The sequence below is a fragment of the Peromyscus californicus genome, unplaced genomic scaffold (genome assembly GCF_007827085.1).
Source record: "Peromyscus californicus insignis strain IS unplaced genomic scaffold, ASM782708v3 Scaffold_6__1_contigs__length_162567912, whole genome shotgun sequence".
NCBI classification, from domain to species: Eukaryota; Metazoa; Chordata; class Mammalia; order Rodentia; family Cricetidae; genus Peromyscus; species Peromyscus californicus.
The window spans coordinates 64,388,425-64,532,102 of NW_026294584.1; the positions used below are offsets into that span (position 1 = coordinate 64,388,425).

The window sequence follows — 143,678 nt, forward strand, 5'->3', positions numbered from 1 at the left end:
TCTCTGTGTAGACCAGGCTGGCCTTAAATTTAGAGTTCCCTCTGCCTTGATTCCTGAGTGCTGGAATAAAAGGTGTCCACCATCACACCCTGCTGTTTATCTTTTGTCCATCTGGAAGAGTGCATTGTTTGTAACATTCTTTCTTCTTGTAAAATATTTTAAGCCGGGCAGTGGTGGCGCATATTTTTAATCCCAGCACTTGGGAGGCAGAGCCAGGCGGATCTCTGTGAGTTTGAGGCCAGCCTGGTCTACAGAGCGAGATCCAGGACAGGTACCAAAGCTACACAGAGAAACCCTGTCTTGAAACCCCTCCCCCCAAAAAAAATTTTAAAAGTGTGTGTATGTGTGTGTGTGTGTGTGTGTGTGTGTGTGTGTGTGTGTGTGTATCTCTGGGTGGGTATGTGCATGAGTACAGATGCCTGCAGAGGCCAAAAGAGGGTGTCAAATATCCTGAAACTGGAGTTAGGGGCAGCTGTAGGCCACCAACATGGGTGCTGGTAACCAAACTTGGGTCCTTTGCAAGAGCGGTCAGTCTCTGCTCAAAACCATTTAGCCTTCTCTCCAGCTCCCAGCTTCATTTCTTGGCTTCATTCCTGTGCTTCGTAGCAGGTTCTTAGTTATGTGTGTGTGTCACACATATTTCTTCCTTTGTTTGGCTTGCTTTTTCTTTAGTTCATGGTGCTCTTTACAGAGCAGAAGTTGAAGTTTTTAGGAAACCTACTTTTCAATTTTATTCTATAGTTTACTTTCTATTCCATTAAAAAACTTTGTCAAACCAAATGCCATGAATATTTGTTTTCTCCTAGAACAGTGGTTCTCAACCTTCCTAATGCTGCAACCCTTTAATATAATTCTTCATGTTTTGGTGACTCTCAACCATAAAATTATTTTTGTTGCTACTTCATAACTGTAATTTTGCTATTAGAATCATGACATAATTATCTGTGTTTTCTGATGGTCTTAGGCAACTACTGTGAAAAGGCTGTTTGACCTTTCAAAGGGGTCCCGACCCACAGGCTGAGAAACCATTCTAGAATATTATCACCTCAGTTTTCATGCACAGGTATATAATACATAGGTTGTTGATTCCTGCGTGGGGGTATAGTCAGGGTTGAGGTGGGGCTTTTCAGGATGGCTATGCAGTCATTTCAGACCATCTGCTAGATGAGACTAAACTATATTTCTGTTGATACTGAGGATTGAACCCAGGTTCTTACATATGCTGATTAAGTGATCTACTGCTGAGCTATGTCCCCAACCTTTACTCAGTTGCATGGGCTTTGAGACATGCACAGTCATGTATGGGATGCCACAGAGCTATAGGCAATCATCCTCATTCCCGTGTGCCAGTTCTTTATAATCTGCTCCTCATCACCTCACCACCTGACAACCACTGACTGGCTTCCTATTGTATAAATGTATAAAATTCTACAATTTTACCTTTTCCAGAACATATATGAACTATGAAGTACTCAGCCTTCTGAACGTATAGCAAAATATATTTAAAATCCATCCACATTGCTGTGTGAATCAACAGCTCATTAATTATTCGTGAGTTGTAGTCTATTGCATGAACATACCAATTTATCCAGTCACCTACTGGATGATGATTATTATTTCTGATACAGATAAGCATGCTACAAGTACTCACATGCAAGTTATAAACACTCACAGGCTTTTCTGTGAACACAAGTCTTTAGTTCACCTGAGTAAATACCTAGGAGAGGTATTGCTGGATTGTATAATAAGTGTACTTCAAAATATTATGTTGTGTGTATGTCCTGGTAGTGCATGAAGGTCAGAGAATAAGCTGTGGACGTCAGTTCTTTCTTTCTTTTTACTATATGGGTTATGGAAATTAAACTCAGGTTGTCAGGTTCAGTGCATTTACCTGCTGGGCCATCTCACTGGTCAGATAAATATACTTTTATGTTTAAAGCAACTGCTAGGTTTCCCCAAAAAACTTCACGTATTTTGCATGTTCATTAGCAACTTTAAGGACGGTTTATTTTGGATTCAGGTTTCAGGGGTACAGTCCAACCTGGTGGAGGGGCATCATGGCCAGAGTGGTTCAGTGGAAGCTTGCTGCATAGCTTACTCATAGCTTGACTGATTAGAAAGTAGAGATTGGTCTGAATGAGGGTGGGCTATAACCTTCAAAGGCCTTCCCCTAGTGTCCTACTTCTGCCAGCCAGGCTTCAACTTTAAAGGTTTCACAGCCTTGAAATAGCACCTTCAGAGCAGAGTGGATCAAGTGTTCAGACACATGGAGTGATGGGGCACATTTCAGGTGCACAGGTGGTTCCAATTCCTCTAGTGGTACCCTATCTGTGACATGTGCTGTGGTCCATTGGTAGTTATTTCCACTGTCCACTCTTTACCTGGTTTTTTGTTTTGTTTTTGTTTTTTTGTTTTTTGTTTTTTCAAGACAGGGTTTCTCTGTGTAGCTTTGCGCCTTTCCTGGAACTCGCTTTGTAGACCAGGCTGGCCTCAAACTCACAGAGATCTGCCTGCCTCTGCCTCCTGAGTGCTGGGATTAAAGGCGTGTGCCACCACCACCCGGCCTTTACCTGGGTTTTGGCTTCTCTTCCTGCTGCATTCTTAACAGAATCAGCCTCTCATGACTCCCACCTGAATCCACCAGGTACTTGCAATGGACTTTTGTCTTTCTATTTTCTTGAGGTAGGGTTTAACTGTAAATTCCTGGCTGGCCTGGGACTTGCTATATAGACCAGGCTGGCCATTCACTTGAAGCAATCAGCAATCCTTCTGTCTTTGTCTCTCAAGTACCGGTGTTATAGGTATGTGTCACCCTGCCCACATGCACAGTCTTTGAGACTTGTTTAAAAATGGTTTCTGAGCCAGGCAGCAGTGGCTCACGCATTTAATCCCAGCACTCAGGAGGCAGAGGCAGATGGATCTCTTTGAGTTCAAGGCCAGCCTAGTCTACAGAGCGAGATCCAGGACAGGCACCAAAACTATACAGAGAAAACCTGTCTCGAAAAACAAAGAAAAAAAATCGTTTCTTTCTCCTTTTCGGTGGTAGGGATGAAGCCATGGCCTCATACATTCCAGATCAGTACTTTATCACTGAGTCACACCCCCTAGCTCTTTAACACGGTAGGAGAGGGGAGAAGGGAAGTCTACTGATAATGATCAGGCCTCTATGTTAGGCAGGCAGCCCCTGAATCTTGGGGTGTGGTGGGCTTTCTAGTACTCCTACTTCAGCCATTGTGCTCAACAAACATGTGCTTCTGTTTGTCTTCTCTGTGCTCTTCCCACAGTGGAACTGGTTTTCTTCGCTGCCCTGTGGCTTGATTTTTTTTTTGTTGTTCTTGTCGCACATCTGCTTTTATTGAAAACAGCAGGTGGGAAACTTGTAGCAAAGGTAAAAAATTAATTTACAAAAGCAGGGACTTGGTGAAGCTGCCTGGTGGGTACCCTTGGGGACTCATACGTAGATGCCAACCCCGAGCAGGAGGAAGAGGACTCTGAAGCCCGTGAAGAGTGAGGCCACCAAGGAGATGAGGAGCTCTAAGTATCACATGTGTACTTGGTAGAGGTGACCTTGTAAACCAAGAATCAGGAGAAGAAGATGCCGATGGCAAGAAGTACCACAGCCAGGTGTGGGAAGACAGCCCGGTTGACTGGGCTGGTGTACCTACTCATGGCCTCGAGCTCCATTTTGCTCTACACACAATAAACCACCGACTGGTCCACTACCAGAAGATGTGGCTTCGCTTTTTGTTGCTCCTCTCCATGAAGATTCAGAAGCTTTTCATAAGGATAAAAAGGGAGATGTGTGTCGGTGGAATTTCTTAAGTGGTCACCATGCCCTTCTTCAGCCATCACAGTGATGGGCAGTCTCAGGATTCTCCCTACCTTTCATGAGTACATGATATAGTTCATGGAGAAGCCTACAAGGGAGGCAGTATTTCTACTCTACGGCTAGTCCACACATGGCATTTACAAGTTCATTAACTATTTTGGTTGACTGTTATTTCCAGTTTATATGGAATTGGCTGTGTCTGTCACAGGCAAGAGAATACCCTCAACAAAGTCTTAACCCTTTATAGGTGTTTGTCTACCTCAGACTTTCAGTTACTTGGTTGCTTTGAAAACTTGATTTTCTTGGATCAAGGGAACTGCACTTTTTCCGAATTGTAAACTTGGGAGTGATGCTCTTCTGAGCTCTGTACATCTCTGAGATAGAACTAGGAATTTCTGATCTTTTATTCCTATCCACTAAGTACTTTATTTCAAGCATAGCTCTAGAAATTTTACTTCATATCATCTGTTTATTTCCTTATTTGGACCTTATTTCCCTCTTATTCCTTGAAGATACTTATAATTGTTTGAAATTCTTTGTAATTCCATTGATTATCTTTCTTCTAGAATTGATCATATATGCTGCTTCTCTTTAATAAAGGTTTTAATTTTTTTCTTATGTGTATATATGTGTATTGTTTTTTAACTAAGTCTCTATCGTTCTATTTTATCAATAAAGACGCAGGAGCCAGATGCTAGGGTGAAAACCTGCTAGCTCAGAGAGGCAGAGAAAACACCCAGCTGCTTTCTCCTCTGCCACTGTTCCAGAAAGAGATTTTTCCTACACCATCTCAAACCAAAACTTCTCCAACCAGATGTCCCGCCCTTCTATTTCCTCTGCATCTCTCTATCAGTCTTCCTGACTCCCTCTTTCTATGTTTTTTTTCCTGTCAACTGGTTGCTTGCTCTGCCTCTTGACCTATGGTTGACTTTATTTAATCCTGTTTACAATATTCAAGAAGAAAGCTTTTGGATTAAAGGTGTGTGCTAGGGCTGAGCCACACCACAGCTAGGAACAGGTTTCTCCAGTAAATAGTGCAATCTCAGGGTCCACAGTGTGATCAAATATCCTGCAACATGTGTGTGGGCACACACAAGTGTACAGGTACATTTGGGAGTCCAGGAAAGGGTGTCAGATCCCCTGGAGCTGGAGTTATAGGTGGTTGTGAGCTGCCTGACAGGGGTACTAGGAACTGAACACTGGTCCTCTGCAAATGCAGTATATGCCTTTAACCACTGAGCCTTCTCTCTAGCTCCATGTTTGGCTTCTTCACTAATCATTTTGGGTTAAATGCATGACTTTGTGAATTTTGAGTAGATACCCATCCCCACCCCTGTGTATATTATGCAAAAGCATTCTTCTTACATATCGATCACAACAATCAAAACCAGGAAATTAACTGTCATATTCCACCTCTCTAATCTTGAGGCCTTCCTATTTTCACGAGTTGTCCCACTAATGCACCTTACTCTGGGAGACCCATTTCAGAGTCATGTGCTGCACTTGGTTGTCATGACTTCTTTATCCTGCGACTCCACCTCAGTTTTTCCCTGACCTTCATAAATTTGATGCTTTTGAAGATTACAAACCTGCATAGAACATCTTTCAGTAGGACCTTGTCATGGTTTCTCAACAATTGACTCAGGTAGACATCTTTAATGAGATTACCATGAAAGACATACTGTTCTCCTACTGCATTCTGTAGGTACACATCATTTTTATTCATTCATGATTGAAGTGTTTAATCAATTCAGGTGGAGCTTTCTGAGTTTTTCCCAATAAAAATTATTCTTTTAGAGTATAGGATTGAAAAGCCAAGATTTGGGTGCTAGGTATTGCTGTGCTCTTGGGCTGGTCTCCTCTAGGCTCTCATGGTAGACTTCTGAAGTAGATTCCCATGGAAGGAGGAAGAGGGAGACAGAGAGAGAGAGAGAGAGAGAGAGAGAGAGAGAGAGAGAGAGAGAGAGAGAGAGAGAGAGAGAGACTTACATAGCCATCTTGATGTCTCAAAGTCCACTTAGGTACTCACTGAGGGTAGGAAGCCTTCTTGGCTTAGAAGCTTCCGACAGATCCGAGCCAGCATATCTCATAACAGCTCTGAGGGGCTATTGTTAAACCCTCACATTTAGGTAGTATCCTCAAGTAGGAGAGCATGAAGGAATGGCTTCCCGCTAGGAGTCTGAGGATTGTTCAGTGCTCTGAGGCCAGAAGCATTGTACTCCTCAGGGATCATTTTCACAAGCAATGCAGTTTGGTATCCTAATTGACACCGAACCTCAACAGGTTTCTAGAGAGTTGGCCGGGAGTGGTATGATGATGTGGTGATGAGGAAAAGGGAGTTTAAATCTGTACACAGTAAGTGATCAAATCTCTAAATACTGAATGCTCACATTTTAATGTTTTTCTAGTGAATGTTTTTGAGTAAAAAAAAAAAAGTTTAGAGCTTCCTGTCCTGGAGAATTTCAGTTTTAGGTGTTTCATAATTGAGATACATGTCCTTTTTCACATGTAATATGGCTATAAAGTATTATGAGGTAATTTTATCATTGTGAATCTTTTTTAAATGTTTTTCTCAAGATCACCACTGCAATCATCTTGAAAAAACTGAGTTGGGCATTCAATCTTCCACAGTGCAATTAGTGAAAGGTAACAAGAGGTTCAAGCAGTTTAGATATGAATTTATTAATGTGCCAGGCTTACTTTTATTGGGCAATGACTTCATGAGTTAAATGAAAGTGTTTTTTTTTAAAGAAATTGTTTTTTTCTGTTTCTTAAATGAACATTATTTATTCATTACTTATAATCAGAAATGTTTATTTTCTCCAACATTTTATGAAGAAAAATTTCAATGAAACAAAAGTTGAAGTTTATAGGAGACATTCTTTCAGCCCCCAGGACTTCCCGTGAACGTCGACTAATACTTGCCTCTCTCTCTGGAATGCTCACTGCGCAGTCAGCCTCCATCCTGGCCTCTCCAGGAGCCCACCTGCGCTGCCCCTTAGCCTTCCCAGCTCACTTCTGCCCTGAAACCTCCCTTCGAAGGAGTCAGGTCTGGATGCTTCTTGGGATGCTCAGGCGTCTGTGAGGCTATGGTTCCCAGTCCCGCCTCATCCCAGCGCCCAGGACCACTGCAACACACACCTCAGCTCCTGTCGCTGGACTCCACAGGTTTACCGTCTCAGCCAGCTAGCGCCAACGCGAGCGCGCGTGCGCGAACGCGGCGTTCCCGCGCACCACCCCTGGTCGCGCGGAAGCCAGACTGGGCCGTTACCACCGCGGGCCGCGCTTCAGCTCCTCCACCTGCGACGGCGGCGAGGCCGTCGTAAAGCGCAGCCGTGCCGACTGCTGCAAGGCGACTTATGACAGCCTCCGGTTTGACTTACGGCGGGCGGCCGGCCACATTCCTCCCGTTTGGATCCTCGGCCTTCTCGCCCGGCGGAAACCGTGTCTGTGCGCCGGTCCCCTCAGCGCGCGCCGCCGGGCACGGTCGGGCTCCGGGGACCTCGGGCGCCCGCCTGCCGCCGGCCAGCTCTTCCGCCCGCCTTCCTCCCGGCGTGCACTGCGGCGCGGCCATGTTGCCGTAGTGTTGTTTTCTTCCTGCGGAGGCGAGAGGCCGCTGCGGACCGCGACGCGCGGGCCTCGCCTCTGCTCGCTCGCGGGCTCCGGCCCTCGCCGCTCCCCCGCCTCCCCGGCCCGCACCGGCGCCGTCGGCCGCCAGAGGCTCGGGGGACGGCTGAAGGCCGGGCCCGGGGACCACCATGGCGGCCGCTCTGGGCGCGGGCGGAGGAGCAGGCGCTGGAGGTACGTGGGCCGCGGTTGGCGCCGTGGGCCGGGCAGCCTTTGTGTAGGGCCTTCGTGTCGCCCCGCCACAGCCGGAGCCGTCCGTCCTGGGCCTGCTTGTGCCGACCAGGCCGGGAGCGCGGAGCGTTAGGCTCGTGGCGGCGCCGCGAGGTCTGCGGCGAGCCCGTGACGGGGTCGGGGGTCGGGGGTCGGGCGGCCCTGGCGATTTCTAGCTTCCCTGGAAGATTCTCCCTGGGTAGCGGCGAGTCGCCCAGTCAGAATGCAAGAGAAATTCCGCGGCGTATTAGAGTGCTTTAAATAAACCCATTATCATCTGAGGAAAACCTGTGAGTGGCCGTATGCTTGCAAGGATGAAGATAGGGTACAAAGGTTTAGTGACGGAACCAGGTTCTTGGGTGTTTGTTTTACCATTGTAAACGGTATGGAAAGACTAACCAGTTTTAAATAAAACCACATTTTTGTTGAATGAGAGTGTTTTTGAAAAATGTGAAGCAGTACTTTAAAATGACGTTTCAGGACTTGGATAAAAGGAGACCCTTGGTAAAGTGTGGACAACAAAAGCATTTGCCACCAGCTTGCTATAGACACTTGAACTTAGACACTGCATCTTCCAGAGGCGGTTTTGTGATGCTTCCAGATGGGCGGGCATATTAAAACAACCCTGCTTAGGGATTCTGGCCCAAATATCAAAGTATTTGTATGATAAACGCAAAAATAAAACGGCAGAGGCTACATGCCAGAATGTCGTTTCTGGAGAGGATGTGGTATGGTCTATGTCATTGCCAGTTTACATAGATGATTTTTTTTTAAACATACGAATCTGAGGCTTTCTAGTTAAATGTTTAAAATACATTTTATCTGCCTTGAATAGAGAAGGTAAAAATTAAAGTTTTATATGTGAGTCCCAATGTTATGGAAACCCTTAGATCAAAGCTGTCTTAAGTGAAAGATGAAGATACTTTAATTTTCCATTTGTTTTTCACTAGTGTGCATTGAGGCCTTCCAGAGTCTTTGTGGCATATGAAGACATGACATTGATGGCTTAGGGACTGTGTGCTTGTGTGTTTTTAAGTTTCTCATTAAATTTTAAAATAGTAAATACTTGTAAATAACCACATAAACAAGATTTGGAAGCTATGTATTAATTTTTAGGCCCGAAAGTTTGAGGGTTGTAGCTTTAGAGGGCTAGATAGGTTTTCTGGAAGTTTGGAGTTTTTCTTTCATTTTATTACCCTGCTAGCGTTAACATTTCTTAGACTCAAGCCAAACAGTTCTGTATGAGTTGGTCCCTGGTACTCACCATCCCTGCAGCCCTAGAGCTGCCTGCGCTCCTCACTCCCGTTTGCGCTGCACTCTTCCTGCCCTCTCTCTTGTAGGGCTGTCTCCTGATTCAGCAGGTTCAGCCTCCTGAGTGAGGAGGCCTCACCAGAGAAATCATTGGCTTATATGTGTTTCCCTTCTGTGCTTCCCTTTCCATCTAGTGGCACTCCTGTTTTCCCTTGAACGTTTATCTGTTACCCTTAATCTGTAATTTTCTGCCTTTTTTTTTTTTTTTTTTTTTTTTGCCCTTTGAGTAACTTGTAAGACCTGTGAGAACAAGCATGTCTGCCTGCATTACCATGCACCCCAAGTTCCTGGTCCGTAGCATGTGTTCAACAAATATTTGACAAATGAATTAGAGATTGAAATGTTTCCTTAGTAAATCTAGACAAAAAATACCGTGTTCTTACTTTTGTCCACTAGATCCGTATGTTTGCTGTATAACCAACAAAACCATTACATTGGAAATATTTACATTGTAGGTAATACCTTCTTTGTATCTAGGTTACTTACTTGGTCCTCAGTTTAGCATATTACCTAGCACAGTGGCTTTCAGACTTTGTAGTTACAGCTCACATTCACATTGACATCATGATAAAGTACTTGCACAAATTTCATGGCTAGTTCTAGTGGGGACTATATGCCAAGCTTTCAGATTTCTGTTTCATTACATTAAAAGGCTGTTGTGTACCTGGTATGAGCTTGTAATACCAGCATTTGGGAAATCGAGGTGGAAGGGTTGTGAGTTTGAGGCCACCCTGGGTTACATAGTGAGCACCTGTCTTTACTCCCTCCCTCAACAAAATGTGACTGTGGCCTAATCTAACTTGGTTATTGAACTAAATCCATTAAATATCCCAGAATTGTCAGTTTAAAATCATCTCATGTATTGTAAGTGGTTAATGTTTTCAAGGGTCAGGTGGTGGGATGGTGATGATGGTGGTATTTCAGTGTCTAGAATGGAGCCAGAAACTAATAGAATCTCTAGGTGGCCAAAATAGGTAATTACAGAAGTGCAGTTATGTCAGTGTGAAACTTGGGTGCTTATAGGAATGCAGCATGCCTTTAACTTTAGATGGCAGTTCTGTAAAGATATTTGCTGTTGCAAGTAAGGGTGGGAGAAGCATGAGGGTCTTGATGGTTAAGAGAATATTGGACATTGGTGATTAGCATAAATGTAGAAGTAGGCCTTTAAGGACACATATTGTAGAGCAAATAATAAATTTCAAGATTTAGTGCTTGCTTTGTAGTATAAAATACAAAGTCAAAATGAAAAGACAGAACATAAATTTTAACAAAAATCCTCCAAGCTGATTTGTACATTAAGACTTAACAGTTCATAAAACAGTTCATGAACTGGGTTAGGATGAGTGCCTTGTCTCATAATTTAACAGTATTCTTTAAATACGCTGATTTTTATAGGCGAGGAAAATAAAATGTACTTGTAAAATTTTGTTTCCTGGGTAGATCTTACTGAAGAAAAAGATTGAATCAAGAATTTTCAGATATACCTAATATAATAAGCCCAGCATCAACATTTATCCACATTTTGATGTTCCTTGACTCACACAACTTACTTTTATTGTTTTTTGAGGCAGTGTCTCTCGGTGTAGCCCTGGCTGTCCTAGAACTCATTATGTAGAGCAAGCTGACCTTGAACTCAGAGAGAGTCTGTCTACCTCTGCCTTTAAGATATGGGATTAAAGGGGTATACCACTACACACAGCCAGTTTATGACTTACATATGTCCCAGTACCAAATATGACTCAAAATTGAATTTAATGGGTTATCAAGATGGTTCATTGGGCAAAGGCACTTGATGCCAACTCTGACACCATGAGTTCCATCCCTGGAACTCAACTGGTGGAAGGACAGAACTACAAGTTGTGTTGTGACCTCATGTGAGTGGTGACATGTACCCCCAATAAATAGGTAAACTTAAAAAATGAATTTAAGCATTTAACCTCTGAAACAGCCTAGCTAACTGTAAATGTGCTCAGAAAGCAGTATTGACAGTGCATGTTGTTAGTCTGAGAGGCACTGAGAATTCATAGTTCCTGATCATGCTCCCTTTGGGTAGGAAGTCTGGAATACATTAATTTCTGTGTGCTGATTGTTAGGTGGTGTGTGACAGCTTAATCCTCAACATTTTTTTAAACCTTTTTTAAAGATTTTTATTTTATGTGTATGGATGTTTTGCCTACATTGGTGAGGAGTCTAGAAGGCCCAGGGTATCAGACTCCCTAGAACTGGAGTTATGGACAGATTTATGTGAGCCACCATGCAAGTCATGGGAACGGAACCAGGGTCTTCTGGAAGAGCAGCCTTTAACTGCTGAGCAATCTCTAGCTCCTCCTTTAAAATTTTAGTTTCATCAAAAAGAAATTGGGGAGTGGAGAAGACTTTGAGATAGTGTATTGTGTAGTTTTTTTTTTTTTGGTTTTTCGAGACAGGGTTTCTCTGTGTAGCTTTGCGGTATTGTGTAGTTTTGGCTAGCCTCTTGAATTCAGAGGTCTGTCTGCCTCTGTCTTCTAGTGCTGGGATTAAAGGCATGTGTGTCACCATGCCTAGTTATTTTTAAGATTGATTTTTTTAATTATGTGTGAGTGTGCATGTATGTATATATATACATGCGTACATGTAACTGAAGGTGCCTGTGAAGGCCAGAGGTGTTTGATGCCCCTGGAGCGAGAGTGGTTGCAGGCTGCCCAGTGTGGGTGCTGAGAATCAAACTCCAGCCCTCTGCAAGAGCAGTAAACTCTGAAGCCATTTCTTCAACCTCTCCAGCCTCATTAATTTTTGAAGGGTAGTTTATCAGATACAGAATTTTTGGCTTAGTCTTTCCTTTTCTTTCTGCATGTTAAGTATTTCATTTTACTGAATTCTGGACTCTGATTAGAAATAGAATTAAGGCTGGGCGGTAGTGGCGCACGCCTTTAATCCCAGCACTCGGGAGGCAGAGGCAGGCGGATCTCTGTGAGTTCGAGGCCAGCCTGGGCTACAGAGTGAGTCCCAGGAAAGGCGCAAAGCTACACAGAGAAACCCTGTCTTGAAAAACCAAAAAAAAAAAAAAAAAAAAAAAAAAAAAAAGAAAAAAAAGAAATAGAATTAAATATAACCAAGGTCCCTTTGTATGTGAGAGGTCACTTGGGGATTTCAAAACCTTTTTTGGCTTTGGTTTTGAGAGCGTTTGGTCTTATATGTATACCATTGTTGGTATGGATCTCGAGTTCGTCCTGCTGGAGTTCATGGAGTTCCTAGGGTCTGTAGGCTCATCTAATTTGGAAATTTGGGGCCATTTCTTCCCGTCTTGCTTGCTTTGTCTTCTCAGTCACTCTTCAGTGCATGTTCTGATACTCTGGATGGTGTTGTTAGCTTCCCTAAGTCTTTGTTCATTTTTTTTTTAAATGTTTTTTCCTTTAGCTACTTAGAGTGTATAATGTCAGTACTTTTTTTTTTTTTTTAAATGACTCAGTTTGGGGACTGAAAACAGGTCATTTTGAATGTTATAATGAATTAATTTGGGAATTTTTTTTTTTTTTTTTTTTTGGTTTTTCAAGACAGGGTTTCTCTGTGTAGCTTTGCGCCTGTCCTGGAACTCACTTGGTAGCCCAGGCTGGCCTCGAACTCACAGAGATCCGCCTGGCTCTGCCTCCCGAGTGCTGGGATTAAAGGCGTGCGCCACCACCGCCCGGCTAATTTGGGAAATTTTATGATGTATCTACTCCCCTGGCTGCTTATTACTTGTGATTTGTCTGTTTTTTAAAGTAACTTTTCCAAACTGATTTCACAGAGACTGATCTTTTTGTGTAGTTACTTATGTTTCCACCTGTCATCTTAGTGCTCAACCAGTGAACTGACATATTTTCTTACATTTCTGGAACCAAATAATAAAAAGCACACCCTGCTTTTGAAAATTGGCAGTAGCTGAAATACTTCAGTGTTCATTAGGCCATCTGTAACTCTGCCTTACTCTACCTCCTGCTTACCAGAGCCCCATCAGCAGCCAGAGATGTAAATCTTCTAAGAGTGTATCTAGACCTGGACACACAGAAGGTGCTCTTGATTCCCAGTTATACATCAGTGCTCTTCAAAATCTTTTCCTCACCCACAGCCTCCTCTTTTCCAGGCTTTTTGGTAGGTGTATTGTTTCCTCTGTCTACAGTTGGTCACAGTTGCTTTGGACCACTCTGCCTGGATTGGTACTTTAGCTCTGAGCTCCAAGAGGGTAAAATAAAGGCAGCCTCTCAGTTTACCTCAGAGATCCAAGAGCAGGTCTCAGTACATAGTCAGGTGCTTTGAGGGTGTGAACAGCAGCACTGTTAGTCTCAGGAAGCCCTTGGAACATTGCATGCATACCCTGTTGCTGCTGGGCTGGGGAATGGGTTTGCGGTTCTGGTAAGGGAGTTCACAGCACTGCATGCTGCAGTTTAGTAGCTGTTTTCTTTTTGAAGCTCCAAGTTTTTGCAAGGTTTTTTTTTTTTTTAAGATTCCAAGGTTCAAGGAAAGTTGATTCTGGCAGTTGGTGGTTTTTGGCAATTTAATGTTGCCTCAGTGGCCAGACAGGTTCTGTTCCACTGTCTCGAGCAAGTGAAAAGAATTTGACAGTGACAGTAAGGGTGTTTGTCACTCCCCCATGTGTGTTATGTATGTGTTCATGTGAGTATGTACACCTGTGTGCGTGTGTGTGGAGGACAGTGGTTTATGTATCACTTCACCACCTTTTTTGGGAAATGATCTCACTGAACATGGAACTCATCCATTTGATTGAGCTAGGCTGGCCGGCCAGTGAACTCAAGGGATTTGCCCTTCTCTGTCCCCTCCCATCCCCTAGCACTGGGGTTACAGATTAAAACCTTCTGGTCCAGTTTTATGTGGGTGTTGGGGATCTGAACAAAGTCTTTATGCTTGTGTGGCAGACACTTCATCTACTAAAACATCTTCCCAGTCCTTGAGTATAGTTTTTCATATATGGAAATACCTTGTTTACATGACTACCTTGGAAGGTAATCCTGTGAATATGTAAATTACTTTAAAGGGTGCTTTCTGGATTGTGTGATTACAGATCAGCTCTGGCCTTGTAACCGGACTGCTGTCCTGGATAGTAGTGCTTTATTCCAGTAAATGTTTGCTTACATGAATGGGCTGTTGCTAAATTTAAATAAACATATATCACTGCTACTTGTCCCATGGCCAAAGTTTGCTGACTCATAGATTGACAATTACTAGACCCCGGCCTTAAGGTAACCCAAGGGTCTGGAAGATGATTTGATGAGAAAAGTAAGTAAAAGTTGTTTGTGCTCATTGTAGGCGCCATTTATCATGTGCTAGAAACCTGCATCACCCAGCAAGAGGCCTTTAGGTTTGCTTGTTAGAATGAGCTAGCTAGTGCGGGATTTAGACTTAGAGCATCGAAGCAGGGATGTCCCCTTTTGTTTTATTGGGCACTCCCTGTTCTTGTAACATCTGGACTAAGGCAAATTTGTCTTCCCTTATTTGTGTTCTTCATGACTGGTATAAACTGGCATACAAACTGGAATTTTAAAAATAATTTATCTCTAACTTGGAGACATGGAAGATGAGTGGAGAAAATATAAGAACAGAAACAGGTTTCAGGGCACTTAGTTTGCTTCTAAAGATTTTGAGCCAGAACTATTCCACTGAATACAATGCCTTCAAAGTGTCCATGTTATATTATAGCACACGACAGAGTTGCTCACACCCTCCATTGTGTACATGTATACATGTGTGTGGAGGCTAGAGGTCGATATTGATGCCTTAGTCACTCCCCACTTTGTTTGTTTGTTTGTTTGGGACAGAGCCTCTCACTGAACTCGAAGCTCTTTGATTGGCTAGATTGGCTGACTATCAAGCTCTAGGCATCTAACAGGATGGACGCTGCTGGGCCTAGCTTTTTATGTTGGAAGCTGGGGATCCAAAATCAGGTCCTCATGCTTGCATGGCAAGTACGTTAGCCACTGAGCCATCTCCACAGTTGCAGAATTTCCTTCCTTTTAAACAATTATATGATCCTCTCTTGTGTGTATAAAACACGTTTTCTCTGACTGTACTTGAATTTCCACCTTTTGTTTACTATAGAGACACTGTTGTGAGCACTGAAACACAAACAACTTCAAGCTCTGTATTGTTTGTTTCAGGTGTATGAGAATGGGTTGTCTGGTTTTGGAGCCCACTCTAATAAAAATGACTTTATCTGAATGAATTATATTTGCAAATTCTTTGCTATTTCTAAATAAGGGCACATTCTGAGGTTCTAGTAGTCAAGATTTTTGATGGGCACTAATTGTAGTATGATGAAAGGAAGTCTTGGGCTTTGTTTATGGTTCCTATGCACAGAGTTCTTAAAACTCTTGAAATTTATTATCTTTTTACGCTAATGAAATGAGTGGAGAGGGGTTTCCATAGCTGTGGGAATGGAGGCTGGTTATTTGAAAAACCAACCATGTGTGTTTAAGGAGTCAGAACTTTCAACTTCAACTTCTAACCTCCCAGGAATGCAATCACAGTCATGCACTTATGGTGGACACATCGGTGAGCTGAGAGGGTGGCATACATACCCTGGCTCTTCACTAGCTCCTCACTCAATTGTCTTTGTAAAATTCAAAGATAGTTTGACTTGTAGATTGTACTGATTTAAACTGGTGTCACTCTGTAACATCAGTACTTCCTTTTAATTCTGACAACCCCAGAGTTAGGACTCCATCCCACACATAGTACTCTTCATGCTGAACATGGTGAATGAGGTCCAGGCTACCCACTGTTATGCTTGGGCATACTCAGGTTCTACAGTTTAGTGGAATAGTGCACAGGGAAAAAAAGAGCTCTGTCTGGCTTGTTTTCATTTGCTGTATTGTGCCTTTAGGGGAGTAGATGCTGTAGGTTCTGATGGTGTCCAGTTTGTCAGATCTTCCATTGGTTTTGGTTTTGCTGTTACATGAAAGAATGTTTGCCTAGCCCAGGAATAAAGACTTTCTTTTTGTGCTTTTGTGGAGTATTGATTCAGATTCACTTTATTTCATTTTTATTGTGGCCATGCAATGTTGGTGAATTTTCCCTTCCCTTGTATTGAGGTATTTAAAGGTAACTCTGTTGGGTCACTGAGTGGGTAGGGATTTCAGTACACACATTAAAAAAGGGGTAGAATAGTCTTTGCAGAAATGGTTTGGAAGTCATTTAATGGATACAGCTTTCATGAGTAATAGCAGCAACCATGGCCATGGGAGAGATTAATTGTTACTCTGTTGCAGTATTTAAGATACATAGTTTTAAATGAAAAAAAAATCAGTTTGTACAAAGAACCCAGGAAAGTATGACCTATTTCCAGAAGGAAAAGAAATAGAAACCACCCACTAGAAGGCCCAGAAACACTTTGAAGTAACTGTCTTAAACACTCAAATGGCTTTAAGAAATCCTAGGCCACAAAAGAAGAAACCAAAACAAATGAACAAGCATCCACTAAAAGAATTCTGGAGAACAGCGTGCTCAGAAATGGGACAGAGTAATAAAGATAAATTACAAAGAGGAAGCAAGGGACAGTTCTAGAGCTAAAAAGTACAATCTCTGAATAATCTCTGGGCAGTTCAGTAGGAGATTGAACAAATGTAGAGGTCTGTGAGAGTATCCATTTAATAGAGAAGGGGGAAAAGCCTGTAGGATCTGTGGGATACCATGAAGTGTATGTACCGAAACACGTGCACATCCAGGAAGAGAGCTCAGGGGATGGCAGACAGAGGACAAGCACCCCCCTGATTCAGGTGGAAGGCATAAATCTGCATATTTAAATAGCACAAGTTAGTAGCCTGATGGAAACAGATTTACAGTGAGGAGACTGGAAGGTCCCTACTCTGGATACCATACTCTTCCAGTTCTGGTGGTACTTGTCTAGAAGCCTCACTGTTTGGCCTTACATGGTCCTTTCTCCTGTGTATGTCTTATGTCCAAATCTCCTTTTCCTCACAAGGACACCAGCCATTGATTTAGTGTCCTCTTAATGTCCAGTATTACCTCAACTTGAAATCAATTCCATCTTATCTCAAAAAAACGGTAACGGAGTTATTTTCACATATTGTTTTGTAGCGCATAATTCAATTACTGTGGATCTGCTAGCCACAGAGATCTTGTTTGTGGGTTTTTGTGCATGCTATTTTCATCTCTGTATAGAATAGTTTTCCAGGATTAAAGGCACTCCGAGTTCTGTTATCCTACTGCAACCCCAGCTCCTGGTTCTGATGATGAGCCACATTGTCTGTGGTTACCTTGTAGTGATGAGGCCTCCTCTGCTTTCCAGATTTTCTCTTTGCCTTTGGGACATTTTAATTGGTATGTGTGTCTCTTTTTATTGTGTTGTAAATTAGTTGTACTTTTGTAGATATGAAGGCCAATTTTTAAAAATTGGGGGGAAGTTTTTAGCTATGTCTTCAGGTATTTTTCCTGCTCCTTTGTACCCTCTTTCTGTTATTTCTTTTGTGTTTATATTCATGGGATAATGATGGTCCAAATTTTCTGCAGTAGTGGTCATTTGATGTTACTTTCTATTTTGCCAGCTTGAATCTGCTTTTATGACCCCTGTAAATGAATTTTGTTTGTTTGAGACAGAGTCTCACACTGTAACCCTGGCTGTCCTAGAACTTACTTCATATCTTTGGCTGGCCTCAAACTTTGGCAATTGACCTGCCCCTCCCCCTTTCTGTGGCTTCTGGGGATTGAACTGTGATCTTCAGGCCCAGTGACACGCACCTTTATCCCTGCTGAGCCATCTTTCCTGTCCTCCTGTTAGTTTTAATTTCAAGATTTATTTGGTTTTGTACTGCTTTGCTTCTTTATCTGTCCTTTGCTGTGGCATTGCTATCTTACTTTTTGATTCTTCTGGTTTCATTTAGTTCTTTGAACATAAATAATCTGTGATGGCTACTTAAATGTTTTTATGAACTTCTCACAAGTAGTTTCTGCTGCCTGCTTCCTCCCATCCCATGTATGAAGGATTATACCTTTCTCTTTCTTTGTCTGCTGTGTCATAAGACTTTTCCTGGGAAGAGGGAAAATTCCCTCTCTCTGTCTCTCCTCTGTCTCTCTGTCTGTCTCTGTCTCTGTCTCTGTCTCTCTCTCTCTTTTGCCTACTCACCCCAGATAAACTCACAACAGACCAAAGTCCAGCTTGGCGAATCATTGAGTTCTATGGGGGTTACTTAACAGGAATATGGGTAAGAGGTTTCTTTTTTTTTTTTTTTTTTTGGTAAGAGGTTTCTTACAGGAGCAGACATAATTCAAAGACAGCTGCATCACTAAAACCCACCCCAGCCTGGGTGACAGCCCACAAAAGCTGAGAACCTGGAGCTCACTACACAGTTTGCAGGCAGCTCAATATGTTGTAAAGTGTCTTCCAAGTGTCTCAGTTGATCCAAATCTTTTCAGGGTAACTGGTCTGGTCTGATTTCAAGATTTGCAGTTTGACTTGTCTGAATGACTCTCAGCAGTCTTTATTGTTTACTCTTGGGGGTGGGGCTTAGTGAATCTGGTCAGTTTTAGGGACTTTCTGAAGCTATTTTGAGTTGTATACCTTTGACTTAAGAATTTTCCCCTCAGGATGGACTATTTCAATCTCAAGGAAACTTCCACCCCCTTTTTCCCCTGGAAATGGGCATTTGAGATGCCAAGAATACCTTGGAGTGGCTGTGGGTGCTGGCTTGCCTACTCCTTCTCCCTGGGTTTCTCACTGTTCTTTGCTTGTTGGTTCCTTTGCTGACTGCTTGTCACCTACAAGTTGGGAAGCTTCTGTTTCCCTCTTCAGCAGGGACATCTGGGTTGAGTGTCCTACTGGTGGGTCTTGGTGTGGGAGAAGGGTTCCTTCCCCACTGATATCCCCCTATAGCTGAGCCTCAGTAGCAGGTAGGCTGGTGGTGTGATGAAAGATACCAGAGGTTCTAAAAAATAGTCATTTTTTAAAAACAGGTTTTATTTGTTTTGGTTTTTTCGAGACAATGTCTCACTATGTAGCCTTGGCTGTACTGGAACTCACACTGTGTAGACCGGGCTGACCTCACAAAGATCCACCTGCCTCTGCCTCCCAAATGCTGGGATTAAAAGTGTGCACCACTACACTAAAAACAGTTTTTATCAGGTTCTCTCAGGAGTCTAATCTGGGTAAGGGTTGATATGATTGATGGTTTTGTTAGAACCTTAGTGGTTAATTTTCCAGTCTGAGCTAGAGAGATGCCCTAGGCAATAGGAATTTGTGTCACCCAAGTGTTCTGGGCCCCTTTCTTTGCAACAACTGCTGCCTCTTTCTTTGCAATTGCCCCCCCCCCCAGCATGTCTCACATGAAAACTTTAATTTCAGTTCTTACTGTTTCCTAACATTAAAAATAACCATCAAGTGCCTTTCCTATTATAAAATACAAATTTAAACTTCCAGCAAATTTGTGAGGTAAATAATAGATTGATATATATATATTATATATATATATATAATATATATATATCAATTTTTTTTTTTTTTTTTGGTTTTTCGAGACAGGGTTTCTCTGTGTAGCTTTGCGCCTTTTCCTGGAACTCACTTGATAGCCCAGGCTGGCCTCGAACTCACAGATATCCGCCTGGCTCTGCCTCCCGCGTGCTGGGATTAAAGGCGTGCGCCACCACCGCCTGGCTTGATTTTTTTTTTTTTTTAAATAAATAAAAATAAGGGCTCTGTTTCTGATGTTCTGAGCTATCTTAGTGGCCTCTTGCCACGTTGAGATGTGAGCAGTGCTTGGAGTGTAAATGCACTTAGGACTTCATATGAAGCAAAATACTCACTGCTGACTTCTGTTCTGATTCCTGGGCCTTAGTGGTCAAACTTTGGATATACCAAGTTAATACAGTTAAAATTTTGTCCCTTAAGGTTTGACAGTTTTTTTTTTTTTTGGTTTTTCGAGACAGGGTTTCTCTGTGTAGCTTTGCGCCTTTCCTGGAACTCGCTTTGTAGACCAGGCTGGCCTCGAACTCACAGAGATCCGCCTGGCTCTGCCTCCCGAGTGCTGGGATTAAAGGCGTGCGCCACCACCGCCCGGCTGGTTTGACAGTTTTTACTTTTTATAAAATGTGGCCAATAGCCGGGCGGTGGTGGCGCACGCCTTTAATCCCAGCACTTGGGAGGCAGAGGCAGGCGGATCTTTGTGAGTTCAAGGCCAGCCTGGTCTAGATGAGCGAGATCCAGGAAAGGCGCAAAGCTGCACAGAGAAACCCTGTCTCGAAAAACCTAAAAAAAAAAGAAAAATGTAGCCAATAAATAGAAAACTTTTACATAGCTTGCATTCTATTTCTGTTATTTAGAAAAATGTGAAAGCTGAAAAATTAATATTATAGGAGTCTCTAATTTTTAAAAAATCACTTAGCCCCTTTTGTGCAGTAAAAAGTTATAATTTAAAAAATGCTGTTTTCACTGAATTTTCATACCTAGTATTCAATAAATTTTTGGATTGCTTTTATTTTATTAAATAAAATATTTTACTAATGTTTCAGGATGGTTTAAGATTTCTGATTGCTATATGGGGAACTTTGTATGTGGAGGGTGAAGCTGGACTCCTAAGGAAGCTGGTATCCTAGTTGATTAATTGCCTTTTGTCTGCCTTGATTAACAAAACTGACTTGAGTGGACTCTTCTTCACAGATGATGATTTTGACCAGTTTGACAAGCCTGGTGCAGAACGGTCCTGGAGAAGAAGAGCTGCCGATGAGGACTGGGACAGGTGTGTGCACACTTGGGCTTCCCTAGGGTGTCAGTGTGATGTCTGCGGTCATCTGATGGATACAGAGATCTTTACCAGAGATAGTGTGCTGGCCCTTCAGTGTCCTGTCCTACATCAGCCTCCTTGCTGGGCTGATGGAGGTCTCTTCAGGCCTCACCAGGGCCCAGTCCAAGCTTGTGTTGTAGGTAGCTGTGCGGAGCATGAACTTGCTTTCTCTCTGTTTATAGAACAACACCACAACCATTTGGATGCTACGGTACCTTTTGCTGTGTATCCTTCCCTGTAGTTGTTGAGATTTGAAATTTTTGCAATTTTAATATGTGTAGATTTTTAACTTCATTTCCCTAACTAGTAATGTAGGTGAACATAACTGCTTAATAGTCCACACTTGCACACACATTGGAAAACAGTTGGTAATAGCTGATGTCAGCTCAGTGTGCCTCTGGGGGGATCTCTACTTTTAGAGGAGGAGTGCTGGAGGTGTACAGGCTGGCTGTGTTAGGTGCTGAGGCAAGTGAACAAAAAATATGCTATGATTATGTACTGATTTTGTTTAAGAACAAGTGCCTATAGAAGTTTACAGAATGATTTACAGTAGAGTCTTGGATGATCAACTTAAGGTTGACTATCCTTTCCTGACTCATTCGGTGTATCAGTCAGGATTCTAGAGAAAGGACTGTTAGGGTGTGGAAGAAATATATCTTATTTGTGTGGGTGGATGGGAGAGGTATGTATGTATGTGTTGTATGGTTCTGACAGAGTTAAGTTTTTAACAGGGTATAGTTGCCTGAAATTGATTATACCAATTGATATTTAACTTATTCAGACTTTTAGGCACATGTGAATGTATAGTATAGCACATTGAACCCAATGTACTGTCACCCAACTTGAGTGATGATCAGTTTTTATCTGTACAGTCTACAAACGCCTGAAATCAGACGTCGTTTCACCTGGAAGCATTTGAGACTATTTCTTAAAATACAATGCTTACACATACAGCCACATTGAGTCCAAGAGAAATCCCTGACTATTTATACAGTTCTAGCTAGTGTTCATTTTTGCTCTTTTACCTCTTAGGTTTGCATTTGTGCCTGTGTCAGTGTGTTCTCATACAGTGCAGGTACATGACTGCTTTTCTATGGTTTGAAATTATATCCAGATAAAGGTCCTTCCCGTTGGTGTTTTCTATTACTACAGTAAAGTGCTTGGACACTCAACATAGGAAGTTGTGTTTTTTTGGCTCGTAGTTTTAGAGGCTCCAGTTCATGATGGAGTGGCCCATTAGCTTTGGGCCTCTGATGAGGAAGCACATCATGTTAGAGGCACATCCAGGTAAAACCACTCGTATCATGAGCCAGGATTGTACTCATGTCCCACTATCCCCTGTGAACCTTCCTGCGACCTCTCACTAGGCCCTGTCTCCTCAGAATCTCATTACTTTCACCAGCACCACCCTGGAGACCATGTTTTTAACTGAATCATGACATTCGGAGGCCATTTATCAAAACTGAAGCCTTGAGTTCTTTTTGAGAGGAACAAAACGATATATTTTCTAGGATTTCTGTTTGACTGCTTAGTTTTAGACAGTCTAACCCCTTGTGTTTTATGTAAATGAATATAGGTGTAGAGGTTGTTCACATTGAAATCTTAGTATAGGGAGTAAAGGTATGTGGAAGTCTCTTGTATCTATCCTGTACTTCCACTTCTGGAGAACTTAAAGTAGTCACAGAGGTTTGTTTCCTGTAATGTGTCTATTAGCTAGGAAGTCTTCCAAGGCACAGATTAGACAGGAGATTTTCCAAATTTGCCCATTTCCAAAGTAATTACCTGCAGCAACTTCCGCTCCTGAGCATTGTTTTAGAATAATTTTAAGTCATAGACTCTTAGGTCAGTTGTGTTTAATCTGCCGTAGTTATTCTCTTAGTGGTGGTCAGATTGTCCTAATAGTCCCTCAGTTGGAATTTATCCTGGTTGGCTCCTAAGTCTGTCTGATGTTAGGATTTGTAGTTTTGGGCAGCTTCCTTCCTTCCTGCTATGCTGGTGTGAGGCAGCCTGGTTTTATTACTCTCCTAAGTATGGGTAGCAGTTGTCTCTGTTTGTGAACCAGCTTCTGTTCCCACATGGTCTTCAGTAAGATGTTTGCACATTCAAGATTCAGTGTTATGCATGTTTTTGATATTGTTTAAGCATAAAATACCTTCTGCCTGCTTGCATAGTGGAGAAGTTTAAAAGTTTGGAAGAGTGATTGTTATGAAAACCTGCTCTGGTGTTGTATCAGTGGAGATTTGCAAGAGAATACCATGATGCTGGCTCAGCATCTGAAAAAATTTAAGTTCAAGCAAGACAGAAGCACATTGAGAAGGTCTTAACTGAAAATCATTTAATGAATGCTTATTTAGGGAGCAGGCTTAAAGAATGAGGAGGATACCCAGAACATAGTAGTTCCTACCCAGGCCCCATGGGAAGGCAGGTCTGGGGAGCCAGGAAAGTTGTAGTGGTGGTGGTGGTGGTGGTGGTGCTATCCTTATACTGCCTTAGATTGGTGGTGATGGGGGGAGGGTTGATTTCTATCCTCCTGCTTGGTGACATTTCCCTAGGTGCTTTCCATTAGTCTGATTGAAGCCGGAGGTGGGACAGCTCTTGTGAACCATTCCTGGAGGACATAGTCCAGAATGGGTTGAAAGGGTCTAGAATGGACAGGAGCCAGGAGGGCAGGAGACTGGGCTTTCAAGCAATGGCCATGCTGTCATACCTAGACCAGTAACTGACAACTAAACACGTGGTCATCAAGAATTGGTTTCCTATTTTTTTTTTTTTTTTTTTTTTTTTTTTTTGGTTTTTTGAGACAGGGTTTCTCTGTGTAGCTTTGCGCCTGTCCTGGAACTCACTTGGTAGCCCAGGCTGGCCTCGAACTCACAGAGATCCGCCTGGCTCTGCCTCCCGAGTGCTGGGATTAAAGGCGTGCGCCACCACCGCCCGGCTGGTTTCCTATTTTTAAATGCTTTTGCTTATTAGCAAAAGTTGCATATTCTTTGTGGTTTTTTTGGGGGGTAATTTTGAACACCTCTCTTATTACTATCCCTATTAGTGTTTCCTGGGAACGTGGTATCACCTTCCATTTTCCTTTACTTAAGGCTGTGGCATGGAGGTATGCTTATTTTCAAAGAGGTACTAGCATATTTTTGGTCATGTAGAATCAGGTTCTTAAATAGGGCATTGGCTAGCAGCCTATTTTCCTGCCTTCGTAGGAGGAATGTAACATAGAAAATCAAATGCCAGATGTTACTGGCTTTAAAATATTGGAAGAAACTGTGAAGAAGTCAGAAAGGTGGGTTTTTGTTTGTTTCTTTGTTTTTGAGACAGTGTTTAGTTCTGGCTGCCCTGGAACTCTCTTTGTAGACCAGGCTGGTCTTGAACTCACAGAGATCTGCCTGCCTCTGCTTCCCGAGTGCTGGGATTAAAACTGTATGCCACCACTGCCAGAAAGGTGGTTTTTAAAGTCCTTGCCTTGCATCTCTTTCTTTTGTGTGACATTTGGCAGGTTATTTAAGGTCTTGTCCATATTTCTATTTGTGAATGAGGGTATGAGATTAACTACAGGGTAACTTACAGTAACCAGAGCCTACCATGTGAATGGAATGATTTGCCAGGTGGTTTCTAGTTCTGAAAGGCCTTTTATGGGAGTGTGCTTTTCTCTTAAAACTCCATCTCTGCATTCTTAGAGCTCCTAGTATTATGTTCAGCAACGTGCTAAAATAATTAGTGCTGGTGTTAATCTCAAAACCTATAGACTTTGTTAACCAGAGCCCAATCTAGTGGTAGCCATTTTCACTTAATCAAAAATAATGTTTTGATGTGTTTTCTCTGCCTTGGGGGCCAAAATGTTACATACTATTACAATATGTACTGGGGCTAAGAATGGAGAAACAGAACTGCTTTGGGAACAAAGGGAACAAAATGGGAATGGGGAGAAGAGGGAATACCTTATATACATGAATGGAAATGGCCTTACATAACCCTGAATAATAAAAAAGATTTAAAAAATGCAGTAGAAGGTATTTCAAGCTTGATGTGTTATAGATTCCCTCTGGAGCCTGGAGAAAACCTGCTCCTAGTCACTTCAGCACAAAAGCATGCTGGGAGACCTGGCAGGTGACCACTGTGATTTCCACACCACATTCCTTAGTTACTGCATATAATTTTATAGCATAATTTTAAATTTCGTTCTGTAAAAGATTTTTAAAAAATTTATGTTCTTGTGTGTGTGTGTGTGTGTGTGTGTGTGTGTGTGTGTGCCGCGCGCGCCATGTGAGTGTAGTGCCCTTGGAGGCCAGAAGGGAGTATTTGATCTCCTAGAGCTGGAATTGAAGGTGATTGTGAGTTGCCTGACATGGGTGCAGGGAACTGAACTCTGCAAAAGCAGGAAGTGCTCTTAACTGCTGAGCTACTGCTTCACTCAATTATTTTAAATTCTTTTGGTTTCTGCTAGTTTAATGAGTATCAAATGATTTCTTATGGGTTTTTTTCTTCTGATTAATGATATTGAGCAACTTTTCATTTACATCCTAAGTTTTTAAAGATAGGAGAAAGCTTAGGTGTTCCTTTGTATATATTTATATTTTGCTGATTTTTAATCAGATGCAAAGGGATTAAAGTACTCTACTGTGTTGCTAAGCTTCAGCTTAAATCTAATAATTTACCTTCTGTATTGAGCCTGAATTTGGCAGACAAAGACTTGTCCCCGTGACCTTGAAAATATCTTTATTCTTCATGTAGAGGAAGGAAAATGTAGTATAGCTACCTGAAAGTTCCCACACCCTGGAACCCCTCCTGGATTTCTGAGTGACTTCTCATTTTCTATTCTAATAGGAGTGACACTTTGCATTTCTCTTTCCCCAGTGAACTGGAAGATGACTTGCTTGGAGAAGATTTACTGTCTGGCAAAAAGGTAAGAAATAAGGTCACTTAGAAGAATTATTGTACCTAAAACACTTGCACATAGGATGAAGTGATAGAAAGCTGAGCATAGACCAGAAGTTTGTAAATGGAATGATTGTTACGTTGCTCTAGCGCCTCCCAGATGCTCAGCATGTGTTTGGTCGTGTAGTTACTCCTCCAGCTCAGCAGAATGGCTGCTCATTAGTAGATGCTGTTGAAATTATTGTGATGAGCAAGCATTTTAGTTCCTACTGTGTCTAGTGCACTCTAGCAGGTATCAGAATTGGGATAACAGTTGCATAAAACATGTGCTTAAAGGAATGTAACATTTATAGTTTTGATACTTTACATTGTAATTCTAGAATGCACTTCCCGGGAATATTCACTGATAACTTAAACGTAAATTTGCCAATATATACTATATACTATATAATAGATCTGCATATAAATACGGCTAGACATTCTCATAGAAACTTTTCTGGACCTTTTTGGTTAAATACTTTGAAGCATTATCTTTAATATGTGTGTATCTGCCTAAAATATACATCTAATCTGTTTCATAAATCATGTGGAAAGTAGAAATATGAAGCAAGAGATGAAAGTGAGAATTTTATTTTCCTTTTTTTTTGTGTGAGTGCTTGCATGTTTGGGTATGCTTATATGTGAATGTCTGTGTGGAGATCAGATGTTGACATTCTGCATCTCTTGCAGTCACTCTTCTCCTTAGTTATTGAAGCAAGGTCTCTTGCTGAACCTGAAGCTAGCTGATTCAGCTAGTCTAGCTAGTCAGCTTGCCCCATCTTCAAGCCCTTGGATTACAGTTGGCCATTGTGCCCACCCAGTTTTGCTTGTGTGCTGGGAATCTGAACTATAGCCCTTACACTTGATTAGCAAGTGCTTTATTCACCAAGGCACCTCCCCAGATCCTCTAAAGTGAATTAACAGTGTTTGGTTCACTAAATAGTTTAGAAACATTTTCTGTTTTCACTTAGTATTAACATAATTATTTTAAAATGGTATTTGTGAGTGTATACAAGTGTTTGTAAGAAAGAGATTGTGCATAGACATGTATGTACTTCTGTATGTTCATGTGTGCATGTGGAGGCCAAGGGTTGCTGCTATTTATCTTGTTCAATTGTTTGCCACCTTGTTTTTGAGACAGGTTTCCTCAATGAACCTGGAGCTTACCATTTTGGCTAGACTGGCTGGCTAGTCAGGGAGCCCAGGGGGATCTTCTGTCTTGACCTCTCTAGTGGTAGAATTCTAGGTTCATGCTGCTGCTACTACACCCGACCTTCATATGGTGCTGGGAATTAAACTCAGGTCTTTATGCTTGTGTGGAAAGCACTTCATTAAGCTTTCTCCCGAGGGCACCCAGGCAGGGGGATCGGGATCTGTCCCTGCTCTATGGATAGGCTTCTGGAATCCGGTGCCTATGGTGTGACACCTTGCACAGCCTTGGTGCAGTGGGAAGGGGCTTGGACCTGCCTAGGCTCAGTGTGCTGGACTTTGCTGACTCCCCATGGGAGACCTTGATTTGGGGGATGTGGGGATGTGGGGTGGCTTGGGAAAGAGGGCTGAGGGGTGAGAGGAGGGTGGAGGGGGGTGTCTGTGGATAGCATGTGGAGTGAGTAGAAAATTTCTTAATAAAGAAAAAAAAAGCTTTCTCCCGAGGTCCTCAACATAATTCTTTATACTTCATTTTCAAGTCTTAAAATTATTAGGGCACGCATTGTCAAGAACTATACTGGAGCTCATTACACTTGGAGTTAAGACTATTTCAGAAAGTATAGTAGACTTGGGCCGTGGGTCTATCCCCATCCTGCTCTCTGGCTATCTGTTAAATCTTAGGCCTCATCAACATTTCCTCTAGTAATTGAATGTGACTTAAGGTTCTTCCTGCTTCTATTGATCATTAGCCTGTGTCCCCCCCTGGTTTTGGGCTGATGCAATCTTCCCCATTTTAACACATGAATCCTGGTCAATAGTTAAGCAGTGTCTAAATCATAGCAACTTTAAAAGCACCAACAAATGTTCTTTTAAATTTTTTTGAGATTTTATAGATGAGTACTATATATACAGTATTCCCACTTCACCCTTTCCCCCTTCCAGCTTCTCTGGTATCTCCCTCACTGAGATCCTTTCTTTAGTTATTATTGATAAATACAAACACACATATGTACGATCTGCTGAGTCCATATAGCTTATATGTATATGTGTTTAAAGCTGACCACTTGGGATTAGATAACCTGTCAGGAGAGCTTGTCCTGTGATTCTTTCTCTAGCAGCCATTGCACTTCTTTGTTTTTCTAGGATGGGGCCTTGTGAGAGTTCCCCCATCCACGTTGGAATGTCAGCTGGTTATCATTGTGCAGGTCTTATTTAGATGACCATATTGTTCATGGGTGCATCTCCCTGACATGTATAGAAGACACTGTCTGATTGGTAAAGTCCTGGTCCTCTGGCTCTTACAGTCTTTTTACTTTCTTCCCAGATGTTCCCTGAGCCTTCAGACTAGGGGGATCATTTGGGGATGAGTAATCCACCGTCAGTTGTTTTCTGAATTTTGACCAGTTGTAGGTTTTTGTATTGGTCTTTGTCAGCTGCTAAAAGAATCATTCTTAATGAGGGGTCAGAGCTACATTACTTGTGAATATCAGGATAGGTTTTTAGAATGAAGTTGGGAATTCCACTGTGTGCTGGCTGGTCTTGTGTCAACTTGACACAAGCTAGTTATCTGAAAGGAGGGAAACTCAGTTGAGACTATGCCTCCATAAGATCCAGTTGTAAGACATTTTCTTAATTAGTGATTGATGGGGGATGGCCCAGCCCATTGTGGGTGTATCCCTGGGCTGGTGGTCCTGGGTTCTATAAGAAAGCAGACTAGCAAGCCATGGGGAGCAAACCAGTAAGCAACTCGCCTCCATGGCCTCTGCATCTGCTACTGCCTCCAGGTTCCTGCCCTGTGTGAGTTCCTGTGATTCCCTTTGATGATGGACTATGATGTGAAAGTGTAAACCAAATTAAACCCTTTCCTCTCCAACTTGTGTTGCTAAAGTTTTCCTGCCTGGCCCACAGTCAGGACAAACTCTCTCACCTGCCAGTCCCACAGCCACTCAGACCCGACCAAGTAAACACAGAGACTTATATTGATTACAAACTGTATGGCCGTGGCAGGCTTCTTGCTAACTGTTCTTACAGCTTAAATTAATCCATTTCCATTAATCTATACCTTGCCACATGGCTCGTGGCTTGCCGGCATCTTCACATGCTGTTTGTCATCGTGGCGGCTGGCAGTGTTTCTCTGACTCAGCCTTCCACTTCCCAGCTTTATTCTCCTCCTTGTCCCGCCTATACTTCCTGCCTATCCAATGGCCAATCAGTGTTTTATTTATTGACCAATCAGCAACACATTTGCCATACAGACCATCCCACAGCAAACTTGCTTTTTGGTCATGGTGTTTTCATCACATCAATAGAAGCCCTAACTAAGACACACTGGTTTAGGACAGTGGAAGTGGTAGGTCCTCCTCTAGGGTCCATGACCTCACCAGGTACAGATCAGTTGTCTAGTTGTACAGTTTTCATGCTTGAGTTTCCTCCTATTGAGTAGGCCTTAAGTCTAATTAGGTAGTTATTGGTTACCCTTGAGGTATAAGTGCCACTATTGTACCCTTGGGTATATTTTGCCATGCTGGTCATTGTTGTAATTTGTAGGTTTTACAGCTGGGTAGAATTTTTAATTACTTTTCTCCATTGACAGTTTATATGGCACCTATAGATACCAGGAGAGCTATTCCTCAGAGAGGGGGCTTCCTGGTCAGTCCTAACTTGATTCTTTCAAGTTTTCTTTTGGAAGTATATGATGTTTTCAGCAATAGGGTCTTACCTTTAAGTCTCTTTGGATTCCCCTGCCCAACAGATCGAAGGGAGGTTTCCCATGATTGACACACTGTTAGATAGTTCATGGTTCTTGGAGGAGCATTATCACCCCTAGTGGAGTAATTTCATTCCAATTATGTATATATGCATATGCATACTTGCTATATATGTATGGTTTTTTGCTTTTATTGTTTTTTGAGACAGAGTCTCTCTATATAGCCCTGACTGTCTTGGAACTCACTCTGTAGATCAGGCTGGCTTCTAACTCAAAGAGCCTGTCTCTGCTCCCACCACTCCCAGCAATATATGTGTGTTTTTAGGTAAGCATAAAATAGTGTGTTTCTCTTTGGCTTTTTCAGTCATCTCTCTCTTTCCTTCCTCTTTAGTATCATCCTCTTTTTCCCCTTCCTCGATAAAGTCGTCTCCCCATTTCCATTTTCCCCTTCATAGCACCTGTGCTGTACTATCCCTCTCTCTAGCACTCTCGCCTCACCTGACCCTATTACTTTGCTGGTTTCTGTGATTACTCCAGGTTGTCTGCTCATGTTAACCTCTTCAGTGGAAACTCGAGTGTATAAGGAAGAAGAGAGAATGGTATATCATTCTGATGGGGCTTTTTCCAGTGTCATCAGTGTTTAGTTAGAGGTGGTCTTGCTTCAACATTACTCTCTCACTCCTTCCTGAGTTATTTTGAAGGGTACTTCAGATATGCTGTTTTAATGCATAAATCTTAATGTGCTTTTAGGGATCTTCTTTGGAAGTCAGTCAGGGGGTAGTTCTGGTCTCAGGGTGTGGGCATTTCAATATTTTTTTTTATATTTCCAAATTGCTGCCTAGAAATGTTTGATTAGCTTTTGTTCCTAATAACAGAATCTTTGTCAGTGTGACTGATCTTAATGATTGCTGGTGGTTTAATTCATAATTATTTGATTTCTAGTAAGGTTTAGCAAGTTTATTGCTCTTGTCTGTGACTGCACTGGGTGCCAGCACTCTACTTTCCACTGGAACAGGTGGAAAGAGGTATGTATGCTTTTGTAGTGGCATGTAGGCCCTCATGACAGTGCAGACCATCTAGGGCTGGGTTTTAATTGTGTTGAAAAGGCAAGGCTGCAAACTGAGGAAGAGAATGGCTGAGGTGGAGCTAGGTCGCTAGTTTGTAAGTCCTTTCATTTGTTTTACTCTGGCATCACCTCATGTCTGGACAGATATTCTGATACACCAAGGAGTCTCTGTCTTAAGTACCAATGTCTGAAAAATGTTAGAGGACCTTTTTGTCTCCATCTTTAAACCCCTGGTACCCTGTGGAAAGTTCTTATTCTTAGGCGTTTTGGAGGGAACTTTTTTCTGTCTTCTTGGGAAGATGAGGCAAAGGATATCACAAGCACTCACTGCCACTCTTTATACCTTGCTTGGAACCTACAAGCTTTGTTTGAGTAGAGTTCTCCCAACCTTTCTGCTTACCTGAAAAATGGTTCACGCCAGTTCAGTGGGATGTGCTGAAAACCATCTCTGGCTTCTCTGCTTTAGTCTAGTTTCCCTTTGAGGAGTAAAGCTTTTCCAGAGGAGTGGGTGTTGGTTCACTGCCTCCACTGCTTTTGCGTAGTAGGCTCACAATTGACAGAAAGACTCAATCCTGAGAACTGAGATTTGACGACCACTGGGACCTACCCCAACATATTTTTTTTGTTGTTTGTTTGTTTGATAAATTACTACTGGGATGATTTTAGAACCGGTAGTTGGGAGTTTAAACACACAGGTGCATGCATACCCACAGAATCCCCTTGAAGTTTAAATACATGTGCTCCTTCGTGCACGTGCACACACGCGTGTACAGAAGTGGCCCCTGAAGTTTAAACATACAGTATACACAAGGCATGCACACACATGTTTCACACACGGTGAAGTAGCCCTCTTTGAAGTTCATTGAATTACCAATTTTTAAGCATTTCCTGAGGTTTTATTTGCTGAATTGGAGAGTAAGCTTAGGCTTGTCCATAGCAGGCATGGCTACTGGGTAGTATCTGCTTCACTGTCAGAACTGGCCCTTTTGGATAGCTGGTTGTATCACTAACAGCAAATTTATTTTTGGTCTGTGAATTGCTGTGCTTTGTTCTCATACAGATCCATCCTGCTGTGTTGGAAGCATGGCTTTAGGTAGCTTATTTGATTTCAGAGATAGATGAGGTCTCATGAGCTAATAAATTTTCCTAGAATTATTTTTGACTATCAGAAGTACCTTAATAAAAAATACACAGTGAAGTTTAAGGTAGTTTAACCTATTTTGCAAGCTGTAGATGTCAGACTGATTGTTCATTTAAGGAGTAGAAAATCAAGTCAGTTTTTCTTTCTGAGGGGTGGGGGGAGAGATAGAGATTGAGAGAGAGATTGAAAGAGAGAGATTGAGAGATTGACTACCCTTTGGAAGGGTGTGCCCCATTTAGACTTCAGAATGCCTTTAGTAGAAGAGGAACATTGAACCACTCCTCAGTCTGTACTATTGAGACATGTTTAGCCAAATCTAGAATTTAGAACTCTAGCAAATCACTCTGCTGCCTTTGTGTACTAGTTAGGTGGTGACAACACTGAAAGAGCTGAGCTGTTATTTGTGGTTTCCTGTCATCTATATGGGGAAGCCAAAGGTATTTCCCTGATTGGTCTAATTTCCGATCTAGTCACCTTACAAACAGCTTGTACTGGATTTGTATCTCTTGCATTTTTTTTTAAAAACTTCAGATTTTTGTTTCTGTCACTGTTAGTCCTTTTAAGGCCATTCTTCTTTGAGTATTTTGGTGGAGAAATTGTTTAGCAGATACCCTTCCAAGGATGTTTTACCTAGTTCTTTTATCCTAGAATTAGAATAAATTTGACCATTATACTTGTTGCTTGATACTTGTCTGTGGCATTTAAAAATTTCTCAGGGGTTAGCCAGTAGGCTGTCTATGGGCTCACTGGATTCTCTGTGGCAATGCCAGACTGAACAAACCTGAATGACAAGAGGTCAAGCAGCAAGAGGGTTAGAAACAAACCTCTCAGGGTAACCTTGTGCTTGGTAACAAGTCTTTTTATGGGAGTGACACACATTAATTAGATTTCTTGTTTTAATTAGAATCAGTCGGATTTGTCAGATGAAGAACTGAATGATGATCTTCTACAGAGTGATAATGAAGATGAAGAAAATTTCAGGTACTCAATATTAAATCATTAAAACTAGGCCATAGCCGGGCAGTGGTGGCACACGCCTTTAATCCCAGCACTGGGGAGGCAGAGCTAGGGGGATCTCTGTGAGTTTGAGGCCAGCCTGGTCTACAAAGCGAGTTCCAGGAAAGGCACAAAAGCTACACAGAGAAACCCTGTCTTGAAAAACAAAAACAAAAACAAAAAAACTAGACCATATTTAAATCAAATGGGAACTGTTTATATACTTTGTAATTATAATGAGTAATTGAATAATGTGGTATTGGATTTCTAACATACATTACACTCTGAGTGAGATATTGGTATATTCTGATATGGAAGCCATATAGAGTGTTCCTATAAATAGATCAGTGGCTTAAACTTATGTTATTCAGAGCAGTTTGTGAAGGCTTAGTGTTTTGTCTGCTTGGAGTTAGTGGTCTCTGACATGATGCAGGTGACTGCAGTTTGATGTTGCTCTCCTTGTTTTCCTTTCAGACAGTTTTTTTTGATGCCACTCTGGAGAGGTACTTTGGAGATACTCAGAAAAATTTCCAGTTTTAGGAAGAACCATGGGGAAAATACCCACATATCTCTGGGTTACAAATATGATTGCAAATACATCATATAAAGGCCATAGATTTGAAACTTGTTTTCCCACATAGTTTGTGGCTAAAAGTAGAGTTTTAAATTATTTTACCAGTGAGATTCTCTTCTTTGATATAATGAATTGTATTTTGATCTTTTGAATGAAGTTGGCCTTGAAATATATCTTTGGAGTTTGGCCAGATGCTTGAAGTCTATGGTGTACTCAGTTTTGCTGTTTAGGCTGCTTGATTGAAGTCTATGGTGTGCTCAGTTTTGCTGTATAGGCTGCTTGCTGTGAGCACAGATTTACTCTGTGGTCTTTGATTTAAACTTTTTTTAATTAAAAAAAATTATATATAATATTTTGCCTGAATGCATGTCTGTGTGCCACTTGTGTGTCCTCTGAGGTCAGAAGAGGCCATCAGATCCTCTGAAACTGGAGGTACAGATGGTTGTGAGCGACATGAGGGTGCTGGGAATAGAACCTGGGTCCTCTGGAAGAACAAGCCAGTGTTCTTAACAGCTGAGCCATATCTCCAGCCCCTGTATTTGAACTCTTACCTTGAAATGTTTGCCCTTTAGGACTTAGTGATATAATAGGTATAATAGGGGTTTTGTGACGTTAAGGCCTTTTGCTGTCTAATGAAGAAATTGCCAGTTTGTTTGGTTTAGTTTTTGAGATTGATTGTATTGTAGTGTAGACTGTTCTGTAACTCATGCCAATCCTCTTTCCTCAGCATTCTGAGTGCTGGGATTATAGACATGAGCCACCACAGCTGGTGGTGTATCAATAATTTTTTGTTAATGTATTTGTGATTAGCATACATTTATTTGAACATTGAGATGTACTTTGACACAGATTTTTGTTTTGATTTTCTTAGAGAAGAGCTTACAATTTGCATCATACATTTTAAAAAAGAAACCAAATTGTTCTCAACATTCTAATTGTGGGGGCTAGAGAAATGGCTCAGCAGTTAAGAGCACTTACTGATCCTGCAGAGGACTCTTGATTTATTTATTTTCCAGCACCTATATCAGGCTACCTACAATCATCTGTAATTCCAGTTCCAGGGGATCCTATCTTCTCTTCTGGCCTGTGGGCACCAGGCTACATGTAATGCACATACTACATGCAGGCAATCAAAATTTAAATAAGTCTTAAAAACAATCCTAACTATGATTTTCTGATTGAGTAGTACTCTTGCTTTCTGTAAACAGTCATACTATCCAGGTTCCGTCTGTTTCATTGTATAAAAGTAGGTGCTGGACATGGTGGCACTCGCCTTTAATACCAGCACTCCAATGGCAGAGGCAGGCAGATCTCTGAGTTTGAGGCCAACCTAATCTACAGAGTGAGTTCCTGGATAGCCAGGGCTACACAAGGAAACCCTGTCTCAAAAAATAGAAAACAAAACAAACAAAATAGTAGATGAAGATTCAAAGTGTTTAGGTTCAAGTCTTGGATGTTTGACAGCTAGACAGCTACTTCGTTGGGCTGACTTCATTCTTTTGGTCAGATAACAGAGCTGACAAGTGGAGATACTGTCTGCATTGTGGGTCAGTGGCCTTGGGCCATTTGGAATCTATTGCAGCTATATTTTCATGGATTATTAAGAGTGTACTCACCCAGTGGAATGACTTGTAACCAGTGGTTACAACTCAATTATGTAATGATGCAGCTTTGTGCTTCCTCTCAATATATCTTTTATTTGTTTTTTCTTCTAGTTCTCAGGGTGTCACCATCAGTCTGAATACCACTTCTGGCGTAGTTACATCATTTGAGCTGTCTGACAATACCAACGACCAATCTGGGGAACAGGAATCTGAATATGAACAAGGAGAAGATGAGCTAGCCTACCACAAACCCGAGGAACAAGAACTGTATACTCAAGAGTACCCAGAGGAAGGACAGTATGAAGGCCATGATGCAGAGTTGACAGAAGACCAAATAGAATATGGGGATGAGCCAGAGGAGGAGCAGCTGTACAATGATGAAGTGCTAGACATCGAAATCAATGAACCTTTAGATGAATTTACAGTGAGTCTTTTCTCTTTTGAATGGCCAAAGATAACATGGCTTCCTGCGCATAGGTTTCTAGACTGATTTGAAGTCTGTTTACCTCCCATGGGAAGGAGAGAAATTAGACCTTATTATCACTGTCTGCCAGTTTCTTTATCAGAGCTATGACAAAGTTTGTGTTGACAGCTTGTTTGGCCAGAGTTAATGCTCCTTTGTCATTCTGGAAGGCTGCAAAGAATCGTGACCTTGAGGATTGCACCCTAAGGAAGAAAACAGCTTTGTGTGGTGGAGGCACACTGTCAATGTTAGAAGTACTTAATGCAGAGCTTTTATCCAGGCTTTAGACAAGATCTGATAAAGTCCTTCTAAGGTGAAAAGATTATTGACCTGCTAAAGACATCTTTAAGGTGCTAATATTCCACAGTGATTGATGTCCTGTTTTCATTCATCCCTTTCTTACTGAGAACTGTCTAAACCTGAATAAAGAGGTTGAGGTTAGTTTAGAAAATGTCACACATAATTTGTTATCTATAATCAGCAAGCTAAGATGGTGGTGGTCTTTATTTCAGAAAGATGGCTTTGGTAGGTAGTGTTTATTTTCATTAAACACCAGGAAAAAAAGAGGTATTGGTGTAAGATTGGTCATCTGTCATAATGGTACATTATCAGAAGAGGTTTGTGTTTTATAAAAAGCACCTAATGACGTTTATGCTGGAAAGATGTTATTGCTGCATTGTGTAATCCCTAAGGGTTTCATTTCATTGGGGTCTCATGAAAGCAGAGTGGAGGTGGGGCTGCTGAGATGGGCTGGAGGTGTGTAGCATCAGGACTTGTAGAACCTTGTTGGTAGGAATAGCAGTCTCACTTGTGGTGTCATCGTTAGTGTGTGCCTGCATTTGAGGACAGCAGCCAACAGTTGATAAATCTTGGTCACTTATGTGTGAAGCAGGCTGCTTCACACGGGGTTGGTGATAAAGAGCCTGAAAATATTTGGTTCAGTCATGACTGTGCTTTGATGTCTCAGGAGGTAGAGGCTTATTCTTCAGAAAGTATGTGTAGTTTGTGGTCAGTAGAGTCATGAAACAGCATTATGGAGCCTGCTGTCTGTGGTCCTATAATGATGTATTTTAGTAATCAGCCCTTTAGTAGATGGGCAGTGTCTTCTGATCAGGGTGTGCTTGCTTATGTGAGACACTGTAATTTAAAAAGTTTGTTGATTTAACCCAAGGTCTTTGAAAATGTGCCTATTTTCTTGTAGTATTTGACTGTTAGTATTCATTTGTAACATTAGCTGTTTACTTCTTGGATCCTTTACTCTTTAAATAGTCAGCACATCTTTACTAACGGATAGCCATATTAATATTGTTGAACCAGAAAAAGCATGGAAAGTGTGTGCAGGGTGAGTTTCCTCAGCCACTTACTTAGTTCTTGTGGTCTTGTGAAGAGAGAATTTATAATCAGTGAGAAATTTTCCTCTTAAATATTTTGTTGTCCAACTTAGGGCCGCATAAAGTCCCAGGAGTAATACAAAATCCATTTAAATAATTCAGCATCCTGTGGTCCAAGATTAAGGTACTGAAAAGAATAAAATATTTCAATTGAAACGTTTATAGAACTCTTTTACATTAAAATGAAAATTTTTCAGAATTAAAAAAACTCAAAAACTTTGAAATTTTATTTAGAAATTCTGAGTGTGCTAGTATTTCACAGCTGAATGTTCTGTGAACAGTGGCTGCCTACCTTACTATTTGGTGTTAGAGCCACAGCTATCATTTTCTTTCTTCATGGATACCACAGTGGTACTGTCTGAAGTGACTGCCCTGGGTGGGAAAAGATCAGTATTAAGCTGTGGAATGCTTTGCTCTTGTCCAGCAGCCAGGCCTTGTCTCAGACTACTGTTCCTGATGTGCATATTGTCATTATACTAGTAAACACTTGAATAGATGGTGTCCCATGTACCCTGGGGGTTTGTAGTTTATTGAGTGATTTAAACTGGTTCCTTGTCCTAGTCAGAATTTGTTAACCTGCTCTCGAAAGCCAAACTTAACTCTGAAATGTGAACCCACAAGCATGGGCTTTCTTTTGAGAGCCCACCTATAAAAACATATATTTGGTGCATAACTGGCCATAGAATCTTTAAGACCACAGAGTTTGTAACCAGAAGGGTTTCTGTTACCTGTGAAGAAAGGGAGATCCGAGGAAGTGTTGAGAGACTGGTCAGCAGAGCTCTGGAGGTCTGTTCTATTGTGTTAAGTGAATTTTGCAAGCATCATTGTTGATGAGCATGATTTCATTTTATAATCTACTCTGGTAGCCCCAAGAACTGTATTGCTCAGTAGCCAACAGAATAGTGTTTGTTGATGACATTAGAGTGTATTCACTGTGAAGTTAGCACCAAATGAGATTTTTTTGTAAAGCATTGTTTTGTAAAATTGAGTTCAAATTTACCATTTGTGTAGAGAGTAGCAGACTATTCCATTGTGTTATTGTTATTCCATTGGCTATGTTAATTAGCATCTCTACTTCTTTTTGATGGGATGCTAATAATTTTTGTGCAAAGTGGAATGCAGTGTTAGGATCATCTTGAGAAACAGGTGGGTCAGCTCTCCCTACCTCATTACTTGTTAGTAATGCCAGCAGCAGTCTGCTTTCTTTGCCAGTGTGGTGATCTCCAGTCGCCTTGCCTGCTACCTTGTCTAAGCCCAGAAGAGACAAGCTTGCCTACTGATAAGCCCTTTCCATTTACGAAAAACTTGGAATCATCCTTTCACCCAAGAGAAAGAAAGGCCTGATGAAGAATCCACTGTAGTGTAGTGTCTGAAAAGCACTTTGCTGTATTAAATTGTCTACTCCTGTTGTCTGTTGGCCTTAGGATGTTGTGGGGCATGAAAGTCCAGCTTCTGCTGCTTCCAAGCTCCTCAGTGAGGACACAAGCCTTGCTTTTGAAAGGCCTTTTTCCTTTGGGTGTGGATGTAAAGGCTGCTCACCAGGGGCTTGGTTCTGCAGCTGAGCCAGTGTCACTCTCCTCATTTCTGGACCACCATGTACGCTTGGTTTGTATGACCATGCAGAGGAAGCTCCTATGCTGTGTGCTCAGTCAGGGCATCACCACAGTAGAATGTGTTACAATAACTCCGCATGAATCGTACATGAAAAGTGGTTGAAAACACCCAAAAGCTTTGTGAGAAAAATGTTTCTTCTCTTTAATGGCCGTTAGGATGAAGAATACTTGCAGGCTTATGGTGGGCAACAAGGGCTGCAAGTGCGGGAAGACTGTGAGGCTGAAGATGACTTAGATGAGATTACTGATTCCCAGGTTGCTTCTGAGACCCACGAGGTACTTGTTCAACTTCTACAGTTTCCTGAGTTTCTTTCCTTCCAGATTTAAAATGAGCACTTTTTGATTTTTTAAAGTATTAGTGAAAAGTTGATGAGTCTGTGAACTGGGCATTATGGTAGAAACCCAAGCCTGTGCCTAGAGAAGTGAGATGTGGTGCCTGGTGCCTATATGTGTCCTGGATCAGTAATGCTTGTCTTTTTAAAATGTTTCTTTTTATTACTGCATGTTTATGGTGTGTGTGTGTGTGTGTGTGTGTGTGTGTGTGTGTGTGTGTATTTGTCTACGAGTGTCTCTGTATGCCACACTCATTGTCAGTGAGGACAGCCTGAGAGTCTCTTCTCTCCTACCGTTTTGTGGGTTCTGAATGGTCAAACTCAATTCACCAGGCTTGTATAAGTGCTTCGCCTGCTGAGTATAGCAGCTGGCCCCCGAGTGGTAGTGTTGAAAGTGATTTTTAGAGCTGACTTTCAAAAAAGTGTGATTTCAGTGCCTTGAAATCAGTGCTGTAATTATCTTAATTAGTTAATATTAGCTAATTTGGACCATTATTCAAGAAACATTGCAAGGTTTTCTGTTTTAGGTTCTGTCTTAGGTGTTGGAGAAACAGTGATGACCTTGGTTTCGGCCTCCAAGGGACTTGCAGTCTAACATAGGAGGAAGTTGCTAAAAACTACCGTTACACACAGCAGAAAGTGACAGCTCCCATGTTGGGGAGGGTCCATGTCTAAGGTTATATGGAAGAAATGACCTCTGAAGTCCTCTTGAAAGAACAGTGGGCCTCTGCTAATTCTCTCACTGAGAACTTGTAGGCACTGTGGCTAGGTCTATAATAGGCAATAAAATCTTCTTAGCCCTGGGAACTTTCTTAAAACTTAACATTTTTTTCCTCCAATAGTTTCCTTAATGTTCTTTGCTGCCTGCCAGAGAAGAGTTACACAAAAGCCAGTATTTCCTGGCTTAAGCCATTTTATTACATTGGGTGTTAATATCAGGACTTTAGAACTAGACTACATTTTCTTTTCTCTGTTAGTTCTGGGTGTAAAACAGGAGCTTTTCCCTTAAGCTGAATTTGGACTTTTTCTTTTGTACTTTGTGTCTCACTCTCACTCTGAAAAATAAATGAAAACTTAGCGGAAAAAAAAAATTAGTATAAGAGACATATTCACCCTGATTGTGAAGTTGTAGAAGAAGGTGTCTAATCCAGGGATCATGACAAAGTTGAAGGAGACCCAGGACAGGCAGCCTGGTTGCCCATAGCTTTCAGTATCATTCTGCCCAGGACACTGCTCACCCAACTTTCTCGAGCCTGCAAGGATGCTTGAGATAGAAATCAAGAAAGCAGGGAGTAGAGTGGCTGGAAGGCTACCAAGGAAGTCTTTGGGTGGTCAAAGATTGGAAAGGAAAAATTTGGTGCATATGTCACATGTCCTCATGGGATAAACAGATGAGCTATAAATAGCACATGAAAATATATTCAATAAGGTAAAGATTAAACCTATTTTAATACTGGCAAAACCTGAGCTCATTGGAAGATGTAGTCTTACTTTGTTGGGGAGTATGTACTAGAAATGTTACAAAACCACTTCTCTAATGTTACAAAACCACTTCTCTGGGTTCTGCATATTTTGTGAGCACATAACTACTTGTTCTTTGTTGTAGAATTTCTGTCCAGGTGTGCTTGTGTACCCAGTGACCTTGTTGAAAGAAAGGGTCTGCTTCAGGGCAGGTCTGTTTAGATTAGAACAGAGGTCCCACAGGTGAGGATCCATCTTTAAGCATAGATCCCTCTGGACATGATCACAGGGCCCTGGGTGAGTGGGGCCTCAGGGAATTACTGCTACTGGGGAGGTGACTCATGACTCAGCCCACTTCCACCAAGTTCTCGTCTTCTCACATCTTCCATGAGTCTGTGTCAGACCACTTTGCTAGCTTTCAACACCCTCACTGTCCTTTACAGGCTCAACAACCCTAAAGCATGTTATTTTTTGATTCAATACTTCTACTTTAACGAGTTTATTTAAAGGGAAACTCTAAGATGAATTCAAAGCCCTAGTGCTTGTGTGTGTTGGCAGTGTAAACATTCCATTAAGTCACCGTAGTGGCCCCATAGGAAAGGAACCCATGTCTTCCTTTTGTTGTCCAGCATAGGAAGTTATGTCTAATTAAGTGAAAAGTGCTAGGTGATATGTTTTGCTCTCAGCTCCTCCATGCTCTGTATCTAAATTGCTTGTAAATCTAAAAACAAACAGTCAAAAGTCTAAAGTAGCCATAGTGATTGCTTTTAGATTGTGGGGTTGTTTAGTCATGACTAGAGTTTTATGTTAATCCCAGTATTGGAGTGTTATAGTCAAGTGGATCCTGGGAGTTCACCAGCCAGATAGTCTAGCAGAAATAGTGATTTTTGGATTTGGTGAAAGACCCTGTCTAAGCCTGCACACAGTGTAATAGTTTATATTCAGTGAATCAGTCATTTAGATATCAAATGATTAAATTTTTATTCATGCATAACCCAATTTACCATCTTGTCAGCAGCTGTGGGGTGCAAGCCAGAGACACAGCTCTGCACAGCCACCTACAGCAGGCTGATTTCTTTTCAGAGACCTCCAGTCAGGTGAAGCTGGGCTTCTTGACTTTACTACAAGAAAGAATTTCAGGATAAGCCAGTATGAAGCAGAGTTGGAGATCATTGAGAGACAGATTGCACAGTTAAAAGAAAGACTCCCAGGGAAAAGATTAAGAACCCCTCCCAGCATTAGTCACACTGTATATGTCTTTATAGGAGCTGCATACCCTTACATTGGCGGGTTCTTCAGGGTTTCAAGTGATGAAGTCATAGGAATTGCTGATTGAGTTAGAATGTTTTCATTGTAAACTAAAATTAATAGTGATTTTTTATGAGATTCTCATAAAATATCTGGGAAAGGAATAGAACAAACTCAGGGCCTTCAGAGTGATTTATGTTATTTTTAACATTCCTTTTTGAAAATAGCTCTATATAAAAGGAATATTGTGATTCTGTTGGCAGCCTTCACAGTAAATCTTGGTAATTATGCTAGAATCCTTGATTTGCCACTAGTGAGATATTTCTCCCAAACTCCAGAATGGGGCTCCTTTCCTGTCTCAATGTTTCCATAATTTCCCCTGCCTTCTGTCCTACCTTTACTGTCGTTGATGAGGAACAATCCCATTACCCTCCAAAAAAGTCAAATTCAGCTTAAGGGTAAGTCTCTTGTTTTACATCCAGTACTCACAGAAAAAAGATTGGAGTAGTCTTTTAAAGCCCTGGTACTAACACCCAGTTAGACACCTTCTTCTACAACTACACCATTGGGGTGAAGAGTCTCTTACACTAACTTACTTTCCTCTAAGTTTTCATTTATTTCATAGAGTGAGAGTGAGACACAAAGGACAAAAAGTCACATTCAGCTTAGAGGAAAGGCTCCTGCTTTACACCCAGCACTCACAAAGGTAAGATAGGAGTAGTCTTTTAAGGCCTGATATTAGCACCCAATGCAGATAAATGGCTTAAGCCAGGAAACACGTGGCTTTTCCCTTAAAGTTCTGGCTTTATAGAGGCTAACACTATTGTTTCTCCCACCCTACTTGATCAGACTATACTAGAAGTTCATCTTCGTGACTAGCTGCTCCCCCTTTGTTGGTTTTTGTGGTGTTGGAGATTGAAAGTAGAATCTCAAGTGTGTTACACAAGTTTGAGCTACTACACCCTTAATCATATGTTCACCCATTTTTGCTTAACGTAATTTTGAATTAATTCAAGTACTTACATGTAGGAATAGTTATTCTGTTTATTGATATACCTTATTGTTTTTTTTTCTCTTTTTAAATATTGGGTTGTTTCTAGTGTTTGTTGTTGTTGTGTTATGGATGAATGTTTACCATTTTGTGGATATACAGTTTTGTTTTGTTGTTAGATATTGGTAGAATTACTGAACTAGAATAGCATGGTGCTGATTTATTCATTCATGCGTTTATTTTTTATTTTAAGGTAATTACCAAATGTTTTTCCAAAAGTGATTACCATTTTATACCCTTCATCTAGTTGAGAGTCCTCATTGTTTCCCCTTGTTTGGTATCAGTTTTTTTCTTCAGCCCTTCGATTACTGTGTCATTGTAGGTTTTGTTTGCATTTCTTTGATAGGTATGATACTGAGTACTGTTCATATATTCTTTTGGACTTTATACAGTCCATGGGTTTGGTTTTAGCTGCCTTTTCTTTAAAGTGAGTTGTCTTGTTCATATAAGCTATAGAATGTATGAAGTCTTCATTGAGATTATTGTTTATACATTTGTACTCTACATAGTATAGTTGGTGTGTATGTTCTTAGTTTCTGTAATTGAGAGAGGTTGCTGGATAAGTGTTTATATAGTCTAGATATCAAGTCCATTGGTAGATACATGGTTTGAAAAATTTTTCTGAACCTCTGAATTATATCTTCATTTTCTTATATTTAAGTTTTTTAAATGAGATCAGGCGTGTTCAGGGTGTAAACAAATTTAAATTTTTAATAATGTCTTTATTATATAGGAGTTTTGCCTACATACATGCTGGTTTGCCATATGTGTACAGTGCCTTTGAAGGTCAGAAGAGAGGGCATCAGACCTCCTGGGTCTTCTGTTGAGCCATCTTCCCAGCTCCCAAATTTAATTTTTTTAAGTAGAACATAATTTGGATGAAGACCAAGTAGTTTTGTGACCTAAGAAAATTTTGACTACCCCATGATTATAAAATTAGCTCCCTCTTTCCTTGTGGAAGCTTTGTGTTAGTTTAGAGTTAGAGGCTGCCTTGTCTAATAGCATCTGAGATATGAGAGTAATCCATTGTTTTTAAATAAAAATGTTTTTCCAGCTGTTCCACTGGTTTGCTGTGAAGGCTTTCCTGCCCATCAAATCAATGTAGTTTTTGTGTTGTCAGCTGACTTTTTTTTGACCCTCAGGCTCTTCTCCATTAATTTGTTTTTATAAAGTCTGTATGTTAGCACTACAGCAGTTGGAATAATGGAACATGAAACCAGGTAGTGTAAACCCACCAAGTTTATTCTTTTCTAAGATTCTTTTGTGTAATGGATTTGTTGATATCTACTAGAAATCTGGCTAGGGTTTTAATAGAGATGACCATGTATCTCTAGATCAAAATGGACAGGTTTATTATTTTAAGTTTTAAATGTTTTATTTTTATATAGCTTTGTGCACATATGTGTGTATGTGTGTGTGTGTGTTGTTATGTATACAAGAGTGTGTGTGTGTTTAGTTATGTACACAAGAGTGTGTGTTCGTGTGTGTGTGTGTGTGTGTGTTTAGTTATGTACATGAGAGTGTGTGTTTAGTTATATATACACGAGTGTGTGTGTGTGTGTGTGTGTGTGTGTGTGTGTGTGTGTGTGTGGTTATGTACAGGAGTGCAGGTGCCCGTGCATACCAGAAGAGGTGTATGATCTGCCAGTGCTGGAATTACTGGTGGTTGTAAATCACCTGATTTGAGTGCTGCAAACTCGGTTTAGATCCTTTGATAGAACAGTCTGTACTTTTAACCACTGAGTCATTTCTCCAGCACCCAGGGTAAAATTTTAAAAATTATCTGTTAATGAAAGCATTTTCCTTCTTTCTCTGTAATCAGAGTCTTTTTATTTCCTTTGCCTTATTGACTTCCAGCAAGTGCTTTGTACAGCAGAAGACTAGCTCCAGAGCAGACTTTCTTGCCTTATTTGTCGTGCTAGGAGCAAGGCACTAAGTGCTAGCTAAAGTTTTGCTTTCAGATTGAAGATGTTCTTTTTGATTCTAGTTTGCTGGTGGTGATTTTCTAATGAATACCAAATTTTACTAACCCTTCTTTGTATCTGTTGTAATTTTATGGTTGTTAGAACTGCTGCAATAAAGTTTGTGCTTTGGTGGACATGATTGCTTCTCTGTGGCCATATTACTGAATGTGGTCTGTGGATCCAAGAGTTGGCTTCCCTGGGAGCTTGTGAGGAATGTGGACTCTCAGGTGCCACTCTAGACCTCCCGGGTCAGAATCTGCTTCTGAACAGGATTTCCAGTCACTGGTGTAGATGTTAACACAGAGCAGTCCTGCCTGTGCATGTAGAGATATAGTAGGGACATTGTGGCATTGGTACCTTGAGGGCTCATCATAGATACCACTCACTCTATTTTCAGGTTTGTATACAATGATACAGAAAAGGTAATGTTACACTAACAAGAATGTGAAATTCTAGGGCTGCAGAATTCTCCAGCATGCTGAACCTCACAGCACTGAAAAGCCATAGTCATTAGACTGAAAGTGAACTGTTAATCTCCATGTTCAGCATTTGGATTCCTGGAGCTGTGCTCTGTTTGTACTACTTGTTATAGATTCTGACTTACAATTAGCTTTTCACATTGAAGATATTTAGGAAGGAAATTCACAGTGATTGTCTGTGGGTTTAGCTTCTTGTGTGTTTTCTAACAGTGTGTCTTTGTTTCTTTTAAGAATAAAGAATCGTTCATGATAATGGAGAGGCAAGCTGCATTTTTTTATTACACTGGTAGAAAGTGTTTAAATGAACCCTATACTCAGTGCATGCCAGTCTTCATCTGCCAGTGTGCTACTGAGACTGACCTAAGAGGGCCATAAGAGCTCAAAAGGAAGAGTTATATGACAAAATGTGTGTTAGTTTGGGTTGGCACTAGAGGGAATTTTGTAAGGGACTCTGCTAAAATGAAACTTGGTTTTATTTGGTATGAAGAAGTGGCAGAAGAGATGGTTTGTCTTTTACTGGTCTCAGCACTAAGTATGTGGTAAGTTATCGGTAGACAACAAGAATGAAGTAAATAGGAAGGGGAGGGATAGTGATGAAGAAGTGTTGTGAACACTGGAACAGTAGCAAGCAGCCACAAACCTCAGAACTGACAGGGACAGCTGACAGAAGGTCAAAATATGTGGTTAGGGACTGTGAACTCTTCAGCTTACATGGTTGAAATAACCATCGTTAGCTACCAGATGGATTCTGCACTGTTAACTCTAGTGTTACCTCAGTGGTGTGGATTTACAGATGTTAGCTTACATTGTAGTCATATACAAGTTAAGTTGTGTGGGAACTTTGTTGTTGTGTTCTGGATTAGATGTAAGGCAGCAGGGATGTTTAGCTGATGTCTGTGTTCTTGCAAGTGTGAGTACCAGCGGTGTGGAGGTCCTCATATGTTAACTACAGGCAGGAATTTGAGGGTTTCTTTTTAATATTTGAAGTTTTCCTCCACTGGAGTTGGCTTCATGGTTCCTATGGCCTTTCCCTAGGATCTAGACGTCTCCTCACATTTTAAGTGACTATAGACTGACCTCTTCCTGTTTATCTCTGTCTGCTTGTAGGGAGGGATGGAAACCCTGGAACTCCAGAAAGACATGAAAGAAGAATCAGATGAAGAAGATGACGATGACGAAGAATCTGGAAGATTGCGTTTCAAAACTGAAAGGAAAGAAGGAACAATTATTAGGCTCTCAGATGTAACTAGAGAGAGAAGGAACATTCCAGAAACTTTGGGTAATTTTTGTTTTTGGCCTGTGGGTAAATCTTTCCAGATCTTACTATGATTGACTGTTGGTGAGGGTGTATGATATATGGGAGGCTGGTGCTCACCTGTGCTGTGCTCATCATTCTGCCAAACAGCCAATTCTGGGTTACAAGTGTTTGAGTGAAATATTTAAAAGTATTTTATTTTTTTAGTAGTTTTCTTTGGGAGTATATGGCCTAAAGCTACTCTCCTTGATGCCCTATGTTCCTCACTATACTGCGGTGGTGGCATGGGGATGCTTGGTAAGGATACTGGCTCTTCTCTACTAGACTGCCCCTTGGGAAGCCAGTATTAAATCTGGGCCAAATTGGTTTTATTTTACACTTGTAACATCTTTGTACTCATCCTTTTGGGTTCTCTGTCTGTTCCTAAGTGTTCAGTGACTAGCTTATAGAGATCATTAACTGGATGTCAAGAGTCTACTGTTGAAGACCTTCCTCAGACTGTTGCTGGGTGACATCAGTGACCCTACCCCTGTCTACAGTTTATGTCCCTTTCCACTGATTATTGGGTTTAATTGGAGTGTCACAATCATCCCACGGGCTGGGAGTATTGCTTAATGGTAGAGGCATTTGTGTAGAACAACCCTGGGGATTTTGAAAATAATGTTGGGGCCACTCCCATCTATTCTGAGTCTTTAGACCCCAGCAGCGTCCAGGAAGATTGTATTTTCAGTGTGCTGCTTGGGCTTTAGAAGAACAGGACCACCAGGGTATGACTTTCTGAGAAGGAAGGCAAGGCTCACACGACATCAGGGGCTGTCTGCCTTTCTATTTGGGTCAAGATAAAAATCAAGATCAAGGCCTCATCATTACCTTGGTGATTTGTGTGTGTGTGTGTGTGTGTGTGTGTGTGTGTGTGTGTGTTGGTACTCAATTTGGCAGCCACATTCTTAGCCCCTTTATTTATTTTTAAACACCATTATTTGTGGTTTGTATTAGTTATTTTCTATTTCTGTGACACAGTGCCATGGCCAAAACAACTTACAAAAACGTGTTGTTGAGCTTTTAGTTCTAGAGGCTTTGAGTCCATGATGGTAAAGCAAAGATATGGTGACAGGTATAGCTGAGAGCTCAAGTCTTGATCCACAGATAGGAGTCAGAGAGAGCAACGTAGGCACAGTGTGAGTCATCTGAAACCTCCAGTCATGCCCCCAGTGCATACCTTTCCAACAAGGCCGTATCTCCTAATCAGTTCCACTTACTTGGACCAAGCATTCAAGTATATGATCCTTTGTACCTTGTCATTCAAAGCTTGGGACCTAGAACCCTGGCTAGGAACAGTGAGGGAATGAGGAAAAGACAGACACACATACAGTGGAGCTGGAATCAGGTGAGGTTCTCTAACATTATCTTGAGCTACTTCCAGCTACTTGGAACCTCAGGTTTTTCATTATGTACAGCACAGGGGAAGGGGCTAGCTAATCGTGGTAGGAAGTCTGTATAGGGAAGCAATCTCAGGCTATAAACATCCGGGAGGAGGAAGCTGATAGTCTTTGCCCATGTAGATCAGTTGTTCATACTTGGACTCTGACTCCAAGGAAAGCTTTGCCATTCCTCTAGAGCCTAGCCCACATGGGTGTAATAATTTTTGCCAATTTCCCTTGGGTCAGTGAGTCCTCAAAATGGTTGTGTATATCTCAAAATACATTTCTCTCAGGACTTCACTCTCTTGGGGCTTCTCCACCTCTCCTCTACCCCCCACCCCTGCTCCCTAATCTATAAGGGCCATTTTCATTCAAACCACAACATGGTTGTTTTTACTATTAAACAGGAGCAAGCAGCATGTATATTTCAGGGGCACATACAAATTCTCTGGGTGAACACTAAACTGCCCTTATCCACTAATTCAAGTTCAGCTCATTATCATTGTTGTTAATAATTATTTTATCTCCCTCTGAGGGTGTGAGGATGGTTGTTTTTGAACGTTCCACTTGTCTGTATTCGTACTTTTCATTTGGTACATCCCTTTTTCAGGATCTTTGCCTTCCCTTCTTTTCCGAGTCATTTATACTTTCCTTTATTCCGAAAGCCGTCAAGTCTGCTTTCTTTTCAAGGTACCTGACAGCTGTAATCAGTGTCTCCAGAGACAAAAGGAGTGTTGTTTAGTTGTAGACGATTTGCGTCCCTCCAACTGGAGAAGGGAGAGGGCTTGGAACCCTTAGAAACAGTACTTACTGTAAGGGTAAACAATTTGATTATTTACTGTTCTTCTGAAAAGGACTAAGAGTATTTTTGTAGAATATGGTAATTTGGCTAGGTAATTGGACAAAGGAAAATGTTAAAAGTTTTGTCTCTCTGAGCAGTGGTGGCTCACGCCTTTAATTCCAGCACTTCAGAGGCAGAGGCAGGTGGATCTCTGAGTTCAAGGCCAGCCTGGTCTACAGAGTGAGTTCCAGGACAGCCAGGGCTAACACAGTGAGACCCTGTCTCAAAAAATAAAACACCACCCCCAAGGTCTTTTCTTTCTATTTAGAGTTCTAATTTAAGGAAGCTTAATGTTTGCAAAGTTTACCAGTAACTTCAAAGTTAGGGTCATTCTCAGTATGTAAAGGATGTCACCACCCATCAGAAGACTGATTTCATGAGAGAAGGAGCTTCCTGCTAGGGCCACACCTTCCCAGACAGAGTGGGTGTATAAAAGGCTTGGTGAGAAAGAGGGAGGTGCCATAGCCTCTCGGAGCTGGAAGTTTACATGAGTGTCACTATTAGCTTGTGTCCCCAGTCCTAAGATGGAGTTTATTGGATTATAAAGCAGTTTGCTTGCTTTTATACTGAGATAAAAGTGTTTCTAATAGAGTCCCTGTGGTTTTTGGACAGTTTTTTTTTTTTGTCATTTTGTTTACAAATGAAAACTTAAAAATTAGATTTATCTATTTTATTTTGTGTGTTTTCAGTGTTTGCCTGAATGTATGTATGTGTATCATGTGTATGTGTTGGTGCCTGTGGAGCTTAGAAAAGGGAACAGCATCCCTTGGAACTGGAATTAGGGGTGATTATGAGTGGCCATGTGGGTGCTGGGAATTGAACCCAGGTCCTCTTGAAGAGCAGCCAGTGCTCTTAACTCCTGAGCCATCTCTCCAGCCCACAACTCACAGCTTACTACCTTAGTGATAGATAGCCTTAATTAATGTTGAGAATCCTTTGTTCTTTAAAGAATAATCAAATGCTGCTGTGGTACCTCCCGTTCCTGACTCTGAAAGCATGTGTGTGAAGTGATGAGTTCTTTTTGAAAGCATCTGTGTGTGAAGTGATGAGTTCTTTTTGAGATCTAGAAGAGTTGATTGCTTTCAAACACATAATGTTGCCTTGTGTGAAGAACACTAATTCACACACATGACCCTCTCCACTGTTAAAGAGCTAAATCTCAGTTGTTAATTGGGGCATTCATATCAGTCTGGGTTAAAATTGGGGGTTATAATTTGGGGCTTTCCTTTAAGTTAGTCTTACTTAATTAGTTAGCCTTTTTCTCAGTCAGGATTCTTCTACAAGTTAGCCTTACAGAAAACTAGTTAAGTGATGGTTTTCTCTATTTTCCCAAGGATGACACACAACTGTGAATTCAGAACAAAATCATTCTGTGCAGATGATGTCACTGGTGTAGGTAGTAATGCTCTGGTAGAGGCCAGTAGAGCAAGATTGCTAGACCATGTGCGTAAAGGGTTGCTTCATTGTGTATGAAAAGGCCAGAGTGTGCTTTACACATGGACACTCTGACCTTTTTTTTCTAGGCTGAGCCTGGAAGTGAAGAGCAGTGGCTTCTCTTGCTCTAGGAAGCAGACTTGGACTTGGGTGGTCTTTGAAAGCAGAATGGGCTATGAGGGAAAGTGCTTTTTATTTTCTGAAGCTAAGATTTTTGTTCACTCCGAATTTTTGTTCAGTCTCACTGGCACATGTATCATATTAAGTTACTTTTTATTGCTTTGACTTAACTGCCCAGCAATTATTATATCTTGTTTTGTTGAAGTAGCTACTTGCATAGAAGACCAAAGACCTATGGGAAGAACCTTTCACCTAGTGACAATGGGCGGTTGTTAATGCCAGTTGTCACATACTCACCTGTTTATACTGTGATCCTTGTTTTTGTTTTAAAATTTTTTTAGGTTCAGTTAGTTAACCTTTTGTGGTTTGGCATTTTTATTTTTGCCAAACTGTATTCCATAAGTATGTATTTATTTCTAACTACTCTATAATTATTTGGAAGCAAATATGTTGTTACTAGTTAAGAAGGAATAAGGTAGTATAATTATAGTTGCTTTATGATATATCTCTTTACTTTAGGATCTGGACATAGTTCAGAAAACACTTATGGGGAAATTAACATTTCAGTTGAAGTTACAAATGTAATTTCTATCCTGTCATATTTTGGTGACCTTTTGTGACAGCTTGTCTCAATTGGAGGAGAGCATTTTTTCTTGCTGATTAAAGATGTCATTTGAAACCATTTTATTACTGAGGATAGTAAAATTAATCTTGACACTCAGAACCACTAGAAAAATAATTGCTGATTCACTGCATAAAATGTGTGTGTGAAGCAATCATGTAGTCAAGATTAAAATAAAAATCTGTGCTGGTTAAAAGGAGATTATTACGTTTTCTTTCCAGTGGGTCCATATTCATTTGAAGGAGAGGGGATACCATATCAACATTTTCAAGAAAATGAATCATAGCTTACAGATGATTAGTCTGAGGTAGCAAAGTAGACTCTGGTGATACTTAAAATCTAGCCCCAGTGGAGAAGAAAGCCTTCCAGTAGTGTTTAGTGATGTTTTAACAAAATACACGTTTACTAATAAAAGATGTATTACCACATTTAGACACTACTGTAAAAGAAAGGGAACCTCTTTGGATGAAAGGGCTCTTTCCCCTTAGGGGCTTAAATAATGTGCCCATGTTCATTGTACCCTAAAGCATGGGAGAGATAAGTGGCTATGTGAAGTTCCTGCAGTGTTTAAAGTAGCCAACTTTTCTTTGCATGGTTTTTCCTTTCTTTTGACAAGGTGTCTGTATTTGGCTTCATGGACACACAATGTCTTTTTATAGCATGGCATGTATACTAATGAATGTAAAAGTTTCAAGTGAAATGCAATTAATGAGTATTCCATTCTTTAGGAATTATCCTTAATAATTTTACTTGAGAAGGAGGTCAGTAGTGGCTTTGATTTACATCAGAACACTTAGGGTATTTCTTTTTGATTCTGTGCCACTGTTAATTAGTGGCATTTTCTTTTCTTTTTTGTTGTTGTTTTTGTAGACAGGGTTTCTCTGTGTAGTCTTGGCTGTCCTGGAACTCACTCTGTAGACCAGGCTGTCCTCGAACTCATGTAGATCTTTCTGCCTCTGCCTCCCAAGTGCTGTGACTAAAGAATGGTATGTGCTACCATGCCAGGGTAGTGACATTTTCTGACTGGCCTAATTGGATCCTAGCGGCAGAGGAGGAGAGTTTCCAACTGTAATGGTCTGTAAGCATTGATTGCTTTTTAGATTCACTTGGCACACTCTGTGAAAGTGAAAGCATTTCAGGTTGATAGATGATGCTTGTATAAAGAGATTGCTACTTGGTTCTTACTGTTCTCTGTCCACAGATGTATGTAGTATGGACTGTATTTAACACCTGTACATCTTTTTATGTAGAGCTTTCGGCAGAAGCCAAAGCTGCATTGCTTGAATTTGAAGAAAGAGAACGACAGCATAAGCAGGGACGCTATGGTTCCCGGCGGGGAGGAAGGCGAGGAGGCTCTCTGATGTGCCGTGGCATGGGAGACCAGAGACGAGAGAACAGTGAGAGGGGAAGGATGAAGGAGCACAGGCCCGCCCTGCTTCCTACACAGCCTCCTGTCGTGGTGAGTGTGGTGTTTCATTGCTGCTCTACCTAACGGTTTTGGGAATCATGTAGTTCACACTTACCTTTTCTGAAATGACACTGAAGCAGTAGAAGCAATGGCTGGAGTTTCTTTGGTCTGTGGTACAATTTCATTTGTAGTCTGAGAATTGGGTCCTTGCATTATTGGGTAGTTAAAAAATCCACCTCAGCTTCCATTGAACAGCTGGTGGCTTGTGTGGCTACAACCGAGCCCTGCTTTTCTCTCCTACCTACATCAGTGAAGCCCTCTCAAGTGCACTACTTTTGATATGCTGATGTTAATATGGATGAAGTTTAGGCCATAGTTGATTATTTCATATAGTATTTTTCTATAGGGTTTCCCTTCAATATCAGTTTTTCTTAATTATTATATCTTATAAAGCTGTTCATGACTTGAGACTGAATTATGTGGATAAGCCTGGGTAAGTTTCTCCGGGATGTCTTGGAAGCAGAGATAGGAGTCATGCTGTTTATTGTCCTATTGTCAGCTAGAGGTAAACTTCATGGCTTTCTCCTTTGGAAGTCAGTGTTAAGAAACATAATGCAAGATGTGTCACTAGTGTATACCACATACCCCTCTAAGGTTTGCAGCCTACACTTGGCCTTTGTTAACAATGTTTCAGGTCGCATCCATTGTTGAGATGATGAAGTAGAAAGGGTGATTGTTGGTCTTGTGTATGAATCTAGTTTTAATGTACCCCAAGGAAAGAAGAAAAGGATAGCATATGAAAGTTTGGTGACATCAGTGCATAGCTCTTTTACACACAATTGGATGGTTCTCCATCAGGGTAAACAAGTTATGCCCCAGCTTGGTTTTGCATCATTGTGAGTGCCACAGAACTCCTTTATTTATTTACAGGTGGGGAAGGTGAATGGAGAGAGGGTTGGGGATACCATTAACAGCCAGTCAGAAAGCAAAGGTAACCTGCATCCTGACAGAGTAGCTGTGCCTTTGGATCCTGATGTGACTGACCACCTGGTGGATTGCATTGCCACCAAACAGCTGGTAGACTGACTGACCAGCAGCCATGCATTTAAATTGGGCTCACAGCATCCAGCAGAAACCAACTGAGGCAGTTGAGACAGTTACCTGGTGTTTCCGATTTAGCTTTTTCTTCATTGATGAGCTTCCTATGGCTAAAATTCCTGTTTGCCTTTCACACTGTAGATATTTTAGGCATTTTTGTATCATGGGATAACAATAATAAGATCCGTTAGAAATGGTTTACCGGATAGCTATTCTCAATGACATGATGTTTTTATACTCTTGGGCAGTTTGTTATTCTCTTCCTTCCTTGTCAGAAAGTTAGGGGGCACTCCATCCCAAGACAAACATGCTAAAGTCTGAAGTGGGGAGGGGACACCCCCCAATTTCAGTGCTAGCCTCTTTCAGTGAGCACAGACAACACATGACAATTTCCCAATTTTGTATATTACATACTTGGGTGCATAAAGGCAATGAGCAGAAGGGCGTGCCCTGGATTCTGGGAATAGGGAAGTTTAGATTTATTGGTTCTTGAATCTTTGGAAATGTCTTTTCTGAGGAAAGCCAGCCAGCCAATGCCATATACAATTTAATTTTATAATCTTCTTGTTCCTCCCAATCTCTCATTGTCCTTCATCAGACTGGATGTTTCTTGTATTTGCCTTTTGCTGTGACCTGTCTGCCAAGCCTGTGTTCATCTCTTTCATCTCCCATGATGAACAGTCACTTTCCTAGAGAAGGCTGATACCATTGGGGGTTCCTCGCCATGCATGCTGTATCTTTCACTTGGAATGCAGAGGCCCTCTGTCATTGGGCAGACTAATTAGACAGCTGAATTATGAGTGTTTTGACTACTAATCGGCAATATAGCTGATTTGATTTGTGGATAAAAGCAAAACTTGTGGAATCAGATCGTCTGAATCCAACTCACTTTCTGGCATTGTCAGGAGTAGGCCTGCTGCTTCCGGTCCAGCCTTCCAATGGGGACTTGATATAAGGGCTGCAGTGGGTTGTAGGGCCACTTTGGGTTGTGTTTTCATTTATTTGTTTTTGTTATTTTTGGTCCCTGTCCTCTTACCTTCTCTTTTTATATTCTGTGCCTCTCCTTCTTGACCAAACAGGAAGTCCTTTCTCCTAGTTTTCTCCATTCATGGTCTGTTTTTCTCTTCTATTGATGCATCCCTTTTCTGCATTGGAGGCTTGGCCCAGATACCACTTTCTCAAAGCAACTTCTTAGAACAGCTCTCGGTAGCCCTGACCCTTCCTTAATGGCAGACTTCTAGTGTTTTCTCCTGTCTCCTCGAGGAGAGGCAGGGTTAGCTGTGCTTAGAAGCTGTGGGTAGCTTTGCTTGTTAATGGGCAGTTTTGTTTCTGGGCTGAACTTCATTTTTCAGAATTCATGCTTTGTGGTTTGGGCTGTCATTTTTTCTCCTTGCCATGGACTGGTTGGGTTGTGTGCCATCTTGTGAGTCTGGGGCACAGCTTATTTATCCTGTGTACAAAATTTATGTACAAGTTGTGACTATAAGCTTACATCTAATAAGTTAAATGGTATAAGCTTGGTAGCACATCAACATTACTTTAATTTTCTTCTAAGTGTCGATTTGTTAATTTTTCTCTTTTGCTGATTTTCAGGCTCATTCTCCAAGATTAATCCCTCCTCCACAGCCGCAGCCTCCTCCACCACCGCCACCACCTCAGCAGCAGCCAATCAGAAGTCTTTTCCAGCAGCAGCAGCTGCAGCCTCTACTCCCCTTACAGCACCCACATCACCCCTCCCCACCTCAGGGAGTGCACATGCCCCCCCAGATTGAGACTCCAAGGATGATGCTGACTCCTCCCCCAGTGACTCCTCAGCAGCCTAAGAACATCCACATCAATCCACACTTCAAGGGGACTGTGGTGACCCCTGTTCAAGGTGTGTGTTCTTACCTGGTATGTGTTGAAGGATTCTGGTGGCAGATTCACAAAGCTACCACAGTAGTAGCTAGATTCACCTTCAGTTCTGTGAGGATTCACAGACACAATTTAGCTTGGCTTAAAGTTCCTTTCTTCAAAGTATCTCTCTCTTACTTTGTGATTGAACAGAAAATACTGTGCCATTGTCACACAGTATTTTTTTACATTGTCAGTGTGAGGCACAACTGGAGGTGTTAAAATGTCTGAGTGCTTACTTTATATGTCTCATGGCAAGAATGTTGGAAGTGATGAGTATTCTTATGTGTATGTCTCTTTAGTTTATGTTACCTGGCAAGGAAGGACCAACCTCTTTCATTTGTTAACTGTGTTGCTGTGACAGAAGAGGTCCTGGAGCCAGGAGCTGCTCTGAGCACCTTCTTTGAAATACTTGATCATCCTGTGTTTGTCCCACTTGCCTCCGGCAGCTTGGCTCTTTTGGAAAGCAGAGCAGACAAGAGTTCTGTTTGTGCTCTTGCTCCTTTATAGGCAGAGGCAGTTCATCAGCACAGAGGATTGGGAAGTGGGGCTTGTGTGGCATGCTAGGTCCAGATGAAGAGTAGAGCAGTGTTCCCACAGGGAGTGGATCCAGCTGTCTGGGGGCTCGCTGAGCAGGTCAGTTCTGAGGGTGTTGAGAAAGAGAAGGAGCGGCTCACCCGGGAAGATGGTCACAAGTCTTGGAGAGAGATACAGCTAGGGGGCTATGATAGTGAGCCCAAGTCTTGGGTTGGAAGTGGGGTGACAAAAGGAGGGAAGTGACATAGGATCCTGCTTGTCTGGGCCACTGTAAGGACTTAGTTTTTTACTGGGAGGAGTGCCTGGGTTATAGTATATTAAGATGGAGCAAAAAAGAATTTGGGTTTTCATGTAGCTAAAACTGGCCATTTGATAGTAGAGTGCATTTTTGTGTGCTTCTGTTTATTCATTGTTTTAATGCACTTTTTTTTTTTTTTTTTGCTAATGACTTCTTACTACTTAGTTGATCCTTATACTATGGAAATGATTTTAGACCAAAAAAACTTGTAGTGATTCTGTTGCCCAAGTTAAAAATAGGCCACTGTAGAGACAATTGTAAACAACACCACATTTGGCTCAGAAGCCACCAGTGACTACAAAGTATAGTGGTGATCAAGAAAGGGCAAGGCATCAGACCTCAGAAGTTACAGTGACGACAGAGCAATTGTTGAAGTGCAGACTCTTAGAGCTCCTTGTGGCTGCTCAACAGTCATTTAGCATTTGACTCAATTGGAACGGTGAAAAGGCTCACTAGGTGGGCGCCTCATGAGCTGACTGAAAATCAAAAAAGCATCATTTTGTCTCAACTCTATTCAACAGCAACAAACTTTTTTTTTTTTTTTTTTTTGGTTTTTCGAAAGAGGATTTCTCTGTGTAGCTTTGCGCCTTTCCTGGAACTCACTCTGTAGCCCAGGCTGGCCTCAAACTTAGAGATCTGTCCGCCTCTGCCTCCCGAGTGCTGGGATTAAAGGCATGCACCACCACTGCCTAGCAACAAACTGTTTCTTGATTAGAGTATGATGTGGTGAAATGATAGCTCGTGAAGACCAGCTCAGTGGTTGGACCAGGAAGGCAGCAAAGGTTATAATCACTGTTTGCTCTCTGTCTGTGGCCATCTGCTCCATTACAGTTTCGGAGCTTTAGTGAAGCCATTTCCCCTGAGACATGTGCCAGCAAATAATGAGATACACTGAAAATGCAGTGCCTACAGTGTATCTCCAGTGGCAAAGGCCCACTTATTACCATAATGATTTTATTTTATACTGCACAGCCAGTGGTTCCAAAGTTGAATACAGTAACCTATGAAGTTTTGAGTCCTCTGCCATGTTCTTCTGACTTCACCCCAACTGAGTTCAAGCATCTCAATGACTTTTTACAGGGAAATTTTTTCTATAATCTGCAAGATGCAGAAAGTGTTTCTGAAAGTTTTTGAATCCTGAAGCATGGATAGAGACATGCGAAAGTGTGTTGATTATGATAGTCCCCATTTCGATGAATAAGGATGTGTGTGAGCCTATTTATGATTACTTAAAATTCATGGTCAACATCTACAGGACCTTTGGTCCAATATGGTCAAGGATCATCTTGCTGCTGTGTCTGGGGGAAGGCTGTGGGACATGATGCTGGAGATGATGTAGGTAGATTGGATGAATAGGGGAGAGAGGCTGGGTGTCTGGAGACTAGTCAGCAATTGAGCAAGTTCAAATGATCTGGGCTAATGGTTCAAGTTGGACATTGCTGGTGTATAGAGGGTCTTGAACAGTGGTTCTCAACCTGTGGGTCCAGACCCCTTTGAGGGTGTCAAACAGCCCTTTCACAGGGGTTGCCTAAGACCAGATATTTACATTAAGATTCATAACAGTAGCAAAATTATAGTTATGAAGTAGCAATAAAAATAATTTTACGGTTGGGGGGTCACCACAGCATGAGGAGCTGTGTTATAGGATCACATTAGGAAAGTCTAGCGCATTAGCAGAGGTATAGGTAGAGAGAGAAGACCTGGGGTACTGGAGTTGTGAATGGGAGCAAGAGAATTTGGTAGAGCTGCTAGGGGCAGATTGGGGAGCTGAAGAAGCACTGCTGGGTAGGCTGTTGATTGCCATGGGCTGAGGGAAGACCTCAGTTCTGTTAGTGGCTTGTGAAATGGAAGTGGTAGGAAGGAGCCTGACTATACTGTGCTCAGAAGGGGAGGTCCTGATGTGTGGACAAGCTTTCTTTCCATAGTGTTCTCTGAAGTTAAGTAGTTGTTGTTGGGGAAGGGGAAGCAGACTTGAGAAAGGTTAAAGCAGGGAGAGTCACATCCCACACTTAGAGGGAAGAGCTAGCTGCACAGGGAGGCACATCATTGATCTAGGTGTGAGGGAACCTTATCCTGCAGGACCCTGTGTGCCAGGACCAGGGATGGGGAACTTACAGGCATGGGGCCAGGGACAGCAGAAGGTGGCCCTGCATGTATGGGGGTAAGAAGCAGAATCTTGGATAAGTTCTTGTGATGGCCAAAGTTTTCTTAGTGAACACGTTAGGGGTAGAATATGTGGGAAAGTGAGGAGAGAAGTCTTGAAGCCGTGTTCTGGGAACAGAACAGGGGTAAGACCCAAATTTGGAAGAAATGACTAGAGGTGAGAGTTGGCACAATGTTGTGAGTAACTGGCTATGCTTGCCTCTTATTCTGGGTGTAGCATGGACAGCTGTGTTCAGAGTAGTGGATAAGCCAGGCCTGAAACTGATGGGTTCTGTGGAGAGAAAACACCAGAGGAGGAGATAATTATTGAAATTGGTCCTGGAGGGAGAGCGATGATGGAATGCTGAGCGCTACATGGAAAGGAAGGTGCCTTCTTGCAGAAGTGGCAATGGGATTGGGACAGTGAGTTATGAAGATGGTGGCAATGACTTGGTAACTGATTTTACAAAGTAGAGAAGGAGCTTTAGGTGGCCTGAGGTTTCGGTCTGTGTTTGGGACAATAGTAGGATTGGGAAGGAGCCTACCTGTCAGGAAGAATGGGAGGAATCCTTGTAACTTTGGGGCTCCTGAGAAAGGAACAGTGTTAGTGATTCTTTCTGGTGAGCTCAGGAGGTAGAGAAATTTCACAAGTTGAGAGAGAAAGCACAGGGTCCCTTGCCACACCTGGTCAGTTGCTAGCTTATTCTGGGCATTCCCATCTTTGCCTTCCAGTGCTGCCATTGCAGCTGGGTTTTCATACCCATGTGACATTCTGCAGGTGCTAGGGGTCTAAACTCTAGTTCCCACACTTTCACCTCTGAGACATCCCTCCAGCCCTAACGTAAGTCTTCTCTGTTTCCCTAAATTGAATTTCTCAATAGTTGTCCTATACCAGCCACAGTTAATTAGGTATTTCATTGTAAATTTCAGTGACAAACTGGCGGCTGGTAAGATACATAATTTTCTTCAGCCTAGCAGAAATAAGATAGTATTGAAAAATAATAAAGCTGTAAAGAGGTCCTTCAATGTTCTCTAGGCCAAATGGTGTCACTTGCTAGAAGTCATCAGACTGGGAAAGCACTAAATGCAGATCCTGCATCCAGGAGCTTGAGTGACTCAGTAAATGTTGAGTCCATTTGAAGCTCCTTAAGGTCACCATGAATCCAGGAGCTTTGCTGCTACTCTCTCCTTGCCTTTCATGCACCTGATGCTGGAGAGAAGAAAACCTTATTCTTGCTGGGCACATATGAGGTCCTAGCAGTATTTGGTCATTTAGTACTTTGTAAATAAGCTTAAATTGAAGCCCTTTTGGCAGAGGCTGAGTGCCTGTACATGCAAAGTGCAGATTAAAACTAGCACTTTTGAGTCTTAACAGCTAAGTACACTTAAAAGTCTTTTTAAAGTGTATGCCTTTAATCCCAGCACTTGGGAGGTAGAGGTAGGCGGATCTCTGAGTTTGGGGCTTGCCTGGTCTATATAGTTTTAGGACAGCCAGAGCTACATAGTAATACCCCGTTTCAAGACAAACAATAAAAAAGATTATGTCCGTCCATCCATCCATCCATCCATCCATCCATCCATCTATCTATCCATCTATCCATCCATCATCCATGCAGAGTCTCATTATGTAGCCTTGGTTGGCCTGGAACTAACTATGTAGACTAGGCTAGCCTCAAATTCACAGAGATCTGCTTGCCTCTACTTTATGGGTGCTAGAGTTAAAGGCATTTATCTCTATGCCTAGATAAATTTATTTTTAGTTATATATGTGTCTGTGTAGGGGTGTGTGCATGTGTATGTAGGTGCCCATGGAGGCCAAAAGGTGTTAGATCCCTTGAGCTGGAATTATAGGTGGTTGTGAGCTGTTCAACATGGGGCTATGAATTTGAGTCCTCTGTAAGAGCAGAATGTACTCTTAACCACTGAATTATCTCTACATTCCCCCTGAAAATCTTTTCATAATTAGCATATAAACAATTTAAAGATTAATTGTATGAATATGTTTACATGGTGCTGGAACTCAGAGCTAGGTTCTAGGTAAATGCTGTTCCACTTTGATAGAGTCCCCAGCCCTACACATCTTTTTTAGATTAGTCTCGTCTCTTTCTGAGGGTGAAAGACTACTCCACTGTAATATAATTAAATGAGTTTGATGGAAGCTTAAGTTGTTCTCCAGATGTCCATCTTTACAATTGTAATAAATTGAAAATGTCTTCTGTTAGATAGATATACAGGATGCTAAGAGTCTACATAAATAGTAAATACCAAATTTTCAGGTTCAAGGTTTGACTAGACTGATGGGAACATCCAAAGTTTTAAGTTTCCTTCTGCTCCATGTGATGCATTCAAGGGGTTGGGTCTTGATCCTACTGCTCTCTGGATTGGGCTGGAACACACCTGCTCCCATGCTCTGCTCTGCCACTGTGAGCTCTGTATATCATTTATTTCTTGAAGAAAGAGGGCTGAGACTTTGTCAGTGTTGCCAGTTTCTCAGAGGTCATGTTAACAAACCCATTCATTAGAATCAGCTCTCATCATGGGCTGTGTTGGAATTGTTTAGTTCCTATAAATGGTTGGTTTGGTAGAGGAGCTAGGTGTTTTATATTTGGTACTTGATTTAAAAATATTGTCCATCTGTTGTTAAATATGCTATTCTTTTCTTTACCTTCATTATAATCTTCTGAGATGAGAAAACTCCCCCCCCCCCCCCCCCCCCCGCCCCCAATATAGCTTGTTCTTTCCCTTTAGATGCCTGGTTGCTGTGTGTCTTCTTACAGGGAATCTTATGTTGGAACAGACTCAGAGGGGTTTGGACTTCTGCTAGTTTGACATTCTGTGAGAGAAAGTTTCAGTTATGTTTGCTTTTGATCAAATAATGAGATGGTCCACACGATCAGTTAACATTGAGCCTGTAAAGTGTGATGTTAATTATACTAACCATGATACCGTTTAATGTATGGAATTCATTTTGTAACATACAGAAAATAAAAGTTTAGTGAGTCATTATTTTAAAGTGATTGGATTGTTTCTTCAGGTACATTTTTTGTGTCTATATTTCTCATATCCCAGAGTCCTCTTAAAGTTGTGCTGTATTAAAACTTTGATTATTTGCTGAGGCTGCTGTAACAAGCACTGTTGGGCAGGCTGATTCCCCTCGGCTCATTTCTTGGATTGCAGATGGCTTCCCCATGTTCTCACATGGTCTCTCTGTGAGCATGTGTTTGCATTTCTCCTTTTCTCCAGGATGCTGGTTAGGTTGGATTAGTGCTCACCATTGGGACATCTTTAAAGACCTCTCCAAATGCATCACATTTAAGGTGCTCCATATGGGAGTTTTCCTGGGTGCATCTAGCACCATGTTTGACTGCAAGCTCCCACAACACAACAGTGATGTGTTTTTCCAAATCCAGGTCAGTGAGATGAATATATAATGTGTGGCACATTTCAAAGGGGGCAGCATATGCTTTAGCCCTAAGGGCTTAGCCCTCACTTCTTTGCTACCATGAGATAGCCTCTTAAAACAAATGGACTTCTTGATATAGTAGACTGGTAAGAATTTGACCTCTTTGAAAACAAAACCAGCCTGCAAGTGTCAGCACAGTAGTTTGCTTCCTTGTCATTCTCTGTAAGGTACATGAGCATCATTCCACCCTTCCTCTTCCTCCTTCTTTTTCTTCCTCTTTTCCTCTCTCTCCCTCTTGTGATTCTATAGGATTCACATTTCAATTTGTGTGCAACTGGGCAGGGTCAAACTATGTAATCTAGACTGGTCTTAAGCTCACTGTGTAGCCTAGACTGGCCTCAAACTTGCAACAGTCTTCCTTCTTCAGACTTCCTGAACGGTGGGGTTAGAAGTGTACCCTACCATGTCACATCCCAAACTGAAACTAGGTCTTTTTATTTCAAAAGAAAATTACCTTCTTTTGTTGTAAAAATATTTTAATTCTAAATAATAATTCTCTGTTAGAACTTAAGCTTCATATTGTACAGTTTTATTCTGGGGCCAAAAATACCTTCCCCTCTCCTTTTATGAGATTCTTAAAAGTACCAAGTGTGTATAGGTAAAGTCTAAACTTAATGTTACTGGTGTGCCCAGTATATGTACTGTATGCTTTGTGTGAGATCTCATGTGTTGTCTTCTTCCCAGGCGGTCTGATGCCAAGTGATTGTAATGCAAGGTGTTTTCTTACAGTGCCCTTGCTGCCAGTTCCGAGCCAGCCGAGGCCTGCTGTGGGACCCCAGAGATTCCCAGTGAGTAGCAGCTGTTCTTCTTTTGGGCAGGAGGAAGCACATGTTGACTGAGAGATATTGGTACTGCACTTGCTTGGCCAGATACAGAGTGGGCATTAGTAAATGTTGACTGCAGTCTCTGTGGTGAAAAAAATGTTTATTAAAACCTTAAGGTCAGTGGATATTTGAGCAAAAAATAATTTTAACTATAAAATAGCTGAATCAAGACCATCAGCAGAATTTCTTTCATCTTACAGAATATGAATTCTGATTTTGTCATGGTTGTGTTGAGGTAACATTTTACAGGCATGTGACATCTGTGAGTCTGGATGTTAAATTCCAGTCAATAAGAATGAAGTGCTTGGTTATTAAAGAGCTGCGAGTATTCCTGAGCAGCCCTAAAGGGGGGGGGGGGGGGGTGTCAAAAGCTCCTTTTAAGCAGAAGTAAGGGAATTCTAGGGAGGAGAGATTAATCTGGTGCTGATTGGTGGATGACGGATTAGTCTGGGAGCTGATTGGTGGGAGGCTGTAGTGGTTAGGGGCCCATTGGTGATGGTGGGGGTGTCTAGTGTCTAGGGGCTTGTTGATGAGAGGGTAGGGAAAGCTCTCTTTAGCTAGCAGAAGTCTGAGGGCATCTGCTGAGCCAGGAGAAGGGCTTTGGGGTTCCTGCTGAGCCAACAAGAGGCTGGGGCAGGGCACCTGTTGATTGGTTGCCCCTAAGTTGTGGTTTTCCTGGGAATTGCTTGCTCAGTTCCAGCCGGTTCTAGTGAACCGAAGCTAAGGCCTAGTTCATGTCAGGGCTGCCAGGGGAGCCTGTTATGGCTCTGGTTTGGCCCTCCGGTCCTCTCATTTATCTGATGTTAGAAGGAAAAAAAAAAAACCCTAATGATGTTTTAAGGCTATTATTACTAGAGGAAATGAAAGCTTAGCACCTGGAGATCAGAGGACAACTTGAAGAAAAATTGGTTCTCTCCTACCATGTGGGTTCCAGGAATGGAACTCAGGTTGCAAGGCTTGGTAAGGCCAGCGTCTTCACTCTCTACCTTAGTTACTGTTCTGCTGTGAAGAGACACCATGACAAAGGAAATTCTTACAAAAGAAAACATAATTGGGGGCTTGCCCACAGTTTTAGAGGGTAAGTCCCTGATCATCATGATGGGAAACATACAGGCATGGCACTGGAGCTGTAGCTGAGAGCTTTACATCCTGATGAGAGAGAGAGAGAGAGACAGACAGACAGACAGACAGAGACTTGGCCTGGCCTAGGGTGGGCTTCTGAAACCTCAAAGCTCACCCAAAAGACATGCTTCCACCAACAAGGCTACACCTCCTAGTCCTTTTCATACAGTTCCACTCACTGGTGACTAAGCATTCAAATATATGAGCCTATGGGGTCAATTCTCATATAAACCATCACATCCTCTGAACCTTCTCCCTGGCGCCTTAATTAATTAATTAGTTAATTAAATAGTGTTAACCATTCACTCTTTTTAAATTCATTTATATTTTTTATTGGCAATTTGCCTGTGTGTATGTCTGTGTGAGGGTGTTGGATCCTGGAGTTAAAGACAGTTGTGAGCTGCCATGTGGGTGCTGGGAATTGAATCCAGGTCCCCTGGAAAAAACAGTCAGTGTGCCATCCCTGAGCCATCTCTCCACCACTACCACCCCAAATTTACTTCTTTAAGTCTAAAGACTACTCTGAAGATGGCATTATATTCCTGAACCTTCCATTGGAGAAGCTCTTTCAGAGCACAAAGCTATGTTCTGTTTACAGGTGGCAGCCTGTGTTGGGAAGTAGTTGGGCTAGATGTTGGCTGTGTGTTTAACTGAACAAACCCTGCAGGTCTTTGTTGGCCACTGTCTAATAATGTTGCTTTATGTGACACGTCCTAGCTTCTAGATAAAAAAGCTAAGTCATGGTGAGCTCACTGAAAATATGCAGGGCTTCATCTACTCCCGTAGTCTTTCAGAGAAATCAATGTGGGGCTTGTTTTTTCAAGTACAGTAGAGATATTGGGTGTTTTTTTTTTTTTTTTTTTTATCCTTCAGAATATGTTTGGGAGATAAACTCAAGGCTGTCTTTTGACATTTATTTAAGCTGGGACTTTAAAACAACCACAAAAGGCCTTTTTTTCTACTACTATTTTAAGCATGGCTGCCATGAATATAAACTTGATATTATAAATGTTTAACAAGGATCTGTTTTATGGCAGTTCACAACTACTACCCGGACCAAGCAGAATTAAATGATGCCCAAGTTGGATCTTTACTTAATACCTGAGTATAATGATAAAAGCAGCAAAAACAATATTGTGGTCTAATTAAGCCTTTGACCATTTATCTCTGCTGGTCATATGCACTGCAAACCCTATCTATCTCAGCCCTTCTCAACAGTTGAGAGACAGTTATTTATTACACAGACTTTTGCTTTATAAATTGACCCATAATCCCTACACAGTGGCATATACCTCTAATCCTAGCACTTGGGAGGCTGAGGCAAGAGGATCCTGAGGTAGATGCCAGCCTGGGCTGGATAGCAAGACCTTCCCTCAGAAAAAGGGAGGAGTGGGGTCTGGAGATAACAGTTTAGTGGTAGAATGCTTGACAAGCATGTTCAAAGTTCTGACTTCCATCTTTAGCATCAAGTCACACATACATGCACACAAAGACTATACACAGAAATGAGGTATTTAGTTAAGAAACCCAACTTCAGATTTTCTAGGTGTAGTGGATTCATTGTATTTCTTTGGTGCATAAAATTAGATTTGAATCTGAAAGTCTTTGTACCAGTTTAAATAGAATTGGAAATTGAGCAAAGTGAAGTTTGTTTTGTTCATCTTGTGGAGCTCCTTTAAATATGCATTCTCATCGCCCCGAGCATAGATACTGACAAATTTTGGACTTCCAGTTATTGGATATCCTCCACTGCCAATGTAATAAGCCAGTCAAGGCAAATTAATAAATCCAGGTTTAATCCGAGCAGAGCAAAGCATCTCCCAGATGGCTCTTAGGAAGGCAGGGGAAGAGTGCACAGCAGTTAAGGTGGCCAGGTCTTAAGTAGCCTGTAGGTGTGGTCTTGAGCAGCCCCAGGGAGGGGCTGATATTTGGGTGGGCTTTCTGAGGGGAGGGGCCACTGCTTGGTGGGCTTTCGGGGGGGCGGGGCAGGGTCTGAAATGGGAGGAGTGAGACTGGAACATGGAATCCTCCTTCTCCCCCCCACCCCCCGAGCTCCCCAGCATCCCAACTTTTGGGGTATATATGGACGCCGGTTGGGTACTATTCTGGGCAGTGCTGCACACGCAGTGCACAGCAGGTTCTCCTGTTAGTAGAAGCTGTGTGACAAAATGTTTCCTGGGGAGATGCAATATATCCATCTACTCACCCCAGATAGGAATTCCACAACAGACGAAGGTACAGATACCACTATAAAGTCCAGCTTTGGTGAACCAATGAATTTATTGGGGTTACTTACAGAATATGGGTGAGGGGTTACTTACAGGAGCAGAAATGACTCAAAGCTGCATGACCAAAGCTTACCTCATCATGGGTGTCAGCTCACAAAAATCTGGGAACCTGGAGCTCACTGCATAGCCTGGAGGCAGCTCAGCAGATTGGAGAGTGCCTTTTCCAGGTGCCTCAGTTAGTCTAAACCTCTTCTAGGCAGCTCTGCTGCTATATGCTTCTTCCAGGTAGCTGTTCTGGTCCAGAGTCATCTTTGAAGCTTTTCTCCTCTGAGTCTTTCTTGCAGCTCAGCTCCTTGTGAGGGGGACTCTCAATGTTTATTGTTTACTCTGGCAGGGAGGGGCCTACTGAATCTGGTCAGTTTCAGGGACTTCCTGAAGCTATTTTGAGTTGTTTACCTTTGGCTCAAGGAGCTTCCTGCAGGATGGAATGTTTCAACTTGAGGAAGCTGTTGCATAATATTTGAGTTGAGAGTTTACTGGTACTTGTGAAAGTGAGTAGTGTAGAGAAGAAAGAATGTTTAAATTTTTATATTTCTTGCTTTGTAAACTTCAAGGATATATTGAACTTGTATCACAGGATTCCGCTTTGCCTCCCTGACTGGGAAGCAGACGGGGCAGACATGGCTAAGGATGGCCCTAGCTCCAGGTCTGGAAAGGGCCATGGTGCATTTGCCCACTCAGTATGAGCAGGTTTTCTCTTCCGGACCAGAGGTAACTTAAAAGTCCATTTTATTGGCTATTTTATGAAAACTTCAGAAATAATTAAGAACTAGTATGTTGTAGGATATTTGATCACACTGTGAACCCCTAGATCTCGTTATTTACTGGAAAAACCTGTTTCTAGTTGTGTGGCTCGGCTCTAGCACACACTTTTAATCCAAGAGTGTTCTGCTTGAGTATTTTTAACAGGGTTAAATAAAGTCAACCACAGGTCAAGAGGCAGGGCAAGCAACCAGTTGACAGGAAGTGAACATAAAATTATTATTAAGAAAAAACTATGGAAAGGAGGACAGATAGAGAGGCACACAGGAAGTAGAAGGGAGGGACATTGGATTTGAGGAGATTGTTTGAGATGGTAGGAGAAGAGAGGCTTTTGGGACAAGGGCAGAGGAGGAAAATCAGCTGGGTGCTTTCTCGTCCTCTCTAAGCTAGCAGACTTTCATCCCACAGCATCTGACTCTAGTCCTTATTGGTAAAATAGAATGATTGAGATTTTGGTAAAAACAACACTAGTATGAAAAATTTTCTTCGTAACAGTTTCCTCTAGATTTGTTGGTGTGATAAAGTTTTTGTTGTATTTTGAGTGGTGCTGGGACTTGAGCCCAGAGTCCTCCCAGCCTTGCCTCCATTACATCAAATACAGAGACTGCTAGTCACCCTAACAGCAAACAGTTTGCCATGTGATGACTTAGCATTATTTTAGATATTGACTCTTAATGTATTGTAGACTGTTGGTGTAAGACTGACAATGACTATTAGATAATTGAATATCACCTTTTAGAACAAAGACATAAATATCAAGGTGAGAAATTGCTCTAAGAAGGGCCTGTGTTAAGTACTCTGTTTTTGAAGAAACTGCTGTTAGAGGCACCTGCCTGGGTCATGGTCTTTGTGTCATGTTAGTCTTCTCACATGGATATGTTTCTAACCCTTTCCACCCATGTGCAGTATTCCTTAGTACTTTGTGATTTTAAACTTCAGGCTAAAAATTAAGTCTATGCACTGGATTTCCTTTTTTAATTTAATGAAATAGCTCTTTTATATTTTCAGACCAGACTTATGAATTTCTTGCACATATAAATTATATCTCAGTTGGTACTGATCAGAGAATAGCTATGTTTCCCCTTTATCTTGAGTCACTGTTAGTCTTCTGAATGGAAAGTACACCTGTTATTTAAGTAATAGATGCCCACAGGAGCTAATAGAAAAACAAGCAGCATCCAAGGTCGGGGTCATAGGGTCTCCTTTCTGGTCCCTTGCCTATTAGTAACCAACACTGCACTCACTGCTCACTGTGTGGACCAGAGCTTGCCAATGCCAGTTCACAGCACATTTATGTCTTGTTTTTACGAGAGGAAGAACTAGTTTACCTTATAGATGGGTCTTGTCTGTTTCTGTTTGAGTTCTTCTTTCAACTTGTGTTCCTGTTTGGTTTCATTGCACAGAGACAGTCCCTACTTTGTGTGCCATTTCCATGGCTGGTTGTGAGTCTTTTTCTTCAAGTATATTTTTTAGTTGTTTGTTCAAGAAAAGACATTGCTTACTCACAGCAATGCTAAAATGTCACTTGTTGCAATAAACCTACTTTGAAATTTTGTCAAGATAGTTTCCATTTCAGTCCCATTGATGTTGTATATATAAAATTTCGATTTAAAGTAGTTATTCTCAACCCGTGGCTCACAACCCCTGGGGGGTGTCAAATGAGCCTTTCACAGGGGTCGTCTAAGACCATCAGAAAATAAAGATATTTACATTGTGATTCATAACAGTAACAAAACTACAGTTATGAGGTAGCAACAAGATAATTTTATGGTTGGGGGTCACCACATCATGAGAACCTATATTAAAGGGTCACAGCATTAGGAAGGTTGAGAACCACTGATTTAAAGCTTCTGACATAAGATAATAAAGCTGTTTTATCTTTTGATTTCACACTGTTGTATTAGGCTGATGATGTTTCTGATGACCAACAACATATGGGTAGACTGTGGGAATGTTTTTCTTTATTTTTTTTTGCCTACAATATATTTAGATAGTCTTTACCTTCCCCTAGATCCTCCCCACTTCCCTACCCACCCAACTTGATGTTCTCTCTCTCAGACCACACACACACACACACACACACACACACACACACACACACACACACCAATAAAACCAGATGGCAAATAAAAACCCAGTAAGACAAAACCAAAAACCCAGTAAAACACCCCCTCCCAAGAAAAGCACAGCACCCCCCCCCCCCCCCCCCCCCACACACACACACACACAAACCCATAGAGTCTCCTGGGCATGAGGTCTGACCTGGAGTGTGGTTGATATACCCAGTTACACTTCATTGGAGAAAATTGATTTTTCCCTTTCCCAGCAGGTATCAATTGCAAATAGCTTCTTGGTTAGGGGTGAGACTTTGTGTCCACTTTCTTTTCTCTATACTGGTATGGAATGATTTCTTGTTCTTTGTTTAAATTAAGGATGAAAATGTGTGTACTTTTAAGTTGGAATTAGTCTTTAGCAGTGGCTGTATTGTTTGGCTTGACCTGGTGAATGAGCCTGATGATGTACAGCAGGGCTCTGGGCATGCTGTGGTTCGTGGTATCAGGTGCTGATTGGGGCTTGCTGGCTGGGTCCTGAGTGCTATTTCATGCAAATCATGTCTGAGGGACTGCTGCAGCAAATCCCATTTCTTTTCTGATTATAGCCTCACTGATGAGAATCAAGACTCTGCTCTCCAGGAAGGAAAGTCTTGGTTTTGAGTGCTTACAGTTTTTACAACATGGCTGCAATGCCTTATAATTATTACCACTTAAGATAGGGAAGGGATGATGGACATTTCCTCTTATCAGATCTTTGAGTAGTAGCAGGAGAATATGGTAGGAGATCCTTACAGCTGTCAGATATTGTCAGGCTTGCAAGCAGAGAATGCAGTTTAAAATGCAGGTGACATAATACCCAGCATCCTCCACTTGCTTCTGGGTTTCTGATTAATCATGATTACCATACATTATCATACCATCAAATTTAATCATATCAATGAATGCCCATCTGCAGCAGTAACAGGAGCAGCTAAACACAGTGGAAACAGCCATTAAAGGAAGAGGTGGTTTATCAGATTCAGTAACCCATTAACTTGACTCTGCTATGTCAGCATGCCTTATGCACAGGACTGGAGGTGGGGCTGGGTTAAAGGCCACACTAATAACCCAAAGTCCAGGAAATAGCCATTGAAATTGTTTCATATTGATTTTTTGTGCAGTAATCAGAATCATTGCACCATTCTGTAAAAACTACATTATAAAATAAGCTGTTTGTCTGCTTTTTGGGTAAAAGTATTAAATTGGCAACAGCATGTCATCCTGAGATGTGCAGTGCCATGTAAATAGATTTGTATCTTTTTTACATTCGGTGTGTGTATGTGTATATGTGTATGTGTATGTGTGCTCGTGCTTCTGTGTGTACATCTATATGTACCTTGGCATTCTTAAGGAGGTCAGAGGACAGCATTTGAGAGTTGGTTCTCTCCTACCATGTGGATTCTCAGGTATTCAGGCTTGGCAGCAAGAGCCTGTACACCGTGAGCTGCTTTCCTCCTGTCCCTAGACCTAACTCATGGGTACAGTTTTCCCATCTACAATATAGTAATGCAGCCACCAGTGTCGCAGTTTATTCATGCAGCCACCGATGCTGGACAGTGATAAAGTTAAAACCATGGAATTGCTCTCTATACTACAAAAATCTCTGTGTTTTGTTTTGTTTTTGATTATGGTGTGCTCTACAGAGAATACAACACACCAGTTATTTTTCTTTTATTTTTATTAGGTTTTTGAGAGAGAGCATATGCACACATACCTAGGTTATTAGCGATTATTCCTCAGGGTCACTTTATTTATTTTGCAGGATTAATCACTGGGACCTGGGGTTTGTGGTTTTTTATGCTAGATGTCTGTCCATTGAGCCATTGGATCTATTCCTGTATTTACTTCCCCAGGACTAGGACTACACATGTGCTGCCATACCTGGTTTTTTACCTGGGTGCCCATCAAACTCAGGTCCTCATCCTTGCCTAGCAGGCACTTTCCAAGTGACCCATCTCCTCAGTCATTACCATTTATTTCCCCAGGAGTTTTTAAGAACCTCATAAATCAGTTTAGATACATTTTTTAAAAGAAATTATCAGTGTGAGGGGTGGGGCACAAGTGCCACAGCGTGTGTAGAGGTCAGAAGAAAAGATGATTTTCTCTTATCATATGGGCTCTGGAGGTGGAACTTTTCCCCCTGAGCCATCCTGCCAATCCTAGATACATTTTAAAGATAAACTTTGAAAGATGTCCTAGACACATTGAAATGCATTTCTTCCCAATGGTTAGACTGTTTTTTTTTTTTCCCCAGTTAAAAAAGTATTTTTGTTATAATGGTCTGTGAGTTCTTTATCATGGTGATAGTAAAGGACAGTGCCTGCCATCACACAGGGTCTGTGTTGTCCCTGCCAGCCCTTAATGTCTATTTGAGGCATAAGGCACTTGAGCTTCACTGGCATTGTTGAATCTCTAGTAACTTGTCCTTGCTTGTTACTATGTAGTATTCCAGTGCTGCAGTTTGTTTATTCACTACAGTATTGCTGGATGCATGTGCTCATCTTTTAGGTTGTCAGGGGGTCATGTGGAAAATGTGTTCACAGGTGGGAATTTACAGGCTATTTGTTTTTCCTTCATATAACTAGAACATGGCTTTGGGGTTTGTCGTCGTCGTCGTTGTTTGTTTTTTGTTGTTGTCGTTTTTGGAAAAAGGGTTTCTTTGTTAGCCTGGCTGCCCTGGAACTGAGTGTCCTCACTACAGACTGTCCTCACTCTGTAGCCCAGGCTGGCCTCGAATTCAGAGATCTGCCTGCCTCTGCCTCCCAAGTGCTGGGATTAAAGGTATGTGATACTGCCACTTGGCTATGACTTTGCTTTTTAATTGCTTCTTTTTTTCTTGAAAAAGTTTTACAGTAATGTTGTTACAGATCAAACGTGTACTAAAACATTACTGATGGATTACTGCATCTTAGATTTTTCTCATAGCTTATGTCCAGCAACCTTAGGAAGCAGAGGTGTTACTATTTTGTCTATTTTACAAACTGGGAAGCTGAGTCTTAGAAGAATTAATGCTTAAGCTTACAAAACTTACAAAACTGTGCAGATGTAGCATTTAAATCAAGGTTAGTTCATGTCCGGCACCCCTTCTTTTCGTTTTTATCCTGTACTTGTCCTTAAATATTAACATGCACTTTTAAAATTATTATTACTTGTATTTATTTAATTATGCTACGTGTGTGTTCTTGTATGTGTATACATGCACATGTATGGAGGTCAGGGGACAACTTGTGAGACTCAGTTCTCTCTTTCTACCCTGTGGGTCCAGGGGCTCAAACTCAGGTCTTTGGGCTTGGCAGCAGAAATGCCTGTACCCACTCAGCTGTCACACTAGCTCTCACCATGCATTGTAGTAAACTCTGCTTTTAAGAAAGAGAGCTTGAGCCGGGCGGTGGTGGCGCACGCCTTTAATCCCAGCACTCGGGAGGCAGAGGCAGGCAGATCTCTGTGAGTTCGAGGCCAGCCTGGGCTACCAAGCGAGTTCCAGGAAAGGCACAAAGCTACACAGGGAAACCCTGTCTCGAAAAAGAAAAAAAAAAAGAAAGAGAGCTTGAAACCCAAGAAGCTAAACCAATTCTACAAGATTGTCTGCAGACTGTATTGTCCTTGGTATGCTCATAGAGGATTTGCTAGAGGGGCCTGTTGGTGGACATGGCTGTGACAGAATGCAGGATTTTTTTTTTCCCCCCCCCAAAGGTGGTATTTTAGATAGGTTTTTAGCTTAACAGTCACTGTTCTAGTTACTTGAACCAAAAATGCCTTGTATAAATTCACTCAGTGTTCCTGAACATAAAACTAATACTTCCTTCTTTGGAATAGTCAACTTGAATCTATAAATATAAAAATACTTTCTAGGAAAATCAATATATTTAGACAAGACACAACCTTAAAGAAAAAAAAAAAGCTATGGAGAATGCTCAGATAAGAGGATTAACACATTGTGATAGAAGGCTGTAATTTTAATTATGTCAGAGGTCACTGGTGGTCTTTATTCTTTGCTTTTAACCTATTTAATCAGAATTAACTGAGAGGTGTTCTTAAGTGTCAATTGGTTTCTTATACAGTTCTTTGCATTTTAAGTGAGATTAATAAATGAAAACATGTTACACTGGAAGGTTGTAATTTGTTGAAAGATTCATGAAATTTCAATGACACTGTTAAAGTATTTAATTAGTCTTATTAAAACATACCAACTGACCCTTTTAGAGAAGCTGATAAGTGGCATAATAGCGGTTGAAGCCTTTTTATTCTTGCCTTTATACGATTAAGTTTTTGCTAAGCAATTTATGCAAAGTTTCCATCTATTCTTTTTGTAACTGAAGTTATCAGTTCTTTCTGAATAGGATTAATATAGATAATGTCATGTAATTAACAAGAGATGCAAAAAAAGTGAAAGCACAATCTGTATAGGAATTATGAGAGGATGATAATCTCTTATCTTGGATTTTTAAAGGGATATAAAGAAAAGCAAAACAGCAGTTTGAACGGATTAAATTAGTCTTTCTTTCCAATGGTAGAAGCACTTTAGCACTGAAAGTTCCATGACAACACAGTTGTAAAAGAATTCCGAGTTTGGTTGCAGGAACTAGTAATTTGCTAACCTTTATTACCCCTGCAGTGGTAGGAGTCACTGCAGGAATGACATGATGAGTCAGAACTCAGAACTGTGTCTTCTGTGGCTTAAGCATTGAGCTGAGGTCGATGGGAAGAATCTCAAGTGTGGGTCTTGTTCTGAGCTGCCATTCATCTATAGTAGAACTCTAACCCTGAGTTTTTTCCTCCTATTCAGGAGTAGTGGCTTCTTTCCTTGGATTGTCTGTATGCTAGGTGCAGTATTGTACCTGACTTGTGTGGGTCAGGGTGTGAGCAGGGGTCATACAGCAGAACTCAGTTCGTAATTTTTTTTTTCAATTAATAATTCTAAGGGGTAAGAAAGGGAGAAAAAGTTTGGGTTAATGGCAGCACTATGATGTTTTGGGGACCCATATTACTTTTCTGCTCTGAATATGTGTGCATGCGTTCCAGACTAAGGCTCGGTAGATGGTGCATACCAGGTGAAGCACCCCGGGATTAAAGGAAATAAATAGCATTGTTGCTGTGTCCTTCTGGGATCTTGGGCTGGAGTGATGGCAATGGGGGCTGAATCTGAGGGTAACAGCAACACAGCCTGGCTGGGCAGAGGGAAACAGGAAAGAAAGGCTACAAATCAAGGCTGAGTCTTGAGCCACAACCTGTTACTTAGTTCAGGATCCTGACTTCTAGCTGTAACCAGCATGTGTGGGTAAGAGTTCTCCCTCTTTCTGTTAGGTAGGTCTCAGAAAAGCTGTGACAGTGAGTCTGGGTGCTGTTTGAGACATCTACAGATGTGGTTTGGATACCTAGAGGGCTTCAGAGTGCTCATCCTAGGACTACACATTGGAGTGGACTGATCTCACAGGTGGAACTATAACATGTGCTTACCGTGTGGTTTGTCCAGCTCCATGTATATTGACTCTCTGCCTCTGATCCTGATGTGGCCTCTACATTTGCAGGCATCTGGGGAAAGAATGTTGATAATTCATGGGAAGTTTAAGCTTTGTAGGTTAGATTTCACTCATTGTGTATGTTCTCTGGCCACATGGCCTTCAGGGAAGGCTGCATGCCAGAGCCTTGCTGGTTCTCAAAAGATGACAGACACACTTGGGGAACTCTAGCAGCTAGCTGTCTTTAGAGGAGTGAGACTCAGATTTGTGTAAAGCAAATGGCACTGGAATGCATTGGTATTTTATTAGCACCCATGTTCTTGCAGTAACAACAGGATACTTTTCTTTTTTTTCTATTAACTGCCATCTGCAGACAAAAATTGTTGTCTAGCACTTGGACTAATTCAGGAAATTACTTATATAAATACTGTAATGGATGGGTAATTCTGCCATGGAGCAGACTCCTTCCTTCTATCTTCTTATTCTTTGATAAATTTCTGTCTTAGGGTATTTCTAGTTTATTGATCTGCTTTTGTGTTTGGATCTAACCCTGAAAAATACTTGTTAATACTTACGTGGTGAATGATTAGGGCTGGACTTCGTATATCTTATAGGTGTTTAAGTCTCAATTCAATCTATAACAGAGCAAGGGAGGCTGGCAGGAGTCTTGGAAGTAGACACCAGACTGTTCAGATAGTTCTGACTCTTCAAAGAAAAAATGTTGCCTCTAAGACAACAACTGGGGAGACAGATTCCATGCTCATCTTAGAGAATCTTAGTGTACTATTCTTAATGGTCTTTTGTCTCTAAACCTGTGGTCACCTGCTCTTGGCAGCAGCTGGGAAGTGGCTGGGGAGAAGGGCATGGTCAAGGCAACTGCCAGTCAGCACTGGGTTCTTCTACTCTATACCCTGGAGCAAGTGCTGCAGTCAGTTTGATTGTGAACATCCAATCTCAGCTGGGTAGTTATAGGTTCATCTTGAAGCCAGAATATTTAAGCTTTACTCTGAGTCTTAAAAAGCTCTTATGTTCTGCTGCACCAGAGAACTATCGTGTGAGAATCTGGAGACTTGGCTGCATACCCCACACACTGTAATGCTTGTGAATATGCATTTAAGCAGCATATGGGTGCCTAGAAAAGAAAACTTAACAGTGTTAACTTTCCAGAGGGGCAAGATTTGAGATTCCAGTATATTTTCAGTTTAATATAAAAAGACATCTTTAGAAGTTACAAAGATTTAGAAGATTTTTCTGTGGACTCTTGATAGTGCTTGGAGATACCTGGGACCAAGAGCATAGCTCAGTTGGCAAAATTCTTGCCATGCAAGGATAAAGACCTGAGTTCAATACCAAGCACACATAACAAAGCTGGATGTGGTGGTTTATGTTTGTAATCCCAACTTTGGTGAAACAGAGTCAAGAGGATCCCTGGAACTTGCTGAGCAACCAGCCTGGCCTGCTTGGTGAGAGACTTGTCTCAGAGAATATGTGGACACTACCTGAAGAAGGGAACGAGAGCTGGAGTTGGACTCCAGCCACCACGTGCACCTTCTCACACATGCATGGTCACTGAGAAGCAATGTACCTAGTTTGTCATAGCTTGAAGTTCTTATTGGAAACAGTATGTTTGTCTCGTTGGAGTCCTGACTCTGACCACTAGTTGGGACAAGGATATGGGTTAAGGAGAGAGCAATGCCCTGGTCTCTTCATGACAGCAGAACTCAGCATACCTTCACTCCTGGCAATGTGGGAGCCAGTCTGCTCTTCCAGTTATATTGGCCTTACCTATAAGATAACCTCTCCTTGGGTGACTCAAAATTAACTGTTTGGTAGAGAGGGGGGAAGGAAGAGGGTTATGAAAAACCCTTGCTGCCATATGACTTATCCTATCGAGCCTAGACTCAGTGCATGTGTGACTGCAGATTCCACATGGAAGCAACACAATTTCTATTCTGTGAATCCAGTAACAGAAACAGACAGGAATGCTGGGCTTAATTATGCTCAATTGTAAAGTCTGTATGAAGAAATCAGAATGAAGGGGACCTGGAGCTTGCTTGTCTTCCTGAGATCTGAACAGAAAGGGCAACTACAGAGGGTTTATGTCTTACACTTCCTGATACTGTAGGAGATATGTCTAGAAAGCCAGGTGCACCCTGCAGCAAGTCACTCTGGTTCTGGAAGGAGATGGTTGAGGCTGAGTGGGGTGGGGAGAGCAGCAGTGCAGTGGTGGCAGCTGCAGCATGTGATGATGACTGGTAAATTAGGCTTGCTGCACTCTTCGTTGAAAGTTGTAAGTTGATAAAAGTTTTCACGCTGAGTGTTGCTGATTTCCAGCTATCAGTACAAGTGTTGTGTGTTATTAAATGGTAAATTCTCCCTTCTTCGGTTCTTCCTGCGTCTGCTTTTTGTCAGCTTGTTAACATAGCTAAACATGTACGCTTTTGGTGTTTGTTGTAATTTAGTATACTGTTTGTTTTTATTAAAAATATGACTAAATGCAGTAATAGAATGAAAACTTGGATTATCTTAAATAGGCTGCTGCTAAAAATTAGCACACATGTTGCTGATGACTGTAGATGATACTTGGATGTGGCGAGGCTGCTCAGACTGGCAGCCATAGGAGCAGCTGTGTTGTAGATCAGAACCAGAAGATGATCAGATGGAAAATGACCAGGGTAGTGGGAGAAGGAGCTGACTAGGGATAGGAGAAAGACTACCCAGTGATGATGGACCTGTTAAAGTTAAATACACACTTGGTGATTCTAATCTGCTGTAGCGAGCTTTCCTGCTGCAGTCCTCAGTAGGCTGGGAAGTGGGGTGTGGGCCATCTGTGGTCTGCACCAGGGTGAGTCTCTGAAACCAGTCAAAGAGTAGAGTTAGTCAGGGACTGTCTGGATTGAGGAGGGATGGTAGAAAGTTCCGTTTCTACCAGAGAAGCTGTTCCCAGGGGGATTTTATATTTTTGTCTAAAAAACATGAAAGTGTCTAGAAAATTAGATGCAGTGTAGAAGTTTCTATACAGTGTGGCATAGTTCCCAGAGTTCATAGTGGCCATGCAGGATACAGGCACTGATGTTCTAAGAGGAAAGTTGATTGTTGTTTGAAATCTCCAATTCAGCAATCTTTGTAGGGTCTTTCATGGCTGGGCTTAAACTCCATTCTGCCTTTTCAATTTTTCCTGACTATGATGACCTGTGGGAGCTCCCACTGAGTTTTTTTAAGTGAAATCTTTTGGTGTGGTTTAGTGACTATGGTATGGTTTAAAATGACCAAGACAGGGGTATGGCTTTGACTTTAGGCAATGATTTGACACCATTTTTTTCCAGGCTGTGATTGATGAGGTAATATGATTGATGATGCCTTGTTTGGGCAGTAGTAATGGCACTGTCTTTGAACTAGAGCACCTTTGGCCCTCTGCAGATGATTATGAAATAGATGATAATGAAGTGTGGATTCTGACTAGTTCTTGTTGGATTCACATGGTAGTTATTAAAATTTTGTGAGACTCACTGTAAGGTAGTGAGTGTGATCCTTCATTCAGACCCATTTTCTCAGCTCCCCCAACCTCAAGACTAGCCATATAACCAAATACAATCAACAGTGGATTCACGTAACCTCTTGTAAGCATGCCCAGTGCCTGATGTTGGAGTTGGGGCTACACCTTATCCACACATACTGAGTTGTATCTCCTAAGCTGTTACACGAGATGGCCCACTGTTTCTGATTTTCCGTTTCACACTGCCCCTGAGGTGGCAGTTCTACACAACTTTTGAGGACAATTGGAAGGGGTCAGGATTGCTAGTTTGCTTGGTGTACTGGCTAGTTTTATGTCAGCTTGGCACAAGCTAGAGTCATTTTGGAAGAGTCAGCCCTAACTGAGAAAATGTTCCTATCAGACTGGCCTGTGGATAAGCCTCCAGGGCATTTTCTTCATTGATGATTGATGTGAAAGGGCCCAGCACATTGTGGGGTGGTGCTACTCTGGTGATGATCCTGGATGGTATTTGAAAGCAGGCTGAGATGAAATGAGCCCATTCCTCCCCGAAGTTTCTTTTGGTCATGTTATTTTATCACAGCAATACAAACCTTACAACACTTCTGTTAGAAGCCACATGATCAGTTAGACTTACATATACCAGAGGTATGTAAATTGGTTCCCATTCATTCATTCATTCATTCATTCATTCATTCATTCATTCCTTCTCCCTCCCTTCTCTTCCCCCCTTCCTTTTTCTTCTCTACCCCCTATCAGATGCTACATAAACATGATTGTTAGTTTATCATCCAGGGAGTTTTGAAGATCACTTAGAAACGTATTTGGATATAGTTATAGATGTCGAGTCTGTCTGAAATGGTTAGGTCCAGAGTATTTCAGGTTTCAGAGTTGTCTAGTTTGGGGTATGCATACCCTGGATTTTACCCATTGACTACCCTTAAGCCAAAATTTGAAACCTGCAGTATGAAACTTTGAGTGAATGACTTAGAGAGTTACTGATTTTTCACACTATGGATGCTCATGATGTATATGCCAGAATGTGCTGACATGTGAGACCAAAGCTAGAGTGCTCATACCGCCCTTTTACACATAAAGAACATGAGGTACAGTGCACATGATATGTGTCATTGACTTCATGGCAGAATAGGCATGTCCCTTAAAACTCCTCTTGCAGGTTTATTAAGTATAAGCATGGTAACCTGTTTTGATAGAAAAAGGTTTTCTGCATGTTATCAAAGTGAAGATGTTAAAGACTCCTCTCAAAGCATCAGAGTAGTGATGTCTCTAGCTAGTATCTTGTGTGCTTGTTCAGTCAGGGAGAAAGCCTTTCTGAGGATGGGCAGATGTGCTACATGTTCTCAGGATCCTCCTTGTTGGCTGTGCTTTGAGGGGAAGGGATCTTACTTGATGTGTTTTAAGTTAGCAAGAAGCAGTGCTCTTTAGACTTCAATATGGTGAGGGTTGCCTCAGTATCACTTGAAGTAGCAAGTAACAGCTAAAAGACTGTAAGCTTTAGGATTTCTGTTTTGTCTGTTTGAATAAATCATAATGCTTTGTTTTTAGAAAGATGTAATATTTGCATTTCAAACCTCATTTTATTGCCATTTTTAGCTAACAGGTAAATGGGAGCATTTCTTTGGCAGTTTTTTTTTGTTTTTTTTCAAGGCAAGGTTTCTCTGTGTAGCTCTGTCTGTCCTGTAACTCACATTGTAGACCAGGCTGCTTCGAACTCGCAGAGATCCACCTGCCTCTGCCTCTGCCTCCCAAGTGCTGGGACTAAAGGTGTGCGCCACCACTGCCCAGCTGGCAGTATTCTTATTGTGCTCCTAGGTTTGTGTTCTCTCTCTCTCTGTGTGTCTCTCTGTCTCTCTCTCTGTCTCTGTCTCTCTCTCTCTGTCTCTCTGTCTCTCTCTGTCTCTCTCTGTCTCTCTCTGTCTCTCTCTCTCTCTCTCTCTCTCTCTCTCTCTCTCTCTCTCTCTCTCATATACACACTCACTCTGTGTCTGGATGTGTTTGTGTAGGTGTGTGGGTGAACATGTAGAGGCCAGAGATTGTTGTTGGATGTCTTCCTCAGTCAGTTTTCCACCTTATTTTCTGAGTTTGTCACTAAATCTGGAGCCATTTTAGCTAGGCTGACTGGTCAATGAGCCCTAGGAATCCTCCAGCTGCTTTTCCCCAGTGCCGGACTACGAGGTCTGTGCTGCCACGTCCTATGTTTATATGAATGCAGAGGATCAGAACTCAGATCTTGTTGCTTATACAACAAGTACCATTGAGACATCTCCCCAGCCCTAAAGTAGACTTTTATATATGTTTATTGTTTCTGTGTGCTTGTGTGTATGGGTGCATGTGTAGAGAGAGGTCAGAGGACAGTTTGCAGTTTTTTCTCCATGATGTGGGTTCTAGGAATCAAACTCAGGTCACCAGATTTGGTGTGAGGCACTTTTCATTCACTGTGTTATCTTGCTGGCCCTGGAACAGACTTTTAAAGGCAACAGAAAAAGTATTTCTGATGTTATAAAATGGGGTCACATTTAGGGAGAATAGCTAAAATTAGTATTAAAACAATAAATAAGGCATTAGAGTTTTGTGTTTATGAGGAAGAAGATTCCATTTTTCTAAATTTTATTTTTAATTATATATCCCTGTGTTGGAATGTACATAGGAGTGCTGTGCTGGCATGGGTCAGAAGAGGATTTTGGATCTGCTGGAGCTGGAGTTACATGCGGTTATGAGCTGCCTTCAATGGTGCTAGTAACCAAATTCAAGTCCTCTGTGAAAACAGCAAGCATTCTTAATTGCTGTACCATCTCTCTAGCCCTGGAAGCTCCATTTTTAAGAGTTGAGAAATACTGGGACAGTTCCCATGGATGAGGTGATAATAAAAGAAAAGAATTTGATATTTATTATTTCATCTTAGAACACTTGGTGGCCTCTTCTCTTTTGAGTAGCAGTTTCTTTCTCAGTGAGCACACTAAGGGACAATGAAATGAAGCTTTTTTCCTTTACCTTTTTCAGCTCTACTAGTAAAATACAGTTACTGAGAAATGCTTGAATGTTGCTTAGTTTGGTTTTTTTGTGCTGCTGGATATTGAACCTGGGGCCTCACATTGGTTGGCAGAGGAACACTCCACCACTGAGCTGTCACCTATCCCAAATTTAAGAAAGTCAGCTGCATATTATTTCTTTTTTAGTAGTTTGTTTTCTTTATTTTTTTTAACATTTTCTTTATTTTATGAGCTTTGGTGTTTTACCTGCGTGTATGTACTTGTGAGAGTATCAGGTCCCCTGAAACTGAGGTTACAGACAGCTGTGAGCTGCCACGTGGGTGCTGGGGATTGAACCCTGGTCCTCTGGAAGATCAGCCAGTGTTCTTAACCACAGAACCATCTCTATAGCTCCATAATTTGATTTCTTAAAAAGCCACATTTTTCTGTTATCTCAGAGTATGCTAATTTTTGTTAAGGTACAAATTGAAATTTTTCTTCTTCTTTTGAAGTAAATTTGCTTCATGGCTTTAGCCTAGGGTTATATTGAGTAAATAACAAAGAATAGCATCTTTGACAAACAATTGCAATGAATGTCCAAAATAGACGTTTAGTTTTTTGGATTCCTGGAAATGAGGGTCAACAGTTGTGTAGTTTCATAGTTTTGAGTAAGCCTCGAGGCAGTGTTGTGGCTCTCTGTAACATATTTTCTTTTGGGCCACCAACCAGCTCCCAAATCAAGACAGAGACATTTTATTAGTTATGAAATGCTTGCCCTTATCTTATGTTTGTCCCACTAGTTTTTCTAACTTAACCTGTTTCTCTTCATTTATGTTTTGCCTCAGGGCTTTTTAACTTCCTCTCTCTCTCTCTCTCTCTGCTTCTTGTATCTGGCTGGCTGGTGTCTTCTGCTCTCTCTTTCTCCCTTGTTCTCTCCCCTCCCCTTCTCTTGCCTAGATTTCTCCTCCTACATATTCTCTCTTCCCGCCAGCCCTGCCTGTCCCTCTCCTGCCTAGCTGTTGGCTGTTGAGCTTTTTTTTTTTTTTTTGAAAGATTTATTTATTATGTATACAGTGTTCTGTCTGCACATATGCCCGCATGCCAGAAGAGGACACCAGATCTCATTACAGATGGTTGTGAGCCACCATGTGGTTGCTGGGAATTGAACTCAGGACCTTTGGAAGAGCAAGCAGTGATCTTAACCTCTGAGCCATCTCTCCAGCCCCGGCTGTTGAGCTTTTTATTAGACCAATCAGGTGCCTTAGGAGGGAAGGTGAAACAAATGTAACACACCTTTACACAGTTAAAGTAATATTCCAGGACAGCTTTCTAGTAATGTTAAAATCCTGAATTAATTTCTTGATGTTGTATTTTGATTTTTGACTCTTTCTTGACTGTTTTATTATGGCAGAATCAGTTTTTATGTAATGTCATTTACATTTGCACATAGGTATTTGTCTTCATTTATGTGCATATGTAGAGAGATAACAGAAAGAAGTAGGCTGACCATAAGAAATGAGTTACGATATTGTTAAGCTTGGGATTATGTTTATATTCTGAAAACTACATAGTATTTTTTTCATCTTGTTTTTCATTGTTCTTTAGGGCCCTCCAGAATTTCCACAGCATACACCTGGACCTGTTCCCAACAGTTTTAACCAGCCACCTCGACTTCCTCTCCAGGACCAGTGGAGAGCCCCACCACCACCTCAGGAACGAGACCCTTTCTTCTTGGGAGGTACATGAAGGGGTGTGATGGGCACAAGAAGTGACAGAAGCTGCATTGAATGGTGGACCTGTGTGGTTACTGCTGAAACAGAATTTACTGCCCACTAGGAGATGTGTCATAATAATTCTACCCATTATTTCAGTGGCTAAAATTAGACAATAGTTGGATCTGAAATGTGACATTCTGGTACAAAGAAGGAAATGTTTATAGAAAATGACCCATAAAACCATTCCAAGATAGCTAAAATTTAGGATTCTTTATAAAATACAATCCTAACATTTGGGAATAGTGAGGTGGCTCTTTTTTGTTTGTTTGTTTGTTTGTTTGTTTGTTTGTTTTTTCGAGACAGGGTTTCTCTGTGTAGCTTTGCGCCTCTTCTGGAACTCACTTGGTAGTCCAGGCTGGCCTCGAACTCATAGAGATCCGCCTGGCTCTGCCTCCCGAGTGCTGGGATTAAAGGCGTGCGCCACCACCGCCCGGCGTGAGGTGGCTCTTAAAAAGGCTTGTCTGCAAAGTGTGCGGTCTTTCTATCTTGAAGGTAATGTTGTGTTACTATTCAGTTTCAGGTGAACCAAGGTTCCCCAGTCATCTTTTCTTGGAACAGCGAAGTCCTCCACCACCTCCTCCTCCCACACTCCTGAACAGCAGCCATCCTGTCCCCACTCAGAGTCCCTTACCATTCACTCAGCCTGGACCAGCATTTAATCAGCAAGGACAGCAGCCGGTGTTCCCTAGAGAGAGGCCTGTAAGACCAGCCCTGCAGCCCCCAGGCCCAGTGGGGATCCTACACTTCAGCCAGCCAGGGTCAGCAACTGCCAGGCCTTTCATTCCTCCTAGACAGCCTTTCCTACCCAGCCCAGGACAGCCGTTCCTGCCTTCACATGCACAGCCTAACCTTCAGGTATGCACATGAACCAGCCTTGAGGGAAACTTATCTGTGTGGTGCTGACCCTTTGTGTTTCGTGAAAGGGAAGCTTCAGCTTTTAATTGTTTCTGCTAACTTACGGTTATGTGAAGGGTATGAGTAGTAGTCTTAATATACTGATTGTTACAGCCAGCTTTCTTGATAGTATTGTTTATTTCCTAAACACTAGGGAATATGAAAAAAGTGGTTCTCATTTTCCTGGAGCTGAACTTTGTCACTTTTGGAATTTTAAAGGGTAACTTTAACACTAGAGTACTGCACCTAACACTAAAGTAAGTCCTGATGGTGTATTTGCTTGTCTTGTGTAGTGCTGTCCGCCACATCATGTTCCTGCTAGGGAGGGGAAAGGCCTTGGTGGGGAGGAACACTACAGCTTCTCACTTTGTATGTGACAGGCTTGTGCGCCCTCTGCTGGAGGTATTTACTGGCCAGTACAAGTATTTGTGACATTTTTTCCTACCTGGTATATTTTCTTCGTTTTTTAACTTTACTATCAAGTATCAAGGTACATAGCAATCCAGCAAGGTGCAGTGTCATTCCTTAATCCCAGCATTTGGGAGATGTTGTCTACCGGAAAGGGGCGGGGAGAGAGAGAGTTGGTAATAGTACACTTTGACTCAACTGTTTAGATACATAGGGAATATAAGAATGCATACCTAGGGACTGGAGAGATGGCTCAGTCTTAAAGAGACTTGCTATTTTTCCAGAGGATGGGATTCAATCCTCAGCACCCACATGGTGGCTCACAACCATCTGTAACTCCAGTCCCAGGAGATCCAAAGTCTTCCTTTGGCCATGGTGGGCACCAGACATGCCCATGGTACATAGACATTCATTCACCTGAAATATCCATACACATAATCAATTACTAAATAGCATATCTAGGCTTGCAAACATAACTTAGCAGGTAACAGCTCTTGCTACCAAGCCTGAGTACCCTAGTTTGACCCCTGGAACTCACATGATGGAAGGTAAGAACTGACTCTAGTAAGTTGTCCTCTGACCTCCAGTGTGTATTGTGGCACATGTTTGTGTTGGTACACATGTACTCACATATACACACAGCCAGTCGAGCAATAAGTAAATGAAATAAAAATTTTAAGAGTATGTATTTAAGAGTATGTATTTTAAGAGTATGTATTTAAGTTAAAAAGAGAAGATAACTATTTTCAGTGTTCAAAAAGGGATAAATATTTTGAATTTTTTCTAAAAATAGAAATACTTTTCCCTCTGTTGTATAAATATTAGAATATAGGTGAGTTTAAAGAAATTAAATAATTCTATTACCAAGCAGCAGTTGCCATAACCATGTAGTTGTATCTTTTTTAGTAGGAAAGCAGTCCTTATTTTTTCCTCAGGTAATATAGTCCCTATGGTCTTTCCAGTCTAGTGGACTGTCTTCACTGTACCATCTGAGCATGCTGTAGGAGGTTACCTACTATGATGGTGCATAGTTTTAGGCATACAAAGGTAGTGCCACCAGCCAATTGCTGCATTTATGATTCTATTCTCCACATGAAGCTGCTTCTCAATGCTGGGGATTTTTAAGGAAACCGTTGGGATGAAATCTGCTGGGAATTTTTAAGGAAACCGTTGGGATGAAATCTGCTGGGAATTTTTAAGGAAACCGTTGGGATGAAATCTGCCTAGCACATCTGTTTATAAGCTATTGTTTCTCTTTCTTTTGGAATGGAAGGGACCCTTGCATCCTCCGTTGCCGCCACCTCATCAACCACAGCCTCAGCCTCAGCAGCCCCAGCAGCAGCCCCAGCATCACCAGCACCAGCCACCCCTTCAGCCTCCCCTCCAGCCTCCACACCAGCCTCCCCCACAGCATCAGCCGCCCCCTCAGCATCAGCCACAGCAGCACCAGCATCACCACCACCTTTCCGCTCCTCCCCCTCCTCTGATGCCCATGTCTCAGCCACAGTTCAGGCCGCATGTGCAGACTGCTCAGCCTCAGCCCAACAGCAGTCGGATGCAGTGCACCCCACGTCAGGGGCTACGACATGTGAGTACCACATGTGGCTTAACTTACAATTCCTGAGGTAAATCATTTTCCAGCTGTTTTTTTTTTTTTTTTAATAAATACGCAATATAGTTTCCAAAGTAAAACTATAATTGGTTTTTTAAAGCACTTTGGAAAACATTTTGAACTATAGATATTAACTTGTCCTTTTTTGAGCCTTAAAGGCTGTGCTGATATTTACTTCCTTCATGGATTTGGGGTTTCTGTAGTGATTAGACAGTACTGTTGGTTGATGGTCATTCCACCAGTGCACACAGCTCAGCCTTTGATCCAGGGTATCTGCCTCTGGGTTCTGAACAAGAGCTTCCCTTCAGTTGTGGAAGCTAACTTGCATTTGTTTGTGGTGGGCCATTTGACATACTGTCAGCAGATGTGGGTCTTGTCGTGCATTGAAAGGAACTGGGAGGTGATAGGTCTCTGTGAGAGTAAAATGTACCTGCCATCGCCTTTTCCTCTATTAGTAACTGACATTACTTTCTCTTTCAGGACAAAACATAATATTACTAACAGTTCCTGTCTATAAGTCTTCTCTTCAGTCCTGTACTTTTATTCTCATTGTTTGAGCAGGTCATTGGGCTGCTTTGAACCTGTCTTCCTTACCCTGCCTCTTTATATCTTAATATGACTTGGATGAAAGCATCAAGGGTATTTCTAGGTAGAGGAGAGGCATGTGTGACTAGGCTTCCTTGTTAGGGTAATGGCAGCAACTCAGTCCCTCCTGACTCAGCCACCTCTATCCCTTGATGTATGGGTTCTTTCCCAGCCACGTCTAGGGAAAAGTAACTGAGACTCTTCTTGTGATAGGACGTGGCGGCACCGTTCTCCTCCAGAAAGCTTTTCATAAGATTGAAACATGGTATTAGAGTCTCCTGTTCCATTTTAAACTTAGATGAAGTAGAAACAGTATGCAACTGATACATTTGAGTCCTTGTTTTGTTGTTCTTTTGGCCCAAAGTTCTGTTAAAAATGTTGGTCCATACACTGAAAAATCACTGGGTTTGACTTTTATATGAAAGCTGTGTCTTTATGAAACCGAGTCCTAAACATCAGGGCATCCAGCAACATTTGTATTTGCCAGAGTAAGGGATCTACCTCTCAGAAGAGAAGGCAGTTTTGATGACAGTGATCCTTCATGTTTTGACTCACTAATAAACTTGTGTTTCTTTTTCTGACAGAATTCAGCATCTCAGAGTATAAGCAAACGGCCCATGCAGCAGATGCAACCCACTGCTCCCAGAAACAGTAATCTGCGTGAACTCCCCATAGCACCTTCCCATGTATTGGAAATGAGTGGTAATCGCTGCTCCTCCACACCTGCAGCTCAGGTGAAGCCCATTGTCAACACATCCCCACCCTGCAGGGCTGTGGTGGCTTCTCGGAGCTCACAGGGGAAAACTGATGCAAAAGTCAAGCCGCTTAGCCCTGGGGCTCAACCTAAGGAAGACACAAAAGCAGAGCCAGAGGTAGGACCTCTTTCCTGGGACGTGTTTGTTCTGGAATAGGGAGTCTGACTGTCACTATGTTCTGCTTAATTCAGTCATCCAGAAACTCTGCCCACTTATTCCTCCCAAGTAGATTCTTCTTTTAGCCTAGACATGTTCATAAAAGATACTCTTACTGCTGGGGGATGTAGCTCTGTGGCAGTGCACCTTAAGCAGCTTGTATTTTCATTCCCTGGAGTATGCATGGGTACTCTTGACATTCTCACTGGTTTATGATATTAAACTTTTATATTTGTACAGTTATTCCTGTATTATATAGAATCAATGTATACTCAGGTTTAGCAGATATTTTCTTTAAAGGACCCCAAATTTTAAAAATGTTCCAGATCAGCATAATCACTTACCCCTGCCATTGTGGCTCAAGGCAGTTTGTAAATAATAGTTCTTATAGGAACAGGTGTGTTCTATACCAGTAAACCTTACTCACAAAACTAGGTGGTTCTGTGACCTTACTTATATTTGGTAATTTAAAATAGGTGTAGAATAATAATCATGGATCAATATTTTACGTGGTTTTCAATTTTGAGGTCCTTGGCCTCTCACAAGTCTCAACTTTCTTACCTGTAAAATGAGGATGAAATAAGATAGGGTATATCTGGGAGCTGGGCACAGACAAGTACAGAGAGTTACGTGAGCACCAGTAAAAATCCATGCTGAATGTAACAAAGCCCTTGACCAGTTAACTGATTATTATAGTGTTCAGTGTAATGATAGCCTGGAGCATTTCCTTAAGTAAGAATTTAAGGAATTCTTTCTTTCTTTCTAAAAACCAGTTATACTATTTTAATCTTTTAATTAGGATTTCATCATTCAGGTTTTCTTCTGATAAATGATTGTGATGGTTTTAATTGTATCACATCAAAATTATGAAGTCAGACTGTTGGATGTCATTTAATAAACACATTAAAAGGGTGATTGTGGGTTTCATAATCAGTGTATGAAAGAAAACTGGAGCTACAGACTGGAATGGAGTGGTTTATAAAGAGTTCTTTGTGAGCTGGGTCTTGGATTGTACTCTTGTAATCTTAGCTACTCTAAGGGCTGAGGCAGGAAAGTCGCTAGTTCAAGGCCAGTCTGGGCAACTTAGATCCTTCTCAAACTTATAAAAAGTAATAAAGAGATATATAATTTGAGTGGTAGAGCATTTGCCCAGCATTCTCAAGGCCGTGTTCAATCTTGGCGTGCGCGCGCGCGCGTGTGTGTGTGTGTGTGTGTGTGTGTGTGTGTGTGTGTGCGCGCGCGCGCACGCACAAACAACACACACACACACACACACACACACACACACACACACACACACACACCCCAAACGATAAAAAATGGTTCTTTGCCAAAAATTTGATAGTACCTTTGGTTTATATAGCTAACTTAGAACTTGTATATATGTTCAGTCTAGTTCACATGCAAATTTCTTACATAATAATAGTGACTAAATAACACAAGGAGAGGAACAATCAGCCGTGTTTATTCATTTCGTTTTAGACTTACCATGAATTCTTCTGTAAATTTACCACATGCAGAAAAATTTTGAAAGTAAAATAGAAAGTTGACAGGTTACAGTGGTATAGGTTGAATGTCTTAATTTGTTTTAGTTTAGTTTTTTGTATACAGTAAGTGGAACCAGGCTTATATTTTTCCTTTTAGAGAAATGCATTTATTTTTCTTCGCTAAAGGTGGCTAAATGATTTGGATTCATTTAGTTGGTATTGGTTCAGAAAGGAATAAATCTAAAGTATTTTTATCTATATCTTTGAACCTACTTTAACCCTCTCTTGACTGGTTGGGAAACAAATGCTGACAAATTACACCTGTGTTAGGAAATGGTGCATCTGTATCCTGCTACTGCATTCTTTGCTGTTGAATTGCAGGGTTTCTTACTCAGGCCTGCTGAGTAAGAGTCTCTCACTCACCTACCTTTAGTTTTTATTTGAAATGTACCCAAGACTTTGACCTTAGACAAGAAGGAGGTCAGCCCATGCCAAGAAGTCCATGGGGTGGGTACCCACTCAACTCTCCAGCTCTGTGCTTGTCTTACATCTCTAATTCTTGAGATTTATGCAAGATAGGCAAGATTTGTAATTAGTTGAATTCCAGATAGATTGAATCTTATTCTTCTGTAAAGACTATGGATAAGTGATTTTAAAGAACATTATTTTTAAGTTATAAGCTTTCTTCATTGGATTCTTTAGTAAAAAATTTACTGGACTTTTGAAAGGAATTCTCTGTATAGACTTTTAGTGTAGTTTGGGTCTGGGATATTCAGGGCATCCACTGACCATTAATATTCCAATACTGCGATTGGCAGCATTTTGATTCTGAGGAGGGTGTGGGAGTTCAAGGTCAGAAAGATTGACTTGTGCTGTTCATTATAACCAATTATTCTGTGACAAATGAGTTTGAGATCAGGCTGAAAATTCTGTACGAAAAATCAATAGTTGTAATCAGGGCCTTTCAGGTCATTTACACCCCACCTTTTGTTGGTATGTCAGGGAAGAGCCAGATAAAAACCCCTCTGACAGCAGGAACTCGTGGCTGTTGCCATTCCCATTCGAAATATATTTTGATATCTTAAATGAATAGTTTAATTGGTTTCAAACTTGTAAATGAGTGGGAATTTACATTATTTCATTTTTAATATTCTGATAAGATTTTTTTCCAAATTAGGTTTAGCTGTGTAATTTTCCTCCCTCCCTAGAGGAAAGAGTTACACTTCTTGTTAAGCAGATTTTCAAATGCCTTTTTTCAAATACTGAATTGAAAGGTTTAGGGGAAATTGATTGTTTAAAGTGGGCACCCTGCACTGTAAAGTGAAGTGAACTGTGTTTCCATTTTAGTTCCCTGATGAAGATGAAGAGACAAGGTTATATCGACTAAAGATAGAGGAGCAGAAGCGTCTGAGAGAAGAAATCCTCAAGCAGAAGGAGTTACGAAGGCAACAGCAGGCTGGTGCCAGGAAGAAGGAGTTACTGGAAAGACTTGCACAGCAGCAGCAGCAGCAGCAACAGCAACAGCAGCAGCAGCAACAACAACAACAGCAACAGCAGCAGCAACAGCAGATCTACGGGCCACAGACCCCTGTGGAGCAAGAGGAGCTGGCAGCTACACCATCGCCCACAAATGGTAACCCACTGTTGCCCTTTCCAGGGGCACAGTGCCGGCAGAATGTGAAAACCAGACTTCTTGTTAAAAACCAAGATGTTACCATTGCTAATGTTCAACCCAAGGCAGTAAACTTTGTCCCGCCTGGTGCTAACATGCAGCATCAAGGGCAGCATGTGAGACCGCTGAAGCATCTGAGACAGCTGCCACACAAAGTCCTCCAGGTCAAGCCTATGGACATAGAGGAGCCCCCCAACTCCCCACAGGCAGCCAGAGTGACGTCCCTCCAGGGCCGGCCTCAGGACACCAAGCCAGGGGTGAAGAGGACTGTCATGCACAGGGCCAACAGTGGAGGTGGTGGAGATGGGCCACATGTCAGCTCCAAGGTCAGGGTGATTAAGTTGTCTGGAGGGGTAAGTTGATACATTTTATACATTCTTTGTAAATTTGTCTGCCTTAGAGGGTTTTAGTTTCCACAAAAGAATTGAACCTGGCCTCTGGTAGAGTCATGTAGATTAGCCAAACCTTAAGGTTGGTAAGAGAATTGTCATTCAAAATCTGCTTCTGTCTGGACCTGTATTGTCTCAGCTGTCTTGAGTCTAGTGATTGACCATGGTGACATCCTGCAGCTATACCTTTCTCAGTTTTTAGCTTCTTTTGTAAATAACAGTGTAATCAATTTCTCATAATCCAACAAACGTGAACTTCAAGTTTGTCGTAGAAGTAAACTTTCTTATACGCATTGTGTATAGCTGTGGAGTCAGTGAGCATGTGTGGTCAGGGGAATGGACCCACTTTCAAGCAGCATGGACTGTTGAACCTGTTCTCAAGACCCTTTTCTCTGTTGTGTTTTAAAGAGAAGTTCTACTTTGAAAACATGTCATCTTACCATGTCATTTTAAAAGTGGAGCACTCCTTTATGATGATTTTCAGTGAGACACAGGAAGTGCAGTTTACACTGTAGTAAGGATAAGTTCAGCACTCTAGAATAGCAAGTTCTTGCACCCAGTCTTCATGAAGAGGTGCTGGATACTTGCTTTCTTCTAGTTGTATGAGCTTTGTTACAGTGCATAATTCATGTCTGTTGCCTTAATTACAGTGAATTCTAAAGCAAATGCCATTGTCCATATGTTTGCTGTGCTCTGTGGCAGTGATACCTGTTATATGTATTTACATTGTAAATTGGGGAAATGGGAACCCTGTGAGCACGAGCTTGTAGAATAAACCAACTATAATGGTTGACTAAAGACACAAAATGTGTACACCAGAAAGGAAAAACACCTCAAACTTCACCCGTAGAGGAAAGCAGTGCCCTGAGGAATGTGAAGTGCCATGTGGTTTGCTTGTCAGTTAGCTGAGTGCTTGGAGACAGAAAACAGAATTTCTTTCATGTGGTAGAAGGACACTTCTATAGAATAATATCGAGTAAAATTACATATGTAGAATACTCAGTGAGCATCTATAATTCTATTTTATCTGATTGTTTTCCACATGTTTTTCTGATTCAGATGCTGATCAGCAGATGAGCTGTCACATTTAACATACAAAGCTGCTGTGTTCAGTGGCACAGTAAATGCTTATGTGTTTGTACAATGACTTCTTAGCTTTGGGCCTTATTTAATACTTGAGGTGTTAGTCTGTCTCATTGAGTTAAAAGCTCAAGATAAGATGGCTACTGGTGGAAATAGAACTTTCCCTACTGGTGGGAAGAGCTGTGTAGACCTTCTGCACCTTGAAGGTTGGCACTAGAGGTTAAGTATCTACCCACAAAGAGCAGCATTTAAACTAGAAAATGTACTTCTTTTCAAAGAAAAACTGTATTTACTTAAAATTATCTGTCTGCTCAGATGTAAAACAAAAACAAAAAAACCCCAAATCATATTTAATATGAAATTTGATATATGATCTTACTCTAATCATGCTGCCTAATTTTACAACAAATAGAAAAAACAGTCTTTGGAAATTTCCACCTACTAGCCACCAGTCAAGTGCTTTGGAACAGGTTCTAACCTGTCTTTTTGACTCTTAAGTACTAACAAACATTTCTAACAGTGTAGATGGGTTTTCCTGTCCTGACCGCCGTTTCCAAATAACTGACTCAGGCTGAATATGAATTATAAATGCTTGGCTGGTTGCTCAGGCTTGTTACTAGCTAACTCTTGTGTTTTTGTTTTTGTTTTTCCCCCCCTGAGACAGGGTTTCTCTGTGTAGCTTTGGAGCCTGTCCTGGATCTCACTTTGTAGACCAGGCTGTCCTCGAACTCACAGAGATTCACCTGGCTCTGCCTCCTGAGTGCTGGGATTAAAGGCTTATGCCACCACCGCCTGGCTTACTAGCTGACTCTTACACTTAAATTAGTCCATATTTCTTATCTATGCTTTGCCATGTGGCTTGGTACCTTTTCTCAGTACGGCATGCCCATCTTGTTCTCTCTGCCTCTGCTGGGGACTCCTGACTCCACCCTTCTTCATCCCAGCATCCTTAGTTTGGTTGCCCGGCCTATACTTCCTGTCTGGCTATCGGCCAATCAGCTTTTTATTAAACCAGTCCAAGTGACAAATATTCATACAGTGTACAGAAGGAGTATTCCACAGCACAACAGATCTTCTAATTCTGTGTTGTCTAACCTGATGAATCTCTGATGGGGTTCGCTTTTCTCTTGGGTAAATAGTATTTTCCTAATGTCATGAGCATGCGCGCGCACGCGTGCGCACACACACACACACACACACACACACACACAGTGGCTAGGAACTATTTTTAAGAGAACACATAATTGTGAGTTAGTTGGAAAAATGTGCCTAATTAGGATAGTGCAAAAAGTAAGCAGCCATGTTTCCCAGCATCAAGTGCCGTCAGATTTATTTGACTTTTATCATTGTCCTTAGTTGCTACTAGATATCAGTCACAGTTGTTCTCTTTTCTACACTGGCATTATCCTATGGCTCAGGCCTATGCTTGTGCTCTGCTGCTAGGAATCTTGTTACGAGTCTGCACAGAGCCAGGCAGTTGGGCTACCTGGGAATATGGGGAGGACAGGCTTGTGATCTGGCATCTGTTGTAGTCAGGGTTTCTATTGCTGTGAAGAGACACCATGACCATGGTAACACCTATAAAGGGAAACATTTAATTGTGGTGGCTCGCTTACTGCTCAGGTTTAGTCCATTATCCTCATGGTGGGAAGCAAGGCAGAATTCAGGCAGACTGGTGCTAGAAAAGGAGCTGAGAGGCCTTACATCTTGACTCACAGGCAACAGGAAGTAGTCTGAAACACAGGGTGTGGCTTGAGCATATATGAGACCTCAAATCTTGCCCCCACAGTGACACACTTCCTCCAACAAGGCCATACCTTCTCCAACAAAGCCACACCTGATAGCGTCACTTCCTTTGGGGTCCATTTTCTTTCAAGCCACCACAGCATCTCTGTGGAATGTTAGCTGTATGTTTTAGTTTTCCATTTCACTGTTTGAATTATGACATTTCATTGTTGGTTGAATTCCATTTTGATGGGAGCTATTGACTTCTAATAGGGTAAAAGTATAATATATAACTTAAAAAGTTTCTTTAGAAGACCCTAAGTATATTCCTTTTTGATTCCTTTTTTGTTGTTGTTGTTGTTGTTTAAGATACTTTCTTACTGTTTCCCAGGGTAACCTCAAACTTGTTATTCTTTTGTCTCTGCCTCCTTCATTCTTGGATTGCAGACATGCACCACATATTCCATTGGAAAGATATATCTATATCTATACATACATACTATATATGTGTATGTATATTTCAGTATATATATTTCATGGTTTGAGATTAATATAATTATATAATTTCCCCTTCCATTTGCTCCTTCTAAACTCTCTCTTGTAGTACCCCCAACTTACTGTCTTTCAAATTTATGGCCTCTTTTTTTTTTAGTTCAGTGTTTCTCAACCTTCCTAATGCTGTAGCCCTTTAGTGCATTTCCTAATGTTGTGGTACCGTGCTGCTACTTCATAACCATAATTTTGCTACTGTTATGGATCATAATGTCTCTGTGTTTTCTTTTAGTCTTAGGCGACTCCTATGAAAAGGTCTTTTGGCCTCCCACCAAGGAGTCGGGACACACAGGTTGAGAACCACTGCTTTAGTTTTTGTGTGTGTATATTCTTAAATAAATAACTGCAATCTGCTCAGCCTGTATAATGTTACTTGTATTTTTTAGGGTTGGCCATTGGAGAAAGTTTTATTTATAGGGCAGAAGTAAGCACAGGCTTCCTTCAAGCTGCCTCCTTCCTTTACTACTGTCTGACCCAGAATTTACAGGACTAAATCTAAGGTGTCCAGTAGTCTCTTCCTTCTGGTGGTCATTCTCTAGCCAGGATATGGGCTCCCTGACTAGCCCGCCTCAAGAACTTGTCTCTGTGCTTGGCGATAGCCAGCTGTTCTTGTACCTCATACCACCTGGGAATGTCTCAACTTCCTTGGGCTTCTGTGAGTGACTTAATCACCTATGAGGCTGCTGTGAATCACAGTAGGTGTCTGTTGTCTTCCATAGCTCATTTAAAAATCAAATCATTAATCTTCACATGTTTTATTTTGTCTTTTGAGACAGTCTCATGTATCCCTGAATTTGCTATGTAGTTTGAATTCCTGATGTTCTTGCCTGTACCACCAGATGTTAGAATTAAAGGGCGATGCCACCATACCTGGCTTTCTTAGGATTTCTTTTTAAAAAATGGATTTTGTGAAAGATGGAGAGCCCGCGTCTAAGACAGTAGGTTTTAGGCTTGGCTTTTCTTTAATTGTGTTACCTTTAAGGCCTGTTTCATTCATCTTAAGGTAATTTCTAGTTGTTATAGTGGTTATATAAATTGGAACTATTTGGGTTCTCTTTATTAAAACTATTGCATTGTGGTAGCAGGAAACAATCCTAAAGATTTCATAAGAATGATTTCTTGATACTATTTCTTGTGTAGTTGTGATGTCTGGATCACTGTTCAGTTGTTTCTGGAAGAAGATGGTGCATTTTGTACAGGGCTTGTCGTTGGCATTGTATCTGGCATTGGCTGCTCTGAAACTCATTTTCATAGCACACAGAGCTTGACGCTCTCCTTCTTCGGGGTCACAGGCTAACTTTCTTGTGTGGCCATGTGACACATCAAAGCTTTCCAGCGTTGGGTGCAGAAAACCCATGTTTGGGTAGTTGTCTATCTTGGCTGCTTCTGGGACACTAAACAATCTTTTTTTCCCCTCGGAATCTCAATTTCCTACCTATAAATGGGCTTAATCCAGTTGCTGGGAGGAGTTCTAGATGAAAACTGCTGGCAGATGGAGGTGTTCTTGAGGCCCTGAAGAGGTCTGTGCTTCCTGCTGGCATTTGCAATGGCTACTGTTTGTCCAGGGGTGAGCATGTGCCACAGCTCATGAGACAGGCAGAGTTGCATTCTCATTTCACAGGGAAGCAAACTGAGTCTCCGGGATGTCATGTGACCCACCTGGTGCCACACAACAAAGCAGTAGGCCCAGACATCTAGCCGGGTTTAATTCTGAGTCTTGGCCTATTTAATAATAAAAGCTAAGGTAGAAGATATAAAAAGTTTATTTACTGTGAACTACTGGAGTCATCAATCATTCTCTCCGATTAACCACAGAAACAAATAATTAAAACAAGTATGTGCCTGGGAAAAAGTCCTGCAGCCTCATCTGGCTCATGGGAGATAGCATCCAGTTCACCTGTGAGTGACCTTGGTGACTTGGGTTGATTGAGCGCCTTTGCCAAGCAGTAAAATGAGGGCATGGTCTCCTTTCGGGATCTTGGAAGAGAATGAAGTGCGTTCCTTAGGACATACATGGTCATTGCTCAGGAAACGTCACAACACCGTACTTTGGTTGAAGGAAGAAAGAACAGTTTAGTGTCAAGAAGCAGGCAGATTTTATCCTGACCCAGGTTATAAAAATTTTAGAAATTTGGCAGCAAATGAAGTAAACAGTTGTTGGTTCTGTGGGCACACAGAGGCATGGGAGAAATGCAGGACCCCCAGCAGGAAAGCCAGCTGTTTGGCTGTGGCTCTTTTGTGTTTATGTTTAAAGGATGTCAGAAACTGCTTTTGGAAGGTCCCAGTTTATCTGTGGACGCTTGCTTTGGAAAGTTGGGTGAATTTGTCCATCTCTTTCCTCAGTCCTTGTTGTCATCACTAGGCCTCCTTTAGAGAGGCAGTGCATGGGTCCCTCTCGGGGCCATTGGATGAACTTTGTTTTGTTACATCTTCCGTGAAAGAGAAGTTCTGAGGCATTTACCACATCCACCAAGTACTTGTATCATACTGCATTTGCTCCTGCACCCCACCCTGTCTCTCTGTCTTTTAATGTCCATTAATCATCAATCACTTTCTCTTCCTCAGATGGTTTAGGAGAAGGTTGGAGGCCCAGTGTGTTGACTTAGGCCAGAGACACTAGAGACTGCAGCTGTGTGCTGTAGTACATCAGCCTGACCTGGGTTCTCACCCAGAGTCATGCGTTTGGTTTCTGGTCTCCTTTTAGTCTGAAGAAGTCCCTTGACCCTTGTGTTCATTGTCCTTGACATTTAAAGAGCAAAGCCAGTGATTTTGTGGCCTGTGCTGTAATTTACATTTATCTTTTGCTTCCTCCTTATAAGCTTCAGGTTGTATTTGGCAGGCTGCCCACAGAATGTAACTTGTCCTTGGTGGGACTGCAGAAGACTTGTGCTATATTGCTGAGCTTAGCTTTGATGACTTGGGTGAGATCATGTTTACCAAGTCTTTCCTTCGACTGCCCCCCCCCCCCCCACTGTGTCTGTAAGTTACAGTTGGGAAGGAGCTCTGTGTGAGTGCTCCATTTCTCACACTTGCTGCTCCCCACCAGCCAGCATTGATGTGGCCAATTCCAGCAGCATTGTGTGTCTCTCAGCTGTCATAGTCTCACAGTGGTTGCTTTGTCTTTACCTTCATTTACTTGTTCATTTACCTCAGTTTAGGGGTGTGGCGTTTTGATTTTTCAATGAACTGTTAATGGGTAAAGATAATGCTAGCAATCCACAGAGTCTTTTTAAAGGGCAGAGGAATTCATTAGAGAAAGAAAACTCACTATACAGAACAGAGGAATTATTTCAGGGTCCTGGAAGGCTGAGGCACAGTCCCATGCTGTTCTTTCGCCTGGTCTGTCTCCAGCATGCAAAACCACTCGGGAGCGAAGAGCACGCCATAAGTGCATCCCAGGTCTTAAGGGTCCCCAGCGGCCACACTCCAGGGGCATGTACTTCAAGGTCATAGGCAGGTGTAACAGTTACCTGCTGCCTCACTAGGGGTGGTGCTTCCAGGTCATAGCTAGAACAGCTACTCACTATAAACTGTCACTACTGTTATTTACTTTGATGCTAGGTCTGGCCCTGATTCGCCAGAGAGCGCCTCTTCCTGCAGACTTCTGTGTCCATTGAGGACACTCTCCATTGTTCTTTAAATGTATGCTTGCTTCCTGTACTCAAGCTTGTTTGATGTGTCTTGGCCTTTTTCTGTGTGATTCTGGGGTGGGTCCTGTCTTTATAAGGCTTCAGCTCCTTGGAGCACAAGTGTCAGAGGCTGTTGTGATCATCAGCTTCCCATTGCTGTGATAAGGTGAGGTAATTGGTTTGAAAGAGGAAAATGTTTACATCGTCGCACCAGGTCAGAGGTTTTTGTCCACAGTTTCTAAGCTTCACCTCTTCAAGGTTATTTGACACAGTACATCATGGCAGAAAAGGCCTGCTTGTCTCCTAGCAGCTGGACAGAGAGGCAGACAGAGAAAGGAGCAGAGGTCCCTAAAATCTCTTGGACTGTTGCATTGACTTTTCCTGGGGAGGCATGAAAAAATACTTGTTGCATGGATCCCAGTGACAGACCAAAGTAGCTTTCCACCAGAGTCCAGCTTGGTGAAAAGTGAATTTACAGAGCACAGAGGAAGGATAACTTACAAGGATGTGAGTGACCCCCCAAACGGTTCTATCACTACTAAGTCCCACTCCATCATAGACGGTGACCTTATGGAACATGCATCATGGAGTCCCACTTTCAGTGAACCTTCCATGTTTTGTAGCTCTAGCATCTCCCAAAATCACTTGCAGCTTCAGGAGAGCAGGAAGGATTCATGACCAGAATTCCAGATGAGCCTCTTGTCACTCTCTCCTCCATTACCATTGTGTTTACCTGGCTACCACTGTGTTGTTTTGCTTTTAGAGGCCCTAACTTCTGGGCCACAGTATTCTCTACTCCTAAGATAGTTTCATATTATACTTGGAAGGAAAAGTGCTATATAACTGGGGCACTTTCCAATGACCTGTCACCTTACAGGAACACCACAGATTGGGAACTAAGCATTCCTTTAACCATGGCCTTTGGAGGACATGTAAGATTGTAGTCTTCAGTGGTTAGTACATCATTGCCCTTAATACGTATCTGGGCCTTCCTCTGGGAGCTTCAAAGAGAATAGTCATCAAGGCACTGCTGCATCTGCTGGGTTTTACTAAGGGTGCATATTTCTTGAAAGATTGTTGGCAGGCAATATATAGATATGCGTGTTTTGTTTATTACGTTTTGTTATAGTTATTTGGTAGTCAAAAGAGAAATTGAATATATTCAAGGGTTTTTATTTATTTGGTTTTTCGAGACAGGGTTTTTCTGTGTAGCCCTGGCTGTCCTGGAACTCACTCTGTAAACCAGGCTAGGCTGGAATTCAGAGATCTGCCTGCCTCTGCCTCCCAAGTGTTGGGATTAAAGGCACACACCACCATCGTCTAGCATATTTAAAGTGAGTCCCTTCTATACCTCAGGGGACTGGCCAAGACATGCCCTTGTGGTACTAGCCAGGACACTTGATGGGAGGGAGGCTATCTGGGGCTTGCCTTTCATGGCAGGGTCTCTGAATTTTGGTGTTCGTGTGTATTGGTGAGGCCTCTGGCTTCCCCCGTTACTCAGGGAGGACGGACATGGTATTGGTGTCAGCAGTTAGGTCTGATCAGAGTCTGCAGAGCAGCTGTAGTCTCAGTTGTTACAACAGATGTGACATGAACTAGGGCACTAGATATTAGTGGTATTTGAGCTTCATACAGAAGCAGACCTGCCTTTGTGGAGCGTTGCTGTGAACTGAGCACTCTGGACTCCGTGTATAATATCAGGGACAGCAGAAGTGAAGTGGGATAGTACCATAGTAGGGAAACCTGAAGCAATGGCTTCTGAGTGGAGAAGAAAGCAGTGTAAAGGTATGTGTGTGGGGAGGGGGCAGTATGTGTAACAGTGGCAGTTCCTAGCTGAAGGAAGGGCCTTCACTGGGTTGAGTTTGGAGATGGGCCACATGCATAGGCTCTTTGGGTCTTAATTCTTGGAGCAGCGGGAGCCACTTGAAAGTTCTGGTGAGCTGATATTCTCACTTTGTTTTGCTGGTTTAAGGGGAAAAAAAACTAGAAAACTATGAAACTGGCAGTTTCTCATTCATTCATTCATCTATTCATTTATTTATTATTTACAGATTTAGGGTTGAGTTCTGTCTTAAAGTTAATGCACAGAAGGATATAAGACATAATTAATCATCTGAGTGTTAGGGTTGAGATGAACAGAGACATTCGTTTTATCCCTCGAATCTTCTGTCTCTTTGGGAAGTACCAGTCTGACAGAAAGTTGAACACATATCCTTAGTCACAGGCTCATGTTGAATTTGCCACATCCCCTTCTTGTTCTCTGGAGGTGCCATGTCTCAACCCTCTGACTCCATTGCTCAGAACTTCTGCTGTTCTGGGACCCTGCCAGTGCTTTTGCATGTGCTCTGTCCTGTCTGCTACCCAGAGCTTCCCCTGCCTTAGAGCTCTAGCTCCAGTTGCTGCTCCCTCCTCCTCCTTGAGCGGCTTTCTGCATTCTGTTCCATGTTTGTCCCTAGAACCTAGGACAGTTTCAAGGGTGTCTTAGGGTTTCTGTCACTGCAACGAAACATGACCAAAAAGCACATCGGGGAGGAAAGGGTTTATTTGGCTTACACTTCAGCATTGCTGTTCATCACTGAAGGAAGTCAGGACAGGAACTCAAACAGGGCAGGATCCCAGAGGCAGGAGCTGATGCAGAGGCCATGGAGGGGAGCTGCTTACTGCATTGCTTCCCATGCTTGCTCAGCCCATGTTTTTATAGAACCCAGGACCAGCAGCCCAGGGATGGCACCACCCACCATGGGCTGGGCCTTCCCCTATTGATCACTAAATGAGAAAATGCCTTACAGCTGGATCTAAAGGGGGCTTTTCCTCAACTGAGACTCTTCTCTGAGGACTCTAGCTTGTGTCAAGTTGACACACAAAACCAGCTAATACTGAGAGTATTAAGAATACTTAAGAAACTTAAATATGAAGCTGAAGACATCTGCATCGTTGAGTTTCTTGTTTCACAGCAGAAGTGGAGTGGATGTAGTATCTCTCTGGAATGTCTGAGAATGAGCAGGGCAGTTGTTCCCTAGCTTTGTTGGTAATACCAGGAAGTGAGCAAAACAAGAGCAGCCCCGGGATAACATTGGTCTTTACTGTTAATCCTTTCCCCCACCTTCTGCTTTTTCCCCCAAATCCTGTTTTCATTTGGTTTGCAGAATAGGATTGTGTTGTAAGGTTTATTTGCTGCTTTTGAACTTTAAAAATGCTCACAATTATTTATTCTGGTGATAAGGTGTGCTACTGTTTATGTGTGAAGGTCAGAAGACTTGTGGGAGTTGGCTCTTTCCACCTTGTGGTTCCCAGGCATAGAATTTAGGTAGTCAGGCTTGGCATCAAACACCCTTACCCACTGAACCATCTTGTCGGCCTGCTGTTTTGAACTTTGAAGTGGTAGGTCTGTCACACTTGCTAGTTTGACATTGTTATTCAGTGGACACAGCTCTGCCCTACCTGGTTCTGGCAGAAGCTACCTTTGTAGGGCAGTGTGGCCGTGCATAGGTCGCTCAGGTGGAGGGAGGTACAGGTCCAGGTAGAACTGACCGAGACAGTGGTCTTTGCAGGTCTAAAGGACAGGACCATGGATAGAGTTCCGGGGAGATTGTTGTTGACGCGGGTGGGACAGCGGGTAACAGGTTTGTATTAGGAAGGCACCTGCAGGGACAGAACTGCCTGGTGGAGGCCTCTGAAGCCTCACCTCTGAGTTGGAAGAGCCAGTTCACAGCTCCACTGCCAAGGAAGCTTCCGTATTGGAGAGGGCCCAGAGCCTTCCTTCTGATACATTTCCATCTTCACCTGGTAGATTTGTTCATCTGCCCTGGACCTTGTTGTTTCTCCTCAGAGGCTCAAGGCTTTGGTGGTGGTTTTTGTTTTGGTTTGGTTTTTTTCCTTTAAAGACAAGCTAATTCTTCTCTTTAAAGATTTCTTCATACATAACTAGTCTCAGAATGGAAGATTATTACACAGGTCAGCACTTATAAATAACTGCCACATTCTCATATGGTACAGTGGAACACATTCACTTCCCTCATGAAGTGAAGCCCACTAGTTAGATCTGGCTACTCAAGTGGCGTTAGCCTTTTAGATTTGGTTTGTTGTTGCTCCCTGGACCCATTACCTGAAGCAATATTCCAGATTTCTGTCCCCAGTCTGCTTGCTTGCTGGTGTGTAAGCATGCCTGATGACAGAAAAGAACACTGCAAATATAAGGTGTTCTCTCACCCCACACAGCACCCGGTGCCAGGGTTAGGGCTGGCCTGTTTCTGGCCTGTCCGTCCTATAGTCCAGCAGTCTACAGAAAGAAAATAGAGTTCTATACATATTTGTACTTGGAAACTTCACCTAGCTTGCATATCATTTATTGTGCTGATCCTGAGCAAGCCTCCCAGAGATTGCTGGGATAGGCTTGTATTGTTGTCCTTAATAGAAACCTGTGCAGCAAGGGCTGTGGCTGCATCATCATCTACATTGCTGGTGACAGTGAAGTGTGGCCTTATCAGAAGGAGAATTCGTAAGAGGCTGCCCTGGGACACCACGCCACTGTCCTTCTGTGTGTCCTGACAATGTTATCTGTCCTTTCAGTGCGGAGTATCAAATGTCTGTCATGAGTACAGAAATTAATTTAATGTCACCTGAAGACATGCAATTAATCTTTTAGAGGTTTTCATAATACCTTTACAGAAAGAGTTGCCAGTTTGGCGGATTTGGATTTTGGGGTTTAGAAGAAGATAAGGAAAATTAATTTTTCATCAGGGTTAATACAAGCTAGCAGGGCCACAAAGGCTGAGGAAAATGATTGGGGAATTTGTCAAGTGTTGTCACTCCAGAATAATGCTGCTTAACGCCTGATAGGTATAATCAAGGGCTGAGGTTCTATGGAGAGGGATTAATCAATTTGCCTGCTAGTGAATGCAACTCAGCGATACCACTTCTTCATGGGCTTTAAAGAATGAAAATAAGATTTGATCTGTCAAATTGCAAGAAGCCCTGACAGTATCGGTGGGCATTTTTATCTGTACATTTAAACCATTTGTTATAAATAAATTTGTCCTGCTAATGTTGATGGCCACAAACCTCTTTTTTTTTTTTTTTTTTTGTAAGATTAAGCTGATAAAAAGTATTCCCTGGGCTTACTTAATTCAAATAGGTATTTTAAAAACCAAATACTAGTCTAAAGAGACATTTTTATTGTATTCCTTAAAGGGCGATCATTTTAGAGCAATTCTACAGTATGTTTCTACATGGGGTTAAGATGGGCACAACTTCTTCCTCCTCATTTGCTTTAGAGAAACTACTGTGCCAGAAGTTACAGCATGCCCCATGCTTCTTGGGGAGACTGCTCTTCCTGCAAGCCTGCTTTTATATGGGAATGTAATCTGCTAACCGCTCCAGGATACTGGTTTGCTTACATCTCAGCAACAGATTTCTAAGATGCCTAATTTGAAGCAGCAATATTTTAAACCTTGTGTAACTTCGGACTAATAATTACAGGTCTGTTTTCCGTGCTAGAACTGGGTGTACAGATCACAGCAAGCTTATGGATATAGGGTTGATTTAGTTTGGCTTGACACTCACCATGTTTATGTGCATTACTGTGGATATAAAAATGTGTTCCTGGCAATGGCCTGTTAGCATGCCAAGTGGCCATTTTCTAAAGTTAATCCAGAGTAAAAAAAAAAAAAAAAAAAAACTCCCTAGAATTAGCTTTTCATTGTACAAATATAGTATTTGTTCTCTCAATTGGGGAAAAAAAAATGTTTCTGTTTCTTTTCAAAAGGAAATAACTCGTTTGTTTATATTTAAGCCTTGAGTGCTTAGAATGAGTTTCATAAAAAGTTATAAAGCACAGCATTATGATAGCTTAATTAAAACAATCTAGTTGAGAGCAAACTATGTGATCTTAGCAGTGGGAAGGCTGACACAGGAGGATCACCACAGGTTCCAGGCCATCCTGAGCCACAAAAGGAGATGTCACAAGCAGTGAGGTGGAACTGCATGAGGCTTGGTCACCTCTGGGTGGTGCTTTGGTGGTATGCATGTGTGGCCAAAGGCCTCTGTCCTATGTGCAAAACAAAGATTTTACTATCCAGCTTATGGGGAGGGCTGAAAGAAAACTTGCCACAGACCCTGGCATGTTCCTGGTCACAGTCACAGGGTGAAGGATAGGTAGAAAGTGTGGAATGGTGTGCCGTGCTCTTGATGGTTAAGACCCTGCCGTGCCTCAAACTTAGGTGGTACTCACAGTTGGAGAGGGCACACACGTTTGTCCAGAATTAACCTTCCACTCAGTGAGAGCTTGTGGAAATGCTTGCAGACTCCTTATTTGGACCGTGGTCCTCAGAAAGTCGGGCTGTTGCCCTCTGCCTGTCAAGAGTCCTGAGAAGCTTTTGTCCGTAGGGTTAGCAGATGCATCCAGGCAGGAAAGGCCTGTTCTAAGTGCTTCTATTTTTCAAAATATTTTAAAAGTGACTGGATTATCTCCTTTTGTACATACTGAAGAATTTCTATGGTAAAATGTTTGAAATGACCTGCCTGCCCCCACTAAGGGGAAAGAGTAGACTGTTGTAAGGCCAGTGCCCCTCAGGCTGGGGTCTAGCTGTCCATAGCTAGATCATGTTATGGTACACTAGTTATTTAAGAGTTGAATTTTATACTTGGCCATCATGTGAGACGCCTTTTCTGTCTTGCTAGAGTGAATCAGCTAACATCTTGATGAAAGTGTTTTTGGTTTGTTTGTTTTTTATGTGTATGTTTTTGAGGGATGTTCTTTAGTTGGTGTCTTTTCTTTTTGATATTGGTGGCTTTGTGGTCACTTTGGAGAATGAGCCAGAACATAGGCCTCCCATCCCCCCTTTTACTTTAGCTCTGTGGTAAAAATCCCCTGGGAGGAGATTGGAGTCTTTCTTTGTGAGAAACGTCTCTTCATTAATTCTGTGTCCTTGCTCCTTAGAGCTCTAGTCAGTTTGGGTTTTGTACGATGGGCCCACTTTGTTGATTAATGTGATGACATAGTATTCATACATCCCTTTCACAGCTTTGGGAGTCCATTGTTATGGTCCCTCTTTGTTTTCTAATATAGGAACATTTGTGCTCTGCCCATTCTTCTTCTTCAGGATGGTTAAAGGAGTGTGGTGTTTGCTCTCAGAATAGCCTGTGGGACTGATGGAGAAGAGGCTTCTCTGTCCCCACTCTTGAGGGTGGTCTTCATTGTCTCCTTGCTTTGTTTGGAAGTGGGGCTGGTTCCTCTTAAGATTTCAACTTGATGTTAGGTCTTTTCCCCTCCTTTTTGCTATAACTAGCATTTAAATCCCTACGTTTTGATGTATTATATATTTGCTTTAAACATTTTCTCTTCTTTTTAATCATTAGTTCTTAATATGACTTTCTTAGTGCTAGACTGGTACTGCATAGCTTAGCCCAGCCCTTCAGGTCATATTTCTCCCCTAGCCTGAAGGCACCCTGGAAAGTGCCTGGACTCTCTGTGGCTCTTTCAGTCTTCAGACAGGGCTACAGCCCCAGAAACTTGTGGGTCCATGGGATGATCCAGTTCTGTACAGTGCATATACACTCAGTCCTGGCAAACAGTATTCAGTCGCCTGTTTTTCACTGTGTGTGCTGATATATTGTGTACCCTGAAGTTCCGACAAAGGAACAAGCAACCTCTTACCTCTAGGACTCCTCAGCCTGAAAAGCCTCAACCAAAAAGGCTTTAGTTCCTGTCTCCTCACGCCTTATATATCTTTCTCCACCCTCACTTCCTTCTTAGTGCTAGGTTTAAAGGCATGTGACTTCCCAAGCAAAGGCATGAGATTTCAAGTGCTGGGATTAAAGGCGTGTGACTCCCAAGTATTGGGATTAAAGGTGCGTGCTACCACTGCTCTGGCTCTGTTTCTCTCCTAGAGTGCGTCAATCTCATGTAGTCCAGGGTGGCTTTGAACTCACAGAGATCCAGATGAATCTCTGCCTCCCGAGTGCTAGGATTAAAGGTGCGTGCCACCACTGTCTGACCTCTATGATTATTCTAGTGACTTATTCTTGTCCTCTGATCATCAGGTAAATTTGATTAGGGTACACAATATATCACCACAACTGTGTTGATTGCACTGCCCCGAAATGGTTGTTTAGCAAGTCTGTAAAGTTTTGGAGAGACAGCTGCAGTGGGTCAAAGCTCTGTCTCCTTGTAACAGTTTTAAGCTTATCTTTTCTTGGGTCATAGTTACATTGGTTGCTTTTCCTTGAAGGCCCATTTGTTCCACCAAGGAGTTTCTAAAAGATAATTTAGGCGATTTTCTAAGTCTTTTTTTCTATTGTTATAACAAAATACCAGAAGCTGGATGAAGAAAAGAGGTTAATTTTGGTTCTTGATTCTCCAGGCTGGGAAATTTCAGAGTATGGTACCAGGATCCAAATTCTGATGAGGGCTTCACGGAGTAAAGTCAGACAGATGCTTGCAGAAGAGAGGGGGACATAAGAGGCCAGGTGCTTTTTGATAGCTAGTGGCATAACTAACCCATTCTCCAGAACCACATTAATCACTTCCTGAGGGTGCAGCCCCTCTAACCAAAACACCTCTAAGGGCTTCATGGCCTTTCATACAATTGCACTAACAGTTAAACTTCAGCATGGCTTCAATGGGGATAAACTACAATCCAGCTATAGCAGAGTGGAAATTGGAGGTGCATATGAACACGTACCTCTTTGGAAATCATTTGCTAGGTTGTCACCCATTACTCTCAAGTTTGTGCAGCCTGTGTGGAAAGGTTACCAACCATCACCTGATGTATGCCTCTTCAGGTCAGAAGGAGTACAAGTTTAGTGCCACTTCTCAAGGCCCAGCATTCATTTCTACAAAGATTACATGATATAGCGGAGCAGGATTCTTCTTATCTGATCTTTTGGTCCCACTCACCAGTCATTCTTTGAAACACTGTGCTGAAAACTGCAGATTGCCCATAGGCCTCACCCACAGACTGTCTTTATGCTGCTGCTTGGTAGTACAGTAGACTCAGATGCCTGCTTGACGTGGGCATGCCTCATGGTCCTTGTGGTCAGGAGCAATTGAGATAGAGAACAGAAGGACCAGGAAACAGGTTATGGATGTTTCCAAAGCTCTTAGCCAAGCATATGTACTACTTCTCTGGCATTCACTCACTGTGAAACCTTCTGGTGGTACATATCCTCAGATGGGGGGAAGCTGCCTGGCTCCAGTTGACTCCTACAACAGACACCGGAGCCAGGCAGCTTCCCCATTTGTGGTGGATTTGAGCAGCAACTGCCGAGTTTTATGACTACTGCTTGTGCACACTGTCAGTTTTCAACAGAAGTGTTCTTGACAGTAAAAATGAAGTCATTTTACAATTTAGCCATACAAATTAAACAGTACTTGTGTTCATTGCAGCCCTTTAAATGGATGTATTCATTAAAAGAAAATTTAATGATTTAAATTTCAAAAATACTGTATTTAAAACCTTAACCACTGCCCAATGAGAAGTTTCCCTACTGGCTCCAGGAAAGAGGCAGATTTGGTATTATTTATGTCTGAAAGGTTCTGCCTCGAGGTCAGCATTGGCTATGGGTGCCAGTGCTTGGCCAGAATGGTGGGCAGACACTGATCCGCCTGCTCCCTTGTTGATTTCAGCAGGGAGGAGAGAGTGATGCCTTTTCTCACTCAGAGAGCCAACCCCAGCGGCTTCCCCAGCCTCCGGACATGAGACAGCAGTCTACTCGCAAGGTGACGCTGACCAAGGGGGGCCCTCAGCAGCCCCAGCACCTGCCTGTGGGGCCCCACATGTACCCGGCTATTCCTCCAGGGATCAAAAGCATCCAAGGGATTCACCCAGCCAAGAAGGTACTGAGATGGAAGGGCCCTGTCCCCTGTAGTTTCCTGGCCACTGATGGAGAGAAGTTGGCATTAGGTGGTTTTTCTGGTGCTTGTTAATATTCGCATTAGTAAACGAGCCATTGTTTTCTTAGTCCTGGTGTAGAAAGCCTTTCCCTCTAGTCATTTACTCGGTGGTACAACTGGAGAGTGTGGCTGTCTTGTACCTCTGAACACCACTGCACTGCACAGGTAGCACTGGCACCCGTGTTCCTTCCCACTTGACACCAGGGCTGTCCCTAATGGAGAACTAGGACTCTGTTCTTCCTGTCAGTGACTACTCCTGTGGAGTGGAGAGAGAGACAAAGCCCTGTGGAGGTGTGGAAGGGAATGAAGGTCATCTCTCAGCCCAGCCTGCCAGGTGGGAGGGCCTGGAGCCCACAGGCTCCCTGTTGCTTCTCAAGGAAGCCAGTCTAGTCATGTTGTGGGCAGAGAAGTGACAGTGTACTGTTCCTCAGCTTCTGGGGGAAAGGCACCCTTCTAGATGAACAGACAAGTGCTGTAGCAGTAGCTCATGACTGAGGTGCAGGTGAGGCCAGGCAGAAGGAGACTGGTGCTGGCTCTTCAGATGTGGGGTCTGCTCAGGCAGTGTTCCATTTACCTTGCGTGTGCTGTCTCTCTTAATGTCTATCTCTTAATGAGATAGGAGCCAATAGATGACTGCTGCTCCTGGCAGATGTGCACACTTTAGTGATAAATACAGCAATAAAGTGGTTGGTCTCACAGACTGTTGGAGGCTGCATTTCCTTTCCGACCTCCCCCCTGGCTGTATGAAGAACATAACTTTAGAAAATTACATGCAGGCGTGCTAGAAGTGCTTCACCCCCCACCCCAACCCCCTTAGCTCTCCTTCAAGAGGCCAATGGTATTTCTCACTTGTTAGAGCTGTTGTGAGGCTTTTATAAGACAGTTATGGTAAAACCTAGTATCTGGCTGAAATTTGCACTCGAGTGTTTATATTGTGACTTTCTGTAATGAAAGCGAAGACTGGTAGATTCACTTTTGACTTGTCTCTGGTGTGAATCCTGGAACTGCTGTCCCTTCACTTCTAGGAGTGTCTCTACACTCCTGGCTAGAAAACTGCAGACTTAGGCAGTCTCTCTTTAATTGTCTTACTAGTTGAAAATGCTGGAAATGCCAACTATCTCTTCTTTTTTAAAAGGCTCTTCATTGTAGTTCTGACACTTGGGTAGCTTTGAAAGATGGTGTTTTGGGGGTCCTTTTACTGACAGATTGGTGTGTGATTGTATAAAAGTTCTGGAGGTGATTGTCACACATGGCTATGAAGTCTTGTTTCAGAGGCTTGAGGGTGAATATAAGCCTTCCCCATTTGAGTTGGATCTCGGAAGCTGCATATGACTCATTGTTAATGTTGGAGATTTAGCACTATGTACACCATGTGTTTACTGGCTTATGCCATGGTGGAAGAAGTGTGTGTTTGGGGCAGTTAGAATGGGTTCTGATCCCTCCCTGTGCTAATTGCAGGCAGTGTCTGCTGCAGTGTTTGTATCATGAATAAAAATAACACCAGAATCATTCCCAATGATAGCTGCAGAACTCTGGGACTTCCATCTTAGCCCTATTCCACTTGCTGATGTTTTGCCAGTTAGCTATTAGGCCACCCTCTAATGGCAGATTAACACACAGAAGATTCTATGGCTCACAGCATGTCTTCATGGGTCCTGGGCACATGCTTACTTTGTACTTTATTAGCTACTACAGGAAAAATCCACTCAGATATCAGAATGCATCTTCTTTGTCATTGCCAGGCCATCATGCATGGACGAGGCCGAGGAGTGGCAGGTCCCATGGGCCGGGGGCGCCTAATGCCAAATAAGCAGAACCTTCGAGTGGTGGAATGCAAGCCACAGCCCTGTGTGGTGTCCGTGGAAGGGCTGTCCTCATCCACCACTGATGCCCAGTTGAAGAGCCTGCTGATGTCTGTGGGGCCAATCCAGGTGGGTTACCTGAAGGTGGTGACGATGCCAGTGAGTCATCTCTTGAGATAAAATTACTGTGTCATACAGCACAGTGGACATTGTGGGTTACACTGTATTAAGATGGCATTTGAGAAGAAAGGTGCTGATGCTTGCCTCAGACAGTTGAGATTCTCGTTCACAAAGTTTAAGAAGTAAATACTCTAGTAAAACATATTATCCCTTGAAATCTGTCCTGAAGTTCACATGTGTATGCATACCTATATGTTTTGTATCAAATCACATTTTATTTGTGATAATTTCTCAAAATTTGAAGTAGTTAGCCACCTTGTCTGATTTTCTGAAGCTGTCTTACGTATCGCAACTCTGGTGCTCATTTTCACAGTACAGATGCAGCAGTAACTTGCACTTTGTCATCGTGTCCTTTAAAGTGGCAGAGTCTAATGCCTAAGGTCTGAGCCTGTTACCAGTGACATGAAGGGTGGGGACGGACAGCATTCCATGGCTGCTGTAAGCAAGTTTGCCCTGCATTCTGCCCCTGCAGGTGGTCTTCAGAGTCAGGCATAGCCAGTGGAAAATGCAGGTTACCCAGAGAATGTTACAGTTCAGAGTAGAACAAAGGGCCTTCTTTTACTTTCGTTCTTGACTAAGGTGTTTCAGATCTCCATTTACAGCTGGATGTAGTGGCTCAGGCCTTTAATTCCAGCATTGGAAGGCAGATGCAGAAGGACCCCTATGAGTTTGAGGCCAGCCTAGTCTACGTAGCAAGTTCTGGGCCAGCCAGGGTTATACAGCAAGAAAGATTCTGCCTCAAACAGACATGTCTGTTTACTATTAAGAGGTCTTAAAGTGAGTAGAAGAGAAAGCCTTCTAAAACAGAGCCTAGTGTTTAGGTATTTGAGTTTAATGATAGCCACCTTCATTATGAGATTCTTAGAGAGGCTGTAAAATTTAATTTAGTATTTATTTTTGAGAGGTTAACCTCCACACTTTGGCTCCCACTTTTGCCAGATGTTGATAACACTCTGTCTTTAAGAATAGATAGTTTAAGCTACTGTTATGGTGCACCCCTATAATCTCTGCACTAAGAAGCTCACACAGAAGGAACACAAGTTTGAGGCCAACTGGGGTACATATTGAGGCTGTCTAAAAAGGGGATCGATGCTTTCTGAGTAGTTGATTGTAGTATGGGTTATTTGCAGGAACAGAATTAATAATAGAGGATTATAGATGCATTAACACGTAGTAACCAGAGAGTCAAAATAACTAATAGTTGAAAATTTTGGGTCACATAATGGCCCAATAGGCCAGATTCCAACACCAGAGCCTGGTCTACCGTTATGCACCATGGCCTCAGGTGCCTGCTGAATGAAGGCTCTTGTTTATAATGGGGTCTTGTGAGGATTCTCACTTGTGAGGATTTCTGCACTGAGAATGAGGGCAGCTGTAGCTCTTGCCATGTGCCCTGGCTTCAGTATAAGCAATCCCTGGTATTCTCTTGACTCCGAAGATCCCCAGCAGACATGTTGAGTGGGACTCACAGACTGCCGGGAGATAATTACTTGAGACAATGTTACCTCTGTCTTACCTGTCTCATACTCTGAATTTTGTACTTTGTGATTAATTCAGACCTCTTCAGTGGCTTTCCTCTCCTTTTGCTACTTGTTTTGTGTTCTGAGAACAATCAGAATAATTGTGTTTTAAATAAAGTTTATTGTGGCCATCTAAAATCCCCAGCAGAAGAAATGTTGCTGTTGATAAATGGCATGTGTTGGAGAAGAAGATCTGAAAGCCAATGGAGAATTTCCCAGGTTATGCCAGTAACATGCCTATCCTTTAGATGAATTAGAAGATTCAGTGCTGTGTGTGCCACCCTGGGAGTCCCTGAGGGACTGATGGGCCAAGGCCTATTCACCTTGGAAGAGAGCAATTGGTTCCTACTGGTCTTAGGTCAGTAGGATGGTTTTGAGTAGGATTGTGTGGATTTTTAAGCCCAGCATTTGTGAAATTACTGCATTTCTTTTTCTTTCATATTCTCTCTCTCTCTCTCTCTCTCTCTCTCTCTCTCTCGTTTTATTTTAGGACAGGGTTTTTCTATATAGCCCTGGCTGTCCTGGAACTCACTCTGTAGACCAGCCTGGTCTTGAATTCAGAGATCCTACTGCCTCTGCACCCTGAGTGCTGGGATTAAAGGCATGCACCAAACAAAACAAGGTCTGGTAGTATTTGATGGGTAAAGAAGTGACTCAGGGCTGGAGTGATGGCTCAGCAGCTAAGAGTGTGTATTGTTCTTCAGGAGGACTAGAGTTCAATTCCCAGCACCCACATGAGGTGACTCACAGCTGCCTGTAAACATTTGACACATCTGGCCTTCTTGGCGTGCACGCACACACACTTCAACTTTTAATTTTTTTTTTAAGTGATAGACATGTGGTTTCAAGAATCTTTGCTTACTTTGACTGGTTTAAATATAGATATCAAAGAAATGGTGTTAAGTGGATGAACTAGCTCTCCAGCACTGCTGTGCTGCTTTGAGAAGAAATTGTGTGTTTGGGGAATTATACCTTGGTGTTTAGAATGAAATGTAGGGTTGATATGCTTTGGGTATGGCACCACCTAGTGCTCACTCGCTTAGTACTGGTGTTGGCCAAGAGGATACCTGTTCTTTCAAGCCTTTTACTTGAGAGAGTGATGGTAAACCATACTTTAGTACCTCAGACCTGAGAATTGTGTGTGGTGGGGCAGTGAGCCCATAGCAACTGCTGGTCTCAGTTAGCATGCTACTGCCTGACACTCTACAAGCTCTTCTAGACCAAAGGAGACTGGGGGAAAGGTGGAGCAAGAGATACATGAGGTGTATGTCTCCTGGTGTTTAAGTTTCAAATGGAGAGCGCCAGCTAGTTGAGACCCTTGAGTCAGAAAGTCACTGTGGTGAGAGCAGAGCTAGGTTAAAGCTTAGAGTGAAGAAAGGAAGGTCAGTGTAACTTCAAGACCCCTCACTTGAACAAATCTGTTTGCTAGGCTTTGCCTGAAATTAAGTTTTTACCCCAGGAACCTCCAGTATCTGAGAACAAAAAGCCACTCCTCCCCTTGTGGCTCAGTGACTCTGACTTCAAGGCCAGTACTGGGTGTGAGCCATAATGTAGTGATAACTAGCATCCGATTCCTGCCTCCGGCCAGGTTTTCGTTTTCTGTGTTAGCATACTTGTTTGTTTAGTAATTCTGTGGACTAGATTGAAATGCCCAGCTATTGTGAGTTTGTTTCTCACTGCCACGTTGACTCTTGGAAAGGCAGCTGGCCAAAGCAGTGAGATAACAGGCCATGGGGCCTGCCTTGAATTAAGATCCCTGCTTTGCCATTTCTCAGTGTGCAGCTTTTGTCAGAGTTCTCACTTGAGAGCCAGGTTTGCTACATTTGTAGAAATGTAGAACTGAAAAAAATCCAGAGCTCTAGGGGCTCAGTGTGCCATCCATGCATAGGGCCCCTCACCCAGAGTGGACATTTGGTGGATGTGTTATGTGTCCCACGCCACCCCCACCCCATCATGTCATGTGGCCATAACCCATTTACCCAGTGGTAAACCAAGGATGAGTGCCATTTTTTAGATGGGTGAGGACACCATCAAAAGGCATAGGGAAAGAGTTTTTACCATGGGTACTCATGTTAGTCTCAGAGTGTGGGAGGCTGGTGTGGCCAGGTGGGGGAGGGCTGAGTATCATACTAGAGGGTAGACCCGTCACTCCCCAGCGAATCAGCAGCATGGCTTTGCCCAGGTGCCCAGGGAGGCAAAGGACACGTGGCTTGTTTTCATGTTCCAAGTGACAGCCTCGTGTGCTATTCTGTATAGAAGCTTGTAACATGTAATTGCTCATATTTTATGTCACAGTAGGCATTAATTAAATGTCTTTGTTTTCTTCCCCTAGAGTTTACAGATGCTTCCCCAGCAACGGAAAGCCATAGCAAAGTTCAAGGAGCCAGCCCACGCGCTAGCATTTCAGCAGAAATTCCACAGGTAGCCTCTGTGTTCTGTAGTTGGTGACTGGGGGCGGAGGGGAGGAGGGTGCTGTGCTGTGATGTACAGAGGTGCAGAACACAGCTCCACATCTTTTCTATAATCTTTTGCTGTCAGGAGAAGGCCTCTTCTGCTTCCATACACCTTAGATTTTGCTCATCAAGTTCTACTTCACTTTTGTGCACCTTGGTGAATTGCTATCATAAAGTTTGTGTTAACTGTCTGTTCAAATTTCCACAGGCACATGATTGATCTCTCCCACATAAATGTGGCCCTGATAGTGGAGTGATCTTGAATGGGAAAATCTGACCTCATGCTGCACACACTGTGGAATTTCTTCAAGGAAGCTATAGGTCGGCACAGGATCCCCAGAAGTGTAGGTCTCTCCGGTCTACAGTTTGCCAACTTGTCTGCGCGCCAGCCAGCCACAGGGTGATTCCAGAAGAGAGTTAAACTGGTGGACATGGGATTGGAGTCTGGTGTTAGATTGCTTTGAATTTGTTGTCCACAAGAACTCTGTTCTCGTGTTCTTTTGTTTCCAAGTGCTTACAGTGCATGTAGACCTTGTTCTTTGTGATCCTACTATGTGATTGGTCACAGTCTTAGATTCAGGAAAGAATGTTACCAGCTCAAATTCCAAGGATTTTTCCACAGCGAAGAATATTTGATAATGGTTGCACTTATCTTCAGTACAGGCTAGAAAAGAATTCTCAACCAGGCTTAACTGGAGTGGTCTCAGAAAGCCCTCACAGGCTCTGGTAAAGCATAGGTAAAAATTCGGGTGATTATGATTGACACTCACCTGCCCTGGAAAGCCAGGGTGTGAGATGGGTGACTGGGATTGGTGCCATGGAAGTGGCGATTCTGCTTCTTGTAAATGCTTCCAAAGTGCTGCCTGTTTCAGCAGAAACTCTCAGGTGGGCACGTGCTAGCTAAGCAAGCACAGGGAGCTCCAGGGCCGGTGGCTCTGTCACCCCACAGGCAGCCTCTTGGCCTAGTTTCCTGGCACAGGTTGAGGCACTGCTTGAAGGGTAGTCAGACCTACTTGGGCCCTCTGCTTTTTAAATGCCCTAGCTCTGTGGTGTGCGCTGTCATTGCTTTGATTACCTCACTGTCCTTCAGGGCTCTGAGTTTCTTTGGGTTGCCCTTCTGTCTCACATGTGTGAGGGATGGATTTATTTCTCAGCAAGGCTGATGCTGCTCAAGATAAGTGTATCTGTCCACATTAGTCATTTTGGTCAATTCCAACAGGTGAGACTCGCTTTCTACAAAGTATCCATAGAAGTCCATGCTGTGCAGACACTGAACACAGTGCCTTATTATGTTTCCCCCATGAGCGCGTCAGTGTTTGGGACACACTCTAAACTGGGCAATGACCCTAGGCCGCACTCAGGACTTTTTAGTTGTATTTATACCTGTAATGTTATTTTACATATCTTAACAGGACTGACGGAGACAGAAGTCTGTTGTCACTTACTGTCACAGGGTAATGAGTAGGTGCAGGATTTGAAGCAGCTGGCTTCCACAGCTGACGTTTTACTTTGCGTTTTCAATGAGGTTGCCAGTGTTAACAACTGGAGAACGGTATTCCAGGCCCTGTGAAACTGCATGGGACCAATTCAGAGATGATATTAGTGCTGGCAAGGAGCACTGGGGCAGTATAGTGGTTGTTTGGGTTCCAGGCAATTGAGGTGAGGTATTCATAGGGTATCTTAGAAGACCTTGTGGCTATGGTACCACCTCCAACCACAAAGCCTCTGCCTCGCCCCTGGCGGGTGCACTGAGAGTCAGCCTTTACCAAGCTTGGCCCTACCCACCCAAGTGCTGCCAGCTGGTCGCTCCACTGCCACTCCCACTCATTTCTCTTAGACACAGGGGTGTTGACAGATCATTCACTAAATTGGCGAGTTTGGTAATATGTTAGCTCTAGCTGGACGAGATAGAGGCCATGTAGGAAGTTGAGGATTAGGACACAGTAAAAGGAGTTTGACAGGTGCTTCTTAAATAGTTTTGAGTGCTGGGCCTTTAAAACCCAAATCTGCATTTTTGTCTGAAAAGTAGGCACTGGCGCATTGAAGTCACTTCAGGAAACATCCTCATCAACACCACTGTTCACCTCAGGCCTCAGGGCCACTTTGAGTGTGATGAGGTACCCAGGAGCATGTGTGTCCCTTAACAGTCTGCACACATGAGCCAGCTTTCTCTTTTGCAGTGTCCAGAGAGACCAGCTCCAAACACTGCTTAGAACAGCCACTCACTCTGGCCTTGGTGCACGTCCACCTGGAGTGGACTGTCAGAGCAGGCAGGCCAGTCTTCAAGGCTTAGCTTCTGTGAAGGAAACCACAGAAAGATAAAGAAGCAGAATTAGAAAGAACGCTCCCCACTTGCAGTGCACTTCTCACAGTGACGTCACACCACCACCCGAACTCCAACCGTGGAAGATCTGCTGCAACCATTATCTCTGTTCTTTCTTTATCATGCATTTCAAATGAGAAGAAAAGCATTAGCATACTGTGTAAATATGGACCTTTTGAGATTAAAACGTTATTGGAAATGCTTTCAACTCAAACAGCAACATCTTAGCTATTTGTTAGTTCTTTTTTTTGTTGTTGTCTTATCAAAGTTTAATGGAGACACTTTCGTAATTGTTGTTGTGTGTACATTCGATTTTCATAAAGATGGTAGTAAGTCAATACATTAACCCTCATCTGTGTATTATTTGTTCACAAGTTCCAGAAGGTTGAAGGAATGACTCTCGTATCTGTCCTGAGGTGGAGAGTAGGGGGAGGGGATAGATAACTTTCCCTCTTTTTGCCTTGTTTATTTTGTGCTGTAATGATTGTGAGTTCACTTAGCTGCTTACCTCAACATAACCTTGTGTTGCCCTTGGCTTGGCCACATTTGTTAAATCCTTATATTGATACTCTTCTTGAGGGGGAAATCTCACCTTTTCTTTTCTAAAAGAGATTCTGAGGTAAACTCCCACCTTGGCCCCCACCCAACCCAAATAGGCAGCTTCTTGTGCAGGTCCTGCGCCCATGCCTTGTCGTGGAGGAGTGTGGCTGGATGGGGTGGGAGGTGGGTTTTCCATAACCATTTTCATCTGGGTAGTTCTCATATGATGTGCAAAGGTCCGGCTGGGATGGTTGTCTGAATCAGGATGGAGCTTAGGTCCTGCACCTAGGGGTTATTTTCCCCCCAAGCAGCATTTGGCCTGCGGCAGGTAGAAGAGGGCTTTGCTGCTCACAGAAGCTGGCAGGGAACCTAAAAGGCATGGGAGGGAGGACTGGACAGTGGTCCGGTGGATGAGGAGAGAGAGAGTCTTAAGGATGGGAATGTCAGTGATATACACCTCTGATGGGTCCCCAAGGGTGGTCTTTCACTCAAGTGTAGAGCCCCACAGATGGGTACGTAAGGGAATTCTTAGACATAGGCTAGGTGAAGGATCTTTCTTGGAGGACTAGGCTTAAGAACTATACCTGTTTTCTGTCTTGGTTTTTGTTTTGTTTGTCTTTTATTTCCTTGTAGCAATATTGGGAAGGTAAGCTTGAAGTAGACCGTTGGCTGATGCTAGTCAAAGATAGTGGTGTAAAGGCACTAGCCCAAGAGGTCTGTGCAGTAGCTACGTATTATTCTTGGTCGTCATTGGGTGCTCTGAGGCTCTTCTCTGTGTCCTCTGACCCAAGACCAAACGAACAAGTCAGGAAGCATGTCCCTGTGCCAGAGCTCTGGGCTCCAAGGGGCGGCTCTGTTGCTTGCTGTTTCCCTTGCTGGGAATCAGCTTGAATTCCTGCCTCCCCCTTGTTGGCCCCAGCTTTGGCCTTGCATCCTCACTCTCATGCCCATTTGTTTTTGTTTCTCAGAGAGGGAGAAGAGGCCTGGGAGAGCTAGTGGGAAAGGTGTTGACCATGCGAGACCGTACCTTGAGGTGCTCTGCAAAGGAGCTGACTAATGGGCACAGGGTGGACAAGAACAAGACCCCTCCCCACAGAGGAAGCCGTGAGAAGCTTAGCTCAGTTATGGGAGAGCCTTAGATACTTGACCATGTCCAATAATACTGCAACGGTGGCTTGGGGATTTTCAATTTTGTGAAGTGTTATTTTTACATTAAATATAAAACTTGGAAAGGCAGTTAGCCTTGACTTATTAAATCCTAAGGATTTTCTGTAAGGTTTTTTGCAACCTATTTAGTTTTTGTCATTTAAAATGCCTAACTTCTTAGGTACACAAACCCATGGCTTTGTGTACTGGAACCAGAGTAATCCACTGATTCATATTGGATCCCAGGTATACCTCCTGCTGGTATCAGGGGTCAGGAAAGGGCACTTGTTAACGTACCTCACCTGACTTTCCTAGAAACTGCTGCTCATCTAACTCTTTCTGTTAGTGTGTTGGTAGGATAGGCTGAAAGGACAGGCACTTTCACTGAGAAGCTCTCTCCTTGTCCCTTAGACCTACCGTAGGGAGAGATAAGTGTTCTTCCTGGTTCAGTTTACTGATTTGAAAAGGTTTGTGGGGAAATGCAGATGATTTAGAGAGAACTTTGTGTAATTTTTGTCTCACAAGTCTCACAGGTGGGATGGGCAGGTGCATGTTACTGTGTGCTGTGTTTGGAAGTTTAATGTGCTCTAGATAGTAGACCTCTTGACCTTCTTAGATGACTCTCTGCTAAACTACTTTTCATTTTAAGGACACGTGTAGCGGAGGCTGGTTTGGGGACTAACACCTTTTGCATTCTGCACTGTTGTCTTAGAACACACACTTTGTAGACAGCATGTTGCACCCAGCCTCGCTGACTGGCCCTGAGGAGCAGATAACCGCTTGTTCTTTACATTTCACAGGTGTGGGATCCAGAGCTGTGTCCTCTGTGAGGATTTCCCTCCTAGGCATTAATGTCACTGTTTAATTTGCAGGTGCAGCGGTAATGGAGTGTGGTTTCCTTTATGAGTCTCTGATGTTCTGTTCTCTTCTCCCACTCTTGGGTCCACTCCCCAGGCCTGGCTGGGCTCTGGCTCGGCTCTGGCTCCCTCCTTCCCTTCTGCTTCCTTCCCTCTTGTTCACACCTGAGCTATTGTCACTCTCCCCTCCTGGTGATCCTCCCGTGTGCATGCTCTCTGCCTCTACTTCCATGGTTTCCACACTTGCAGTGGCCACTGATACACTTGAGTCAGGCTCCCTCTGACAGGAGGGGACATTGTGGATGTCTGCACCAGGGCCACATCTCCAGTCTCTCTAACCCTTTTGCCTCAACAGGTCTTTCCTGGGATTTGCTCCTCCAGAACCTGAATTGGAGGGCCTGACCTTTTGCTTGTTATTTTGCAGTTTGACTCTGGGCCTAAAGATGCCAGTGCCTCTCAGCTGTGGTCTGCATGTCATTAACCACCCCTCTCTGTTTTTACCCCTCTACCTTTGCAGGACCCAGGGCGTGGGTCAGTGTTAGTGGTAGCGTGCTTTCATTCGCTTGGAAGTGGTGGCCGTGTGGCCGTTATACTGCCCCTGCTGATATGGCCTCGTCGTCGTGTATGTGTGTGCGCCTCCCTGCTGTGCAGGCAGCTGGGAGTGCGACTATGTTGCTGGAAGTGCGCTGGCTGCTTAGAAACCACGAGACACCGCCTTGCTTTCTTCTGGCCTCACTGTTCTGCCGGTCTTCGTGTTTCTGCCAGTCACGTGCTCTTCCCATATGAGTGACACTGCCGTGCTTTACTCCAGTTTTCCTTGGCATTAACCACTTGGGAACTCTTTCAGGCTGTGTATGTGAAAAATAGTAGTGACGTAGGAGCAAAGAAAATGTATTGTTGTGTGTATCATTTGTGTGGTTTCATAGCAAATAATGTGTTTGAGCTGTACTGTAACCAAAAATTCTGTCAATAAAATATTAGAGGTTCTCCTGGCTCCAAGAGTTCACTTCCTCTTGCGTCTATCCGCCCCATACAGTGCTCTGGGCAATGGCTGGTCCTGGATGGGTGGGATTGGGGAGAGCTCCCCACACCCCACCCCACCCCACCCCCGCCCCCAGCACAACCCAAAGCTTCAGCACAGGTGTTTCCTTAGTGGAACCGTGGAGTTAGGTAACAGTTTCCCCGCTGTCTTTGGGTTGTAGGACTTGGAAGTGACCAAACAATGACATGGGGTTGCTGGGGTCAGGGAGTTCTCTCATTAGAACTACAAATGCATTCACAGGTAATGGTTACAACTTGCAAGAAATGCATATTCTGCCACTGTGTTCTCAAGGGCCTAGACATGGAGGCATCAGCCATAGCACCATCTTGTCCCACCCCTCCTTGCAGCTGCTGGCTTTGTTCCAGATCTTGTATTCTCGGTCTGCTTTGGGAATGAGGCATCATACAGCTGCCCTGCTTCTGGGTACTGTTTAAAGAGAGAAGCCAGACAGTATTGTGCCCCATGAGCCAGGCTTCATCCTGGGCTGGGTCATCTCCCTTCTCCCACCCATTAGCCTGTGTAGCTCTCCCCTTGCCTGGGCCAACTACTATTCTGCACAGTAGTGCTCTTACCTGCTCCTAGCTTTCTTGAGAAGGGAATGCATGTCACACCTGACCCAGACCTTCATCACCCAGACCTTCATCATCCAGTGTCTGAGTGAGGATAAGGCAGGTGCATATGCAGCCATGCCTTGTCAGCCCTGTACCTTGTCCATCAGGCCAAGGTTCTGTGTTGACAGTCAATAGGAAGGGACTTGGGGAAGTTCTAGTTACTTGGGTCGGAAAGAGACACTGTCTAGCATTACGTCCCACCCAGCCCAGTTGTAAATCATTCTTTACATTTTGGCCATTGGCCCAGCCTAGGGCACCTGAAGGGCTGTGTATCCAAGTATTGGTTGGAGGATAGGGGACCAGAGACCCATTCCAAATATGTTCTTGGAGTGTGGCTGTAGTCCTGCTGGTGGGCCAGCTGTAAAAACATAACTCCTTTTGCCTGCAAGGTAGACTCCTCAAAGGAGGCACTGAGTGGAGATCCACCCTGCTCTGGGGAGAACCTGGGTGTTCTCAGCTTCTAGTCATGGCTAGCTAAGGAATGGGACTTCACTTTTACCACGTTTTCTTCAACTCCTAGCAAGTGCAGAAACCCTTGGACTTAAGAAAATATTTTAATAAAGTAAAATTAAAATCTTGTTTTTCAAAAATCAAAATAGACCATATGCTGCTTAAGGAAAAAAAGGGGAAGCACATATGCCCGACAGGAGGTTACTGATGGAGCAGTAGAAAAATCTCACGAGCTCTGGGCGTGGTGTGCTCACCTGTTCTCTGAGGTATTGCTTCACACCTGGGCAGCCCTTACATGGTGCAGAACCCTCTTCATCCTGGGCAACTTGGACTCTGTCCCCATTGAGCACCTGACTCCCAGCAGCTGCCATTCTGCTCCGTATGGCTTTCATGACTAAGGAATCATGCAGGAGTTTGCTTTTGTGACATTTTTTTCTTCAAGGTCTTCATGGCAACTGATTTCAGAAATTCCTTTGTAGTCTGCTGGTGGGCCACACTTTGCTTCTCTGTCCATGTGTTGAGCATCTGGTAACTTATACCTTGTTACTGTGAAGACGTGAACAGGAGCATTTAAATGTCCTGCATTCAGTGATTTTGGCTGTGTATCCAGAAATGAATACTGGATGGCATGATAACTCTGTTTAGTTTTGAGGAGCCACCATCTTGGTCTCTAGAGGCTGCACCGTTTTACAGTCTCTTCAGTCGAGTCCAGGGCTCCCACCTTCTGGTTCTCGGCAGCATGGGTTATATATTTTTGTGACAACTGTCCTATCAGGTATGCAGGGATGTTGGTAGTTTTAATTTGCATTCTGATGAAGCTGAATGCCCTTTTGTACTCATGGCCATTTGTGTTATATTCGGAATAAAGTCACCAAAGCCAAGCTTTGCAGATCTGTGCAAATAATATGGATGATACAGACAATTTCGTTTATTAAGAGACCACAGTGGGCATCTAGCTTAACCTGTTCTCTGTGGGAGCAGCAATACAATGAACTCATTGCAACTGAGATGCAGCCATGCTACATTCTGTGTCCACACAAAGCAACGTCGTCATTACTATTCTGGTTATCAGTGCAACAGATAAAGAAAAATACCTGAGACCAAATACTACACTGAGAAATACAAAATTGGGCAGGAGAGATGTCTGAGTTAGTAAAGTGCTTTTTGTGCAGGCATGAGGACCTGAGTTTGGGTCCTCAGCATATACATAAGAAGCTGAATGTGAAGGCATACATCTGTAATCCCAGTGGTGGGGGAGGTAGAGATAGGTGAGTTTGTGGGGCACTCTGGCTGACTAGACTGAGACATTCTCAAAACAAAGTGAGAAAGACATCTGATGTTGACCTCTCGGAGGCTCCCAAATGCACCATAAACAACTGTACCTATCAGCACTACAGGAAAGAAATATGACATTCCAGGTTTATACCATAAATGCCAAGTGTTTCTATATTAGGAAGTCTATTAAATACTCACAAAATATTTGAAAAACTGCCATCTTTCAGTATCCATTCCTTCATTGCACTTAGAGAGACAGGAGTGGAGAAATCCTTACAGTAAAATGTGTGTCTTCAATCCTAAAGATCAGACGTGTCTTGTCCCTGAGTGGATGTCTTTGCCAAGCCAGAACAGCCAGGACAGTTGCTCTGCTACTTAATAGTCCTGTATATATTAGCACAAGAAGTAACTTTCAGAACACTGAGCGTAATAAATGCTTCTATTTGCAAGTCACATGATAATGTACCAAGATCCCCTAGAAATCAATCACAAATTTATTTTGGAAAACAATCCAAGGTAGCTATAGATCAAACTACGATGAAAAAAAAAAAATCTGTGGCCCATACCTGTAAAAAATTTCAAGTTGCTAATGGTAGCATGAAAGAGAAAATTATCACTTAAAAGACAAAAAGAATAAAATTAGTATTAAATTTTCAGAACAGCCAAAAATCTGAAGCAAGTGAGAGCAAATGAGTAGGGTAGATACTTCAGGTACCCGATTAGTGTTCCTAATGATCTTGTCAGTTCTCAAGTTGGTATATGACATAAATGTGCCATAATTACCCCAAAATTGGGCTTTGATGCCAGACAGATGTATTCTCTCCTCCTCCATATCTGTGATCACAGGACTTGGTGGAAGCAACTTTTAAGTTGGAATTGTTTCTCCTGGCTAGAGGTTTCCTGGGTCCCTCTGTCCTGGCAGGAGGGAGTCAAAGCTCGTTAGCTCATGGCAGCCGGGAAGCAGAGGGAAGGATTGCAGGGAGGAACCAGGACAAGAAGAGCCTCATGGACATGCTTCCAGTGACTTGCTTCTTGCTAGGTCATTCCTCCTGCTTGTTAGCCTCTTACAATTGTGCCATCATGTCATGAGTCCAGCAGGATAGGTCAGGTCAGTGTTTGAACAAGCAAGGATCTGAAACATGTACACACTCCAGAGTATGCTTTGCTAAAGCTGGGCAACTCTCCATCCAGTCACAAGTCCACACCCTATCAACTAGATACCCAAACACATCTTAAACTATAACCTTCCACCTCTGGCACCTTGAGAGGCCCATACCACCTTCGAAGGCAAAATGTGTGCAGTCCATCACCTTGAGTCCCCATGTTATAGCTCCAACATTGAAAGCTCAAGTTCAAAGTCTCTTGGGTCTCTTCTGAGACCCAAGGCAAAGTCAGCTGTGAACCTCTGTAAAGAAAAAAAAAAAGTTACATACTCGCAACATACAAGAACAGGAAACAGAACCAGAGCAAAACTAAATGGACCCAACATTCAAGCACCAATGCTCTGTGTTGAACGTGCAGGGCAGGTAGTGTCATGATCGCTGGGGCAACCCCTGCCCCTGTGGCTTTAATACAGCCTAGTTGGTCACTCAGGCCATTTCTGCTCAATGCCTATTTTCAAAGCAGATCTTACACAGTTCTGGAATCTTCTGATTTTCTGGATTGGGCATCACAGCCTCACAGTTTCATGCATTAGTCCCCGAAGGAGCTTTTGGTAGGGACACTGACCTTCCACGCATTGCCTGGCCTCCAAAGCCTTCCTCTGGAGACTAGTTAAAGCCTCCAACAGATAAACTGGCATGCTTGCACAAGTGACAGCATGTGAGTGTCACCAAACTCTGTCATCTGGAGCAGTAGCCACTTCCTTGGCACCCTAGCTATAGTGACTCTAAGTGGCTACGTGGCTGAGCTCAGGAAAATCCTGTGCAGACCTTAAATGTTTTATGTCCTTGAACCATTGGTGGTGAAGCTGTTGGAGTTTCTGCTGGTTCCTGAGACATTGCCAGGATTAAATGTTAAAGACTAGACTTCATGTTGAAAACAAAACTCAAAAATATAGGGGAAAAAATGTGATGAGGAGGCGCTAAGAGAGGACCCTAGACTCTGGTTATCAGAATTTTCAGAAATGCCTGTGGGTAGGACCTTGTGTTGAGTGCAGGGAGAGGCATTTCTGCAAGAGAAAGTTGGAGCAGACCCAGCCATGTGTGGAGGCCTGCATGAATAAGGATAGCAGCTTTCAGATCCCTGGGCCCCGTCACCAACCCATGTGTCAGAGTAACTGTAACTGTGCAGGAAACAAATGATAGGAAGTTCATTGCTCACACTGGGGAAACGACACATTTGGAGACCAGAGATCAGAGACCCTTGGTCCTCGTGGGCCTGTGAGTTCTGGTGATCAAACACGCAAAGAGTGTCCTTTGTAGCTCCTGAAGCCACTTAGATTACTCCTGTAGTTTCTTTCTGGTTGGGGAGGGGTCCACTCTGAGGTCACAGAATGCCCTCATGGTAGCAGATGGCATGACAGTTGTAGCCAAAGCCCAGAGAGAGGGCAGTGCATGCCATGCAGGGATGGGGCACGCTAAGGAGGGGCATCCACTGCACGGGTGGCGGGGCCAGCTGTGTTCCTTGTGTCGTCTTCCTAATTGCTGTGGTGCAGTAGCTAATAAAAGTAACGAGGTAAGAAGAGGCTCCCAGTTTGAGAGTGTGGTCCATTAGGAGGACCATGCTGGCAAGAGCTGAGCTAGCTGGGCAATTGGGAGCATGAGGCCATCCACAGGCTACCTCCCTCCTGCATTCGGGAAGCCGAGAGAAAGCTTCTGCCCTCACTGTCTGGGGTTGGCGTCCAGGAACAGTGCTACCCACCTTTAGGGTGGGCTTTCTCTCCTCAATTAAGCTTGTCTGGGGACATTGTCACAGACATGACTCTAGATGTGTCTCAATCCAGTCAAGTTGACAGTGCATATGAATCACCACAGCATCCTAGAGTTGTTAAAACGAAGCATGGCAGCCTGTGGCTTAACCAGAAACTAACTGTCTTCTAATCCCGAAGACGGGACATCTGGGATCAAGGTGTCAGTAGGGTTAGCTCTTAGGACTATGAGAGAGGGTGTTGAGTGGCACTGTTCCAGAGAGACAAGAATAAACATCTACTCACCCCAGATAGGTTAGCAAAAACAGCAAAATACTGATCCCACCTGTCCTGGCTAGTGGGTGTTTTTTGTTTTTTTGTTTTTGTTTTTGTTTTTTTTTAGTCAACTCAACACAAGCTAGAGTTATCTGGGAAAAGGAACCTCAATCGAGAAAATGACTGCATCAGCTTGTCTGTAGGCAAGTCTGTGGGACATTTTCTTGATTAATGGTTGATGAAGGAGAGCCCAGCAACTGGGTGGTGCTACCCCTGGGCTGGTAGTCCTGGGTTGTATAAGAAAGCAAGCTGGTAAGCAGCACTTTTCCATGGTCTCTGCTTCAATTCCTGCCTCCAGGTTCCTGCTGTGGGATGGTCTGTATGTCAAATGTGTTGCCCTGATTGGTCAATCAATAAAACACTGATTGGCCAGTGGCCAGGCAGGAAGTATAGGCGGGACTAACAGAGAGGAGAATTGAGAGAACAGGAAGGCGGAGTAAGAGATTGCCAGCCGCCGCCGCCATGACAAGCAGCATGTGAAGATGCCGGTAAGCCACGAGCCACGTGGCAAGGTATAGATTTATAAAAATGGATTAATTTAAGACATAAAAACTAAATAGCTAAACTGAGCCATTAGGCCAAACAGTTTAAATAATATAAGCGTCTGTGTTTATTTTATAAGTGGGCTGTCGGACTGCCGTGGCTTGGTGGGACCCGGAGAGAAAACTCTCCAGCTACAGGTTCCTGCCCTGGCTTTCCCTGATGATGGGTCTGAAAGTCAAATAAACCCTTTGCTTCTCAAGTTGCTTTGGATTGTGGTGTTTTTTCAACACAATAGAAAGCAAACGAAGAAGATACTACTGAAGTCCAGCTGACAAACCAGAGAGTTTTATTGGGTCACTTACAGGAATATGGGTGGGTGAAGCATTACCCAGAGGGGTAGAAATGACTCAAAGCTGCATCAGCAGAAGCCCACCCCAGCATGGGTGGGTGACAGCTCACAAAACCTGGGAACCTCAGGTTCACTGCACAGCCTGCAGGTAGCTCGACAGCCTGGAGAGTGAGCCTTCCAGGTGACTCGGTTTGAGCGTCTTCCAGTCAGCTCACCTGGCCTCTGCTTCTCCCAAGGGAGCTCAGCTGGGCTGAGTCTCACTCTCCTTACTGCTTATATATACTTGGGGAGGGAGGGAGAAAGAGGAGATGGGGTAGCAGGCATGGGAAATACCCTTCCCAGGCGCTTCCCTAGTGACGTATTTCCTGAAAGCATTTCCCACCTCCTGCTCAGCATTCATTCATTCATTATTGGAGTAACTCATTAACACAGTCAGTGCCCTTAGCTCATCTGTCTCTTCCGTTGTGACAAATTCCCAGAATAAGCCATCTAAAGGAGGTGGGGTTGATTTGGGCTCATGGTCTCAGAGTTTTGCCCATGGCTGGCAGAGCCTGTGAGGCAGAGCATCATGGCTGAAGGCTGAGGTCAGGGAAAGAGCCACCTCCCTTGTGACAGCCAGGAAGTGACAGAGAGGAGCTCTGGGAAATACATGGCTCCAAGGACAGCACCCCATAAACCTCTCCCTTCAGCGAGGCCCCATAGCCTCATTCCTGCCACTCCTCAGGAATGCTATCAGATTAGGATAATCCATTGTGGAAGGCAGCTCCCTCCAGAGGGCAATTACTTACCAAATGTATGAGCCTTAGATGGGGGGCTTTCAAAGTCAAAGCATAGTGGCCTCAGATCTGATCTGTCAGCATCAACCCCAGCTGACCACCAAGCCTTCGCCGCTTTGGGGAGACACTTTATATCCAGATCATGACATTCTAGAGCAGTGGTTCTCAACCTTCCTAGTGCTGTGACCTTTTAATACAGCTCCTCGTGTTGTGGGGACCCCAACCCTAACATTATTTCATTGCTACTTCAGAACTGTAATTTGCTGCTGTTATAAATCATAATGTAAATATCGGATACTCGAGATATCTGATATGTGACCCCTGTGAAAGCATCGTTCAATTGCCAAGAGGGACGTGACCCAAAGGTTGAGGACCACTGCCCTAGAACATTCACATCCAGGCTTCTTTCTGCCTGTGCCCACTCCTGGGTCACTCTGGCCAAGGGCTCTGGTGATTGCTTGTAGAGCCAGCAGCTCGTACAAGGCCTTTTTCTAGTGATGGGGCTGAAAGGCCCAAAGGAGAAATGGCCTCTTTCCTGCTCACTGTGTGACCACCTGGGAAACATTAAGAAGCTGGAGGGGAGAGTGTGAACTACTGAAAGGCCCTTCTGGCAGAGGGGAGAGGGAATGCTCACTGCAGCTGGTGTTATTTGTTATTGATTCACCCCCTGACTGACTAGGCTTCACACCTTCTGGTGTCCCAGTGCTGTCCAGAACAGGGACCCTCCACGGAAAGCACCACTAGTGTACCACTATTCCCTAGTGGTAGCCTCTGCTGGCACGCTCATCCCTTGCTCCACCTCTGTCTAGTATATGCACGTGAGCTCACAGTGACACATAGCACATACACAGAACCACATACAAATAGCACACACACACACACACACACACACACACACACACACACACACACACACAGAGTTACACTTATACACACACATCCACATGCAAGCACTCTCACACACCAGGTGATAGGTATGTACATACTTACACTGCCCTGCCCTCTCACATCGCCCCGAGCCCATGTGGTCACCGTCTCTGTAATAGGGAGAAGGCAGCCTAGCTGAGGTCACTGCTGGAGAACCTCCAAGGGCTTGCTGGCCCTCATGAGTATAGAGGTCATAGGCCACAGGAGGTACCAGAAGACTTCCGGGGACTCTGTCCCAGACTATAGGAGCTGTGGTGGTTTTGAAAACAGTGGATACAAGCTAGTAGATACATTGTGGTAGGGACGGTCTGGGTTGCCTGCAGGTGCCAGGGGCTGGCTCTGGCAAGTCCATGTAGGTGAAGTCACCAGAGCTGCTCCTGACAGAGTCTCCCCCTCCCCCACCTCCATCTAACATATTTGTAGACAGGGCCATAGTATTTTAAAACTCATTTCCCTGACCTAAAAAGGGTCTTTTTTGATTGAATAGGTTGTCTTAGAAGACTGACTAGGGACCATTGTCTATAAATATCTCACGATGGAGATGGAGAGATCCCAAGGCTGCTGCAGCCTGATAGACCAGAGCCACCACCTGCCTTGAACTTCAGAACTGGGCAAAGTGAGATCGATGGGTCTGCGTCATTAGGAACTGGCATTCTGTTGAGCAAGCCCAGAGGTGTATCCAAGACACACTTCACAGTGCAGGGACTTTCACGGAGTCTGGGGGCTTCAAAATGGGGTGTGGTCAGGACCCAGAGCTACCATGATGTGAGATGATTTGAGTGCTGAACTCTGCAGACTTTAAAGTAAGTCGTGTGTGTGTGTGTGTGTGTGTGTGTGTGTGTGTGTGTGTGTGTGTGTGTGTGTGTGAATGCCCATACCATGACATGCCTGTGGAGGTCAGAGGGCAACTTGGAGGAGCCTCTTATCTCCTTCTACCATGTGGTTCCTGGTAGTTGAATTCAGACCATCCAGCTTGGTGGGAAAGCTAAGCTATCTTTCTGGCCTTGACCTTCTGAGACAACGATATTGAAATTTGACCAATTAATAACTGTGTGTTTATTAGCTTCTAAATGTCCAAGTGCAAGGATGAACCTTTCAGGTTAAATAGAAAGTTGAAATGATTGGGCTTAGCCAAGGAGGCTAAGGTCAGCCTAAAGCCAGGCCTCTTGCACTGAGTGGATAACCAAGTTCTGAGTGCCGAGGAAACCTTCTGGAAGGAAATTGAAAGTCCCACTCCATTGAGCACACTAGCGATAAGAAAGTGAAACAGCCATGTTGCCGATGTGGAGTCACATCGGAGAGATCAAACCAGCCTCAGCTTTCCCTCCAGGCCACCGCCTGACCCAGAGAGGGTTCCTACACTCCCTTTCTAGATCCAAGGGGCGGTGAAGAGGTGAAACTCAGTGACATGCTTCCAGTGTAGAGTAAACCGTCTCTCCTTGGATGAAGACTCTCCTGAGGACATTCATAGCTGGAGATCTCCAGCCAATTTCTGGAGAAGGAGAGATGGACACTTGTCAGGAGCCACCATGGAACTTAGGAATCATGGATCCACTGCCTGTTCTCTGCTACAGCAAAAGAACAGCAAATCCCAGAGGACCACACCCACCTCTGCTTACCATGTGACTAATACGGCTCCTGCTCAGACAAAAGGTCCCCTTGGACCTTTTGTATACAGTGTTCTGCCTGCAGGCCAGATGGGGATGCCGGATCTCATTACAGAAGTCCTTCAAAAAGTTGCTGTGGCACGTTGATATTTGTTGAAATACCTCTCACAACAGCTAAACTGCAGAATAAAGCGACGTGTCCAACAACAGAGAAATGGAAATGTGTTACTGTCAGGACCAGCTGGACGGCTCCGCGGATGAGGTGCCAGTGGACAAGTCTGATGATCTGAATTTAATCCCTGGACCCCACACGGTGGAACGAGAGAACCAACCCCCCAAAAGTCACCTCTGCTTTTCACACATGCACCTTGGCAAGCAGGTGCCCCCCCCAAACAAACTAAATGAATAAGTAAATAAAATTTAAAATATGTAGAAAGAATGTCACACACACACACACACACACACACACACACGCACACACACACACACACACACATGCGCGCGCGCGCACAATGGGTTTTTCTCTTTTACAAAGAAGAATGAAGGCATGTCATCTGCAGGAAAATGGACACAACTGGAGACTATCAAATTAAGTGAATTAAGTCAGCCACAGAAAGACAAATACCATGTTTCACTCCCAGATGATCTATACATCATGTATGTCTCTATGACTGGAAAGTAGAAGTAAACCTGTCTAGGGTGACAAACGGGAGGGGTGACAGAGGAGAGGGTGGAGGAGAATGGGGGGAATATGTTTATCCTACAATATATTCCTGAGGAAGTATCTTCAGGTAAAACAAAATTCAAAATCGATAAATAATAAAATACTGACAATACCGTAGTTGGAGGCACACGAGGTCATGTTTTCATGTCTGTGGCTACAGTGCAGCCCACGGAGCAGAGAGGAATCCCCACTCTTTGGTCTGATGAAAAAGTCTATTTGTAGGGCTGTCGCTGCGGTGAGCAGAGGCCCCTCTGGTAGAACTGAGCAAAGTGAGTTGACAGTGTTCTGGAAAGGACCCACCAATGTAGATGCCATTCAGAACATTTTCGATTCACAGGAAGGCCAGAGTCTGCACTAGCAGACATTTGGAAGGCAGTTACAGCCCACAGGGGAGGAGGAGGCTGCAGTTATTGAAACAGCAGGCAAGCTTGACTTGACCTGGGGTCAAAAGACTAGTGGGTCACTGCTGTCTGGATTGCCTGTGGACAGCTGAGGAGCTGGGGTTAGGGATGACCACAGGAGGGCATTTCTTCTTTTTAAAAATTTAAATCCTGTATATAGTTTACTTTTAAAAATATTTTCTAAAAATTATGTGTTGGGGCTGGAGAGATGGCTCAGTGGTTAGGAGTACTGGCTGCTCTTCTTAGAGGTCCTGAGTTCAATTCTCAACAAGCACATGGTGGCTCACAAACATCTGTAATGAGATCTGACATCCCCTTCTGGCCTGCAGGCAGAACACTGTATACATAATAAATAAATAAATTAATTAAAAAATTATGTGTGCCTATTTATGTGTGTGTACAGATGTGTGTGGGTGCCCACTGGGTTTCATTTTGATATCATGAGAGGCATCAGACTCCCTTGGAGCTATAGTTACAGGTGGCTCTGATTTGCTGAACACGGGTCCTGGGAACTGAACTCAGGTTCTTGCAAGAGCAAGATGCACTTTTTAACGAATGTGTGTCTGCACGTGGATATGTGCACATGAGTGCAGGTGACCACAGAGACCAGAGACTTCAGATTCCCTGGAGCTGGAGTTACAGATGGTTGTAAGCTGCCTGATATGGGTGCTGGGAACTGAACTTGGGTCCCCTGGAAGAGGATAAAGTACTCTTAACCACTGAGCCATCTCTACAGGGCCTGTACTTGACTTTTGTAGTTAACTTTGCAGTTAGTATACAATAATGGGTTTCACGCATTCACATCATTTGAAAGGGTAAGTCCTTTCCCACTCTCTTCTCTACCTCTGCTGGCCCTTGTCAACAAGGATGTGTCTCTCTGTGGGAGGTTAGTTGCTTTGTTTCATTCGTCAACTTGACACAAACTAGAGTCACTTGGAAGAGGGAACTTCAACTGAGGAACTGCCTCCATCAGATTGGCCGGCAAGCAAGTCTGTGGAGGCATTTTCTTGATCAATAATTGGTGTGTGTGTCGGGGTGTGTGTGTGTGTGTGTCTAACCCACTATGGGTGGTGCCACCCTGGGCAGGTAATCTCAGGTAGTGTAAACAAGCAGGCCATGCAAGCTGCAAGCCGTAGAGAGCAAGCCAGGAAGCAGCGTTCCTCCATGCCCTTTGCATCAGTTCCTGCCTCCAGGTTCCTGCCCCGAGTTCCTGCCCTGGCTTCCTTCAGCAATGGACTGTGATGCAGAAGTGTAAACCACATAAACCCTTTCTATCCAAGTTGCTTTTTGGTCATAACGTTTTATTAGCAACAGAAGACAAGCTAGGTCATGGAACAATTGCATGTATGTGTGCCTATGGAGGGCAGAGGACAACCTCAGGCATCCTTCCTCAGGGTCCTTTTGTCTTTTATTTGAGACAGGGTTTCTCAATGGCCTGGTGTCATCGTTGTCCACCCCCCCCCCCCGCCCTCCACGCCCCCCCCCCCCAATGCTTGGCTGGCTGGCTATTCAGGGCAGGGATCCACTTGTTTTGGCTTCATAGCTTGCCATCACTGGGGTCAAGTGCACCCCATTTTGCAAGCTCATTTTTTTCATGTGTATGGATGTTTATTGGTGTTCGTGTGTGTGTGTGTGTGTGTGTGTGTGTGTGTGTGTGTGTGTGTGTGTGTGTGTAAGTTGACACTGGGTATCTTCCTCGAGCATTCTCCAGTTTTTATTGAGGCAGGGCCTCTGGCTGAACCTGGGGCTTGTTCATGTGGGCCAGTGTGGTTAGTGTGCCCAGGGGATCTCTTGTCTCTGCCTCCTGGGGATTACAGGTAGTTTCTGCCCCTGTCTGTTTTTATGTGAGTGCTGGGGATTTGAGCTCTCACCATCAAGCTTTCATGTTTTTTCCACTCAACTGTCTCCCCAGCCCAGGCTTGACTTTTTACATGGTTTCTGGAAATTCAGACTTGGGACTTCATACTTTTTTGGCAACTGCCTTACCGACTTAGCCATCTCCTCAACCTCCAGGAAGGAGGTTTCTTGAGAAGGAATCCAGCCCTGTGACAAAGTGACAATAGATGAATCACGATATCATATAAATTTAGTTGAGAAGCGGCCACAGGGCTGGAGAGGATTATTCCAGCTTTGAGAGAAATGTGTCACAAACTTCAGGGAATGTCCATGAAGGGAGGGTGGACAGGGGTGGCACAGTCCACTGTCTTATTAGGATTAAAAAGTCACCTTGAACACTGCAGCCTTTCACGGCCACCACACTGATCAGTCAGCAGTCACCTATGTCAGTGACATCAAGGAGTGACCTCCAGAAGCAGATACAGCTCACCAGAGGCCCAGATGCTTCCTGGCACTTATTGGTAAATATATATTTTATGCTACAAAATATCTATATCTCTCTCTCCACACATGCATGCACACATGCACACACATGTAAAATAAATGTGACTACATAATGCACTACACATTTAATAGACCCTGGTGAATCGGGCCTAGCAGCACAGGCTTGTAAACCCAGCTGAAGAGGCTGAGTCAGGAAGATTGCCTCGTTCAAGGCCTGCCTGGGTTACAGAGTGAATTCAAGGCCCAAGGAGGTCCCTGGAAGAAATCCTATTTCAAAACAAAAAGGTGTAAAGAAGGCTGTTCCCACAACCCACCGGTAGGTCCTGAAGTAGTTTGTCACCCAAGGAGAAAACAGAAAGTCAGACCTAGGGAAGCTGTGACTGTGCATGCTTGGTCTCTGATTGCGTGTGCAGGTGCCTGTCTGGAAGGATGGAGCTGTATGAGGCTTGGTGGTAACAGTTGTTTCAGATCCCAGCATCAAGCGGGCATCCAGGACCTGTTATATTCCCCCCCTTCAATAAAAGTTCATTAAAAAGAAAGTGAGGAAGGCTTGAGACCATTAAGAGCACGAACTGCTCTTCCAGAGGGCTCAAGTTCAATTCCCAGCACCCACAAGAGGGCTCACAATTGTCTGTAATTCAAGTTCTAGGGAATCTGGCATCCTCTTCTGGTCACTTCGGGCACCGCATGCATGCAGTACACAGACATCCAAGCAGGTACAACACTCATACACATAAAAACAAAGAAGGAAAGGAGGCTGGTTCTTGCTTTCAGGACACGAGAGCTGGGTTGGCATGCTGGTGTCACAGAGAGCATGTGCCACTGTGGAATGTTGACTATCCCAGGACAGAAATTCCTACTGTCTAGGCAGCCTTATCCCGACACTAGGTCTTTCCTGGGGTGGATACCAGGTTGCTACCCAAGCAAGGCTGGGCCTCCTCAAGGGACCGTCTCACGTGATAGGAGAGCATTCTGGATCCAGCAGCCCAGGCTCCCGGCTTTTCTTCATTTCTGCATCTGGACTCTCCTGACTGCTTTCTGCAGGAGCTAGAGAGATGATAGCAGTCTCTCCCTTCCTCTCTTCCTCCCACCTCTGTTGAGAGTACTTGCTACCCACACAAATGACTTTTCTCACTTGATGGGTCCTGAGTGCTCTTAGCTCAACTCTGGTGACTTGATGCTGAAGGTAGACACTGGTTCTGTGGCTGGGATACTGCCAGTGGGCAGGTAGAGGTGTGGGCTTCACCCATGGTGTCTGGCCATATCTTCTCTGTGCCCTCTGGGTAACTCTGCCACTTGTATCCATCTGTCTCTCTATTGGCATAACAGCAAGGGGCAGGGACTTGCTGTCTTGGGGAGGAGCTGTAGCAGCAGGCGAGGGTTGACAGATGCACAGGTGGGGTAGCTTCGGCCCTCCATGAATGCCTGTAAATGTTACAGTTGTGTGGGCATCTCTGCCCTCCACCCTTAGCAGGCTGCTTCCGTTTCTAGAGTACACCTTTTCTCCTTGCTTGTCTTCATGGCTAGCATGACCTTGTGCCTCTACATGTTCCTTCCTCAGTGGCCCAGTGGCCCTGGATGCACATGAAAGCTAGAGAAGCCTGGGCCAGTGAGCAAGCCAGCAAGCAGCATTCTCTATGGGTTCTGCTCCAAACTCCTGCTCTGACTTCCCTCAATAATGGACTATAACCCATGAGCTGAAATAAACACCTTTTCTCCCCTAAGGTGCTTTTGGTCAGAGCATTTTTATCACAGTTACAGAATGAAACTAAGATAGTGCAAGCGCCTTCCAGACATTCAAGGGAGGAAGGGTGTGTCTTTCACTCTCCTACCTGGCCTGAAGTCACTTGCAGCCCAACTTATCTCAGTCAGACCCAAACCCACCAAGCACTCAGATGGCTGGACAGACAACAGTGGCCGTATGTCCACTGTTACAGAGCAGGGTCAGTACAGTGCTCTTAATTTGGCCTTTTCTTTTTACATTTTTATCTATGTGTAAGCATGTCTGGGCAGTTGCCTGCTCCTAGGCCATTCGGTTGTCCACAAGACTTTCTCCTAACTTGGCCACCAGAGGGCGCGCGGCCTCCACGCAGGGAAGAGTGCCGGCACAGCTTGGGTCTCCTTTCCCACCTAGCTACCAGACAATGCAGGACCACAGGGAATTCGCAGTGCCTAGAAAATGAAGAGCACACCCCCTCACCCATGCCTCAGGCTCCTGGGACAAATGAGAGTCAGAAAAAGGAGAGGATCTGGATAGGTGTGAGTAAAAGGCCCAGGGCCGATTCTTCTGCAACCAGCGTCTTTTACACTTATGTCCAGAGGAGAGCTGGGGTCGCCCAGCATCTGCTGGAGGACCCCAGAAAGTCAGCTTCGTGAACTTACAAAGAGAAACGGAACCATCTGCATCCCTCCAGAGCTGCCTTTGGACAGCCTGTCTCTGTAGGTGCTGACGGTGCGAGTGGAGCTAATGGCAGCTGACCACGGACTCTGACCTTGTAGACTGGGGGGTTCCTAGAAAGCACAGACGAAGCACCGGTAGAATGAGATCACTGATGATGACCTTGGCCTCGACGTGCACACCCATACACAGTGGACACAAAAACAAACATATGCATATGCATATGCCACACACAAATACATCATCAATTAACTAAAAACCAGAATTGGTTTGGGAGCTGGAGACAGGGACTGGACTTTTGCTAGAATTCGCAGGGCTGCACGAAATGCTTTCCTCCCTGAGAGGGTTTTTTTGTTTTGTTTTGTTTTGTTTGGTTTGGTTTTGTTTTGTCAAGAGTAGTGGACAGTGATGTGTGTGTGTGTGTGCATGTGCATGGGGAGGTCACTGCCGATGCCAGGTATCTTCCTCTGTTTATTCTTATTCTCCATTGACACCTTCTAGGAACCTCTGAGTCTATGTCTTCTAGTGACGTGACTGCTCAGGTGATTGCTGTCATTCTCTGGGTCCCATTCCCTTGCCTAGCTGCTCGATCTGACCTCTTAGCCAGAGATGGGTGGCGTCCAGACAGTTGTCAGCTGGAACCCCATGGACTTGGTAGACAGACATCAACATGGGCCGGGGCCTTGAGGCTCCTCTCAAGGATGTGGGTTAGCCTTCAGGCTGTGGGGATCTAAAAGCCAGCCCTCCGACTGTGCTTAGGCCCCCTGGAGGCAGTGTTCCAGCTGGAATGAGGCTGAGTCAAGGGAAAAAAGTGTCATGTCTCCGGAGAAGCTACACCCGGGTCCTCACCTTGCACACAAGACTCCGTTGAGAAATTGGTTTGGGGTAGGGGCAGTTTTTCCTTTGATTTGTGTTGAATTAGCATTTCTTCTGCTATGAACTCCTCGGCCTGCTAAAGTTAAACCAGCTTCCCATTGGGAGACGTGGCTGCTCTGCTGAACACCAGAGTGGATAATGGCAGTGAACTCCATGCCAAAGACATGCCTCCTTCCAATGGGCCCAGCACTTTTAATGTGGTAAAATGTGTGTTGGTGATGCATTTTCTTAACTTGAGAATCAAGCTCCAGGCGAAACAGCCATTTTCTCCCTAATCAGGCTCCCATTTTGGGGTGATTTGGGACGTTTCTTTTGGGAGGTGATGGCTCTGGACCTGGGCTATTCTCTCTGACCAAGCTCATCTTTGATTGGCATTCAGCTTTGCTGTTTCACCACCAGGTGGGGTGGCTGCCCTGGACCCAAACCCTCTGAGGGCCTCTCTTGCTCTCAGGGAGGAAGGCATTGTGTACAGCCCTGTGAATTCTAGTGAATGACACCCCTATTTCTGATGGTAGCAAGCCTCGGCAGCTACCTGACCTCTTACCCCTAAGCCAAAATTTTTTTTAAAAGTAATTTATTTAATCTTATTTCATGTGCATTGATGTGAAGGTGTCAGATCCCTTGGAACTGGAATTATAGACAGTTATGAGCTACCGTGTAGGTGCTGGGAATTGAACTCAGGTCCTCTGGGAGGGCAGCCAGTGCTCTTAACCACTGAGCCATCTCTCCAGCCCCAGTTTTGGTTTGTAATTAAGCCTGAAGCTCACTGACTGGCCATGCCAGCGGGCGAGCCAGCCCCTGGATTCCCCTCTCTTCACCGCTTGGCGCTGGGATCGCAGGAGAGCACCGCTGCACCAGCCTTTTACTGGGATCACAGGAAAGCTGGGATCACGCTTGGATCCTCAAGTTTGTGTCACAAGCACTTTGCTGACCAAACCATCTCCTCAGCCCCTGGTTTGGATCCCACAAAGAGGACCAGAAGCAGCCTTGTCCAGGGCTCCACAGGCCCCATGATCTCTGCTGTACACAGAAACTCTGTCACACCAGCCGGAAGGAGGCCGTGGGCAACATACTGTGAGCATGCCCGGTGTGCCCGAGTGACACTTTACCGATGGCCACTGAGCTGTGAGTTTCGTGTAGTTTTCAGGCGCCATGAAATACCATCCTTTAGAGCCTTGGTTTCAGATATTCAAAGGTGCTGAAAAACCATTTCAGCTCATGAACTATGCAGAAGTAGGCCTTGGACTAGATTTGTCCCAGGGCCATAGCTTGCTACCTGTCTTTGAATGTGTTCCCAGCAGAGTGCTTGAACAAAGCTGAGACCTGAGACGTCAGCTTGTGATTTGTTCCTATGGAGTCATGTGCAGGCCACATCCCTGGGCACCCACAGAGAAGGCTGGCCTAGCTTTCCTGGGTAACAGGGAGCACCAAAGGCTGAGTACAAGCCAGCTTCCTTGTGCCAGCTTGAGTCCCTGGCAGGCACTTTGGTGCTTTCTGGCCAAACCTTGCAGCCACCCGGCATTCTTTGCACGTGTGCCCGGCATTTCCCATTTGAGTGTGACGCTAACAACAGAGGCTTCCACCAGGAGAGGACCACTCTGCCATCCTATCAGCAGCTGAGTCATGTGCCTTCCTGCACAGGAGAAATTCCCACAGCTTGACTCAATCCACCCATTGAGAGAGTGACACCCACCCTCTCAATGGGATTTTTCTTTCACACTTGCCGCTTGCTCTCGTGGAGAGACATGAAGAATGCGTGTGACAGTACGGGATAGGAATTCTGCCACTTGAACGACATTGCAGGAAGTCTGTGATTGCTCCAATCATTCAAACCAGATAGCGCGAAGATAGCAGTTTTGAGAACATCCTGATGCAGTTTTTTGTAAGAACGGACAAGCACTTGCATATGAAGGGGTGGCAATAAGTGCCACAATACATTTTGCACAAATTCTTGACACCATCAATCCTGAAGAGAGACATGGTGCCCTGCTAGGGCAGGATGGCCTATACTTCCTTCATGACCTCTATTTATCACCTCCGGGTAATGCCTTTCTTTCACGCCTATCGAAAGATCTTTCCAAGGACTGAGGGAGCCTGGGAGGTGGGCAGCAGGACTGTACCACCTGGCCCTCCAGGAGCGGGCACTGGCTGAAGTTTAGTGTTCCGTGGTGCCTTTGTTTCTGGAACTCCTCTTAGGCCATGGCAAACTGTTGGGCTGGGTGGGCGTCCAGCTCCTGCCTCTGATGGACTGCTGCACGGGCAGTTGGTCAGGGTGCTAGGCACAGTCAGGGTTGTTGGTGTGCACAGGCATTCTGGTTTGCCTTTGATGGATTGATCAGAAAGGACAACAGAGGAGCCGCGGCCAATCCCAAGAGGCACGGGCAACACCAGCTTTGACACTGTTTACCACCTAGGAGACCAAAGAAAACTCCTTCGTGGAGAGAAACCAAGGCCTGCTGCTACCTAGAGGGTTGGCCTTGGGGAAGCAGGTAGAGGACAAATCCCTAGTCTGAGGCTGCCATAGTGGGCACAGCCTCAGAGGCTAGGCTCTCATGACAAAGCTCCTCAGGGCTGCAGGCACCCCCAAAGGCCTTTCCTGGGGAGTCAGACCTGCCAGGCTGTTGGAAGCTTCACTAAGCCTCTGCCCTGGCTCCATCTGCCAAAGACCCGCTCTCTCTGGTCAGAGCTTGCTCAGACACTCCTCCTCAAGTCACAGAGGAGGACTTACTTTGGTACACTAAAGAACCAGGAGTGAGTCTAGGCCTGATCCCTGGCCAGGGTCCAGGGTAGAGTCCTCTTGAACACACTGCCGGGCATCAGTCAACTGGAAGGGATCCTCAACCAGACCTAGTTAACACTGGCACTGACCGAGCCCTGGGGATAAACTACAGGAGTTGCCATTGTTCCAGATAGACATGGGCCAAGAGATACTAAAGTGGCCAGAGGACCCTGGCCACATCCGCCCTCTAGCAGACAACTCACCAGGCCCAGATAGACAAGTTATTCCAAGGACCATGGTAGGAAGGTTGAGAGAGCTAAGCTCCTTTGGGACCCTGTCTCAAAGGACACAGCATCTTAAGCTGTGGAGCCTGTTCCCTACATCAGAGACCACAAGGTCAGAGAAAGGCACCGGGTTACCATGCAAAGGTCTGTACACCCCGGGCCTTGTCTCTCTGCCTACAAAGAAGGCTTTGCCGGTGAAGAGATGGGGCTGGGGGAAGACTGTTCCCCCAAACACCACCAACTCTGGGGAGTGTGGACGGAGCCTTGCATAGCAAGCACATGACTGAGGTCTTGCCAGTGAGGGGAGCAGACGGTGGATTTGTTCTGCTGACTTTGGTTTCCTAAGCCAGGGTCCGAATTCACAAGTAGAAGCATTACAATTCAACAGAATTCTGGGGCTCCAGATTTCCCAGAAAATGAAGCCCCCCCAAAAAAAAGAAAATAAAAAGGGCCGCAACAGTTATTCTCAGGAAATATCTACTAACCACTGGGTGTGTGGCACACTTTATTTCTATAAAACTATTACAAAATATTCAAAAATACATTTTAGTAAATTTACAGCAGTTATTTCTCAGTTTATTAATGCAAAAACATCCTTTTTTTTTCTCTGTACAAACTACAGGCTCCATCCTCGTGGGCTCACCGCTATGTGCGCTTTTCAAAAATATTATTTTCTAATAAATTCTTTGAAGTTAAAAATAACAGAGTTCTTCCAGTTTGTCAAAAAAAAAAAAGTGTGTATGTGTGCATTAACAGTCTTGGTTTCCAAGAACATGACCAAAGTGGCAGGTTCAAAGCAAATACAAACCATGAAGGCAGTACAGAAGACAGCTGTTACATTGGAAAATAGTTAAATTAAAATAATATATTTTCATATTTTACACTATTTCAAAAAATGAAATGTCATTCAGTTAAGTATTGATCTCTCAAAAATCTAATTTACAATTCTGTGTATAAAAATATAATTTGTGGACCCCCATGGAGCATGTTTTAGTTTACACTTGCCGAAAAGCAGGAGCATAGCAGACGAGGAACGCCGAGTTTTGCCTTCTGATGCGCAGGACGAGGGAGTGTAGAAAAATAGACTCTCAGCAGGTTGCTTGGCCTCACAAAATAATCTTTCCCCCCTGTGAGTACAGTTCACACGATAATAAATTATCCAAGACACAAACTAGTTAAGGCTCTTGAAGGTCCGTTCATATTATTTAAAACATCTATTCATACCAAACAAATAAATAGCCAGGAGAGGAGAAAAAAAATAACCCAAATAAGACAATAACGAAAAAAATTTAAAAATATATATAAACTAAACACAACAACAGAACTCCCCGGGGTCTTTGCTTCCTTATAGTCTACTTTGGACTGTCCTACTTATTATTATTATTATTATTAATTATTCTTATAATTAAAAGTCTCCTTCCGTGCGCTTTCCCGCGTCGGTTGCTTATTTCGCAGTCGCTCCCCGCCCCGCCCGCCCCTACACCCCCTGCCCAGTCCCCTCCGACTTCAGCTGGACTTGACCGCCATTCCCAAGGGATGCAAGGTCTCGCTGTCCAACAGCCAGGTGCCAATTTGGTAGAGCAGCTGCGAGTACCAGTGGATGCCCGAGGCCGGCCCTGAGCCCCTCGCCTCCGCTGCGGGTTGGGGTGCGGGGACGCTGCCCCCCCACCCCCGGCGTCCGTGCGGGCGGGCGCCAGCGCGGCCAGGAGCGCGTGCGCCAAGCGGAAGGGCGCGAAGGCCCGGTGCGCCCAGCCGTGCTCCTCGATGACGGCGTAGCACGAGGCCAGCACCCGGTTGATGAGGATGGTGCCGTGCGCCGTGAGCGGCGCGTACGCGCCCGCGGCCTCCTCACGCAGCGTCACGCTGTGCACCGCGGCTGGCAGCAGCCGGCGGTCCCCGCCGCGTTCGGCCACCACGTACACACGCTGCCCGGGGCGCACGCGGCTGGCGAAGAGCGCGCTCGGTCCGGGTGCGGGCCCCGCGGCTCCCGAGTCGTTGTGCGGCGCCACGAAGAGCAGGTGCGCGGCGGTGAGCAGCAGGCGTTCGCGCGGCTCCCGCGTCTCGATCACGTAAAAGACCTTCTTGGCGCCTTCGTCGCGGTCCAGGAAGGTGAGGAAGTCGCTGTACAGCAGCCGGCCCTGGTCGTCAGCGGCTAACACGCGGTCTCCCGGACGCAGGTCCTTCACCAGCTTGGTGCCACCCTGCTCCAGGTGCACTGTGGCGGATCCCGGGAAGCAGCCCCCGGATTTGGCCGCCACCGAGTTCTCTGCGAGGAAGAGAGAAGAGAGAGAGGGTGTTGAGTGCCAAAGGAGACAGGTACGCCCGGTGTGTTTACGTGCGTGTGTGTGTTTGTGTGTGTGTGGGGGGGGGCGGTGCACGTTCGTGCCCCACTCGGCTGGACCAGGGGCGCGCGTGGTGGTGGGAAGGGGGGCGGGGCAGGGGGTGTTGTCGAGCCAGACTGATCTAGCGCAGACCGCCCTGAGCCAACCATCTCAGCGCCCCAGTGGCTAAATTCAGACGCAGGCGCATTCCTAAACGACCCTTCAAGATTGCACCCGCACGGGGGGGGAAAAGTTAGCTGGCATCTCCAGCAGGAGGCGGGGAACACTCCTAACCTTCCTCCTGCCTCCGGTCCCATCCCCCTCTCTTGCACCCAGCCTCGCCGCGAACCCAGAAGGATATTTACTCTCCACTTGGATTCCTCAGGAAGCCTCCTTGAGCTCGCGCGGGCGCCGGGCACACCCTCCTCTCTCGCGCCTGGACAGCAGGGCGCGGCGCCTCCCAGTGCGCGGTGCAAGGAGGCTGCACCCGGGGAACCCGGGCCGCCCCCGCCTCCGGCTTCCCCAGTGAGGGCCTTGGTGTTGGCCAGTGGATAGCCAGGGGGTGGGGAGCGAAAAATAGCTGTAGTCGTTGTAGCAACTGGACAAACATTCCAGAGGTTTGCCCGAGGTGTGAAAGCCCAAGACTTGTGTGGATTTTCTAATTAAAATCCAATAAAGAGCCTGGTATTGTCATTGTGATTTGTGGGATAAATAGGAGACAGCCTTGGAAGAGGGGACACTTCCATTTTTCCCTCCTCCCCATTCTCAGCTCACTCTCCAGCTCGCTGGCCGCCCCCTCCCTATTTGCTCAGGTGCAACCCCCCTCCTTCTCGTGGAGTTCACACACAGGGACTCTCCAGAAGCCCGGGCCTCCAAAGGCACTATTTGCACAGCCCAGCCTCTCTTCCAAGCACTCGAGATGTGTATTTGAATTTTAAATGGCCAGGCCTGCTCAGAGCGCTGGAAGCGCGGGTTCTCAAGGCCCCTTGACTACCCGCTTTACCCAGCCCTCAGTAGCTCTTGGAGGCTCACTGTCCGGGAGGACAATAATTGAGGATGGGGCGGAGCGCAGGGGGCCAGGGAGGAGGGGTGGGGAGGTCCCAGTCTTCTTTGCATTCCAATCTCCAGGATCATGCTTTTGGCAAATAGAGATTGCCAGAAAGAATCTTCCTGCTGGAATTACAGAAGGCTTTTAATCTTCTCATTGGTTTCTCCAGCATGAAGTGCGGGGCTGGCGGTTGGAAGCACTCCATAGCCCCCCGGAATGCGACCGGGGGCTCTAGTGAGCCGGAGTCGTCGAGTCGCACGACCCCGCTTGACACACACGGCGCGGCGTCCCAGCCCGCGTGCGCAGAATGCCAATGAGCTGCCCTCCACGGCCGGGGTCTGCACTGCCTGCGGGACCCTCGGGGCCGGATTACCGCTGCTCATTTGGGAGGAGATCCCCTAGGGACTCCCGCCAGAGGGACTACGACGAGAACCCGGGTGACAGGGAGGCCTTGTGTGTCCAGGGCAGACTTGAGGTCCAGGGAAGAGCTTACTCAGAGCCTGGGCCACTCTGCCACCTGTATTTCTCACCCTGGCCTGAGAGGAGCGCCCGCCCCGCGGGGTGGGGGGAAGGGAGAGGTGGGGGGCTCCTGGAGCTAACATCTTCCTACAGGCCTTCCCGTCACCGCTCCTGCGCATCCTAGCCAGCTGTTATTGTCAGAGACACACTTTTCATTACTTACTCCGTGTTTCTTGATGTTTAAATTATTTCCAACTAGCATGTGTCCTTAAAATACACTTTAGGAAACTTGGGAAGCTGGGGAGCAACGGGGTTTGGGGGTCGAGGGGGGTGGGTGGGGATAAAACTCTACGGAAAGTCACTGCGACCTGCCCTGCCAGAGCACACAATCCCTAGAGGCTACTGCCTTGCTGACTTCCTGCCTGCCTAGCTGTTCCTCCCCGCAACAGAGTGTGGCGTTGCAGGCCCAGGGAACTCCCGCCTCGCACCGGCTGGGGGCAGCCGCTCCAGCGGGAATTGCCTTCCGCAGTCTAGCCAGGGGCTTTCTGCATCCCAGCTGGGCTCCTAATAAGAACGGATGCTTCTGGGCTTGCGGCCTCCCGAAGTTGGAAGTACACAGTTTATTACCTCCCACCAGGCCTTTCCCCACACAGGCTTAGCGAGTGAGTTAAGTTAGTTTTGAATCCACAGGAGCCCAGCGGGGAGGAGCCAGTACCTGGGTTTATGCCCTGGACAGACCCTTCTGCCGGTGGTGTGTGTGTGTGTGTGTGTGTGTGTGTGTGTGTGTGTGTGTGTGTGTGCGCGTGCTGGCAGTAGGTTAAGCCCTGAATGAAAGGGAAGATCAAGGCGAGCTCTGGCTAAGCCAGGAATCACCAGGGTTATCTCAGGACCCCCTTCCACACTGCTCACTGACACCTTGTTCTTTACTACCTGAAGCGGGAGTTCTGGAAACCTAGGAATCTGGGCATATAGAGATGCTGGCCAGTGATCTAAAAGGTTGCAGAGGTACCTGGCTGGGGTAGGGTGGTGGGGGTGCCATAGGCTATTTCCCCACAACTGAAATCTACTCATTTTCAAGAGCATTCCCCTCTTTTCATGGCTTTCCTTCCCCCTTCCCTGCGCCCCCCCTCCTCCTGGTTGGAAGGGTTGGAGGAAGAGAGAGGCCGCCGTCCGGAGGCTTGCTTACCCGCTTTCACAGAGCAGTGGATGTGTGCTTTAGATTCATAGTAGACCCAGTCGAAGCCGGCCTCCACAGCCAGGCGAGCCAGCATGCCGTACTTGCTGCGGTCCCGGTCAGATGTGGTGATGTCCACTGCTCGGCCCTCGTAGTGTAGAGACTCCTCTGAATGATGGCCATCCTCATCCCAGCCCTCAGTCACACGTAGCTTCACTCCCGGCCACTGGTTCATCACAGAGATGGCCAAGGCATTTAGCTTGTCTTTGCACCTCTGTAGGGAGAAGGGAGAACCCTTAAGTGACAGACACCTTGGTCGGTGGTTTCTCTACCAACC

The 143,678-nt window shown here is 43.7% G+C and overlaps 2 protein-coding genes, 1 long non-coding RNA gene and 1 pseudogene across 6 annotated transcripts in view; 2 read left to right on the plus strand and 2 right to left on the minus strand.

Annotated features, from left to right (window-relative positions):
• Window positions 1–3,377: 3,377 nt before the first annotated feature.
• LOC128098246 (transmembrane protein 258-like) lies at window positions 3,378–3,684 on the minus strand (annotated as a pseudogene).
• Window positions 3,685–6,749: 3,065 nt separating this feature from the next.
• On the plus strand, window positions 6,750–118,880 carry Rbm33 (RNA binding motif protein 33). 4 transcript variants are annotated; one of them, XM_052718980.1, is made up of 19 exons: window positions 6,752–7,630; window positions 20,619–20,697; window positions 25,597–25,645; window positions 32,624–32,700; window positions 35,005–35,317; window positions 38,517–38,636; window positions 46,003–46,174; window positions 51,839–52,047; window positions 54,688–54,970; window positions 62,157–62,215; window positions 82,064–82,196; window positions 82,748–83,088; window positions 84,809–85,123; window positions 86,317–86,604; window positions 89,478–90,155; window positions 106,806–107,015; window positions 108,815–109,003; window positions 112,907–112,995; window positions 113,236–118,880. In XM_052718980.1, the coding sequence occupies exons 1-19, from the start codon at window positions 7,588–7,590 to the stop codon at window positions 113,282–113,284; spliced, it is 3,696 nt and encodes a 1,231-aa protein (XP_052574940.1). In that variant the 5' UTR covers window positions 6,752–7,587; the 3' UTR covers window positions 113,285–118,880. The 4 variants fall into 4 exon arrangements, with proteins under 4 accessions (XP_052574942.1, XP_052574943.1, XP_052574940.1 ...); XM_052718981.1 differs by having other exon boundaries at window positions 106,809–107,015; XM_052718982.1 differs by lacking the exon at window positions 38,517–38,636 and having other exon boundaries at window positions 6,750–7,630.
• A 20,935-nt stretch (window positions 118,881–139,815) lies between these two features.
• Shh (sonic hedgehog signaling molecule) overlaps window positions 139,816–143,678 on the minus strand; it is a 9,432-nt gene continuing 5,569 nt past the window's right edge. The window contains 3 exon segments of the mRNA XM_052721000.1: window positions 139,816–140,004; window positions 140,007–140,605; window positions 143,354–143,615. Coding sequence (XP_052576960.1) covers window positions 139,846–140,004; window positions 140,007–140,605; window positions 143,354–143,615 — 1,020 coding nt within the window. The 3' untranslated portion in view covers window positions 139,816–139,845.
• LOC128099215 (uncharacterized) lies at window positions 140,491–141,341 on the plus strand. Its single transcript, XR_008214460.1, has 2 exons — window positions 140,491–140,655; window positions 140,997–141,341. It is a non-coding gene; the product is annotated as an uncharacterized LOC128099215 (long non-coding RNA).

What these genes read in the sequence shown, in the direction of transcription:
- Rbm33 (XM_052718980.1), top strand. Translation starts at nt 7,588, where the DNA reads ATGGCGGCCGCTCTGGGCGCGGGCGGAGGAGCAGGCGCTGGAG. An exon ending in CTACACAGCCTCCTGTCGTG is followed by an intron (nt 52,048 to 54,687) that starts GTGAGTGTGGTG and finishes GCTGATTTTCAG; the next exon opens with GCTCATTCTCCAAGATTAAT. An exon ending in ACACAAAAGCAGAGCCAGAG is followed by an intron (nt 86,605 to 89,477) that starts GTAGGACCTCTT and finishes TTTCCATTTTAG; the next exon opens with TTCCCTGATGAAGATGAAGA.